This window comes from Pan paniscus, chromosome 5 (assembly GCF_029289425.2).
Source record: "Pan paniscus chromosome 5, NHGRI_mPanPan1-v2.0_pri, whole genome shotgun sequence".
NCBI lineage: Eukaryota > Metazoa > Chordata > Mammalia > Primates > Hominidae > Pan > Pan paniscus.
The window spans coordinates 47,261,903-47,405,196 of record NC_073254.2 but is presented as its reverse complement, the minus strand read 5'-3'; the positions used below and the strand labels follow the sequence as shown (position 1 = coordinate 47,405,196).

Below are 143,294 nucleotides of genomic sequence, written 5' to 3'. Positions count from 1 at the left end.
CTCACCAACACTTATTTCTTCCCTCCCTCTCTCCCTTCCTTCCTTCCTTCTTTCCTTTCCTCCTTCATTTGCTCCCTCCTTCATTCCCACCCTTCTTTCCTTTTTCCTTTCATTTTTATATAGCCATGCTAATGAGAGTTAGATGATGTTATGGTTTTAATTTGCACTTCTCTAATAATAAGTAATGCTGAGCATCTTTTCATATGTGCGTTTGCCACTTGCATATCATCTTTGGAAAAATGTCTGTTGAAGTTTGTTGCCCCCTTTTTAACTGTTTGTATAAACAATTATTGTTGGGTTTTATGAGTTCTTTACATATTCTGGATATTAACCCTTTATTGGATATATGATATTCAAATACTGATATATGATTTTCAAATATTAGAAATTAATAATTTTTGTAAGTTGATCTTATATGGGACAACCTTGCTGGATCCTCTTATTGGTTTTAGTGGGGTTTTTGTTGTTGTTGTTGTCATTGTTGTTATTGATATTCTCTCTGTCTCTCTCTTTTTCCAGGTAGATAATAGTATCATCTGCGAGCATTGTTTTGTGTTTTCCCTCTTAATCCTTAGTGTTTTATTTTTCATGTTGTTGACTAGGATCTTCAATGCTGTGTCAAACAGTAGGGTGATAATGAGCATTACTCTTAAAGGAAATAAACCTAAATATTCTGCATTAAGTATAAATTTTGCTGTATATTGTAGATTCACATGCAGTGGTAAGAAATAATAAAAACAATCCTGTGTATCCTTTACCCAGTTTCCCTTGATGGTAACATTTTGCAAAACTATGGTACAATATCACAATTAGGATACATGGATACAGCCACAATACAGAACACTTCTATGATCACAAGGATTCTTCACCTTGCCCTTTTCTAGACACACCCACTTCCCTACCATCCCATACCCTCCTTAATGTCTAGCAATCACTAATCTCTTATCCATTTCTATGACTTTGTCACTTCAAGACAAATTTTTTTTGTCATTTTAAAACAAATGATTAATAAATGGAAACATATAGTATATACACTTTTGGGATTGACTTTTTTTTCTCTCAATGTATTTCTCTGGAGATCATACAAGGTTGTTGCATATATCAATAATTTATTATTGCCTAGTTGTATTATATGGTATGGGTATAGCACAGTTAGTTTAGCCATCTGTCCATCACATCTGGGTTGTTTCCAGATTTGGCTGATATGAATATAAGTTTTTGTGTGGACATAAGTCTTAATTTCTCTGGAGCAAATGCCCAGGAGTGTACCTGCTGAATTGTACGGTGGTTGCATTTTTAGTTTTTTAAATAAACTGTCAAAGTGTTTTCCAGAGTGGTTGCACCAGCAATGTGCGAGTGATTGTTTTACTGCATCCTCACAGGCATTTGGTATTGTCACTATTTTTTTTATTTTTTTTGAGATGGAGTCTTGCACTGTTGCCCAGGCTGGAGTGCAGTGGTGTGATCTTGGCTCACTGCAAGCTCCACCTCCCAGGTTCGCGCCATTCTCCTGCCTCAGCCTCCCAAGTAGCTGGGACTACAGGCGCCCGCCGCCACCACGCCCGGCTAATTTTTTGTATTTTTAGTAGAGATGGGGTTTCACCATGTTAGCCAGGATGGTCTCAATCTCCTGACCTCATGATCCGCCCGCCTCAGCCTCCCAAAGTTCTGGGATTACAGGCGTGAGCCACTGCGGCTGGCTTATTGTCACTATTTTTTATTTCAGCCATTCTAATATGTGTGTAGTGAGATCTTATTGTGGTTTTAATTTGCGTTTCCTTAATGGCTAATGATATCGAACATCTTTTCATGTGCTTATTTGCCATCTGTATATCCTTTTACTGAAATGTCTCTTCATGAATTTTTCCCATTTTCTAATTAATTTTTTTTTTAACTGTTGATTTTTTTTCTTTTTTTTTCTGAGATGGAGTCTTACTCTGTCACTCATGCTGGAGTGCAGTGGCATGACCTCGGCTCACCGCAACCTCTACCTCCTGGGATTACAGGCATGTGCCACAACGCCCAGCTAATTTTTAGTATTTTTAGTAGAGACAGAGTTTCACCATGTTGGCTAGGCTGGTCTCAAACTCCTGACCTCAAGTCATCCACTTGCCTCAGCCTCCCAAAGTGCTGGGATTACAGGCATGAGCCAGGGGGCCTGGCCTGAGTTTTGATAAGTTGTTATATATTCTAGATACTAGTCCTTTGTTGGATACATGATTTGCAAATATTTTCTTCATTATGTAGCTTGCCTTTTCATTCCTTTACAAGTCTTTCACAGAGCAACAGTTTTTAATTTTAATCAGGTCTAATATATCCATTTTTTCATTTTACAGATCATGTTTTTGGTGTCAAATCTAAGAACTTGTTGCCCAGATCTAGATTCAGAAGATTTTCCCCTATCCTATTCTAAAAGTTTTATAGTTTTACATTTTGCATAGAAGTTTGTAATCCATATCGAGTCAATTTTTGCAGAAGGTATGAGTCTTAGATTAAACTGCTGCTCCTCCTTCTTTTCCTCCTTGTTGTCTTTCTCTCCTCCTATGGCCCTTGAATGTTCAATTGTTCCAGCACCATTTATGTTTTTCCGATGTCTGCAGGGTGTGTAGGGATATTCCCTGTGGACATTTCTATCTTCTTTCTTTCTTCTTTGTCAGTGTAGTCTGCTAGATGTTCATCAGTTGACTGATCTTTTCAAAGAAGCAACTTTTTGTGTCTCACTCTGTGGCCCAGGCTGGAGTGCAGTGGTGCAATCTCACCTCACTACAACCTCCGCCTCCTGGGCTCAAGTGATTCTCCTGCCTCAACCTTCCAGGTAGCTGGGACTACAAGCGCCTGCCACCACATTTGGCTAATTTTTTGTAATTTTAGTAGAAGCAGAGATTCACCATGTTGGGCAGGCTGGTCTCTAACTCCTGAGCTCAAGTGATCCACCTGCCTTGGCCTCCCAAACTATTGGGATTACAGGCGTGAGCCACAGTGCTCGGCCTTCCTTTCTTCTTTGGATGTATTTTGGTCTTCTTTTTCTGGGCTCTTGAGATGAGAGTTTGAATTATTAATTTGTGTACTTTTTTTTTTTTTTTTTTTTAAAGAGACAAGTTATCCTTATGTTGCCCAGGCTGGCCTCGAACTACTGGGCTCAAGTGATCCTTTCCTGCCTCAGCCTCCCAAGTAGCACCCAGTTTTTCTTCTTTTTAATGTATGCATTTAATGCTATAAATTTCCCTTTCAGCACTGGTTTAGCTGTGTCCTATAATGTTTTTTATTATTTTGAAAATATTTCGTGGGTTCATGGTAGGTGTGTATGTTTATGGGGTACATGAGATGTTTTGATACACGCCTGGAATGTGAAATAACCACATCATGGAGAATGGGGTAGCCATTCCCTCAAGCATTTATCCTTTGAGTTACAAACAATTCAATTACATTCTTTAAGTTACTTAAAAATATACAATTAAGTTATTTTTGACTATAGTCACTCTATTGTGCTATCAAATAGTAGGTCATATTCATTCTTTCTACTTTTTTTGTACCCATTAACCATCCCCACCTCCCCACTCAGCTATCCACTACTTTTCTCAGGCTCTGGTAACCATCCTTCTACTCACTATGTCCATTAGTTCAATTGTTTTGATTTTTAGATCCCACAAATAAATGAGAACATGTCATGTTTGTCTTTCTGTACCTGGCTTATTTCACTTAACATAATGATCTCCAGTTCCATCTATGTTGTTGCAAATAACTGGATATCATTCTTTTTTCTAGCTAAATAGTACTCCATTGTATGTATGTACCACATTTTCTTTATCCATTCATCTGTCGATAGACACTTAGGTTGCTCCGAAGTCTTAGCTATTGTAAACAATGCTGCAATTAACATAGGAGTGCAGATATCTCTTTGAAATACTAATTTTCTTTCTTTCGGGTATATTCCCAGCAGTGGGATTGCTGGATCATATGGTAGCTCAATTTTAATTTTTTTGGAGGAACTTCCAAGCTGTTCTCCATGGTGGTTGTACTAATTTATATTCCTGCCAACAGTGTACAAAGCCTTCTCCACATACTCACCAGTACTTGTTATTGCCTGTCTTTTGGATACAAGCCATTTTTTTTTGAGATGGAGTGTTACTCAGTTGCCCAGGCTGGAGTGCAGTGGCCCAATCTCTGCTCACTGCAACCTCCATCTCCCAGGTTCAAGCGATTCTTCTGCCTCAGCCTCCCAAGTAGTTGGGACTACAGGCATGGCCCACCACGTCCAGCTAATTTTTGTATTTTTAGTAGAGACAGGGTTTCACCATATTGGCCAGGCTGGTCTTGAACTCCTGACCTCAGGTGATCTGCCCGCCTTGGCCTCCCTCAGTGCTGGGATTACAGGTGTGAGCCACCGTGTCCAGCCTGGATACAAGCTATTTTAACTGAAGTGAGACGATACCTCATTGAACTTTTGATTTGCATTTCTCTGATGATTCACAATGTTGAGCACCTTTCATAAGCCTGATTGCCATTTGTATGTCTTCTTTTGAGAAATGTCTATTCAGATCAGCTCATTTTTTGTTTGGACTATTGGACTCTTTTTTCCTATACAGTTGTCTGAACTCCTTATATATTCTAGTTATTAATCCTTTGTTAGAGGGGTAGCTTGCAAATATCTTCTCTCATTCTGTGGGTTGTCTCTCCTAGAAATTTTTGATATGTTGTATTCTTATTTTCTTTCAATTCAGTGTATTTTTAAATTTCCTTTGAGATTTATTTTTTGACTCGTAGAGTATTTAAAAGTGTTCCCTTAGTTTCTTGACTTTCCTCTGTCATCTTTCTGTTATTTATTTCTAGTTTGATTCCAATGTAGTCAGAGAACACATTCTGTATAATTTAAATTCTTTTAAATTTATCAATATTTGTTTTATGGCCCTGGATATAGTCCAACTTGGTATATGTTGCATGGACACTTGAAAAGAATGTATATTCTGTGCGGCCAACAAGCATGTGAAAAAAATGCTCAGTATAACTAATCATTAGGGAAATGCAAATCAAAACAATGATGAGACACCATCTCACCCCAGTCAGAATGGCTGTTGTTAAAAAGTCAAAAACAACAGGTGCTAACAAGGTTGTGGAGAAAAAGGAACACTTGTACACTATTGGGGGTAATGTAAATTAGTTCAGCCACTGTGGAAAGCAGTCTGGAGATTTCTCAAAGAACTTAAAGCAAAATTCCCATACAACCCAGCAATTCCATTGTTGGGTATATACCTAAAAGAATATAAATTGTTCTGTCATAAAGACACATGCACATGCATGTTCATCACACTGCTATTCACGTTAGCAAAGACATGGAATGAACCTAGATTTCTTTATCCAGTGCTCATCGACAGTGCACTGGATAAAGAAGATGTGGTACATATACACCACGAAATACTACACAGCTATAAAAAATGGGATCATGGCCTTTGCAGCAACATAGATGGAACTGGAGGCCATAATCCTAAACAAATTACCGCAGGAGCAAAAAACCAGCTAATTGCATACACATGGACACAAAGATGGGAAAAATAGACACTGGGGCCTATTTGAGGGTGGAGGGTGGGAGGACAGTGATGATTGAAAAAGCACCTATCGGGTATTATGCTGATGACTTTTCCTCTGTTGTTTTTCCGTTATTGATTTCTAATTTGATTCCATTGTAGTCAGAGAAAAGTTTGTATAATTTAAATTCTTTTAAAATTATCTGTACACCAAACCCCTGTGACATGCAATTTACCCATGTAACAAACCTGCATATGTACCCCTTGCACCTAGTAAAACCGGAAAAGAAAAACAACAAAAAAGAGCCAATGTGTATTCTGCTATTGATGGGTGGAGTGTCCTGTAAATGTGGATTTGATCCTGTTGGTTGATGGTGTTATTGAGCTCTTCTACATCTTTGCTGATTTTCTTTCTAGTTTTTATTTTTTTATTTTTATTTTTTTTGAGACAGAGTCTTGCTCTGTCCCCCAGGCTGCTGGAGTGCAGTGGCAGGATCTCAGGTCACTGCAAGCTCCGTCCCCAGGTTCACGCCATTCTCCTGCCTCAGCCTCCCGAGTAGCTGGGACTACAGGCGCCCGCCACCACGCCCAGCTAATTTTTTGTATTTTTAGTAGAGTCGGGGTTTCACCGTGTTAGCCAGGATGGTCTCGATCTCCTGACCTCGTGATCCACCTGCCTCGGCCTCCCAAAGTGCTGGGATTACAGGCCTGAGCCACCACTCCCTGCCTTCTTTCTAGTTTTATTAATAGTTGTGAGAGTTGTGTTGATGTCTCCAATTATAATTGTGGATTTTCTATTTTTTCTTTCAGTTCCGTCAGTTTTTGCTTCACATATTTTACAGCTCTGGTGTTTTGGGCATAAACATTTGTGACTGCAATGTCTTCTTGATAGACTGACCCTTTTATTATTATAAAATGTCCTTATCTTTCTCTGGTAATTTTTTTTGTTTTGGCTCTGAAGTTTACCTTATCTGAGAGTAGTACACTCACTCCTGTATTCCTCTAATTAAGGAAAACATGTTGTGTCTTTTTCCATCCTTTTACTTTTAACCTGCCTATGTTGTTATATTTGTGTGGTTTTATTGTTGTTTTTGTTTGTTTTGTGTTTTTTTTTAGACAAAGTCTCATCCTGTCACCTAGGCTGGAGTGCAGCAGCACAATCTCTGCTCATGGCAACCTCTGTCTTCCAGGGTCAAGCGATTCTCCTGCCTCAGCCTCCTGAGTAGCTGGGACCACAGGTGCACACCACCATGCCTGGCTAATTTTTGTATTTTAGTAGAGACGGGGTTTCACCATGTAGGCCAGGCTGGTCTCGAACTCCTGACCTACCTCAAATTATCCACCTGGCTTAGCCTCCCAAAGTGCTGAGAGCCACTGAGCCTGGCCTATATTGTTATATTTGAACTGGGTTTTTTTTTTTTTTTTTTTTTTTTGTAGCGTGCTGGGTTTACAGGTGTAAGCCACCATGCCTGGCCTGAACTGGGTTTCTTAATTGAGGTATTTAGACCATTTGCATTTAGTGTATTTTTTTTTCTTAAATTTTATGTTTAATTATTATGGGTACACAACCGTTGTATATATTAGTGAGGTACATGTGATGTTAGTTACAGGCATACAATGTGCAATGACCAAATCAGAGTAACTGGGGCATCTACCACCTCAAGAATTTATCATTTCTTTGTATTAGGAATAATGTAATTATTGATATATGTATTAGCTTGGGGTGCCATAACAAAATAAAATTAGGTGGCTTAAACAACAGAAATATATTCTCTCACAGTTCTGGAGGTTGGAAGTCTGAGATCAAGGTGCCAGCATGGTCAGCTTCTGGTAAGGGCTCTTCCTGGCTTATAGAGAGACTTGCCATCTTCTGGGGGCAGAGTGAGAGAGAAAGAGAGAGGAAGACTGGGAGGGAGAAAGAGCAAGAGAGCATACCCTGGTTTCTCTTCCTATTGAATTAATCCTATTGAATCATGGCCCTACCCTTATGAATTCATTTAACCTGAATTACTTCTGTAAAAGGCCCTATCTCCAAATATAGTCCCATTGGTGGTCTGTGGGACACAATCCAACCTGTAGTAACATGAAGGGCTTAATTGTTTTTCATTTATTTTGTTTGTTCTCTCCAGTTTTCATCTCTGTTTACTCTTTTCTGACTTTCTGTGGCTTACTTGGGCATTTTTTAGAACGCCAGTTTTATTTATCTATAGTGTTTTTGAGTGTATTGATGCATAACTTTTAAGTGGTTGCTTTAAGTATTACATATACATGTAACTTGTCACAGTCTGCTGGAGTCATCATTTACCATTTTCAGTAAATAATAAAAATCTTACCTTCCTAATTTATGTCCCATCCCTTTATCCTCCTCACTGAAAATATAATTGTCTTAAATGTTTCCTCTACATACATTTAGAACCACATCAGTGTTATAATTTTTGCTTCAACCATCACACATACTTTAGAAAACTTAAGAGGAGAAGAAAAATTTATTGTATTTACCCATCTATTTGCTTACCTTGTTCTATCTTCTTCCTTGATGTTCCAAGCTTCCTATTTTATCATTTCCATTCTGTTTAGATAACTTCTTTTAGCCATTTTCATTATTTCTGGGCAGGTGTTCTCCCCCCGCCCCCATCTCCATTGACATCTTAGAGAGGGGGCCCCATTACTGGCTTGCAGAAATGAAATTCTTAGCTTCCTATTTGGTCTTCTTGGATACCACTGCAGAGTGATGTTGGAGCACCTTGTTACAGCTTCAAGAGGGTGAAAGTTTAGGTCTCCCACTTGGTCTTTCTGGTGTGAATGGCAGTAGAGTCACAGTTATTGCTATGGTATTTGCCTAGAACTGAACAGTTACTTTCTAAGGCTTGACAGGCTTGCCTGCCTCTGTCTTGGTCTTTTGGCTAGTGATATCAGGGCTTTTGTTGTAAGTGTTGTTGGGGCTTTTTCTGTTTGTTTGTTTGTGCCAGTTGGTCTTTCCAAATTGTCAGTTTCTTCAGCTCCAAGCCCGGCATATATGTGGCAAAAAGAAAGCCCAGGGAACTCACTAGTATGTCATTCCTCAGATCCTGAGATTCTAGCTGTTCTGCCTTCTCATTTCCACCTTTTAGAGTCTTCTTATGTTTGTTTTATATATATATATAATGTCCAGAGTTTTTAGTTGTACTTAGTGAGATGAATAGGAAAAAGTATGTCTACTCAATTTTTCCAGAAGTCTTTGCTGTCAACCTTTACTAAATTAGTAGGTTTCCTTTTATTCCTGGTTTTCTAAAAGTTTATTTTTTAAACATAAATGGTTTTTTATGTTTAAAAAATAGTTTACCAGAATTGACTCATTTCATTGTATTTTCCTTCTTAATCTCCTAATATAGTGAATTATATTGAGAGATTTTTAAAATGTGAAACATCTTTGCATTCCTGGGATAAACCCTATTTGTTCATCCTATAGTTACACATTTACTGTTGGTGTTATTTAGTTAATATTTTATTTGGGGTGTTGTATTTACTTTTATAAAGCATGGACGTAAAACTTGCCTTTCTTGTATTTCCTTGTTTGTTTTTGTAATAAAAATTTCTCTAAACAATAACCTAGGCAGATTTTGTTCTTCATTCTGTTTCCTGGAATAATAAATAGAAATGTCTTTTCAAAGGCCAGCTTTTGTTTTTGTTCATCTATTTTATTGTTTTTAGTTCCCTATTTCATTTATCACTATCTTTACTATTTCCTTCCTCCTTTGGGTGTATTCTGTTCCTCTTTACCTAGCGTTTGAGTTGAACATTCAGCTTATTGATTTTGGTCTTTTTTTGTGTTTCCTAGTAAGTGTATTTAAAGGTAAAAAATTTCCTTCTAAGTTCTGCTTTAATCATATCTAACACATTTTGATATGCAGTGTTTTAATTTTTATTTAATTCTACATATTCTTTATATTTACCTTTTAACTCACAGGTTACTTGTGACATTTAAAAACTTTTTATTTTGAAGTAATTTTATAAGAGTAGTACAAAGAATTCTTACGTACACTTGTCCAAATTCAATGATTTGCAACATTTTTGTCATATTTGCTTTCTTTTTCTCTCTGTCTCTGCTTCCCTCTCTGTTTTTTTCCTAAAAAACATTAATATTCCTAAGTCCATTTCAGGGACTTACTCTAAAATGGTTATGAAAAAACATTAGAGAGAAAAAATGGTTTACTCTAAAATGGTTAGGAAGTCTGGAGTTACATACACACATGCCCCTTTCCTGCTAAATATTTCAATGTATTTCCTAAGAACAAGGCTGTTCTCTTACATAAACACAGAAAAACAGTCATATTAAGAAAATTTAACTTGGATATAATATTAGCTAATCCACAGTACATATTCAAATTTTACCAGTTTTCCCAATAAAGAACCTTATAACTCCAGCCACTCCCAGTCTCTTGTCCTGCAATCCAGAATCAAGCATTTCAGCAAGTTTTCATGTCTCTTTGGTCATTTTTAATGTGAGAGAGTCTATCAGTTTCTTATTTATTCAGGTTTTATTAATTAGCTTGAACTTATATAATTTTATTATTTTGCCCTTCAAGAACTCTGCTTTTTTTTTTTTTTTTCTTTTTGGTCTAGTTTATCTACCAGTTTTTGAGAGAGGGTCTGTAAAAATCATCAAATGTATTTTTAAAAAACTCAACTTCTAACTGTAGTTCTTTCACTTGTTGCTTTATAAATTGTGAGGCTGTATTGTTGAGTTTATATATATTTATGATTACTATATCTTCTTGTTTCTTTAAAAGTTATATGAACATCTTTTCTTTTGTCCTTTATGCACTTTATTTATTTTTATTTTTATTTTTTTTGAGACGGAGTTTCGCTCTTATTGCCCAGGCTGGAGTGCAGTGGCGCGGTCTTGGCTCACTGCAACCTCCATCTCCCAGGTTCAAGCGATTCTTCTGCCTCAGCCTCCCGAGTAGCTGGGATTACAGGTGCGTGCCACCATGACCGGCTAATCTTTTTGTATTTTTAGTAGAGATGGCGTTTCACCATGTTAGCCAGGCTGATCTCGAACTCCTGACCTCAGGTAATCCGTCCTCCTCAGCCTCCCGAAATGCTGGGATTACAGGCATGAGCCACTGCACCTGGCCCAAAATAGAATTTAAGGTTAAAAATAAAGTGCAGGCTGGGCGTTGTGGCTCACGCTTGTAATCTTAGCACTTTGGGAGGCTGAGGCAGGTGGATCACCTGAGGTCAGGAGTTCAAGACCAGCCTAACCAATATGATGAAACCCCATCTCTACTAAAAATACAAAAGTAGCCGAGCATGGTGGCACATGCCTGTAATCCCAGCTACTCGGGAGGCTGAGTAAGGAGAATCGGTTGAATCCAGGAGGCAGAGGTTGCAGTGTACCGGGATCGCACCATTGCACTCCAGCCTGGGCAACAAGAGTGAAACTCTCTGTCTCAAAAATAAATAAATAAATAAATAAATAAATAAATAAATAAAGTGCATAGGCCGGGCGCAGTAGCTCATGCCTGTAATCCTAGCACTTTGGGAGGCTGAGGCGGGTATATCACCTGAGGTCAGGAGTTCAAGACTAGCCTGGCTAGCATGGTGAAACCCTGTTTCTACTAAAAATACAAAAAATTAGCTGGGCATGGTGGCACACCTGTAATCCCAGCTACTCGGGAGGCTGAGACAGGCGAATCACTTGAACCCAGGAGGCAGAGGTTGCAGTGAGCCGAGATTGTGCCATTGCACTCCAGCCTGGGAGACAGAGAAAGACTCTGTCCCCCTCCCAAAAAAAAAATCAATTCTATTTTGTTACATATTGAGACTGTTGCCCAACTTTCTTTTGTGTCATATTTGCCACCAGGTAAATCTTTTTTCCCTGTTTTTAAATTTCAATCTTTACATATCTTTCTGCTTTAAGAGGATTTGCCATATGCATTCATATTAAAAACTTTCAATAAACTAGGTATTGAAGGAATATACCTGAAAAATAATAAGAGCCATATATGACAAACCCACAGCCAACATCTTACTGAATGAGCAAAAGCTGGAAGCATTCCCCTTAAAAACCAGCACAAGACAAGGATGCCCTCTCTCACCACTCCTACTCAACATAGCACTGGAAGTCCTGGCTGGGGCAATTGGGCAAAAGAAACAAATAAAGACGTCCAAATAGGAAGAGAGAAAGATAAACTATCCCTGTTTGTAGATGACATGATCCTATATCTAGAAAACCCCATTGTCTCAGCCCAAAAGCTTCTTAAGCTGATAAACAACTTCAGCAAAATATCAGAATACAAAATGAATGTGCAAAAATTACTAGTATTCCTATACACCAAACAACAGTCAAGCTGAGAGCCAAATCAGGAATGAACTCCCGTTCACAATTGTCACACACACAAAAAAATACCTAGGAATATAGCTAACTAGGGAGGTGAAAGATATCTACAAGGAGAACTACAAACCATCGTTCAAAGAAATCAGAGATGACACAAACAAATGGAAAAACATCTCATGCTCATGGATAAGAGGAATCAATATCATTAAAATGGCCATACTGCCCAAAACAATTTATAGATTCAATACTCTTCTTATTAAACTACCATTGAGATACTTCACAGAGCTAGAAAAACTATTATTATTATTATTTTTTTTTTTGAGACGGAGTTTTGCTCTTGTTGCCCAGGCTAGTGTGCAATGGTGCGATCTCGGCTTACCACAACCTCCGTCTCCCAGGTTCAAGCGATTCTCCTGCCTCAGTCTCCCGAGTAGCTGGGATATTACAGGCATGCACCACCATGCCCAGTTAATTTTGTATTTTTAGTAGAGACACGGTTTCGCCATGTTGGCCAGGCTGGTCTCAAACTCCTGGCCTCAAGTGATCCCCCCTGCCTCGGCCTCCCAAAGTGGTGGGATTACAGGCCTGAGGCACTGTGCCCGGCCAGAGCTAGAAAAACTATTTAAAAATGCATGTGAAACCAAAAAAGGGCCCGAATAGCCAAGGCAATCTGAAGCAAAAAGAACAACATTAGCGGTATCACACTACCCAACTTCAAACTATACAGGGCTATAGTAACCAAAACAACATGGCACTGGTACAAGAACAGACACATAGACCAATGGAACAGAATAAAGAACACAGAAATAAAACTACACCTATGACTGTCTGATCTTCAACAAATCTGACAAAAACAAGCAATGGGGAAAGTATTTTCTATTCAATAAATGGTGCTGGGAAAACTGGGTAGCCATATGCAGAAGATTGAAACTGCATCCCTTCCTTACACCATCCACCTTAACTCAAGATGGATTAAAGACTTAAATATAAAACTCAAAATTATAAAAATCCTGGAAGACAACCTAGGCAATACCATTCAGGATATACTGGCAAAGATTTCATGACAAAGATGCCAAAAACAATTGCAACAAAAGCAAAACTGACCAACAGGATCTAGTTAAACTAAAGAGCTTCTGCACTAAAAAGGAAACTATCAACAGAGTGAACAGACAACCTACAGAATGGGTGAAAATTTTGCAAACTATGCATCCAACAAAGGTATAATATCCAGCATCTATAAGGACCTTAAACAAATTTACAAGAAAAAAAACCCATTAACAAGTGGCAAAGGACATGAACACTTTTCAGAAGAAGACATACATGCAGCCAACAAGTATATGAAAAAAAGCTCAACATCACTGATCATTAGAGAAATGAAAGTCAAAACCACAATGAGATACCATCTCACATCAGTCAGAATGGCTACTATTACAAAGTCAAAAAATAACAGATGCTGGCTAGGTTATGGAGAAAAATGAACGTTTTTACACTGTTGGTGGGAGTGTAAATTAGTTCAACCATTGTGGAAGACAGTGTGGCAATTCCTCAAAGACCCAAAGACAGAAATACCATTTGACCCAGCAATCCCATTACTGGGAACATACACAAAGGAATAGAAATCATTCTATTATAAAGACACATGAACACATATGTTCACTGTAGCACTATTCACAATATCAAAGACTTGGAATCAACCTAAATGCCCACTAATGATAGACTGGATAAAGAAAACGTGATACACATACACCATGGAATACTATGCAGATATAAATAAGAATGAGATCATGTCCTCTGCAGGGACATGGATGGAGCTGGAGGCCATTATCCTTGGCAAAATAATGTAGGAAGAGAAAATCAAATGCCAGATGTTTTGACTTATAAGTGGGAGGTAAATTGTGAAAACACATGGACACACAGAGGGGAACTGCACACATGGGCCTATTGGAGGGTGGAGGTGGGAGGAGGGAGAGGATCAGGAAAAATAACTAATGTATACTAGGCTTAATACCTGGGTAATGAAATAATCTGTACAACAAACCTCCCTGACACAAGTTTACCTATGAAACAAACCTGCACATTTACCCCTGAACTTAAAAGTTAAAAAAGAGTATTTGTTATAAATCACACATGATTTGGTTCCCTTTTTCCTCCATTATTAGAGCCTTTGTTTTTTTATTGGTAACTGCTGAAGTAAAGATTTACTTTTGCAACTCATTTCACATTCTGTTTTTATTGTACAATGTTTCTTCCCTTTTCTTGCTTTCCATTTGATAGGCTGATTTTTTTCTGCTGTATTAAAAGTTATACATACTGATTCTGTTCTTATGGTGGTTGCCTTTAATTTAACACAGTGAGCATTTACCTTTTAAAATGTCTTAACTACCTTAATATTTATATCTTGCCTCCTAAGTTCTTTAGCATACTCTTATGTTCTTTTGATTTTCTACTTCCCTCCCTCTAATGCCAATTCTCCTACCAAGTAGATATTACACACACACACATTCATTTACCCTCTTTTAAAAATATGGTCCTGGATTTGTTGACAAATCACCCTTATATTTGTTGTTGTAACTTTCTTGATTTGATTCTCTTTTTGTGTACTTCCTCTAAGAGTGTTTTTTGTTTGTTTGTTTGTTTTTACCATGTCCAAGAGTGTTTTAAATATGAGCCCTTGGATTCTTTGCATGATAATAAATTTGTTATGCCATCTCACTTGAATAGCAATTTTGATACATATAAAGTTCTAAACTCCAGTTTATTTTCCTTCACTACTATAAAAATATTATTTTATTTTATTCTTGCATTCATTGCTGTTGAAAAGTCTGACATCAATCTGATCTTACTCCTTTGTAAACTGTTCTTTTTTTTTTTTTTTTTTTTTCTGATAGGGTATCACTCTGTCACCCACTGGAACCTCCACCTCCCGGGTTTGCCTCAGCCTCCCGAGTAGCTGGGACTACAGGCACACGCCACCAGGCCGGGTTAATTTTTGTATTTTTAGTAGAGACAGGATTTCACCATATTGGCCAGGCTGGTCTCGAACTCCTGTCCTCAAGTGATCCACCCGCCTCTACCTCCCAAAGTCCCAAAGTGCTGGGATTATAGGCGTGAGCCACTGTGCCCAGTTGATAAACTCTTCTTTCTAAGTTTTAAAAATATTTATTCGTCTCAATATAACGAGCATAGGTGTGGATTTTTCTGAAGCTCCTGTTAAGTATCCTTTGAACCCTTTTCTCTGAGGTCTTTCATAATTTAAAAAAATTTGTAAATTTATTAGTCATTATTTTCTCACGTATATATTTTTTTCCTCTCACTGTGAGTTCTCTTATGATTCAGATGTTGATACTTCTATTTCTAGCATACATTTTGCTGAACTTTCTTTTATATTTTTGATGTCTTTATTCTTTCCTACTGTCTTCTGGGATTATCTTTCATCTTATCTTTTACCTCACAAATCATTCTTCAGCTATATTTATCCTGGTACTTGTCTAATCTATAGTATTTACAACTGCTACTGTTATAGTTTTAACATCTAATATTCTGTCTTTGTTTTTGTGAGTTACTGGTTTTGCTTTATGTTGCTGGTATCTTCTATTATCTTAAGTATATTTGCCATTTTGTTTTAAGTTCTTGGTTCATCTTCACAATTCTGCATTGGATAGTATATGGTGTTAATTTGTTGTCTATGTTTTGCAATTTTTTTGTTCCTTAGCCATATCATTATGTTGATCTATGAGCTCACGTCTCCACGAGGGCACCAGCTAGTCTGTGGGGTAATGTGTAATGGGGAAGAGATAAAGTCAAGTACTGGTCTGTGTCCCTCCAGATCCAGCCCTGGTAGAGAGCCCAGAAACACTGTGGATCTCCCCATTTGCCACTACTCTTTCAGGCAACTCCTAGGAAAAGCACAGTCGGGAGTAGGCAGGTGCTCCACGTTGGGATTCACCAGCGCTGGGAGTTGGGGCAGTGGTCGTGAGTAGTGGAGAAGAGAATACCCAAAAGCTCACCCCTAATTTCATCTGTTCCCTACCGATTTACCTCGAAGATACAAGTAGCCTGGCCTGTTGCAGCCTGTTTATGTATGAAGGGGAGGCAACAATTGTCCCAAGGCGATTGGGAAGGACATAGTGCAGAAATTAAAAAGTCTTCCTGCAGCCTGTTCTCCCACTGTGGCTTATCTCCCAGGATGCAGCCCTGCCCATTCTCTACACACACCAGCTCAAGACAGCAGTTCTGTCTCTCCTGGCAAATATAAAAACACTTTATACTTATTTCTGCTGTTGCCAGCTCCCCAGATCCTTGCTTCCTTTTGCTTCTCTACCTTTACAAAAATTAATTTTGGGTGAGGGAGCTGGAAGCCTGAACCTACCTATTTGCCATTTCACAGGAACTGGAAGCTTTATTTCTGGTCCTCAAAGGGCAAAAGTGACAAGAGACATTCAATAGCTCATGGCCTGAGGCTTCCTGATGCCCAGCGTCTTACACTCGTAGCCAGGACTGATGTGTTGTCATAGCCATTCCAAGGGTCTCTTTTCAAGGTGTCCAATGGGGTGGCAAGCAGGGATTCTGATTCATCTATGCTCCAGGGACAGGAGAGAAAGGAACTTGGAGATTCATGAGGTAGGCGTGAAGCTTGGATAGTGGGAGGGGAGGAAGATAGATGTGTGTTGAGCATTTATTGTGCACTCTATTGAGCCCTTGCTGGGTACACCTTGAGGGCTAATTTACTTCACAGAATCCAGGAGGAATGCCTTCAGGGGTTCTTTCAGGAAAGTATCCACAGATTTTTAGGAGGCTGTGTGGTGAAGCTATGTTCATACTACTAGATAATATTTACCTTATAGGCTTCATGATGTATAAATCTGCCTTTCCTCTAATTTATAATAGAAGCATCCATATGATTTATGAATTCTTTCAGATTAGCTCTTTTAGGCCATCCTAGCTAAATACTGAGGGTGTTTAGTATCCTCAGGGTGCTTTGCTGCAGCTGTCCCCAGCTGGTCTTGTTTTTTCCTATTTTCTAATTGGTCTCTACCCCCATTCCTCCCTCAGTCTGTCTTGACAGATGGCAGATGCATCTTCCTATATGGCAGTGCTTGGCACTAGGTTTGCAGCAAATGCTTGTTGGATTGATTTTCTTTAGATTTGAAGGTTAAAAAGAGAGTTTTTCTCTTTATAGGCACCCATCCCAATTTCTTCTCCTTGCAATGCTCAGTAATTGCTACCAGGAAGGGCTATCACCAGGTTGTGTCCTAACTGGAATGAGCTCTTGAGTGGGAGTAAGCAATGTTTGTTGGTAGGTCAAAGGGTTAACAACAGTTTTAAGCTCTTTTTTCCCATGGGAAGATGAACTCCAGTTTACCTTATACTTACTGTTTCTTTGAAATGTACTGTTTGGATAAATGTGAAATGTCAGCTGTATTTAAAAAAATCACATTTATTTATTTATTTATTTATAACTGTGGAAATGACCCCTGGTTGGTGAACTACATCTATGCTGGGCAGACTGCGGGCAGGCATTTAGACTTGGTGGACCTATATGACCAGACCCGTATGAAAACCTGTTGGGAAATGTAGGCCCTGGATTCTGTTATGGTGTGTTTCTTGAATCCGAATATGCCTGTTTTCTTGGAATCCTCACTCATGGGTTGGTATAAGATGTGGTTCCTGTCATGTGAGAGATTCTTCCATCCTAGAATGGCTCCCCCGCGCCTCTCCCCTACTCCTGTGGTCTTGTCTACTATGACCATGCATATTCCCATGAGATGAGAGGGTTAAGAATCAGCATCTAGAATACATAAAGACTCCTGATGAAGATGTCTAATGCTGTCAGACTGACAAGCTATGTTTCCATATCCAATATTCCTCTACAAAGCTAAATAAATAAGTTGCCATATAACAGCCCACTAAGTCTTTTGAGTGTGTATGTTAATCTGAACCCAAGGCACAGCTAATTTGTATGAAGTAAGCATTGCAGGATTTTTTTTCCTACAAAAATAACTTTCTCTTCATTGTAATTCTATTGTAAATAAACAAGTGGTAAGCAGAGGATCATAAAATGTTCCTTGCTCAAAGCCTTAAAATTCCCAAAACTCCAGCATTCAAATTTCTCTGGACAGAATTGGAACCAAAATGAAGTCACAGTTAATAATAAAACATTACATTTGTGTAATGCTTTGAATATTCTAAAGATTTGATTCTACTTTTCCTGTCTTCTCTTCTCTGACTGACTCAATATGGCTTCTCTTGTACCTGCAAAAAGATGACTTCAAAATCCATTTCTCCAATTTTGAACCCACTACAGTACTTGATATCCATGTATGCCACTATTTAGAAGCAAAGGAAGTAAAATCATTGAAATGACACTTTGAAATAGACTTGGTAGGACCTGAAAACTCCCTGAATCCAATCTTCTCACTCAGACAGTTGAGTGGACAGTGGTTTAATCCACTGAAAGAGGAAATACAAGGGAAGGACATGTTTGAGAGGTGTTTAGAGAATGATTGATAAAAGGTCTTAGAAGAGGCGAGTGTCCACTATTTTTGCACTGGAGTATCTACCCCTGCTCCAAGGTCCCTCATGTTCACATCTGTTGGGGATGATGGGAGGGCCAGAAGACAGCCCACCTCATGGAAATAAGAGTAGCCAAGCTACATGGAGTAGGTCGGGAAGCAAGGAGGCTCAGGACCAAGGAAAGGTTTATCGAATAAATATTATGAAATGCTCAGCTGGTATATGAAGAGCAGTGAGGGTTGGGGGTATCAGGATCACAATCCATATTCAGTTCCAAGATGTCTGGACCATTTCACAGTTGGGATATGGTCTTCCTCTAAGGAAGAACATGGGCTGTTTTTTTCATACTTCTGATCACAGTTGGCAAGAAGGAATGGTTGGAGTAATAGACTAGTAGTTGGGTTCTTAGCTTTGTTTCTTTAATCAAATTCTCATGGCTAATGGCAAGATAGAATATGCTTATATAGGACATTTATCTGAAAGTTGTGTTACAGACAACATCCATTAGAATCATCCAGGGTACTTCATGAAAATGCAGATTTCTGAATAACCTCTAGAACTGCTGAATTAGGATCCCTGGGCTGGAGCCCGAGAATTTGCATTTAAGCCTACTTCTTAGCAATTCTTATGTACACTAAAATTTAAGAAGCATATGTAAGCTGGTTAATTATGAATTATTCTTATCAATGAAAAATTATACCAAATGAGAATTAAATGGGACAACTGGATATTTCATTGCTTTGAAGAAGCTGGTGACAACTTCATCTAAGACTTCCCAGTTGCTCTTTCAGTATTACTTCTAAATTTACTATTGCAGTTTATTTTTCATTAAATCTTCCTTCTACTTGTACAAAGAAAAATATCTTTGTCTTCCCTTTTAATTTTATTTATTTATTTTGTTTGAGACAGAGTCTCACTCTGTTTCCCAGGCTGGAGTGCAGTGGTGTGATCTCGGCTCACTGCAACCTCCACCTCCTGGGTTCAAGCGATTCTCCTGCCTCAGCCTCCCGAGTAGCTGGGACTACAGGCACCTGCCACCATGCCCGGCTAATTTTTGTATTTTTAGTAGAGACGGGGTTTCACCATATTGGCCAGGCTGGTCCCAAACTCCTGACCTTGTGATCTGCCAGCCTCGGTCTCCCAAAGTGCTGGGATTACAGGCGTGAGCCACTGCGCCCAGCCAATTTTATTTTTTAATTAAACATTTCTGAGACATTTTGGCTTTAATGAAAATGTTTCCAAAGCATGTTCAAAGCGTAGTCCTTAGTTTGATGGTCTGAAGAATGGAATCATTTATTAGTGGAGTTCAATAAATATTTATTCGCATTTATACATACAAGGTCCTTTGGACAGAGTAAGAGACACAAGACACCACCATTCCCTGAAAGAGCACACAAAACAATTACATAGATAAGACCAACACACACATTTGAACTGTGGTATTGAAACTTAAAAAAAAAAAAGCCTAAAGCCCTCTCAGTAAAAAAGAGTTGAGTACTTATCAACACTTACATGTTTATTTATACATTATCCTATGTACTAGCATATGGCTTGACTATATACACCAGAACTCACACTGTAACAAATAGAAAGTTTATAAGTTACCAAAATAAATAGAAACTTTAACACTTCCTTCCTGTATCCTCAAGGATCATTTGCACATTCCCTGTAGTGTGCACATTCCATTTTGTAAACCAGTGTTTTTAGAAAACAATGCCTTCCTATATATAACCAAGCACTAAGTTCTGTGTTACAGATTAAAAAAACCATTTTAGAGTAAAGAGAAATAAGAGCAAACCCAGACTACTAGAACTGGTAAATGAAAGGAATAGCATTCAGAAAACAATGTATATTCAATAAATAGATAAAATAATAGGAAACATTTGCTTTGGGTTCATGTCAAAGCCTATTAAGAAGGAGACATAGACATAGGACAAAATGCATATGTAGAGGAAAAAGAAACAAAATATAGAAATGTAAACATTACTTCCTTCTGGCAAAATGTCTTCTAGCCTTTGGTGAGGTATTTCCAGACATTTATAGGCTACACTCTGCCAATGATTTTATTTAAGGATGACACAGTGAATGCTTATTTTTATGTCTACAAAAAAAAGTTATAAAATTTAGTTATTCACACATTCATTCATCAGTGCCTCTTGATATTGGAAATGTTTCTCCCTATTGCTTTATGGATTGACTGTATTCCTGAAAAGCTTGAATTATATTTTAAAAACTCAGCCATAAGCTTTGTGGGAGACAGACTGTACCTGTCAAGTTCCCTCTTGTATTTCTGGCACCTCGCATAGCATCAGGCTCATAGTGAATATTCAAGAATGTCCTCTCGATGGTTGCAATATATTTGAAAATCTCAGCATTGAAAGGAATTCTGTGACAAACCACTTAAAAAAGTTAAAACGAATGAACATTCAGTAAATTCTGATTTCGATGAAACAGAGTTGTTCATAAGTGGACAAAACTATCCTTTAAGTAAACCCATGGGGACATTTGAGTTGAATAATTTATAGAGACTTAGAGCGCAGACATAGTCTCATATTCTTTTACCACACAGATAAGGAAAAGCTGGAGCTCACAGAAACTTGAAAGAGCTTGCCCAAGGCCACATCACTATTTAGGAGCAGTTATTTTAATATGTAACAAATTATGTGTGATTAATCTTTTTCAGAAGGGGTTACTGCAGGTTTTCTTAAAGTAACAGTATTAGATAATATTTTATAAAACTTAAAAACTCTATAACATAATGCTTCATAATGTTTAAGAATTCATAAACATTTAGTAAAAATATTAAAAACATGCATAGCAATGATAAAACTGACTTCACATTGGTGGTTATATCTGGGGGTAGTGAAAAGAAAATGGAAGGATTCAGAGGTATCAATTTTATTGTAGTCACTGATTTATTAAAAAAACCATTGAAACAAATAGGACAAAATACTAAGATTTAATAAAGCTGGGTGTTTAGGTAATGGGGGTTTATTAGTCTTTCTGTGTGTTTAAAATACTTAACAATACAAATATTAAAACTAAAATTAGTAAGAGATTGGTAAACTAATAGGTTTTTTAAAATACTAAGCAGAGGAACAAAGTCAACTGTTATTTATCCAAAGAACCATTAACAGAAATAGGCTATATATATATATATATATATATATATATATATATGCTAAAGGGTTTAGTCAACAAAGTAGATATTCTATAATTAGCAGCATGAAGGAGTTAGAGTACATCTTATGTTGTTATAATTAATAGTAAATATTTGTAACATACAGAAAATACATGGAACAACAGTCATGCAACCACTACTCAAATACAGTTGTGCTGTTTGCACCTGACTTCAGGTCCACCTTTCTTTTCCCTCACCAGATGCAATTACTAGTTTAGAGTTAGTGCATATCATTTGTTATTATGTTGTGAGAATTGTCCTCGTGAAATATGGACTTTTAGTTTATTTTAATGGTTGCACAATATATTGTAGAAAGGCAACACAATTTTATTTACTTTTTTATGCACTGATGGGCATCCCCTGACTTTCCACTAATTATAAGCAAACCTGCAATGAACATCCTTATGCATACTTTTTTGTTTTTGTATTTGAGAATGTCTTCAGGTCTCTAGGGCATATAAACATAGAATTGCTTGTCTGTAGGATACTTGTCTCTTTAAATTTGTACAACACTGCATATGTGAAATAAGTAGTTGAAATAAGTGGGAAAACTAACCCTTCCCACAAGATTCTATGCAAATTCCCATTTCTTCACATTTCTGCTTCAGCACGTGGTATCGTTAGGCTATCTACCTTGAGATAATAAAGTTATTCTACATTTTCCCCCCAAAGCTTTAAACCTTTACCTTTTCACATTTAGCCTTTTATCTCATTTAAAATTTATGTTTGTAATGGTGTGAGGTAGAGATCTGGTTTCATTTATTCCCCATGGTGATAGCCTATGTTCCTGCAATATTAACTGACTTATCCAACAGTTCTCAAAATGTGATCAGAGGATTCCTGGGGATGTTGGGAGGGAGAGATCCCTTGGATCCTTTTAGAGGGTCAACAAGGTCAAAAATATTCAGAAAATTAAGATGTTATTTGCCTTTTTTTTACTCTCACTCTCATAAGTGTACAGAAGGGTTCGCCAAAGACAACAATGGCATGTGATGAATAGTGATGACTATTTCTCTGATATCTAACAGATTGTGTGCCTGTGTATTGTATTTTCTAGAGTTCTCAAAGGTAGTGAGTTTACGGTATAAGTATGTAGTTTTCAGAAATTATTTCTTTTCTACCATGCTTTTACCAGCTATCTTCAGTTATACCTGTTATAATCGCTGTAATCTCATTATCTTCCAAGAAATCATTTTTAAATCCTAAAGCTTTTCCTTTTACACAGAAACATAACAAAAATTATGTTTACTTTGTTGTTTTGCAATAATATATTTTTCAAAAATGTTTTTAATTAAAAAATTTTATCTGAATAGGGTGGATGGTTGGCTTTAAAAAGGGAGAAGAGAAAACACATTTTCTGGTGTCTAGATTGCCTATGTCTAGAGATGCTGAAAAGGATGACATTGACATATCAGCAAGTTATCTGATTCCTCATAAAAAGGAGAAATCTATTCCAAAGAAACTGAGCACAACTATACACAACAAAAATATGTTGAAAGTGATCTTTCGTTCAGTTTTATAGATGTTAATAATTTATCATATTGTGTCTTGTGCAGTAAAACATTTTCAAACACTTATATGGTTCCAACAAAGTTGCAGTATCATTTTGGGACCAATCATTCAGAATTTATTAAAAAAAGGAATTAAATAACCTAAATGTAGATGTAATACACTCTTTAAAAGCTTCTTACAGGATAAGCCATCATATTGTATTGGGTAGAGGAGCACACACAATCACAGAGAGACTAATAAAGGCTTGAACAGTTGACATTGCTGAATACCTGCTGGATGAAAAATCACCACAAGAATGCATAGTGCTGGCATTTTCCAATGATGCAATAACTTGTCAAATTAAAGATTTAACTGTAAACATAAAGACTGAGTTAATATGTCATCTAAAGAATTGTACCTTAGCCTTACAAGAAACTGATCTACAGATGGCTATACATCCTGTTTTGCTTTCATTCATCAGGTATCAGCATCAATTGACCATTGATGATCTTCTTTTATGTGAATTCTGGGCAACAGGGGTTCTGAAACATTAAAAGTGTTATATGACTTTTTTGAATCTGGTGGTTTATCCTCAACAACTGTGTTAACTGTGTTAACATTTGCACTGATGGTGCAAAAATGGTGGATTTTATCCAATGGTGGGTAAAATGACTGGTGTCTTAGCACGAATTAAGGCAATGGCACCAAATTTTATTAGTAGTCATTGTATTCTTCACCACCACACATTCGTAGTAAAAAAAAAAAAACAGTTTTACTAAAATAATGTCCTTGATGAAGTTGTAAAAATTATTTTCTACTAAATCTCAACCCTTAAGCACATTCAAAAAATATTCTTTGTGACACAATGTGATGTACCCATAAAACACTTCTACTGCATGCTGAAATATAGTTGTCTTTCGGAAAAACACTTGTTTGAGTTGCAAGCTGAATTAGCCACTTTTTCTTTTCTTTCATGGAAACACCATCTTTTCACTTGGAAAAAAAAAGTGACAGAAAATTGATTATTCAGACTTGGGAATTTGGCAGACATTTTCTTGAAAATAAAGTGATACTATCACTTTAGGGAAAACAACTAGTTGTATTTGTTGCCAGTGCTAAAATTTAAGCTTTTAAAAGTAGAAGTTGGAATTTTGAAAAGCTTGTATCTGCTACTGTGGGATACTTAGAATTTTTTCTGATATCAGCAGCAACATTAATGAATATAATATTTTTTTGAGATAGGGTCTTGCTCTGTTGTTAAGGCTGGATTGCAGTGGCATGAACAGGGCTCACTGAATGCAGCTCTCAACCTTATGGGCTCAAGTGATCCTCCTGCCTCAGCTTTCCAAGTAGCTGAGACCACAGATGTGCACTCCACTCTTGGCAAATTTAAAAACATTTTGTAGAGATGGGGTCTTGCCATGTTGCCCAGGCTGGTCTTGAACTCCTGGGCTCAGACAGTACTCCTGCCTTGGTCTCCCAATGTGCTGGGATTACAGGCATAAGCCACTGCAGCCAGTTTGAGTTTTTGATATTGCATGAAATGTTTGAACGTTTCGAATACCTGCATAATTCAGTAAACAGATATTTCCTAATGACCATATAATGTTACAGAACCTTACATGAGTAAAAATAATTTCAAAATGCAGGATAGGCCAATAGATTTCAATGACTTCCTGTTGTTTATCCCCTGAACCAGAAGATTTACACTCACCCTAGATTCTTACGTTTCCCTCAACCCCTTCATTCTATTACTCAGTACTCAGTGTAAATTCCACCTCCCAGACAGCAGACAGCTCTTAAGTGTATGCTTTCCTGTTCATTACTATTTCTAATGCCCTCATTCAGAACTCTGGCAACTTACTTTATGATGTCAAATCTCTTACGTAGCATAAGAGGCCACTGCCCACCTCTCTTCTCTAGCTTCCCCCATTTCACTGTATTGTCTAGTAAGCTGATCTTATTATAGCTTTTTTTTTTTTTTTAAGACAGAGTCTCTCTCTGTCGCTCAGGCTGGAGTGCAGTGGTGTGATCTCTGCTCACTGTAATCTCCACCTCCCACCTCGAGCACTCCTCTCGCCTCAGCCTCCCAGGTAGCCGGGACCACAGGCGCACACCATTGAACAGGGATTTTTTTGTTTTTGTAGAGACAGTGTTTTGCCATGTTACCCAGGCTGGTCTCGAACTCCTGGGCTCAAGTGATCCACCTGCTTCAGCCTCCCAAAGTGCTGGGATTACAGCCACTGTGCCCAGCCTATTACAGCTCTTTATAAAACAAAAACAACAAAAAAACCGAATATATTGATTCATGACTCCCTACCTTTGCATTCACATGATTCCTTTGCCTGGAATGTCCCCCTTCTTCTACCTGCTTGGGAAATTCCTAGCTATATCTATTAAAATTCTATTCAGATGTCTTTTTCCAGGAAGCTTTTCTTAACATAACTCACGCCATTAAGTTATTCGCTTTATTTTTCTAGGTTATCTTCTATTTGTTTCTACTGTTGTACTTATCATTCTGTAAGGTATTGGGGCTCTGTAGAATTCCTGTTACAAAATTACTTTTTGGTTTGATAATATTTACCTACATTGAGCAATCCCATAAGAAACAGGCCTATGAAACTCTATTGGGTTTCCTAAAACAATATTGTTGAGAGATTATTTAATTACCTAGCTTTCTTTTTATAGGGACTTACCAGAGAAATATATTTCTGGTCTTATCATATTAGTTACTCTTCAGATTTGTTTTAGAAAATAGTCACCATTAACACCTTTTAGAATTGATTGGTGGAAAGTTTCCAATCAAAATCGTGGTCCACCTCTAGCAAGCATGTAAAATTTTATGATCTCCAATTAGCCTCCGTTTAAACTCTAGTCAGGCATTTAGCTTCACAAAAACTGAAGTCAGGGATAGTCAGTTTTCCCATATTAGCAGAGAGCTGGGAAGTGCTGATGTGCACAACCTGCAGCCTGAAATAGTTGCTTTTTCTAAATAACAGTAAAACTGTTGCTCTCTGAGGATGGATAGGTGGACGCTATTTGTTGTTTGCAAAGCTTAGGGAACCCTGTGGTTGAGATTTTTTCCAATACATGCACTTTTTTTCCTTTGCAAAGGGACTGTTGGATAATTGTTAATTTTCCCAAGAATATAATTATTTCTTTTATTGTTTAAATAGAGTTAATAGTTTATCTACAGTTTCACTTTCTGCAGTTTCACTTATCCATGGCTTGAAAATATTAAGATATTTTGAGAGAAAGAGGAAGAAAAAGAGGCGTCAGTCACGTAACTTTTATTACAACACATCGTTATGTTTCTATTTCATTATTAGTTATTGTTAATATCTTACTCTGCCTAACTTATAAATTAAACTTTAACATGCGTATGTATGGGGAAAAAAAACATAGTATATATAAGGTTTGGTACTATCTGTAGTTTCAGGCATCCACTAAGGATATCAGAACATATTCTCCGCAGATTTAGGAGCAATTACCGTATGAGATTTTTTTCTTTCTGTGTAAACACATGGTGTCATAGTCCATTTTGTGCTACTATAACAGAATATCACAGACTAATAACAAATAACAGAAATTTATTGGCTTATAGTTCTGTAGGCCGAGAAGTCCAAAATCAAGATGCTGGCATCTGGGAAGGGCTTTTTTGTTGCATCATCACACAGAGGAAGGTGGAAGGGTGACAGAGAGGGCAAGAAGGGGCTGAACTTACCCTTTTATAACATCACCAATCCCACCCTAATCACCTCTTAAAAATTCCACCTATTAATACTGTTACGATGGCAATTACATTTCAACATGAGTTTTGCAGGGGAGAAACATTCAAATCATAGCACACTGGTTAGGTGAGAAATGAACAGTGAGGTATACAAGAGCATCCAGAACCATACCATATAGATTCCAGCTGTTTTGGTGTAGAAGCAGCACAAATGTAGAAGCTGCATTGTTTCTTGATAAAAGGGCCCTGGAAAGATGACCAGCTATACAGTTTCCACTAGAGGAAATGCAGATTGGCTTGTATGACTTTAGAGTATGAAATATAAAGATCTGGAGTCTGTTCCATGTTTTTTCAAGACTGGTGTGACTATATTATGGATAACGAAGGAAAGGAGCCTCCTTTGAAAGAAGCATCTAAATTAGGGATGGGCTCCTCATTTGGAGGATGTTAGAAACTACGAATCAATGTCTCTCATGTTCAATGGAGCTCCCATTTTTATCGGTTTCATGAGACTATTATTAATTTATTTGAATCCAAGATGAGTCTCAAATATACCCAGAAGAAAAAAAATTAAGAAATGAAACCAAGACTCCTAATGCTTTGAATGTTCGTAACATTCGAGAAAAATTTGAGCCTGGGCTATATAATCAAAGTCTAGGATTTGTGAACCTAACAGGGTTCCACTGTCACCTGTTTTCAAGAGAGTGCTGAGAAAAATTCCAATCTATACCTTAAACAATTAGGTTAAATGATTGAAAGAAATTAGCCTTCAGAGGACTGAATTTTTAATGATTTTTCTACTTGGAAAATGTGACTTCTAAATAAAAAAAGTGCTTGCTTATTATAAAACCTTGGTTCAAAGGTAAATAATATGTTCTGACAAGTGTAAAATAAGTACAAGCACATGTGAAAATAACTGTTAACAGCAAATGCTTAAGAAGTGTTCTTGTTTTCTAAAATAAACATTTCCTGTTCCTAAACTTTTTGGATCAGAAAATGGAAAAATATAACTCTAGTTTAATGGGGATATGCAATTTGACTGTAGACCAATAATTAATTGTCATAAAGACTTTAAAAATCCTTCTAGATTAATAATGTGTAGAGGAGTCTTAGAGGATTACTCAGTAAAATAAATTCAAGGTAACAATATTAATCTAAGTTTCTTTAATATTCTTGATCTGGGTAAACATTTTCATAAATTGATTTTGTGAATTTTGAGTTTAAAATATGTCCTGCTCTAATTTCACCATGTGTAAAATAAAAAGGCAATCATAGTATTTTAGTCCATATAAAACCATGCCTCCATTTATAAAAACAGACTTTTTTTGGACAGTTTAACAGTTACAGAAAAACTGAACAGGAATTACAGAGAGTTCCCATATGTCCCCTCAAGCTCTCTTCCCTCCAGTTTCCACTATTAGTAACATCTTGCATTAGTGTGGTTTGTTAAAATTGGTGAGCCATTTGTTAAAACTGGTGAGCCAATATTGATACATTATTAAGTCCTTAGTTTACATTAGGGTTCACTCTTTGTGCAGTTTTATTGGTTGTTATATTTTATTGGTTTTGACAAAGGTATGACATGTATCCACCATTACAGTATCATTCAGAATAGTTTCACTGCCTTAAAAATCCTTTGTGCTCCACCTATTCATCCAACCCTTCCCATGGACCACTAGTAACCACTACCTTTTTACTGTCTCCATGGTTTTGCCTTTTCCAGATTACCATATAGTTGGACTCATACGATATGTAATCCTTTCAGATTGGCTTTTCCTTAGCAATATGCATTTAAGGTTCCTCCATTATCCAGAGATGGTTTTAGTTGTCACAACTTGGGTAGAGAGATCAGGGGTCAATGCTACTGGCATCTAGTGGGTGGTAGAGACTGAGGTAGCTCATGAGCATCCTACAATGCCCAGGACAGCCCCCTACAAAAAAGAATTATTCAGCCCCAAATGCCAACCATGCTCGAGGTTGAGTAACCTTGTGTTAAGAGTGACATGTGGCATGAGAAATGGGGCAGTTTTGGCTTATGTTGTGATATTCTAGATTCAGATATTTCCCTGAGCAGAGAGGCTGAAATGCTGAAAATTTTTCATTTGATGACCTTGATGCTTCCTTTCCTGACCATCGTAAAGAACAAATGGCTCCTTTGCTTTGGCAAGAAATACTGAAGGTGGTGGTTTTTTTCTGTTTGTTTTGAAATGAAGTCTTGCTATGTTGCTCAAGCCAGTCTTGAATTCCTGAACTTCTGGTCTCAAGTGATCCTCCTGACTCAGCCTCCAGAGTAGCTGGGACTACAGGCATGTGTTACTGCACCCAGCCTTCAACGTGATTTTTAAAATTTCATTCAGGTGACAAACTCATGCTGAGGTTCCCAATTTTTGTCTCAGAGCTAGGATATTCTAAATTTGTAAAAAAAAAAAAAAAAAAAAAAAAAAAAAAAAAGTTAAGAAATATTAACTTTCTACGAAACACTCTAAATACTAACAAAGAGCTTGGTGAGTTTTCCCACTTACCTGTGTCCCATCTGTGCTTCAGTTGCATGCATATATATATATATATATATATATATATATATATATATACACACACACACACACACACACAGAGTCTTATTCTGTCACCCAGGCTCCAGCGATCCTCCCTCCTTGGCCTCCCAAAGCACTGGGATTATAGGGATGAGCCACTGCCCCCAGCTCAGTTGCTTATTTTGCATTATTTCAAGGCAGTGGAGGCAAAACGCTCAAAATTAATTTCTCACAGATCAACATCACATCTTGGAGTAAAACAAACACATATTGAAGGTATTTTAATGTATGTTTTCTTGAACTTCTTCTGACTAATAGGGGAAATATTTTCATTAATTTTTACCAAAGATTTCTGGATCGTGTAAATATATTTTTCTATTTGGGTAACAGTTTATAGTTTGCTGTTATTTCTCTGTTCATTTATTTATTTTTATCATATACCTCCTAGAGTAAGATTTAATTTGATGGAAATGTTTTGTGGATTCTGCTGTAATTAATGCACATAATAGCAGTCAGTAATAGAATTTCTGTAAACCTATATTTATTAATTATCTAATACCTTCTCTTCATTTTGCTGTTGATTTCCACTAAGTAGATTAAATTGTGTTCTTAAAAACAGAAATTCATTTGTGTATGGATACAAAACAAAATGTTCCCAAATGCAATCTTGGATGTGATGCTCTAAACTTTAGAAATCCAGCTTCATTTATTTTGGATTAATTTCTCCCACTTGGAGGTTGACACACTGTTCTACATCTATCAAATACATGATTATAAAATTAACCATTTTGTACAATAATGAAATTAAACACACACACACGAACTGTAAACTATACAGCACCATCTCTGTGTCATAGTTTTAAAAGGTACTTCCAGATGACATAAAAAATGAAGAGATATTTTTTAAGAACCTATTGATTTTTGATCTCCAATTTTGTGTGTGGGGGGTTGTTTTTCTTTAACCCTAGTTTTATCTAATTTGAGATTCATGAACAAGGTATCTCTAAGTGAAAGAGCAGCAGGTATAATTATTAGTTATTTTATAAGACTTTGTGAAGTCTTTGGTATAGTTCTAAAAACAAAGTGAAAGAACCTAATGTATGTATAAAATAGTTTTGCAAGTCAATTGGTTTCTAATTCTTTGCTTTCAACAAAATTGAAGAAGAACCTTATACTTGAGTTGTCAGCTGACAGATTATTAAAAATATTATTTAGTAATAGCCCATTATGTGAGCTTTGCACACGACTAAGAAGAAATTTTAAAAATTGGGTGAAGTTGCCTCAACAAGTCTTTATTTTCTCATTCATTTATATGATCAAGTTTCCTTAGTTCTTTCATGTTAAAATTTTTTAATTGAAATAATGTACAGCCCAGATTCATTAACAAGAAGTAATATTTGTCAACATGAAATTGGGAAAATAAAGTCCCTATCCATCTCATTAAGAGATGCATTTCCAGTTAAATTTTACCATTACAAACTTATACTTTTATTTACCAAAATGTGTATTACAGATTGAGCATCCCTCATCAGAAAATCTGAAATGCTCCAAAATCTGAAACTTTTTGAGCACCAATATGATGCCACATGTAAGTACTGTACTTAACACAACTTCGTTTCACATATAAAATTATTTTAAATATTGTATAAAATTACCTTCAGGCTACGTGCATAATGTATATAAGAAACATAAGTGAACTTCATGTTTAGACTTGGGTCCCGGCCTCAAGATATCTCATTATGTATATACAAATATTTTAAAATCCAAGATAATCTGAAATCCAACACACTTTTGGTCCCAAGCATTTCAAATAAGGCATATCCAATCTGTATTGACATTATTTTGATCTCTAACAGTTGGTAGTCCTATCTTAATCCATATAACTTTTTTTTGAGACAGCATCTCACTCTGTCATCCAGGCTAGAGTGCATGCAGTGGCACGATCATGGCTCACTGCAGCCTCGACCTCCTGGGCTCAAGTGATCCTCCTACCTCAGCCTCCCAAGTAGCTGAGACTACAGGCAGGAGCCACCATGTCCAGCAATTTTTTTTTTTTTTTTTAGAGATGAGGTTTCCCTATGTTGCCTAGGCTGGTCTTGAACTCCTGGGCTCAAGTAATCCTTCTGCTTCAGCCTCACAAATTGCTGGGATTACAGGTGTGGGCCACTGCACCCAGCCCATATAACTTTTACACTTACAACAAGAAATTAAAAATTCAGTGTAAGAACATATTTTGTTGCAAAGAAGCAGAATAGGTGGCTCAATAAAAAGATTTCCAAGAACAAAGAAAAAAATTACATTAGGATGTAACCAGGGTTGAGAACTCAAAAAAAAAAAAAAAAAAGAAAAAGAAAAATTCTACATGGGGGGTAGAATAAAAATATGAATTCAAAGGGGGAAAAAAGAGCAATGTAAAATTTCCAACCATTAAGAAAGAGGTTGTTTGTATATTTTTTAAATTAATGATAATGGGTGTCAAAACATTATGATATTTAGATTGAACATATGAGCGATTAACAGTTTTATTTTAAAGTGTTAATATGGAGAATATGTTGGAAATTATATATTTTTTGCAACTATCTGGACACATGTTGACAATTTTAGGTCTAAGTCTATGGGAGGAGGCATATGACATTTCACAATCCTTGTAGGAGAGATGTGAAGGGAAGACCCCTGAGCTATTCTTCCTCCTTCTTGTGTTACCCCAATAGGAAAATGGACTTATAACTGGAGAAGAGAAGCTAGGTGTCAGCAGAGACATGATGGAGTGGACATTTCTTTCAGTCCTTTACCAGGAAGTCCTCTCAAACTGAGGAGGAACTAGTCTTGAAGCCCATGGCATTCCTGAAGACCCACCTCACACCCCAAATTACCAAACCCCAAAGCTCTCTTCAGCTCAGTAGGTTGTCCTTTAATTTTCAGTAACCCTTCCCCACAGCAGAAGAACCAATTTTTCTTTTCCCTCATAATTTGAATCCCTCCCACTAATTTATTTGAAGATGAAGATATTATCCTCTTTTACTACCAGTGAAAATACAATGACTTGAGAAGAGAAAATCATCTGTGTGACGCCAGGGTAGAAGTGGAAGTTGTGGGCCCTCGAATAAACCACTAGTCTTATACTTGAAGCAGGATAAACAATAAATGCCAAACCCAAGGCAGAAACTAGAAACATGGAGGAAAAGAGGCATAAATGCCTCACATTAGACAGTTACATTCTAAGAAATCTTTCTTGCAGCAGTTACTTTCCTACAATGACCAACTTCCTCTGACTCCAAATTTACTCCTTATGTACACTTGGGTTAGATATTCCTTTGACCATCCAATCATACCATTGTATAGTACCATTTACACATGCACACATGCTCACCTAAAGAATTTGTGTGTGTGTGTGTGTGTGTGTGTGTGTTTTAAATAGAGTCTGGGACCTGGTTTCCCTCCATTGAGTCACTGGTGAAAAATTTAGTAAATCTACGAAGAGAGTTTAGTAAGTGTAAGAAGAGTCTGCTCACTGTGTGTGATATTCCAATAGATTCATGTGTTCTACACACAGGGATCTCTTGGATATAAGGGAGGCATTTCTCAGGTGTCTGGGTGACTTTCTAGTCACTATCCAGGTTCCTGACTCAGCTTCCCAGGTCTCTGTGAATAAGCAGAGGGGATCCACATTCAGACAAGGCTCCTGGGGCTCTGACCAGAGGGGCTGGACATCCCTGATAGACCTGACATTGGGCACTGAGACTCCTGGAAAACTTAAGCTGTTAATTTTGCAGTTCTCCATCTTGACTGCTTCTCAGACTGACCATCAGTTGGTGGGTTTTCATCAGCCTTCTGCCTCACCTCCTCTGATCCAAGCAGCAGCAGGGACTCACTTGCATGCACTGGTCTTGTAGGCAGTGACTTTTAAGCCACATCCTCTGTCTACCAGGCTAAACTTGCCTGCCTGAGAGGCATACTCCTTCCATCCTCTACCGTACATCTGTGAGCTACCAACTCTGGCCCTAGTGTGATACTGCCAGAATGTTGTGTACCTCATCTATTTAGAGTGGGAAGCCCATAAGGCAAACTGAAGAGGCCCCATATCCTCACTCCCTTTCTGCTCAGTTTTTTCATCTATATTATCTCAACTTCACTCTACTAACCAGAGCACCAAGGAAGGGTAGGTTAGCAATTATGTCTATGATGACTATAGAGAAGCGGGGAGATGACTTATGATCCTCTTTGTACTGGATTCCCTACTGAAGGCATCTGATGGCTTCTGATTTCCCTGGTCTGAGAAGAAAGTCCCTCTCCACCTCTCCCTCCTTACTCTACCTCAGGCTGAGGGGCTCAGGCAACCTTTTATGTTGCATATGGCATAGGTATCTCTGCCTCACTCCAGAAGGGACCAACCAATAGCCACCTACTCACCTACTTCTGACGTCTAGTGCCTACAGACCTGGTGTTCATAAATTTAAGTTCTGGATTTAGGTCTCCTTTCCTGTAGCCAGGTGATCAGTGACTGGCAAAAATCAAGATCCCAGACTTCCTGAGTAACCTCATCAAGACTGAGGTAACAGCTCACATAGCTAGTGCATAGACAGATGCAGGTTACAAGGAGTCTGACTCCCGTACACATTTGGAGGCTCCCTTTGGGACTGCTGGGATGCATGAAACATGGGATTTCACTCACAGTTGTGCTCACTATGTGTGATATTCCTATAGATTCATGTCTCTACACACAGGGATTTTTGATCATTCTGAATTGTTGATTCCCATAAAAAATGAATACATGGTCATCACTGTATATGCTGCATTACTGAATACATATTTATGAGAGTCTCCAACACATCTTTACATGTCTGAGGAGTGAAAGAATTTCCCACAGATTAGCTTCTGGTTCCCCACATTTCAAACCTCATTTCTGTTCCACCTCTGGCATTGGGTGTAGTATAGCTCCTTAGTGCTCCATGCCAAAATAAGTGGCACAGCGGTAAAGTCATTTCTGGTGGGGGGAGGGGGATTTGGAGGAAAAAAGAAAGGATTGCCGGGGAGTACATTGGGAGGGTTAGGAGAAATGCTGGAGATGCGGTCAACTCAATGGAGGCACATACAACCAAGCTGAGAAACGACATAGTACCCAACAGAGTTGGGAGATGTGAAACCCAAACATCAATCTCCACCTGGGCATAGAGGAAATACTCGATTTCCAAGCAGGTTCTAGGTTCAGAGGAGAGAGCCCTTGGTTGGAAGCGCTGGTCTTGCAGGATGGGGTGGGGGCGTTAATGCAAACTTCTGGTCCAGCAGAGGTAGAAACAGACCAGATCTAAGTAGCAGCTCAGAGGCAGCGGACTTGAGGGAGGTGCCTGGCAGAGAAAACAGCTGCCAGACACCAAGGCCACCTCGGGTTAAAGGGAACAAGTTATATCCAAAAAAAAAACCAACACGGTGAAAATAGGAAGAATAAGGATATCACCTGGAGTGTTCCCCTGAGACACTCCCCAAGAACCTGGATTCTTTAACAATCCCTCCAGAGCAGGGACACTCAGCACATATATCTCCCACAAAGTAAAGTGTCGGAAGGCCTGGGCGGACCCTTCTCCCTCCCCTTCTCTCTCCTCCACGGGCCGGCCCGGAGGAGGCTCAGGGATGAGAACTACTGTCACTGCTGTTCCCCACCTCACCCCAACGAGAGAGGAATCTTTAGAGGTCTGTATCCCTCCTTCACCACCCCGCCTGAGCGCCTGCTGGAAAACACAATCACCGTCTCAAATCTCACCCTGCAACTGCATTCAAGCGCTTTCTCCAAGCGTTCGGGGAGCCGCCGGAACTCTTCTTCCAGGCAGGCGTTCCGGGACTCCGCACAATAGGCACCTACCCTTGGGGTTTTGAGCCGCAGTGTCTGCCTCTGTTCAAGTATCCAGGCTCAGGTACAGACCTTTCAGTGCAGGCGGCGGGAGGCGCGAACACGGAGGACACCCTCAGGTATACTGCCGCCCGGGCGGCGGCGCCTGACAGATTGCCTCCTTGGGATCCGCGGACATGCCCTGGGCGCTCCAGCTCCGCGCGCCTCAGACACTGAGGCTATGATTGGCCTGGCTGAACGTCAATCAGGGCTCGGCGCCGTGGAGGCGGGAGGAACGCTGTAGGCCTAGGCCGCTTAACTCCCTACGGGGTTATTCTCCGCCTCTTCTAGGGTAGGCAGGTGTTCCCGAGTCCCTTGGGGGGGGTCCCCGCGGCGGCCTGAGATGCTCGGCGCCAGGTTGTCGCGCCCTTGCGCTGGCTGAAGTAGACATTGGCTCTGGAGAGTGTGCGTTGTTCCTGGTCCCAGAGCCGTGGTCCCGATACTGCGCTTCCCGCTCCTCCAGTCCCAGCTCCCAGGCTCCGTCTTCTCCCGCTTGGCGCTGGAGAAACACCGGAAGAGAGAGTCCCAGAGTGACTGCTGTGGCCCTGCGACCTGACTGCCACCTTCCAGGACTCTAGCCCTGGCTCCTTCTAACCTTCTCGCCCCTCAGTGCCCCAGAGAGGCTGCTATGCGGACAATTATTCATCAGCCGGAAGAAAAGGAGGTGCCAGTGTTAGGCGCAGAAGAGGGTTGGACCAGAAAAGCTGGAGAGGGGCAAGAGGGGAAAGAGGGGGAAGGGGGAAGGCGGAAGAAGTTGGGAGGGGTAACAGCTCGAGCTTTTCCTGTAGGGTAGTTTCTCTTCTCTCGGTGCCGCCCCATCTGCTTCTTGCCTCAGTTCCCCACTCGCACCCGTGCACCTCTGCGGCAGGCGTGTGAAAGGAGTGGGAGGGGGGGCTTTTGGTCGGGATATCTGGTCTTCCAGACCCCACAGCCTTGGCTGAGAACTTACTTAAGCCCACTCCAACTGACTTGATAAATGAGAATCTTGACCACCCCACTGGTAGGTAGAAATGAGGGACGTCAGCTATCCCTGAATGGAATAACCCGAAACCGCAGGTCCCGTGGATGTGGGAATCCACAGCACTGGCTGCGCTCCTAAGGCTCCTAAGTCCACTTCCGAACCTCATCTAAGACCCTGAAAGCCAGACTGGGGATACATTGGATTATTATTATTTTTTTTATTTGAGACAGGGTCTCGCTGTGTCGCCCAGGCTGGAGTGCAGTGGTGTGATCTTGTCTCACTGCAACCTCCGCCTCCCGCGTTCAAGCGATTTTCGTGCCTCAGCCTCCCGAGGAGCTGGATCTACAGGTGCGCACCACCACGCCTGGATAATTTCTGTATTTTTAGTAGAGACGGGGTTTCACCATGTTTGCCAGGCTTGTCTCGAACTGTTGACCTCAAGTTATCCTCCCGCCTCCGCCTCTTAAAGTGCTGGGATTACAGGCCTGAGCCTCCGCGCCAGTCCTACACGTTGGATCTTTTCCCAGACCTCCTCCTCAGACGTGGAGCGTACAGATGATGCTCCATCGGTTACTCTGATCCTGACTTTGGGACTGCCAGATAAAACTGGGAGAAACCCTACATTTACTCTTACTGTAACGTATTGGCTTGAAACTGCAGGTCAGAACCCATTTATGTTGAGACCAAAAGACTTTTTTTCCAAGTAGAATGAAATAGAATAAAATAGAATTGAAAATACTTGCCTGCATCACAGGTAATGAGAGTAACTATAGTTTCATGAAACCGTTGTTTCAGTTAAATATGTTTTTGCGTGTGTGCATGTGTATTGGGAGGAGATATGTATTTCATATATATATGTAGAGAGGTGGAAATCAACAACAAAACTCCATAATTTTTCTTATTTTCTAACAGTTCTTGATTTTCAGTAAAAATAATTCTTTAAGAACAAAATTTTGAGCCAGCTAACGAAAGATCAGAGTCAAGCAGCCTCTCATTGGGGCCTGAATAGAGGTTCATCTTATTTGGCTTTTTCGTTTTTTTCCTATCTTGTGGACTCCTTTTAAGGCCCAGCAAGGAATTACCCTCCCCAAGTTTCCACTCTCTGCTTGGTTCAGCCATTCAGCTGTCTCTCGGGCTCTTTGATTAATAAAAAGTCCATTAGAGCTATTTTATCCTATGCATGTGTGGGAAGAGGGCAATGCCAGTGATTCTTTTCTGATTTGACAGAAAATTCACAAATCACGTTACCTTCTGAAGATAGAGATTTTAAGCTCAAACATTATCACCAGAGAACTGAATTATTAAGAAAGATGAGTAGTCAAAAGTACAGATGTTTTACAGATTAAGGGTCATTTTGTCAGGTCCTGTCCAAAATATTTGAAGTCTAGGGGTTTGAAAAATTGTTAGAAATAACCATTTATGACAACAGTTTTCATTTATTGTTCTCCCCAGCTTCAGGAGCAGGGGAGAACATTTTTTTCCTTCTTACCTTGCTGAGAATTTTTTCACCAGGGTTTCAAGGCTAAGAACTGAAATTCCAGCATTGACATTGAATTAAAAAGAAGAAAGCCCTTTTAGGAAGTCAAATTTTATTATATGAGATGGAATGTAATATTGAGATTACTTATTACTTAGGCATGGGATGGGGGGCTTTTAACAACAGACCAAAAAAAAAGTTGGAAGGATAGGAATGAAATAAAGCAAACTTTCATTATTCATAGCTGATACAATTGTCTACAGAGAAAAATAATCTAAGACATAAGAAGAGTTTGGCACAGTGGTTGGCTAAATATATAAACAAATCTATTGCATTTTCTATAAAAACAAAAAAGTAGAAATGTGATTAACTGGTTAATATAACAAACTTACAGTACAGTTGACCTTTGAACAACATGGGCTTGAACTGTGCAGGTCTACTTATGTATGATTTTCTTCTGCCTTTGCCACCCTTGAGACAGCAAGACCAACCTCTCCTCCCCTTCCTCCTCCTTAGCATATTCACCATGAAGACATGAGGATGAAGACCTTTATGATGCTCCACTTCCACTTAATGAATAGTAAATATATTTTCTCTTCTTTATGATTTTTTAAATAACATTTTCTTTGCTTTTCTGAGACAAGGTCTTGCTCTGTTGCCCAGGCTGGAGTGCAGTATTATCATGGCTCACTGTAGCTTCAACCTCCTGGGCTCAAGCGATTCTCCACCTCAGCCTCCCAAGTAGCTGGGACTACAGGTGCACGCCACCCTACCTGGCTAAATTTTTAATTTTTTGTAGAGATGGGGTCTCGCTATGTTGCTGAGGCTGGTCTCCAACTCCTTGTCTCAAGCACTTCTCCTGCCTCAGCCTCCCAAACTGCTGGAATTACAGCCATGGGCCACCGCACCTGGCCAACATTTTCTTTTCTCTAGCTTACTTTACTGTAAGAGTACAGTATATAACACATAAAAATATAAAATATATGTTAAATAACTTTATGTTATTGGTAAGACTTCTGATCAACAGTAGGCTATTAGTAAAGTTTTGGAGGAGTCAAAAATTATGTGCAGATTTTTGACTGCACAGGTGGTCAGCGCTACTAACCCTTGCATTGTTGTAGGGTCCACTGTAATCAGGAATAAATCCTCAAAAAGGAAAGGCATGCAAGATCTTAGTGGGGAAAATTAAAATCATTAAAAGAAGTTGAAGAAGTACTGCACAGATGGAGAGATACATTCATGGTTAGGAAGCATCAATATCATTAAAATGCCAGTTTTCCCCAATGTGATCTATAGTTTCATGCTATTTCTAGAAAAATTTCAACAAAATGTTTTATAGAATTGGACACAATGATATTAAAATGAAACGAAGGAACACAAGTTCAAGAAGAGCCAAAATACCATTGAAAATAAAGAGGAAGTTGGGGAATTTCCTGACTACATGAGAAGATATTATATACACCATTGGATTTAAGACTATGTGCTATTATTGGTGAGAGAGGGAGTAGACAACTGGGCCAAAAGAATAGAATGGAAAGAGTGTCAGGACCCCTTGTATGTGAAGAATGGTCATTAAAGACCAGTGGGTAAAGGATGTATAATTCAATAAGTTTGAATTTATGACACTGGATTAGTGGATATATATACATCATAATAAATTCCAGATGAACTAAGGACCGACGTATTGAAGGCAAAACTGTAAAACTTCTAAATGAAAATGTGAAAGAAATATTTGTATGACTTCAAGGTAGAAAAATATTTATTAAAAAGACACACATACACATTTTAAAAACAAAAATGTTAAGAGAAGATGAATAAATTTGACCACATTAAAATTAGAAACTTTAATCAAAACACACTCTAAAGGAAAAAAAAGCCACAAACTAAACTTATTTATATCACACATAAATTTACATAGGATCAATATCCAGAACATCTAAGAATAGCCCCATAGGAAAATGATCAAAAGATGTGAAAGGGCAGTTCACAAAAAGGGATATATAAAAGACCAATAAATATACAAAAGTTAAGCTCACAATAGCTATCAGAGAATTGTGAATTAGAACAGTCCTTGAAATAACATTTTAAAATCACTAAATAGACAAACATTGAAAAGTCTAACATCAAAAATCAATGAGGATGTAGGGTGAGGGGAACTCATACTCTGATGGTGGACTTCAAACTGAAATAATCTACTTGGAAAAAAATTGGCATTTTGTAGAGTTGAAGCTGAGAATATCCTAAAGCATAGCAGCTCTACCCTTAAATATATATGCACCTTAGGGAAATTATTGAATAAGGCACCAAGAGCAATGTGCAGGAAAAGTCATGAGAGCATTCTTTGTAATTGCAAAAAGCTGGAAACAACCCAGTGTCCATTTGCAGGTAAACTGATACACAAATTTTGGTATAATCATAATGTGGAATTCTATGCAACATCAAGATCAGTGGAATACAGATAAAATAATAAACTTGCATAATTCTTAAAATATTGTTGAATGAAGAAAACAAGTAACAGAAAACTACACTGTGATATTAATTATGATGTTAATTTGTTGTCAGACAAAGACAATATTTACTATGATGAAAAGCAAGATCATGATCAACTCCAAATTTGGAATAATAGTTGCATTTTGCAGAGAGGAAGGGAGATTCTAAGGGAAGACAAATACAGGAAACTTTAATGTTAAGGGTAATGTTCCATTCCTTCATGTGACTGGTGGGAAAAAATGGATGTTTAAAATTCTTGTAGATATGCATCACATGCATTACTTATTTGTAGAAAAATATTTCAAAAACTGGATCATAAGAAATAAGGAAAAAGATGTATAAGAAATCATTTGCATGGAGACAGAAGTAACAAAGGCAATTTGATGAAATTTATTGAGACAGAAGACTAAAAAATGAAAAAACATGGTAAATATAAAAATATGATGGCAGAAGTAATCCAGATATATATGCATTTGTAATGTCCATTTATATCATTGCATTACATCTAAATTTTTCTGCTTCTCAGTAAAGATGGTCTGTGTGTGTGTGTGTGTGTGTGTGTGTGTGTGTGTGTGTATTTGCTATTCAAAAAGTGCTGGTGGCAATGGCTTATACCTGTAATCCCAGCACTTTGGGAGGCCAAGGAGGGAGGATCACTTGAGCCCAGAAGTTTGAGATCAGCCTGGGTAACATAGCGAGACCCTATCTCTACAAAAATAAAAAAATTAGCCAGGCATGGTTGTGCATGCCTGTAGTCCCAGCTACTGAGGAAACTGAGGTGCAAGGATCACTTGAGCCTGGAAGGTTGAGGTTGCAGTGAGCCGTAGTCGCGCCCTTGCACTCCAGCCTGAGCGGCAGAGTGAGACCCTGTCTCAAAACAAAAACAAAAACAAACAAAAAGCACCTAAAACAAAATGACACCGAGTGATTAAACCAATGGACAATGATAAACTCAGGCAAATGCTAACAAAAATTAATTATGGATAGAAATACTGTCTTACTCCATTTTGTGCTGCTATAATAGAATATCCAAGACTGGATAATTTATAAAGAACAGAGATTGACTTATTACAGTCCTAGAGGCTAGGAAATCCAAGGTTGACAGGCCTGCATCTTGCAAAAATCTTCTGGCTGCCTCATACTATGGTGGAAGGCAAAAGGGATAAAAAGAGAGCTGAGAGAGAGAAAGAGAAAGAGAGAGAGAGCGCCCAAGTGCAACAGGTTGAATTCACAGGCTTTTAGCCTTTTTGTAATTGGCATTAATTCATTTATGAGGATGGAGTCGTCGTGACCTAAACACCTCTCATCATTAAGCCTCACCTACCAACACTGTTGCATTGAATATTACATTTCCAACATATGCTTTTTGGGGACACATTCAAACCATTGCAAATACTAATATTGAACAAAGTAGAATAAATGATGAAGAAATTTTTCAGTGTCAAAGAAGGATACTTTATTATGCTAAAATGAACAATTCACCAACTACCCATAAGTTATAAGCCTTCATATCCTAAACAAGTCTTTGAAATTTAGGGAAAAAAATGTGCTTTGTTAGGAAGGATAAATTGACACATTTAAGAGCTTTTAGCATACTTTTAAACTAAACTGTCATATCCAATTGTAAAATAATGTGAATGTAAGATATTTTGCTAAAGCAAATAATGATCTTAAGTTATCAAATATTTATAAAATTGTGTACTCAACAAATAGTGAATGCATATTTTCCCAAACATAATGCATTAAACCACAAAGTAAAATTAAATAGAAACTACACGGGCTATATTCTCTCACCGGTATAAAACACATACATAGAAAAACAAAACAAAACTAAAGTAAAACAAAACAAAACCTCACCAAAACAGTACTAACAAGAAAGCCTCCACTTGGAAACTTAAAAACATCTCACTAATTTTTGGGCTGAAAAGGAAATCAAAATTGCAATTCAAAGGAGTTATGTTTTTGCTAGGAATATGGAGGGAATTCAGTTCAGAATTCATTTCTCTATATAGTACAGCAAAGAGAATGAAAAAGAAAACCACATAAGAACTTCATTTTTAGTGAAACTAGGAAACAAAAAGTATGGTTACATCCCAAATTGCATGTCATTTGTGCTTAAAGCAACGGAGAGCAGAACTGGGCACAAGAAGCCAAAATGTTGCTGTGGCAACAGATGAAAGCGTGGAGGGAACTAGTGGTGCGGGATCTCGGAAAGGGCCCGAAAATATTCTCTCTCTAAGAGTAGAAGCCAGCCTAGGTTGGAGCTGTTGGCAGTTGGCCTGAGCTACAGTGAGGCCCAGATGCTGGGGGAGGCAGAAGAAGGCCCACATATTGGGGGAGCAGACATTGTTTTGGAGGTTCCAAGGTGGCAGATAACAAAGGTTCCCTCTGGAATGCAGGGAGCCCTAACACCGTGGTAGGATCCTTGCTGAAATAGATTAAATTCCCCAAGTTGGAAAAAACATGGATGCAGCGTATTTTAAGATAAAGTTCACGTGTTAGTAATAAAGGATTGGTCCTTCGGTTGTAAAACCTGGGAGGTTACTATTGCCCATGTCTTCTCTCACCACCCCATCATCCCACCCCCATCCAACAGGAGTCTTCCACTAATATCTGGTCCAGGAATGCTCAATTTATTCAGAATAAGTAGGAAAAGAAATGGCACAGTTCCACATAAATATGCCATAAGAAAAAAATGTTTACAGAAAGCAGCAAGATTTCCCTCCAGAAGTAATGAAGCAACCTCAGCCATGAAGATCATGGAGCCAAAAGGATGACCTTCAGCAGAAGCAGTTACAAGCCAAAGAGGTCCAAGGGCACTGAGGGAGGAGCCAAGTGGTAAGGGCCACCTCTGGCTGGGATCCAGGGTGCCCAAGTGGGAAAATGAGCAAGCCAGAGAGTGCTTGGTCTAGGGATTAAGAAAAGCACACAGTAATAGGTTGGACACTAAATTTGAAAATGAACAGTGAGAAAAATGCTGTGGGGACCAGGATTGAAATGAAGTAACAGAACAATTAAAATTACGTGATCCAGGGACAGAGACTTGAACTCATAAACAGGCCTGTGTTGCCCATTAGTCACAAGGGGAGCAGTGAGCCATTGTTAAAATGCCAAGGATTCCCAATGCAGTTTACTTGGAACTTTGCCCAGCGATGAAGGAGTCTGACTTGTCTTTTCTGTAATAGTTAGAATCAAAGAAAAATAAAGCACAGCTGGTGGGAGGGTGAGAAGCAAGCATCATGAACCACGGTCTAATTCAAGGATCAAACTGCTGTCCAGTTCTGGCAGGTTTTGGATTGCAAGGGGAATAAAGCTGAGAGGCCATATTGGCACCTAGGCACAGTGAGGTGAGTCTGGCCACGCATTTTAAGAAGCCCCTGCAAAATGATACAGGTGATTACTAAAAACCACCTCTGGCCTCTGGAAAAAAAGAAATAGCATCTCCCGGATAAGAATATCTGGGTCTCACACCTATTGACCAGGTCGAGATAGGGTTCAGTTGGGGATGGGATATAATAAAAGGCATGGGTAAAGAAACTGGGCAGAGGCATAGTGCCTGCATGTTGGAGGTTAAGGAGGGAATTCGGAACTCATTTTTCTATATATATTACAACAAAGGTTAAGTTTGGAGGTTAAGTAAGGATGCTGCAGCTCACTCATGGTTGCTTTTCCTTCAGAGTACTCATGCCTCGGCTTACCCAGGGGGACTCAAGGAGAGGAATGTGTGTGCGCATATCTATCTATCTATCTATCTATCTATCTATCTATCTATCTATCCATCCACCTTCTAATCTACCTAAATCAATCACTGTGTGTATCTATTCCAACCACAATGGACTCCTATCATTCAATTTCATTTAGTGGTACATCTCAGCCCAGTTTACAGAAAAGCTGTAAAGGGCTGTAAAAGGCTGTATGAGAACATAATCTGAAAAGCGTTGCTCAAAAGAGCATATTATGTATTACTGGGCATTTATGAAGAAATTAGATCTCACACTGAGCTAGTTAATAAAGATTTATAATTACAAATGGGCTGCAGCATGTGATTCTGAACTTGACTATTTCCTTTTGCCCTTCAGTTTCAGACTATGATATGGATTGTGATTCTCTACCACCCCCTAGTGGAAATTCATTTATTTCTTTTTAAGTCCTGTTTCTTCTAATCATTTAGTCTAAATGATTAGACTAAATGAGAAAATTACATAGTAAATATCTGGATTCACTCTTGTTATAAAAGGTTCAAACCGGCCGGGTGCGGTGGCTCACACCTGTAATCCCAGCACTTTGGGAGGCCAAGGCGGGCGGATCACAAGGTCAGGAGATCGAGACCATCCTGGTTAACACAGTGAAACCCCGGTCTCTACTAAAAACACAAAAAATTAGCCTTGCGTGGTGGCGGGCGCCTGTAGTCCCAGCTATTCGGGAGGCTGAGGCAGGAGAATGGCGTGAACCCAGGAGGCGGAGCTTGCAGTGAGCCAAGATTGTGCCACTGCACTCCAGCCTGGGCTACAGAGCAAGACTCCGTCTATAAAAAAAAAACAAGTTCAAACCATACAGAAGGGTACGGAGTAAAAGGTCTCCTTTGTTTCTCCCTCCTCCCCATTCCATTCTACGTCCCAAAGGTAACTGTGTGTAGTTTGTGTTATACTAGGATATTTCCTGTGCTTTTACACATTCCAGGTATATGGCAGGAAAAATCCTGAGACATCAACTGAAGATTATTTTCCTCAGGCATCTTTCTACAACAGAGGCAGATAACGCATTTCCCCTCATGCCATGGGAGACAGACCACAGCAAAACAGCAATGACCAAAAGATTAAGATTTTTCATTTAAAATTTTACATTTGAAAACCATGGTAGGCCAGGTGTGATGGTCACATGCCTTTAACCATTTAGGAGGCTAAGGCAGGAAGATTGCTTGAGCCCAGGAGTTCAAGACCAGCCCGGACAACATGACGAGACTCAGTCTCTACAAAAAAAAAAAAAAGGAAAAGTAAAGAAAAAAAATTAGCTGGGCATGGTGGCGCTCACTTGTGGTTTCAGCTACTCAGGAGGCTGAAGCAAGAGGATCGCTTGGGCACAGGAGGTTAGGGATACAGTGAGCCATGTTCAGGTCACTGTACTCCAGCCTGGGTGACAGAGTGAGACACTGTCTCAATAAATAAATAAATAAATAAATAAATAAAATAGAAAACCCAGTAGAGGCCAAATGAAAGAAAGGTCTTTGGAGATGAAAAACCTTAGATTACTAGATATCTGAAGTCAGCACTTGTTCCATAAATAATAGATTTGGGAAGTACTCCGGATAATCTTAGAGCCAATTTTCTTCTGGGGAAGTGATAAGAATCCACAGGCTGAAGACAGAAAGAGTGTCAGGAACTGGTTTTGGGGTCTTGCACTCTGTAATCCAGTTAAACTGTGTGACAGAGGGTCAGTGCCTCCTCCAACTCAGATATTTTGGGCATACAAGGATGGGATCAAAGAGTGTGATGTTTCTGGTCTACAGAATATTACAATTTTGAACGAAATAAAAATATTTCTGACAGTTTCTAAACTCTCTTTTCTTAGTACTCAATAGAATGGACTGTCATCCATGCTGGGTAAGGAAAGATCTTGACAAGGAAAGGAAGGAATCAGGGTTTCATGAGAGACAGGGTTCTAGGGATCCAAGCACCATGATGAGGTAATGGCTAAGTTTTCTCTTGGGTAATGCAAAGAAAAGTTGACCTTTACTGCTGTGAAGCAAATTAGAAGCTAACCTGGGGTGCATTCGTTTGGTTTCTTCCAGAAGCAGTCCCTGACACAGGGACATGAATGAAAGTAATTTATTTTGGAGGTGCATGAAACTTCAGTAGCAGCTGAGTAAAAGATTGGGAAGGGAAAACAGCCAACGAAGGATGAATGACTGGAACTTAATCCCCTGGGGAAATTCTGGGAAAGCACATGCCTCAGAGTTAACCCAGCCACGGAAGGAGGGAGTTGGGCAATTGTACATCAATTCCCATTGGTTGAAGGCTGCTGCCTGACACGTGAACTCTTCGGCCCTTCTAGTCTGCTGTGAGTCAGGCAGAGTGGCCCTTCTTGGCTTTGAGGAAGCCTTCAGGAATGATGCAAATGTCCAGCCAGTGTGCACTACAGTGGTAAGGCCCAAGGAACATGGCAGGTATTAGTAGCATCAGCCATACCAGGTCTATTTCTAGTTGGAGAACCCTTAGATGACTGGAGCCTGTGATCTCTTACATCTATAATATCTGTGATCAGAATGGAAGAATTTTCTATTGTCTTTTCCTTTTTCAATTTTGCCCAAGCCTTCATAAAGTCTTGTTAAAACTTTGACAACAGTCTTATTTTTACATTCCTTTAATCAAGAAGGACAGGCCTATGTCCAAATATAGGAGGATGTATTAGTTTGCTAGGGCTACCATAAGAAATACCACAGACTGAATGGCTTAAACAACATAAACTTATTGCCTCCTGGCTCTGGAGGCTAGAAATGTGAGATCAAGGTGTCAGCAGGGTTGGTTTCTTCTGAGGTCTCTGTCCTTGGCTGGCAGATGGTTGTCTTTTGCCTGCATCTTCCTATGGACTGCCCCCTGTGTATGTATGTCCTAATCTCTTTTTATATGGATACTAGCTATATTAGGACCTACTTTCATAACCTCATTTTCACTTAATTATCTTTTTAAAGACTCTAACTCCAAAAAAAATTCACGTTCTGAGGTACTGGGTTTATTCAACATTATGAATTTATAGGGGGAACACAGTTCAGCCCAAAAAGAGGAAAATGGGGCAAAGGGAAAATCCTTCTTCTCCATCTTCTTTCCTGTTCTCTCTCAAAGGCCAAGGTGAGTGAGAGCAACATTGGATCATGGGATCTTGGTTGCCCTGCAACTCAAGAGATATCTGGCTTCAACGTTAGCAGTGAGCAACAGCAGAGCTGAGAACAGTGGTATAGAACTGAGTCACACTGAGTCAGGCTACATTTCCCAGGCTAATTTGCAAACCAGAATTCCAGATATAATTTTTATTCACTCAAACTTTCCACTCATGAACTTCTTAAATATATTTTGAAAAACTATGCACATCCTCATACGTGTTTTTTAAATTTAACTTTTTATTTTGAGGTAATTAGAGAGTGACATGCAGTTGTAATAAATAATACAGACAGAACCTTTTACCCTTTAATCCAGTTTCCCTGATGGTAACATCTTGTAACACTTCAGTACAGTATTGCAATCAGGATATTGACATTTGTGTCAATGTCAATATTACAGTCAAGACAGTATTTTTGTCACTCCAAGTATCCCTTATCTTGCCCTTTTATGGTCGGTTCACCTCCTTCCCACCCCCATCACTTCCTTAACCACTGGCAACTATGAATTTTTTCTCTATTTCTGTACTTTTGTCATTTCAAGCTTCTTAGTACAAAATGTTATACAAATGGATTGTGCTTTTTTTTCTTTTCAATAAAGTTTATTTTATTTATTTATTTATTTATTTATTTATTTATTTATTTATTTATTTTGAGATAGAGTCTCACTCTGTCACCCAGGCTGGAGTGCAGTGGCACCATCTCAGCTCACTGCAACCTCCACCTCCAAGGTTCGAGTGATGTTCATGAGTCAGCCTCCCAAGTAGCTGGGATTACAAGCATGTGCCGTCTTGCTTAGCTCATTTTTGTATTTTTCGTAGAGACGGGTTCCACCATGTTGGCCAGCTGGTCTCGAACTCCTGACCTCAAGTGATCTGCCTGCCTCGGCCTCCCAAAGTGCTGGGATTACAGGCGTGAGCCACCACGCCCAGCCTGGATTATGCTTTTGATGTCAAGCCTACGAATTCTTTGCCTGGCCCTACATCTCAAAGATTTTCTCCTATTTTTCTAAAATTTTAATAGTTTTACACTTCACATTTACTCTGTAATCCATCTTTTTTGTTTGTTTATCTATTTTTAGAGATGGGGTCTTGCTCTGTTGCTCAGGCTGGAGTGAAGTGACGTGATCACAGCTCACTGCAGTATGTAACCTTTTGGGACTGGCATTTTTCACTCAGTATAACTCTCTGGAGATTCATCCAGGTTGTTGTGTGTATCAGTCATTCTTTTTTATTGCTGAGTATTATTTCATGGTATAAGTGTACAATAGTTGGTTTAACCATTTACCTGTTAAAGGATATCTGGGTTATCTTTGGCTACAATGAGTAGGCAGTTAGACAAACATTTGCATACAAGGTTTTGTGTGAAGGCATTGTCTGTGCTTGTGTATTTGTGTATGCAAGTTTTCATTTCTTGGGGCTAAATACCCAGGAGTACAGTTGCTGGGCAGGATGGTAGTAGTATGCTTAGTTGTTGGATTTTTGTTGTTGTTGTTGGTTTTGTTTTGTTTTTAAGAAACTGCCAAATCATCTTCCAGAGTGGCTGTACCATTTTATATTCCCATCAGAAATTATGAGAGATCCAGTATCTCCTCTTCCTTGCCAGCATTTAGCATTGTCGCTTTTTTTTTTTTTTTTTTGAGAAAGAGTTTCACTCTTGTTGCCCAGGCTAGGTACAATGGCGCCATCTCTGCTCACCGAAACCTCTGTCTCCCGCATTCAAGTGATTCTCCTGCCTCAGTCTCCCGAGTAGCTGGGACTACAAGCATGTGCCACCACACCTGGCTACTTTTGTATTTTCAGTAGAGACGGGGTTTCTTCATGTTGGCCAGGCTGGTCTCAAACTCCCGACCTCAGGTCATCTGCCCACCTCGGCCTCACAAAGTGCTGGGATTACAGGCGTGAGCCACCGCACCCAGCCCATTGTCACTATTTTTATTTTAGCCATCCTGATAGGTGTGGAGTGATTATCTCATTGTGGTTTTAATTTGCATTTCCCTAATGGCTAATGATGTTGAACAACTTTTCATGTGCTAATTTGCCATTTTTATATCCTCCTTAGTGAAATATTACCTTAAGTCTTTTGCCTATTTTCTAATTGGATTTTTAATGTGTTTTCTTTGTTGAGTTTTGAGAGTTCTTTATATACTCTAGATACTAGTCCTTTGTTCAATGCATAGTTTGCAAATATTTTCTCCTACTGTGTAGCTCATTTTTTCATCCACTTACCAGATCTTCACAAAGCAACAGTTTTACATTTTGATGAAATCCAATTTATCAGTTTTTCCTTTCATAGATCATGCTCTCAATGTCAAGCCTAAGAATTCTTTGCCTAGACCTATATCTCAAATATTTTCTATTTTTCTAAACTTTTAAGAGTTTTATGCTTTACATTTACTCCATAATCCATTGTTAATTTATTTTAATTAATTGTATCTGGTAAAGGTTAAGGTATTGCATTTCTCTGACAATTTTTTTTTTTTTTGAAACAGAGTCTTGCTCAGTCACCCAGGCTAGAGTACAGTGGTGTGTCACAGCTTATGACAGCCTCGAACTCCTGGGCTCAAGCAATCCTCCTGCCTCAGCATCCCAAGTAGCTGGGACTACAGGCAGGAGCCACCACATCAACATAATTTTTCATTTTTGTGTATAGACAGGGTCTTGCTATCTTACCCAGGCTGGTCTTGAACTCCTGGACTCAAGCAATCCAATCCAGTTGGAATTAAATTTTTCATAAGGCGTGAGACTTAGGTCAAGTTTCATTTTTATTTTATTGTCGTACCTATGGATGCCCAATTGTTCCATTTCACCATTGTTCAATTCACTATTTGTGAAAAAGCCTATTTTTCTTCCATTGACTTCCTTTTGCACCTCTTTCAAAAATCATTTGGGCAGATTGTGTGGGTCTTTTTCTACGTTCTCTGTTTTGTTCCACTGATTTGTGTGTCCATTCCTCTGCTAGTAACACACAGTCTTGATTACTGTAGCTATAAAACAATACTTGAAATAGGGCAGACTGATTTTCACTCACTTTATTCTTCTTTTTCAAGAATGTTTTAGGCGTCGGCGTCGCTCCCGCCCTGGAGCTCTAGGCCCGCTTTTCCCCGCTTGGGTCTGGCGTCGGGGTCATTGTGTCTTGACAACCGCTCCGGTACCCCTTTCCGAGGCAGCAGTTGCGGCCGCTTTAGCCTTGAGCGGGCTCCGCGTCTGCCTGCTGGTCTCTGCTAGTGCCGACCCTTCTCTTCGCGGACCCCACGCCAAGCAGCGACCCTGAGCCGACAGGCGGAGCACCCAGCAATGGCGGCCTCCACGGCCTCGCAACGGCCCCTCAAGGGGATCCTGAAGGACAAGACCTCTACGACTTCCTCTATGGTGGCGTCGGCCCAACAGCCCCGTGGGAGTGTCCACGAGCAGCTGAGCAAAAAATCCCAGAAGTGGGATGAAATGAACATGCTGGCGACATATCGTCCAGCAGACAAGGACTATGGTTTAATGAAAATAGATGAACCAAGCACTCCTTACCATAGTACGATGGGTGATGATGAAGATGCATGTAGTGATACAGAAACCACTGAAGCTATGGCAACAGATAGCTTGGCTAAGAACTTAGCTGCTGCTGAAGGCTTGGAGCCAAAGTATCAGGTCAGGAACAAGAAAGCAGTGGAGAGGAGGATAGTGACCTCTCACCTGAAGAACGAGAAAAAAAGCGACAATTTGAAATGAAAAGGACGCTTCACTACAATGAAGGACTCAATATCAAACTAGCTAGACAATTAATTTCAAAAGACCTACACGATGATGACGAAGTTGAAGAAATGTTAGAGACTGCACATGGAGAAAGCATGAATACGGAAGAATCAAATCAAGGATCTACTGCAAGTGACCAACAGCAAAATAAATCACGAAGTTCATAGAAGAGATTTGTTCAACACTCTTATTGTTTGTTAGATATGAACCCCGTTGCTATAATACATTGCTTCTTGTTCTCCACAAGTCATGACTTAAGTACCAAAATGCATACCAGTTATTATATATTGCCAAGAATTAAATGAAAACCTTAAAGACTGATTAGACTGAAAATGCCTAATTGATATATATATTCTTGTGCCTAGTACTTTTACCACAAATACGGTGTAATATCATCAGTCCAAAACTGTATTACTTTTGTAAAAACACTGGTTAATTTGTATATTATATAGCTTTTCATGCTTTAGAGGTTAAACAATATCTTTGGGGGGGAACTAATTTATTTTCATCACTCTAAATGTGGTGATAGCTCTTATAAAGTTTGTTGACTTTTTTTTTTTTAACCAAAAGCCAATTGAACAACAGGATATATATGCTGATAAATATTCAGGCTGAATAGTATTTTAACACTTGTCTTCAACTTGATTTGTCTGTTTAATTGAAAAGGATTGTGACCTGGCGCGGTGGCTCACGCCTGTAATCCCAGCACTTTGGGAGGCCGAGGCGGGTGGATCACGAGGTCAGGAGATCGAGACCATCCTGACTACCACGGTGAAACCCCGTCTCTACTAAAAAAAAAATACAAAAAACTAGCCAGGCGTGGTGGCGGGCGCCTGTAGTCCCAGCTACTCGGGAGGCTGAGGAGGGAGAATGGCGTGAACCCGGGAGGCGGAGCTTGCAGTGAGCCGAGATCGTGTCACTGTACTCCAGCCTGGGCGACAGAGCGAGACTCCGTCTCAAAAAAAAAAAAAAAAAGAAAGAAAAGGATTGTAAGAGTTACTGTTACATTTTCTGGCCTACTACCTTTAAAATTCCTGTTACATTTTCTGGCCTACTACCTTTAAAATTCCTGTTGCATTTCTTTGTATTTACAAGGAAAAGACTGAACTTTTTCTCATCAAAACTAGCTTTTTTCTCACAGGTTAAACTTGCACTAATGTCTGCTCTTTTTTTTTAATGTTTTTGGTACACTGGGCAGACTTCAGTTTTTTAAAAAATAAACATTCTAATGCAGCTATCTTGGCATTCCCTATAAACACCTGTCTTAACCTCCTACTTTTATTTCCTACTCCTTTCCACACACATGCACACAATCCTTTACCTTTTAAAGAATCATTAAGACTGTCACACATTAGGAACTCTTTCGCTCACTCCTCTGTCATTTGCTGCAATATTGAAATTCTTATTTTGACCATCAATGCCTATTAATTCTTCTAATACATGAAGAAAATGATTGAGTAGCAGCAGTACTATAGGCGGGAAATACAGTCTAACTGCTGAATTTTTATACCTCTCTGATTTATAGCTTGCTAATTAAATTGCTATTATTAGTTTGTTTGGCTTAATTAGACTTAAGAAAACAACAGGTTTTTTTTTTTTTTGAGGTTTTTTTTTGTTTTTTTTTTTTTGCATGAGGAGAGAATTGTATGTAACCAGTGATATGATTATTCCTGAATGTACAGACAGAAGTAAGCCTGGACATTGTTTAATTTAAAAACTTTAGTCCCTGCTTTAAGGGAATATGATAATGTATACTATGACAAATGTACTTTATTCTTCTAACACAGTAAGAATTACTTGGAACTTTTTCCTGAAACTAAGTGCAGGAAAGCCCTGTGTGTCTTGGTTTAGTGATGGTTTCATTTCTAGCCATACAATTGATGGATTGTATACAATTTTTGTTAGTGCCAAAATAATCTGTTATATGAACAGACTTCTAAAATAATTTCTGTATATTATATACCTAAGGAGGCTTTTATTAAACAGCTTATTTTCCACTTGCAAGTTTATGGAAATATCAATATGTCAAAATAAAAAGTGGGAGAATTCTTTGCTGTTAGAAGAATGTGCTTATTATTTTGATTTCTTAAATGGTACATAATCAAAGTACTGCTGAACTATAGGTGCAGTATTCTACTAAACATTTCAGCTAATAATGCCACTGATTTAGAAACAAAACTGTTTATTTTTGCTTTCTGAATTTAGAATGCTGGGATTACCTGTTTAAATCTGTTTTAGGGAATATAGAGATTAAGTCTGTACATACTTGTGTACATATATTCATGCACCCTCTGATTTTGGTTTTCTCGTTTTTGAGTTCTTAGAAAGTATCCACATACTCTTCTTTTTGTAGAAGTAGCTGTTTTAGAGAGAAGAAAAGGATGAGACTTTAAATAGTTGATTCTTTTTGTGTTTTCTACAAACTTTTTTGAATTTTAAATCACAAGCAAACTAATTTTCTGGTTTTTAGAAAGTAGATGATGATTTCAGAGGAGTAAGACATGCCAAACAGCATGCTCGGTAGGATTTTAGGTAGTCAAATGCAGCTGAGAAAAAGTATTTTCAAGTCATAAGTTGCTAATTGATATGCTGTGAACTAGTCAAAATACAAACCATATGATTCATGTTAGATTTTCCTCTAGAGATGGATCTGAATGTTCAGTTCTAGCCAAGGTAGATTTTACTTTCAACTTTTTAATCAATATCACTTTCTGTGCTTAACCTCTTTGGTGTTACCTTGTCCATTTTCATTTGTCTAAAATTCTGCAGGGATGACTACAATTTGGCATAATGGTATAAATGAATCGTTAAGGGTAACTTTAAGTTGAAGATTAAAGCAAGATGCCATTTTCCCCATGTCTTTCATTTTGTTTACATTTTCCCCTTTAAGTTAGTATACACTACACATACTACAATAAAATATAATAATATGAAAAAAGAATATTTTAGATATTCTAGTCCCTTTGCCTTTCCATGTAAATTTTAGAATAATCCTACCTATAATTAACAAATCTTGCAAAGATTTTGATTGGAATTGTGTTAAACTTGTATATTGGTTTGGGGAGAATTGACATATTTACTATATTGAATCTTCCAATCCATGAACAGTATTTCTCTCCACGTAGATAGAGACTGAATAGATCTTCTTTGATATCATTCACCAGCAATACATAGTTTTTAGCTTGCAAGTCTTGCATGTTTTGTTAGATTTACACATAAGTGTTTCATGTATTTGAGTAATTGTAAATAATATATTTATATTTTTGGGCCAGGCACGGTGGCTCACGCCTGTAATCCCAGCACTTTGGGAGGCCAAGGTGGGCGGATCACAAGGTCAGGAGATCGAGACCATCCTGGCTAACACGGTGAAACCCCGTCTCTACTAAAAATACAAAAAATTAGCCGGGCATGGTGGTAGGCGTCTGTAGTCCCAGCTACTCCGGAGGCTGAGGCAGGAGAATGGCGTGAATCCGGGAGGCGGAGCTTGTGGTGAGCCGAGATCGTGCCACTGCACTCCAGCCTGGGCGACAGAGCGAGACTCCGTCTCAAAAAAAAAAAAAAAAAAAAAAAAAAAAATATATATATATATATATATATATGTATATGTATCACTTGTTCATTGTGAGTATGTAGAAATACAATTGATACTGGTTTATCCTGTATTCTGTTAATTTGCTGAAATCACATATTCTAGAAGTTTTTCTGTAGCTTCCTTGTGATTTTCTACATAAACAATCATGTCACTTACAAATGGGAGCTGTTTATTTCTTACTTCACAATCTGTATGCCTTTAATCTCCTTTTTCATGCCTATTGCACTGTCTAGAACTTCCAACACTGTGAATAAGAGTGGTGAGAGTGGACATTCTTGCCTTGTTCCTGATTTTAGGTAGAAACTATTCAGTCTTTCAGAATCAAGTATGTTCACCATAGGATTTTTGTAGACGATCTTTATCAAGTAAAGAAAGATCTCCTCTACTCCTGTATTTCTGAGATTAAAAAAAAATAATGAATGGGTGTTAAAGTGGGTTAAATACTTTTTCTTCATCAATTGATATGAACAAGTAAATTTTCCTCTTCAGCCTATAATATGACGGATTACATTAATTAATTGTGAATATCCAACCAGCTTTGCATCCCTGGGATAACTCTCACGTGGTCATTGTATATAATTCTTTTATATGTTGGTAAATTCCACTTGCTAATATTTTGTTAAAGATTGCTGCATCATGAGGAATATTAGTCTACAGTTTTCTTTTCTTCCCATTGTCATTGTTTGGTTTTGGTATTGAGGTAATTCTAGCTTTATAAAATAAACTGGGAAATGCTTCCTCTGCTTCTATTTTCTGGAAGAGATTAATTGGTGTTAATTCTTCTTTAAATCTTTGGTAGAATTCTTCATTGAAACTATTTGTTCCTAAATATTTCCTTTTGTGAATTTTTAAATTATGAATTCAATTTCCTTAATAGGTGTAGACATTTTTTAATTATTTCATATTTAGTGAGTTGTGGCACTTTATATTTTTTGAGAAAATGATCCATTTAATTTAAGTGTCAAATTTATGTGTGTAGAATTGTTCATAGTATTCTTTTATTATCCTTTTGATGTCTGTAAAATCTTTGATGATATCCCATTTCATTTCTGATGTTGGTAGCTTCTATCTTCTGTCTTCTTTCTTTCTTTCTGAGTCTTGCTAGTGGTTTGCCAATTTTATTAATCTTTCAAAGAGCCAGCTCTTTGCTTCATTGATTTTTTTTTTTGCTTTTGTTTTTCTGTTTTCAGTTTCATTGTTCTGCTTGCTTTTTATTTTGTTATTCTTTTACTAGATTCTTGAGGTGAGAGTTTAGATTATTGGTGTGAGACTTTTCCTCTTTTCCAATGTATGCAGTTAGTGCTTTAAATTTACTTCTCAAATGCAAATCAAAACCACAATGAAATGCCATCTCACGCCAGTCAGAATGGCGATTATTAAAAACTCAAGAAACAACAGATGCTGACAAGGTTGCGGAGAAATAGAAATGCTTTTACATTGTTGATGGAATGTAAATTAGTTCAACCATTGTGGAAGACAGTGTGGCAATTCCTCAAAGATCTAGAACCAGAAATACCATTTGACCCAGCAATCCCATTACTGAGTATATACCCAAAGGAATACAAATCATTCTATTACAAAGATACATGCACGTGTATATTCATTGCAGTACTATTCACAATAGCAAAGACATGGAATCAACCCAACTGCCCATCAATGACAGACTGGATAAGGAAAATGTACATATGCACCATGGAATACTATACAGCCATAAAAAGGAATAAGATCCTGTTATTTGCAGAGACATGGATGAAGCTGGAAGCCATTATCCTCATCAAACTAATGCAGGAACAGAAAACCAAACACCACATGTTCTCACTTATAAGTGGGAGCTGAACAATGAGAACACAAGGACACAGGGAGGGGAAAAACACACACTGGGGTCTGTCTGGGGCGAGGTTGGGGGTAGGGAGAGCATCAGGAAAAATAGCTAATGCATGCTTGGCTTAATACCTAGGTGATGGGTTGATATGTGCAGCAAACCACCATGGCACATGTTTACCTATGTAACAAACCTGCACATCCTGCACATGTACCCTGGAACTTAAATTTACCTCTTATAACTACTATAACTGTATCCCACAAATTCTGATATGGCATATTTTCATTTTTGTTTAGTTGTGTTTATTGTGTGTATTTTTTAAAAATTTCCTTGAGACTTCCTCCTTGACCCATGTATTTCTAAGTGTGTTGTTTTGTCTCCAGATGTTTAGATATTTTCCTGTTGTTGATTTCTGGTTTGGTTCCATTGTGGTAGGAGAACCCTTTCTTTATGATTTTATTTAAAAAATTTGTTGGTCTTTTATTGTCTTAGATATGGTCTATCTTGGCATATATTCTGTGGGCACTTAAAAAAATGTTATTCTGGCTGGGTGCAGTGGCTCATGCCTGCAATCCCAGCACTTTGGGAGGCTGAGGTGGGTGGATCACCTGAGGTCAGGAGTTTGAGACCAGCCTGACCAACATGGTGAAACCTCATCTATACAAAAAATAAATAAATAAATAAATAAATAAATAAATAAATAATTAGCCAGGCATGGTGGTGTGTGCCTGTAATCTCAGCTACTCAGGAGGCTGAGGCAGGAGAATTGCTTGAACCTGGGAGGCAGAGGTTGCAATGAGCTGAGATCATGCCATTGCACTCCAGTGTGGGCAATAAGAGCGAAACTCCATCTCAAAAAAAAAAAAAAGTGTATTCTGCCATGGAATACTATGCAGCCATAAAAAGAATGAGATCATGTCTTTTGCAGGGACATGGATGGAGCTGGAGGCCATTATCCTTAGCAAACTATTGCAGGAACAGAAAACCAAATACTGCATGTTCTCATAAGTGGGGGCTAAATGATGGACACATGGACACAGAGAGGAAAAACACATACTGGGGCCTATTGGAGGGTGGAGGTTGGGAGGAGGCAGAGGATCAGGAAAAATAACTAATGGGTACTAGACTTAATTCCTGGATGATGAAATAATCTGTACAACAAACCTCCATGACACTGTTTACCTATGTAACAGACCTGCACATGTACCCCTGAACTTAAAATAAAAGGAAAAAAAAAGAAAAAAGAAAAAAGAAAATCTCGTGGAATCTACTAAAAGCAAGGAAAAAGAAAATAATGTATCTTCTGTTGTTGGGTGGTGTGTTCTATAAATGTTGATTAGATCTTACGGTTTGATGTTGTTTATTCTTCTATGTTTTTTCTCAATTTTTGTCTATTTGTTTAATCAATTGTTGAGAGAAAACTATTGAAGTCTTCAACTATCATTGTTGACTTGCCTATTTTCTTTTCAGTTCTATCAGTTTTTGCTTTACATAATTTGCAGCCCTGTTGTTTGGTGCATACAAATTTAAGATTGCTATGTCTTTCTGGTAGATTTACCCTTTTATTATTACATAGTGTTCCTATCCATTTCTAGTAATTTTCTTTGTTCTAAATTTATTTGATATTAATATAGCCTCCCTTTATTATTTTTTGCCTGATATGTTTTTCTATCCTTTAACTTATAAACCGCCTATATCATTATATTTGAAGTGAGTTTATCATAAACAGCAAATAATTGAGTCTTTTTTTTTTTTTTGAGACAGAGTCTCGCTCTGTTGCCCAGGCTGGAGTGCAGCGGTGTGAAGTGGTGTGATCTCAGCTCACTGCAACCTCCACCTCCCGGGTTCAAGAGATTCTCCTGCCTCAGCCTCCTGAGTAGCTGGGGCTACAGGCTTGTGCCACCACAGCTGGCTAATTTTTGTACCTTTAGTAAAGATGGAGTTTCACCATGTTAGCCAGGATGGTCATCTCCTGACCTTGTGATCCACCTGCTTTGGCCTCCCAAAGTGTTGGGATTACAGGCGTGAGCCACCGCACCCGACAGAGTCATATTTTTAAATCTATTCTGCCAAGCTCTGTCTCTTAAAATTGATGTATTTAGGCGATTTATATTTCCTATAATATTGTTATGTCCAGGCTTAAGTCTGACATTTTATTTTTTGTTTTCTGTTTGTTCTCTCTGTTTTTCATTTCTTTGTTTTCTTTTTCATTGCTTTCTAAATAATTTTAAAATTCCATTTCAATTTATCTATAGCTGTGTGTGTGTATGTGTGTGTACCTCTTTGGATAGCTCTTTTAGTGGTTGTTCTAGGTATTACATTATATTTATGTAACTTATTTATTGTCATTAATTACCAGTCGAGTGATGTGTAGAAATTTCTTCTCCCTTTATGTTTGTTTACCCTCCCTCATTTATAATTGCCTGTAATATTTTCTCTATATACATTTATAACCATATGATACAGTATTATACGTTTTTCTTCAATCCTATAATTTAGATAACTCAAGAGAAGAAGTAAAGTCCATTTTTTAACCCATATTTTTTCTTGCCATGTTCTTTCTTCCTTCCTGATGTTCCAACTGTCCTTAAGTTAACTTTTTGTTTTTTTAGGGTAGACCTGTTAGTGACAAATTCTGTTAGTTTTCCCTCATCTGTGTATGTCTTAATTTCCCTGGATATTTTTGCTGATACAGTGTTCTAAGTTGATATTTTTTTTCCTTTCAGCACTGGAAAAAGGTGGTGACCTCCTTCGGGCTTACACAGTTTCTGATGAAAATTTTGCTCTGTCATTTTTTTCACCTGTTAGATGTCATTTATCTCACTGCTTTCAAGATTCTTTTTGTCTTTAATTTTTAGTTAATTACTATGGTTTTGGTGTGGCTTTCTTTGGGTTTGTCCTATTTGGAGTTCACTCACCTTCTTAAATCACTAGGTTTATGTCTTCTGCCAAATTTGGGAAGTTTTCAACCATATTTATTTGATAATTTTTTCAGCTTCACTCTCTTTTTCCTCTCATTTTGGGACTCTGAGTACATGAACATTAAATCTTTTGTTATAGCCCCATGGGTCCCTGAGGCTTTGTCCATTTTTTCCAGTGTATTTTCTTTCTTTCTTTTGTTCAGATTGAGTGATTGCTATTGCTCTGTCTTCAAGGTAGCTAACTCTTTCCTCTGTTCTCTCCTTCTGCTGCTGAGCTTATTTACTGTGCTTTTTATTTTGGCTATTGCACTTTTCAGTTCTAAAATTTCCACGTTTTCTTCCGTATATATCCTATTTTTATGCTGAAACATCCTATTTTTTTCTTTTCTGCTCTTTTCTTCTTCTTTCTTTTTTTAAACCACTGAACTGGACATCCTATTTTTTTCATTCTTTTAAGTGTTAATTGCTCATCAAAGCATTTTAATAATGGTGGCTTTAAAATCTTCATCAGGCTTTTCTTTCCGTTTTGGGATCTATTTTATTGTCTTTTAAAAATTCAATTTGAGATATTCCTGGTTCCTGATATGACAAATAATTTCCAGTTGAAACTTGGACGTTTCAGGCATTATGTTATAAGGCTATTGGTCTTATTTAAACTGTTTTAGCTGGCTTCTTTTAACACCTCTCCAGCAGGTAGGCAGGTGAGCTTCATGACGCCAGGTAGGGGTAGGAGTCCAAGCTTCTCACTCTGCCTTCATTGACACCTCAGATAGGTCCCCATTATTACTGAGTGGGAACAGAAATTCTGGCTCCCTATTAGGCGCCCACTAATACCTCCCTGGTTGGTTGGGAGAGGAGTGCCACTTACTATCCCTCACATGACCTTTATTGACAACAAGATGGGACAGTGGAGTGGAGGAGTGAGTGGTAGGTATCAGGGAGTGGTTGCTGGATTAACTCTGGGTGGTGATGAAAATCCTGACTCTCCATTAGGCATTGTCTGACATCACCCTAGAGGAGAGGGGAAGAGATGCTTCATTACTGTTGGGTGACGTATGGAAGACTAGGTTTCCATTGACATTTCAGGGGCTTGGGGAAAGGAGTACATTTTCACCAAGAGGGCATGACCATCCTGACTCCCTACTCACTTTCTCTGACATCATCCTGGTGTGTGTGCACGTGTGTGTTGAAGTGTTGGGTTCCTTATGACAGCCTGGTGAGGGTGAAAGTCTAGGCTCCTCATTTGACCTTAGCTGGTGGGGGTGGAGTCGCAGTTTTTTCTGTGGTGTTTGGCTGGCCCCATTACCTAAGATGGAGTGTAGTGGTGCGATCATATCTCACTGTAACCTCGAACTCCTGGGCTCAAGTGATCCTCCTGCCTCAGCCTTTAGAGTATCTAGGACTATGACACATCGAAGTATGCCTGACTAATTTTATTATTATTATTCATAGAGACAGGGTCTCATTATGTTGCCCAGGGCTGGTCTTGAACTCCTGGCCTCAAGCGATCCTCCTGCCTGGCCTCCTTCCCAAAATTACTTTAAATGATATAATAGCTGACAGCTTGAATAGGTCCTCTTTATTTTGTTGGAGGCAGAGTGTTAGAAGTGACCTAACAAAAAGAATTTGTTTCTTGTCACTAGACTCATTCACTGTGTCAATGAGTGTGTCAGTGGTTTGTGGGAAGCAAACTTAAATGAAAATGTATATTTTTAATTAAATGTTATGAGATGCTTTTTTTTAAACTATTGGCTCTTGTGAATTTCAGAAAAATATTGCAAGTCATTTGACTTAGCTACTTAGCTTGCACTCTATGTAAAAATTTTAGAATTTTACCTCTTTGAAAAACTCCTAATATCAATAGTGATATTGTTATTTTGCAGCCTTAAATGATTTTGTTACTTTGGACTAATTTTCACTGAGCTAGTTAATAAGTGACTTTTTATTGTCTAAAAAATTCTTAAGTGTATCATAGAGAGAAAGATTATTGGGTCACTAAGTGGTTTTCTATATATATACCTTTGTCCATATTTAATTTTTGCAGAACTCAAATTAAGGTGGTAAACTCAGTGTGGATATACATTCATGTATTGTATTGATAAGATTAACTACATTTTAAAACTAAAGTGGAAAGCTTTAAACAAACTTGTCATCAACTATATATGTATTTCTGTAAAACACACACGTAATGATGAATTCGAATTAATAAGCAAAAAAAGGAGAGGATTTGTAATTTAAAATTGATCTTGGAATATACACTCTACACTTAAAGACAGAGAAAAAACTTTTTCTTTCCCTTTAGCATAATCTGCCCAGCTAGCGGTGGTTTCTTATCAGAATGCTCTCACTTAATACCTTGATAACTTTTAGTGCTTTGTGCTGATAGCATCAAGTTTTTAAATTATTTTAAAAACAAACAACAACAAAAAACCATTTGCTTCTGAAACACCTGAAGTTTCTTATAATTGTTACCTTCTTTATGTTTATTTTCAAATGTTTTATTGTCACTCTGGTTATTGAGATATCAAAGTTATAACAATTGCTCACTCTCAGGTACCTATGCACTTAAGTGACCAGTTTCTCTGAAAATTCTTTTTTGCTGTTGCCTTCTTCCAACCTCATACCCTGAATTCAGAATACTAACACTGTCAAGCTATTTTTCACGCCCCCAAATCTTTTTTTCTCACTAGACAGCCACTACCCATTTGGCCACTAGGTGGCGCAAAAGGCTTAATTTTTCACCTTCCTCCGCCTACTGTGAAGGAAGCTAAAAGTAATTAGATGTGTTTGGCATGATTTTTATATTTTAAATTAACGCTGTACTATCAAAAGAGCTACCTGTGTCTCAAACCCACAATGTGGTAAAAGCTGACAGATAAAAAACAGTAGCTCAATTTTCTAGATTAATTTTGTCCAGGTTAAAAATATTATTGATATATGTTTTAGTGACCACACAGGTTTCAGTAAGGGTAAAAGGATGCTCTTGTTCGTACTCCAAGTCTGGCATGGTGACTGTCAATACATTCATTTTGAAGAAGATTTTGCTTCTGGGTTTAGCCCTAAAACAGGCCAAATAGAGACGATAAAATAAGTGGAACTGAATTAAAGCATTTCTGAAAAGTTTTATTTGGTTAATTCTGCCCCTTAAGGTCAGAAATTGTGTAGGAAAAGTGTTTCAAAATTATAAATAAGGCAAAATTGTACGTGCTTGATTATTTTATATCACACTTGAACCTTTGCTCATAATTCTGCCTGATCAAAACCTGAGTGTTTCAGGGATTGTAATTTGCCTAAGACGAACCCGGCCAGCCCTGTGCAATTAGAGGTTAATCAGCAGAGAGCTGATAAGGGATGCTGGCTTTCTCTTTTTCTCTGGTAAAGAAGATAACGCCAAGGTTATGATTTTATTGCCCTCTAGCACGTTAGCCATTTTGAATCTCTAGCCTAGAAATTATTTCCTCACAGAGAGATATAGCTCTGTTTTTCAAATACTCTTTGGATCAAGGCTCTTATATTCTTGCTGGTTCCCTCTTTGAGTTTGATAAAACTTTGAAAAGCCTACCAAAGAAATTTCTCTCAGAACTAGACTTCTAGAGAGGAAATGCTGGAACTACGGATGAGAGGCACATGTACAGGCTCAGACCCCGCAGAGACCAGGTCTGATGAGCCACACCACTGCTGCTGCCCCACGGCTTCTAGACGCTGCTGTTGTTTCTGTTGTTAGGACCTGGAGGTTGCTGCAGCCACCACTGAAGACACCTCCTAAACCACTTCTGTTTCAGGAACTTCACTTAAAAAAAAAAAAAAAAAAGGAAAAAACCCACCGCTTCCCCAAAAGACAGTTGCATCTTCTGTCACCTTCGCCAGAGAAATAAATACAGTAAAAGGTGCTCTGCAACCCCCACACCCTGGTTCCTCCTGTGGCCCCTTTGTAACTGAAGTCTTAGGTGGATGAATTTAATTGGTGGAACTTAGGTGCTCTAGCTTCAAAGAAGGCTAGGGGAAGTGAGCTTTCTGGTTTCCACTTTAGGGAGGCAGGACTCAAAAGGTAGGGGAAATTTCACAGTACTCTAAAGGTGTTCAAATCCCATGGGCAGCCAGTAAACATCACAGGTGTGAGGTGCTGGGTGGAGTGGCTGCCGTGAATATGTGTTTTGGTTCATGGACTACATCAGTGGCTCTTAAAGTCCAGTAATTCACAGATTCATGAGAGATAATAAAATGATTATTTTTGTTTTAAGCCATTAAGTTTGGAGTTGGTGTGCTGCACAGCAATAGATAATGGAAACATACAGTATGTATTTCTGCAAGTCTGGCTTCTTCACTTAATATTGTTTCTATGAGATTCATCCATGTTGTTACATTTTCAGTAGTTCATGAAGTTTCATTGTTTCCATAGTACTGTGTTGCATGAATAGACTATGTTTTGTTTATCCATTTACTGTTGAAGAACCATTTTGTTAAACAATTTGAGAGTAATCTGTGGAAATTATGCCACTTGACTCCTAAATATTTTGTCATGTGTAATTTAAGAATAAGGACATTTCTCCTGCAAAACCCTAATACTGTCATCACCCCCAAGATACTTAAAATTGATACCGTATTATCAAACACACAATCCATATTAAAAAATCCCCCATTGTCCCAGTAACACCTAATAGAAATGTCTGTTATTTTAAGCTGGTGTCACTCATTACATGGCAATAGGTAACTAATATGGTGAGTCTGCTTCTTCCAGCAAGGACCCTCAGGGGGGTGTGGTGATTCATAGTTCTCACTCAGACTTCTCTGTGTCTGCTCATATGTCCCTATTTCATATCTCAGGGTCCAGTCTATCCCAACCAGTGGTCTTGCCTTATCACAACAGCCGCTGTTGGATGATGCAACAAACATTTCTACAACTTCATAACCTTTATCATAAGCCCCCGGGCTTGACCCTCAGCCATATCTGTGCTGGGTTGCAGGAGAAAAGATAGCCTTTAAAACTGCTATAGAGGCATTTACAGTTTTTCATTCATGTCTTGAGTTTGGATTAAAGGCTTTTAATTTGTCTTTTTTCCTTTGTATGCTCTTGAGGGCAGTCTGACGCAGTCAGTCTCTGAAGGTTGGCACAAAAGCCTCCATCGAGTCACCCAGCTTTTGCCTGGTACCTATCCTAACCTAAAACCTTGCCGCATGTTACCTTGGCGAAAGGCCAGTGCCACACTTCAGTGATGATTCAGCTGTCCTACTTGGTTAGAACCGAGTTCACTTCCTTCCTCAACGCTCCTGCCACATTGATCTGGAAGTTTCACCTTGAGCCAAGTGATAGTTAATTTTATGTGTTAACTTGGCTAGGCTATGGTTTCTAGACATTTGAATACCAGTCTAGATATTGCAGTGAAGGTATTTTTTAGATGAGATTTACATTTAAATCAATAGATTTTGGGTAAAGCAGATTACCCTCCATAATGTAAGTGGCCCTTCCAATCAGTTGAAGGTCTTAGGGGCAAAGACTGAGGTCCCCCAAGGAAGAGGGAATTCTGCCTCTGGACCACCTTCAGACTCAAGCCGCAACATCAGCTCTTCCCGGGTCTCCAGCCTACCTGCAGATTTCGACCGTGCCAGCTCCCACAGTAGTATGAGCCAATTACTTAAAATAAATCTCTCTCTGCCAACATCCTATTGGTTCTGCTTCTCTGGAGAATCCCGACTCATACAAGCCACTTTCTATAGAAGGCTGTTTCTTTGAGAAATCCACCCTCTTCTATGTCAACAGAGTTTAGAATCTCCATACTTTATCTCTTCATTTTTGAGAACATAAATTCTGTATTACACATACTTATACTATACTATATATGAAACTTTCATAAACATTGCTGGGCAAAGTTGAATATTGCTGAACCAATTTCCGATGCTTCTGAATAAGTTCAATGGAGTTAAAACATTTTTCTTCTTACATGGTATGTCCAGTGCCCCAGAGCCAGCAGAGTTAAGAACTTGGTAAGGAAGACCAAAGATAATCCATATATTCTAGTTTGTTATATAATATAAAACATGTTTATTAGATTCTAAAAGACATAAAAAGAAAATAATACATATGTATCAGTGAGAGAGGTGCAAATTAGGAAGAGAACTAAGGATTATTCTTAATTCCTGCCTTCCTTTCTAAATCCCAATCCCCGATTGAACTCTTTAATTATATTTCCTGTTTATTTTGTTGAATGGAAAAAATGGAAAATTATCTAACATTTGTCATGGAAATATAGGAGAAATTACTCTCAGAGGTATGATGTTATTTAAGTCATTGACATATTGTTAACCTCAGATGCAAATGGTGGAATTAATAATATTCCTCAGTTCATGGTACATAGTCACTGTTGGTCTAGTGCTAGTTTGTAGTTGTATTTGTATTTTTTATTTTTTAGAAACACGGTCTTCCTTTGTCACCCAGGCTGGAGTGCAGTGGTGTGATCACAGCTCACAGTAAGCTCAAACTCCTGGGCTCAAGCAATCTTCCTGCCTTGGCCTCCCAAGTAGGTAGGACTACAGGTGCATGCCACCATGCCAGCTAATTAAAATGTTTTAAATTTATTTTTGGTAAATGGGGTCTTGTTATGTTGCCCATAGGCTTTAGTGCTATGATAAGCTAGTAATTATAGTGAACATTCTTGTCTTGGATACCCAAGGTTTTTCCGTTATGTATACTAGTGGTTACAGATTTTTTGGATTATAACCTTTGCCAAAATAGGAAAGTTTTGATTCCTGCTTCCTTAACTGTTTTTCAAAAATCACAAATGGATATACTTTACCAAATGTCTTTTATTAATAGACTGAGCAAAGGAAATGACTTTTCTATGAATATGGTAAATTATAGCAACAATATGTTTTATTATATTGAACCACCCTAGTATTCCAAGGATTCCCTATTTGATCTTGATGTATCATTATTAGCATAATCATTATTATTATTGTTATTATTACACATATTTTTAGAGACAGGGCCTTGCTCTGTTGCACAGGCCGAAATGCAGTGGTGCAATCATAGCTTACTGCAGCCTCAAACTCCTGGGCTCAAATGATCTTCCTGCCTCAGTCTCCCTAGTAGCTGAGACTACAGGTGCTCACCACCACACCTGGCTAATTTTTTAATTTTTTGTAGAGACAGGATCTCAGTATGTTGACAATGCTGGTCTTGAACTCCTGGCCTCAGGCGATCCTCCCACCTTGGCCTCCCAGTATTATTATTTGTAATATTGTTGAATTCGGTTCATAAATAATTATTTTTTTCTGCCATCGTGTTCAAGGTGAAATGGGTCTATTATTTTTTTTCCTTGAGTTTTCCACAACTCAATTTGGAGTCAAGATTACACTCGGCTGATAAAATTAGCTTATCAGGTTTAGTTTTTTTCTATTTTCTGGAAAAAGTATATAATATAGAAGTTTCATGTTCCTTGAATGTATGATAGAACGCATCTGTGAAACCATCTGGGCATTTTCAAAAATATATTTTTTTATTAGATGCCATTGATAACTTTAAAAATTGCTTTAATACTCATTGGTATAGTCAAGTTTTGTATTTCTTTTTGTGCTAATTTTGATAGATTAAATGTTTCTAGGAATTTGCTTATCTCACCTAGGTTTTCAAATTTATTAGCATATACTTGTTCATAACACTCTATGCTTTACATCTGTGTCATATCTGTAGCTGTTCCCCCTTTTTCATTATGTATTTGTTTATTCATTTTTTCTCCCTTTATCCATAATCAGCCTTGTTGTAACTCTGAATATCTTACAAATATTTTTAAATAAGCAGCTTTTGGAATCAAAAGTATGTTAATTTTCACTACCTCGTTTTTTGCTCTCTATTTCTGTTTCATTGCTTTCTATTCTTATCTTTATAACTCCTTTTCTTCATATTTCTTTCGGTTTGCTCAACTTCTCTTTTTCCAAATTTTTGAGTAGAATTTTTAGGTCATTTATTTTAATTTTTCTTGTTCTAATAAATGTATTTGAAAGTATAACATTATTTTATATGTATATTTTATGTGTAACATTTTTACCACCTGGTTCTAAAAGAGTTAATTTTCTTTAAACTGCTATTTATTTATTTGACACAGTGTCCCACTCTATTGCTGAGGCTGGAGTGCAGTGACGCAATCATGCCTCACTGCAGCCTCCATCTCCTGGACTCCAGCGATCCTCCCATCCACGACTGCCTTTTAAATCCATGTTACGGATAAATATATTTGTTCACTTACAATTTTAAGTATATTTTAGTTATCAAGTTCTAATTTTATTACAGTATAGTTGCAGAATATAGTTTCTTTTTTTTTTTTTTTTAAGACAGAGTCTTACTCTGTTGCCCAGGTTGGAGGTCAGTGGCACAATCTCAGCTCACTGCAACCTCTGCCTCCTGGGTTCAAGCGATCCTCCCCGTCTAGCCTCCTGAGTAGCTGGGATTACAGGTGCACCACATCCAGCTAAATTTTTTGTAGAGACGGGGTTTTGCCATGTTGCCCAGGCTGGTCTCAAACTCCTGGGCTCTAAGGATCTGCCCACCTTGACCTCCCAAAGTGTTGGGATTACAGGGGTGAGCCACTGCTCCTGGCCTAGAATATAGATAGTTTCTAAGATACCGATACTCTGGAATTTATTGGTGTTACCTTTATGGAATGATGCATGTCCTATTTGAGTAAATGTTCTGTGTGGCTTGAACTATTATATATAATTTGTGGTTTTTTGGCAACTTTTACAAAATGAATCTTATGAATCTTGTACCTCATTTTATTTCCTTCTTTGCTTTCACTATCCTATGGCCCGGAACCCAATTATTTTTTATCCATTTATAGTTGGCTGATAAATATGTGTCCTGTTAAACTGGCTCTCTGAAGAAAAACAATGCTCCTGACTTGTAGCATTGCTGATTTCTACAGCATAAATACTTCCATCGTGGTCAATATCAAGTTACCAATAGTTAACAACTGTCTTCAAAAATCCTGAATATTTTACAATCTACTCTTGCTAGCCAGTATAAGACAGCACACCACTTTTTTTTTTTTTTTTTAAGATATTAATGTTGTCCATTAGTTTCACTCCTTGGCTTCACTTATTTTTCTTAACCATATTTTCTCTTTGACTCAATGTTGTTTTCTTCTTTTAAAAATTGTTTTAAATTATCTCTGTAAGCTGCTACAAACCTTTATTGGAACGAAGGGCATTAGAACAGTTATTTGGCCAATGCAGAAAAATGAAGTCTTCTAATTTTTTTTTTTTTTTTTGAGATGGAGTTTCGCTCTTGTCGCCAAGGTGGAGTGCAGTGGCGCGATCTTGGCTCACTGCCACCTTTGCCTCCCGGGTTCAAGCGATTCTTCCTGCCTCAGCCTCCTGAGTAGCTGGGATTACAGGCACCACACCCAGCTAATTTTTGTATTTTTAGTAGAGATGGAGTTTCACCATGTTGGCCAGGCTGGTCACGAACTCCTGACCTCAGGTGAACCACCCGCCTTGGCCTCCCAAAGTGCTGGAATTACAGGCATGAGCCACTGCGCCTGGCCGAAGTCTTCTAATTTTAAAAGATCTAATCTTCATTCAGTTCTCAGTCTTTGCTGTGCCCTTAAGGCGTGTCACACGCATGTGCAGCTCAGGGGTAACCTGGTACTCCTGAGGGTTCAGACTCAGAATTAGGGAATTACCGCCTGTACTCTCAGTTTGGAGATTCCCCTACACATTCCTGCCCGCAGGGGCCCTTTTTCTTCGTTCCTCTGGCCAGAAAGCCGGTATTTCTCTTGTTGACTCAGGGCTTGTGCTACCACGCAGTGCAGCTCTGCACCTGAGGCCTGACGTCAGGGCAGAGCTGGGAGAAAAAAGGGGAAAACATTGAAAACCCACTCCCCAGGAGGGGCCCCTCTCCAAGTTTTGGCCTTCTTCACAATCCACCTGCTTTTGTTTACTTTTTGGAGTCCTTGAGTACTTGCTTTTTGTATACTGCCCAGAATTTCTACTTGTGATCAGTGGGAAAAATGGGCTATTTAAAATCTCAAATAAGTTAAATATCATGGCTAGAAACAACTCCAGGCGTTTGTAATTTTAAATTTTTTTCTTTACACTCCAGGGGGATGTGATTGTTTTAGAGTTTTGAATTTGTATGTTTAGCCTGAGATCCTACTAGTATTTCTGTTGAATATGTCTGTTGACTGCCCACTTGTTAGCAAAATGGCATTGAATGTTGGAACTGTAAACTACCTTAGAAATCATTCAGCACCATCTTTTGACAGAAAAGGATATGAGAGTTCACTCCTGTCACTCAGGAAGTGCAAGGCAAATATAGAAGCAGAATTAAATTTGTTTTAATACAGTTACTCAGCCATCTGGTAACAGTTTCCTAAGTGCCAACGAATGTATGGGGCTATTTATTGCAGATTTTAAGATGATATATGGGGATTGAGGGAATGGGAAGTTTTAGGGAGTGGCAGAGGAAGGGCATATAATAAAACTGAATCCCAGATCCCAGCCTCAGAACTTATTTTGTGACCTTGGTCAAGTGATTTAATCTTTCCAAACCTCTACGTGTCCTATAGAAGTAATAATAATATCTATATAGGGTTGGGTGCTTTGTTTGTTTTTTTCTTTTTCTTTTCTTTTTTTTTTTTCTTAAGATAGGGTCTTTCTCTGTCACCCAGGCTAGAGTGCAGTGGCACAATCACAGCTCACTGTAGCCTCAAACTCCCAGGCCTAAGTGATCCTCCCACTCAGCCTCCCAGGCAGCTGGGACTACAGGCATGCACCACCACACCCGACTAATTTTTAAATTTTTTTGTAGAGATGGGGTTCTCACTATGTAGAGATGGGGGGCTCACTTGAGCCCAGGCTGGTCACGAACTCCTGGGCTCAAGCAATCCTCCCGCCTTGACCTCCCAAAGTGCTGGGATTACAGGTGTGAATACAGGGGGTTTTTTGGTTTGAATTTTAAGAGATAAAATTTATAAAACATTTAGCCAATGTCACAAATGTAGCTTCTTTTGGTTATTGTCATTATTCTTTGAAATTCACAAATGCCCCAAAATATTTAAGCATTTTTCATGTATTGCCCTTTAATATGAATGACTGCATTATGAAAGGAATTCTTTTACATGCGAGTTTGCTGATAGTCTTGGCTAATTCTCATGTGTGTAGGTGTCTTGCCTATCTGTCAGTCTTAGCCTTAAAGGAAAGAGTCCCATCGCCTCACTTGCGGCCTCATCATCATGGACATAAGAATGAGAATTTTTATTGTTTGTACTACTTCAAAATCATTCAGTACGTGATGACCTGTCATGTACAGGGCTCTTTATATTTCTAGTTTAGTCCCTTTTGTTTTCTCTAGGAAAGATGTTTTAGACCTGGGACAAAAGAAGAAAGAGTGTATGCTGACATCTAGGAGGGAAGCACCCACCTCCCCTAAGCTCCATCTCCCTGAGCACTCATTTCCCAATGACCATACCAGGTTTTGGTCCTAGAGAGTTTATTACAAAATAAGAAAGAGAAGTCTGGGGAAGGTTCACTCATCATAGAATTTTGGTAGTTCATTGCCCAAGATGACTCGATGGTCCACACCAGCAGCTGTAATAGTGACCAGGTAGATGACACCCCCGCTTGAGCCATCCCGGCTCATGGCCAGAGCAATAGCTGCAGAGGGTTTCAAGTTGGAGAGAGGGAGAGAGAGAATGGCTTAGCTTCAAAAATCTTTTTACTCCCCCTGCATCCATATGCCTACTACCGCTTTCACCTCAAAACTCATCTTCCAGAAAGGCATATTTAGTGGTGTGCTGGTAAATCAGTTTTTTTACAAAAAGGCTTCCATATGTGGCATCTACTGATGTCCGTGGTGTAAATGCTCCCGCTATGATGAATTGCAAGTTACAAATAGCTAAGCAGTTCACAAATCCTTGACTATTTAACAATCCGCTCTCATGAGTGGCCCCAAGCCAGCCTCAGCACACCTCAGCACACCACTGGTTCTTTTTTTTTTTTTTTTTCTCCAGACAGGGTCTCTCTCTGTCACCTAGACTGCAGCGCAGTGGTGCAATCACCGCTCACTACAGCCTTGATCTCCCCGGCTCAGATGATCTTTCCACCTCAGCCTCCTGAGTAGCTGGGACTACAGGTGTGCACCACTATGCCCAGTTCATTTTTTTTTCACTTTTTTTTATTGTTTTTTGTGGAGACAGGGTTTCACCATCTTGCCTAGGCTGGCCTCAAACTCCTGGGCTCAAGTAATCCTCCTGCCTCAGCCTCCCAAATTGTTGGCATTACAGGTGTGAGCCACTGTGCTTAGCACACCACTGGTTCTCACAGTGACTGTGTATCCTCATTTGATTTACTCAGAACAGCCCTGGTTTATCCGTATTGCCCAAGAGCCCCATTGAGCTTTGCATTTGTCCTGCCCCTTTTCACTCTTAAAAGTGTACCAGGCCCGGCATTAACTTAAATGGTCACCCCTGTATTTCTCTTCCTGTTCCTCATAATCTACTTCCTTCCCATGTTTAAAAGCCCTCCCCAGGTACCCTTCCACTTGGCTGGTTACCGTCTGTGGTGAAGCGCCTGCACTCCTCGGGAGACATGCCTGGCTTATATGCTGCATCCACATAACCATAGATAAAGGTGCTGCCGGAGCCACCAATGGCAAAAGGCTGTCGAGTCAGCATTCCTCCCAGGGTTCCATATACCTGGGAGAGGGATCCTCAGGTTAAAGAATCATCAAGCCCTTCCTTCCCACTGAGACATTAAGTGGTCTCTGCACCCTGCAATGAAGCCCTGGTATCTCATATCCCCAAAGTACTATGCTTTCAGAGGTAGTGTCCTTGGAACTCATTGCTAGAATGACATAGGACTTCCATCTTCCTCTGCAGGAGAGTGGGGAAGCCCAGAGGAGACAGTGCTTTGGGAGAAACTCACCTGACCCCCTTCACGTTGGTCCCAGCCAGCTACCATGAGATGTGCAGACAAGTCCTCTCGATATTTATAACTGATATTTCTCACCACATTTGCAGCAGCCAAAACAAGTGGAGGTTCCTCCAGTTCTATCCTGAGGGAAATATTAGGAATAAAGGTTGATAGAATTTTAAGTCTCACTCTCCTATACTGTTACCATCATCCCTGCTAAACGACCCCTGAAAACTGTAACTGCAATAGCTCAAACTGCAGCCTCCCTCCCATATGTACAGGGGAACCAGAGTCCCACACCACCAACTGGTAAGAAGCTTTCAATTGCTCACTCTTTTGCTCAGCCCCACCCACATAACTTTCTTTTGGCTGCAAGGGCCCTGCCCTTATGGGGAAAAGCAGATAAGGTTACTTCCGTCCCAACGACCTTGATTTCTCGTATGGTAACTGCCTGATATTATGGTGGGTCACAATATCACCTTCTTCCTGATTATTTATATCAGGATAGTGATTTACAGCTTTTAAACTGTGTTCACATATAGAACGTGATTCTCAAAATAACTGTCTCATGAGGTACTATATTATCTCCACTTTACAGATGCAGAAACTGACAGATTCAAGTGCCAGCAAGAGCCAAAACAAGACTCTTCCATTTCCCAGTGTCCAGCTCCTGGAACAGCACACTGTACAGGGATTCATGCAGGTTGGGGGAGCTCTAGTGGGTGGGGAGTCAGAACTCCAGAGCTTCATACCCATGGAGCTCCAGCTGGTAGGCGGCCATGTCGGCCACGGCTTGGGCATCAGCAGCTGAACCAGAGAGTGCACAGTAGATGCGCTCGTGCAGGGGGGACAGCTTGTCAAACACTCGGTTCACCACCGCCTCGCTGTCAGGAGGGAGTCAACAGTCACCAAGTTAAAACTCAGGTTTTTTTTTTTTTTTTTTGAGACAGTCTCGCTCTGTCACCCAGGCTGGAGTGCAGTGGAGCAATCTTGGGCTCACTGCAAACTTCGCCTCCCTGGTTCAAGTGATTCTCCTGCCTCAGCCTCCCGAATAGCTGGGATTACAGGCACCCACCACCAAGCCCAGCTAAGGTTTGTATTTTCAGTAGAGACAAGGTCCCAACATGTTGGCCAGGCTGGTCTCGAACTCCTGACCTCAAATATCTGCCCACCTCGGCATCCCAAAGTGCTGAGATTATAGATGTGAGCCACTGCACCCAACCAGAACTCAGGAATTTTTGAGGGTGATCATTCAATGTCTCTCAAATTTATTTGACGAGAGAATAGCATGAAGTTTAATACTTGGATTAAAGCAGGAGGCAAATAATTGTCTCAGATATTATTAATCACTGCAGATGTTAATCAAAATTAGGCTTATTTTTCAGGCTTAGATTTTATAACAAAGCAAAAAATGCTAAGGTAAGAAAAATATGCCTCATCAATTTTCTTTGCTATTAACAATCTTGAGAGAGTTATGTTCTATGGAACATAATGTAAGTAATATTGACCTAACCCCATATACTCATTTTGCATGTGAGGAAATTGGTTAGGAGTGGGAGAAGAGACAAAATAGTTCAATATATGGTAAATGAGAAACCACATATCTGCTTGACAGAATCATCTTTTTGATCCCTAAGCACAGATGGAAAGAAGACCCTCAAAAATCTATCTCCTGTCCCCCTCTCAGACCCTATTCCTTTACTCATCCCTGTACACTACTGGGACAGGTCACATACACATTCAGACCCCAGATCCTCCTCCACAAATTCAGAGACCCAAGCACCCACCAAATAGCTTATCATAGTGGCTTTTGGGGAAGGTCAACTCCATTCCTCCAAAGCTCCAGTTTGCCAGTCTTCATGAATGGGTAAGGAAAGTGTGTATTTGAGGCCATTAGCTTCTTTCCAAACGCATACATCTTCACTTTTACTCACCCTGCAGACACTCGGGAATCAGAACCCATCACAACGCCCCCGTCAAACTCCACTGCCATGATGGTGGTCTGCAGAGACACAGAATATGGAATGTCAGGGCAAGAACAGCCTTGATGCCCTCATGTTAGAGAAGAAGAAACATTCCCAGAGAGGTGAAGTGACTGGCTCAAAGATCACACAGTAACAGGCCAGAGCTGACTGTCAGTACAGGCTTTTTTTCCCTTCATCTTTCCACTTTCTCTATTGCTTCATCCGGCTGCAGGGGAGTGCCACAGCCCAGTTTTGATACAACACAGAAAGAACTGTGTCCCTAAGTTCCAACTTGCCTAGTGGAATCCTCTCCACTGTAGAGAGGTGGAGATGAGGCTCCTACAGGTAGAAGTGAAGCAGCTCCGCAAGTGAAAATTATCTCCAACGCAAGGGCTCATAGTATGTGCAGATGTGGTGTAGACCCAACACAGAGTAATTGACTATGATCTTGGGAAACAAGGTCAGTCTATTTTTTTTTTTTTTTTGGTCCACAATCCTCCACTCTCACCCCCCATTTCATCAGAAGTGAGCTCTTCCAATTTACTGAACATTGGAAAAAATCGAGGAGGGCAGTGGTTAGCATGGCCAGGGGCAAGGCAGGAGAGAAGCAGCAAGGAACACATATAGATGGTTGAAAATAAAAGTTTCAGTTATGGAATTTCTGATCAAGAGGTAAATACATATCTCAGCAGCCAGGGGGGTAAATTTGTACCAAGAGATAATTTGACTGAGAAGTTTAAGCTGACTTTTCCAGGTCAAGAAAAGAATCAAGAAGAAGTGAGGGAAGATAAAGCTACATTTATTCTACTATTGAGTTGGAAGGAGCCTTAAAGATCCTCGGTTCAAATGAGGAAACCAAGTCACAGAAAATGCAAACGACTTATGCAAAGTCACACAGAGTTAATAGTAGACCTGGGACTAAAATTCAGGTCTAACTCTTATCCCTTGTTTCCACTTCTACTTCCTACTTGCCACTGCTCATTTGGCAGTGAGGGGAGATTTCCCAAATTATAAGTGGTTTCACTGTGTCTTTCTTATCAGGCCGTAAGTTACTCTGGCCCCAAAGGACGCTCCTCTGAGTATGCTTTCCGATGGACCGACTTATCATGAATAGAGGGTCAAAGAACAGGGTTAACTTCAAGTTAGAGGCTATTCCTCTCTAACAAAGCCGCCCCCAAGCCACGAGTGGTGGCAGTAGTCCAGAGCAGAAGCCAGCCAGCCAGTCTTGGGGCTGCCATCTGCCCCAGGCGCCCATCCTAAGCAAAGTCCCCCCAGTGGGCACATGGGAGTGGGCAGGGAAGACACAGGGAAGGGAGTAAGGCAGCATCTGGGCCAAGGAGAGGCCTTCCTGGGTCAAGCTAGGGAAGGGCATCACTGGTTAACACCGAACCCCCATTATCAGTGCTTGGGCTAAGAGTTGCCCAGTGGCAAGTTTATCAAAAGTCTGTGTGATGAGTTGGTCCTTCTCAATAAGTGCCTATATTTCCTTCTCCCAAGTGCTGTTCTACTTCACCCAGGGCACCATTTCCTCATCTCTTTGCACCATCCCCAACCCCTCTTCTTGATTTAACCAGTCCCCACTGTCCGGGACCAGAGTGAAAGCGAAAGCTCTTTAGAGTAGCTTCCCCTTGACGCTTCCAGCTAAGAGTCAAAGCACCCCCTTTTCCACCAGCCTTGCGTGCCTGGTCCCTTCACGGACACTCTAGACGACCCCCCTCAGAAAAGAAATATTCTATGCTCATTGCGGGTTGCAAGCGCTGGCTGCTACAGGCGACCTCCCTGCGCTCCCGTTGGTCTCTGCATTCACTTCTCCGCGCGCGCTTCCAGGGTCCCCTGGCCGCCTCATCTCCTCCACCCCTCTGACAACCCTCAAGCCCAGACCCATTACCCCGGTGTGGACTTCTGCCCGGGGTAAGTCCCCGGTTGGTGCTCCCGCCCGCAGCATCCCTGCCAGGCACCGCTCTCCTCGCCGCCTGGGGCACTGGTTTCGGACCTGGGACAGCGCGCAACGCGCAGCCGACAGCCCCGCCCCTTCGCGGCGCCGCCAGGAGGCGCCTGGGTGCTGCGGGACTGCTTTGCGCGCGGCGCTAACCTGTGTAGGGCAGATCTGCCCCGAGACAAGTGACGAGGCAGCCCCGCCCTGAGGCTGGGGTGGGAAAACTGGTGCAAGTGGAAAGGCAGGAGGCAGGGAGAGGCGAGAAGGGTGTGCGTGATGGAGAAAATTGGGCACCAGGGCTGCTCCCGAGATTCTCAGATCTGATTTCCACGCTTGCTCCCAAAATAGTCTGGGCAGGCCACTTTTGGAAGTAGGCGTATCTAGTAGGCGTATCTAGTAAGCAGGCGGCCGCTTTCGATTTCGCTTTCCCCTAAATGGCTGAGCTTCTCGCCAGCGCAGCATCAGCCTGTTCCTGGGACTTTCCGAGAGCCCCGCCCTCGTTCCCTCCCTCAGCCGCCAGTAGGGGCGGACTCGGCGGTACCCAGAGCTTCAGGCCCCACCGGGGCGCGGAGAGTCCCAGGCCCGGCCGGGACCGGGACGGCGTCCGAGTGCCAATGGCTAGCTCTAGGTGCCCCGCTCCCCGCGGGTGCCGCTGCCTCCCCGGAGCTTCTCTCGCATGGCTGGGGACAGTACTGCTATTTCTCGCCGACTGGGTGCTGCTCCGGACCGCGCTGCCCCGCATATTCTCCCTGCTGGTGCCCACCGCGCTGCCGCTGCTCCGGGTCTGGGCGGTGGGCCTGAGCCGCTGGGCCGTGCTCTGGCTGGGGGCCTGCGGGGTCCTCAGGGCAACGGTTGGCTCCAAGAGCGAAAACGCAGGTGCCCAGGGCTGGCTGGCTGCTTTGGAGCCATTAGCTGCGGCACTGGGCTTGGCCCTGCCGGTACTTGCCTTGTTCCGAGAGCTGATCTCATGGGGAGCCCCCGGGTCAGCGGATAGCACGAGGCTACTGCACTGGGGAAGTCACCCTAGCGCCTTCGTCGCCAGTTATGCAGCGGCACTGCCCGCAGCAGCCCTGTGGCACAAACTCGGGAGCCTCTGGGTGCCCGGCGGTCAGGGCGGCTCTGGAGACTCTGTGCGTCGACTTCTAGGCTGCCTGGGCTCGGAGACGCGCCGCCTCTCGCTGTTCCTAGTCCTGGTGGTCCTCTCCTCTCTTGGTAAGGGGAACGCAGGGCAAGAGGGGAGGACACAAGGGGACTGGGACAGGAATCAAAGGTAATTGTCAGTGAGGTAGAGTAGCGTGGGTTCTGGGAAATGTGGAGCAGGAGAAGGACTCCTAGCGTGGAACACCACTTCGGTGTAGAAGAAACGGCACTGGACTGGCGGGGGCCAGAGGTTCTGGGCTCCATTGCTGGCCGGGTCTTGATTCTTTGGGCCACGCCGGAAGCGGGGAAATCCTTTGCTCTGGGGCCGAAGGGCGGGGCATCCTCATCTCTAACAGGAGGCTTTTCTACTTCATGATCTCCAGCCTTCCTAATAAAATCCTGAAAGTTCTGGTAGAGCAACCACAGGGTAGTGAGTTCCAGGGCAGCCTATTTAGGTTCGGGATTGAGACGTCAGTGTTTCCTTTCTGCTGATGCCCTCCAGGATAATGGTGAGGGGGAGGAGGCGTGGTGGGGCCAGTCTGACTGGAACTGACCTACTTAGACTTAATATTTGTGCGTGACCTCTCTTCTCTTTCTCCAGGGGAGATGGCCATTCCATTCTTTACGGGCCGCCTCACTGACTGGATTCTACAAGATGGCTCAGCCGATACCTTCACTCGAAACTTAACTCTCATGTCCATTCTCACCATAGCCAGGTCTGGGGGCTGAAAATGGGGCACTCTGCAAATGAGGGAGTTGGAAGTTGGGGCTGCTGTCCAAAATGCACTTATATGGGGATACCTGGGACCTTCAGTCTGTTCCCTGAACACACCCTGATCCCCTTTTTTTCCGGGTTCTTTATAGTGCAGTGCTGGAGTTCGTGGGTGACGGGATCTATAACAACACCATGGGCCACGTGCACAGCCACTTGCAGGGAGAGGTGTTTGGGGCTGTCCTGCGCCAGGAGACGGAGTTTTTCCAACAGAACCAAACAGGTTTCTCCTGAAACTCTTTCATTATACGCCATGTACTGTTCATATCCTCATACATCTGCTTTGATCTCCCCCTCCCCGCTCTCTCTCTCTCTCACACACACATACACACATTGTTCCTTCTCATTCTTGATATACCCTCTCTCTCTCTGTCTCTCTCTCTCTGTGTCTCTGTCTCTCTGTCTCTCTCTCTCTCTCTCTCTCTCACACACACACACAATTGTTTTTCTCATTCTTGATATACCTCAGGAGCAAAATATTGTCCTCCTTACCTTAAGAAAAACCTAGAGTTTTCATCTAGCATTTTCTTATAAATCTATTCCTATGTATCCTTAGATAGAAACCATAGAATTTCCAACCTGGAAATTTTGAGCTCATAGAGACCAACTGCCTCATCTGACAGAGAAGGAAACTGAGGCCAAGACCCTAAATGCTGAAACTGCACAGTTACATATGGCTAGAGACACACTTGGGGTTAGAACCCTGGTCTCTTGAGTGCTCCACAGACTTTGGCATGCTTTCTAGCAGCACTAGAAGCTGTACAGTTACATATGGCTAGAGATAGACCTGGGGTTAGAACCCTAGTCCCAGTGAGTGCTCCACAGACTTTGGCATGCTTCCTAGCAGCACCCTCCTCCTCCATCTCTGTTATGTGACCAGTTTAAGCTCTTCCTGCCTGTGTGTATAGCATGGGACATACAGGTTCTCTAGGGAACAGAAAGCTTTCAGGAAAATGGAAATTCACATGTGCATTAATGACTTTATAATTAAAATGAAGGTCAGGCCTTTCCTCTTTAACACTCATCTTCCCTGCACTGAGATTTGCAGACCTCTGCAGAACCCTAACCTTGTTTCCTGCAGCCTCCTTAGAACCCCATGTTGACACCCCTGACCCTGGCATCCTGGCTCATCGTTAGTTCCTCTCATCACTTGGAACCTGTCTGATTCACCTCACTCTCTTCTCCCCAACCCTGCAGGTAACATCACGTCTCGGGTAACAGAGGACACGTCCACCCTGAGTGATTCTCTGAGTGAGAATCTGAGCTTATTTCTGTGGTACCTGGTGCGAGGCCTATGTCTCTTGGGGATCATGCTCTGGGGATCAGTGTCCCTCACCATGGTCACCCTGGTCACCCTGCCTCTGCTTTTCCTTCTGCCCAAGAAGGTGGGAAAATGGTACCAGGTATGTTCATGGAGTTGGCCCGCTCTACACAGACCCTCATCTCCCAGACTTGGCAGACTCAGCTCCTCTCACATTGCTTTCAGTCCAACTTTCCTGGCACCCTTACTGATTCTCCATCTTCATGGAACACCCCGTCCCTGTGGTCCATGTTCCCAGGTTGCTCAACATTAACCTCCATACTCTCTGGGTCTTCTTTTCTAGCTTCTCCCCACAATCTGTCTTTAATAATTTGATCCCCAAGCCGTTCTGAGTCATTTTCCTCTTCCTCGTATTTCTTTAGCATCCAAGGGGCATAGCTGTGTCTCTTTCTCTTTTCTCCTTTTCCTCTGTCTCTTCTCACCTTTAATTTCCAAATAGGTAACTCAGGTATTAGTGTCCCTGATGGTTTGCCAACCCGTGTGACATCTCTTGTCCATGTATCCACAGTTGCTGGAAGTGCAGGTACGGGAATCTCTGGCAAAGTCCAGCCAGGTGGCCATTGAGGCTCTGTCGGCCATGCCTACAGTTCGAAGCTTTGCCAACGAGGAGGGCGAAGCCCAGAAGTTTAGGGAAAAGCTGCAAGAAATAAAGACACTCAACCAGAAGGAGGCTGTGGCCTATGCAGTCAACTCCTGGACCACTAGTGTGAGCACCTGAAGATGAATACCCATTCCCTTTTCCTTAAGATGCCGTGACTCCATTCCCATTCCTATGACCCTGCTCCCACTCCTCCTTTACTGGGAAATGGTTGGTTCAGTATTTTCGTCCTAGCAACCTGAGGCTCAATGACTCTACTCAGTGTCCCTAGCCCCCTCCCTCTCTTTAAAGATGCTAGGTGGCTTCCTTTCAGTATGGTACATAAAATCCACCCAACCATGTGGATTAGAGAGATGCGTGTCTTCCAGTCCTAGGGCCTTCCTTTGCCTCTCAGGGGAAGTGCAGGGAGCCATAAATTCTTGCACCTGGGCCTGCTTCATGCTGGTACCTTGTAGATTTGTTAGTGAGAGTGATGGGAATAGTGGAAGCCAGGGATGAGGGACATCTGTGATGCACTGGAAAGAGAGCTATGCCAGTGATCCGAAGATCCTGGCTTGATGATGCAATTTACTTGTCTTGTGATCATGACAACAAATTTACCTTCTCTGAGACTGTTTCCTCTTTATTTATTTATTTGTTTGTTTGTTTATTTTTACTTATTATTATTATTTTTGAGCTGGAGTCTCGCTTTGTCGCCCAGGCTGGAGTGCAGTGGCGCGATCTGGGCTCACTGCAAGCTCCGCCTCCCGGGTTCACACCATTCTCCCGCCTCAGCCTCTTGAGTAGCTGGGACTACAGGCACCCGCCACCACGCCCGGCTAATTTTTTTTTTTTTTTTTTGTATTTTTAGTAGAGACGAGGTTTCTTCATGTTAGCCAGGATGGTCTCAATCTCCTGACCTTGTGATCCGCCCACTTCGGCCTCCCAAAGTGCTGGGATTGCAGGCATGAGCCACTGCGCCCGACTGGTTGTTTCCTCATTTTTCAAAAATGGAGTGATATAACCTTCTTTATAAGGCTTTTCATGTATTAGCTGACATCACATGAATGAAAGCCTTTTGTGAAGAGTAAAATGCTCCCCAGACAAGGTGATAGTGGTGATGGTGGTGAAGATAACTGTGACTTGCATGATGTGCATTGAGTCAGACTCCATGGGGTCTCTGGTTCATTCTCCTGTCTGCCTATTGAGCCTGCCGATGTCACTTGGGAGACAGGGACTTGATATTTCCTTTAGGTTAATGACTGTGGTTCTTTGTGTCCCCTCCAGATTTCTCTACCTCAGTCCCTTTTTTTTGTGGTCTCTTTATAGATTTCAGGTATGCTGCTGAAAGTGGGAATCCTCTACATTGGTGGGCAGCTGGTGACCAGTGGGGCTGTAAGCAGTGGGAACCTTGTCACATTTGTTCTCTACCAGATGCAGTTCACCCAGGCTGTGGAGGTGAGGTCCCTCCACCTTCACTCCCCAGTGTGATTCCTTCCTCTGGCCCAGCACCATCTGTGTGATTTCCTTCCATTCTTTACCCTTCTTGCTTCACATAATGCTGGCAAGCAGACTACCTCACTTTCACTATTCTTACCTCCCTCTAGGTACTGCTCTCCATCTACCCCAGAGTACAGAAGGCTGTGGGCTCCTCAGAGAAAATATTTGAGTACCTGGACCGCACCCCTCGCTGCCCACCCAGTGGTCTGTTGACTCCCTTACACTTGGAGGGCCTTGTCCAGTTCCAAGATGTCTCCTTTGCCTACCCAAACCGCCCAGATGTCTTAGTGCTACAGGTACAACCTACCACTCCCTGTATTCCACTGGCCCCAACTGCAATTCTGCCATCCTAAATTTTCTTCCTGCCTTCAGCCTGCTTACTGCCAAGCATATATCCTCCCTAACCCTTTAAAGGCAATGGTAGGCATCATCTGTTCCATAAATCTTCCCCAAACTCAAGAACCCAGTTTGGGCTTCCAAAGAGAATGAGAGAAGAGGTTTCAAAGAGAGTGCTCTCACGTTCCAAGGAATTGCTGCAGCAAAATCTGTGTCTTCGGTGTTCCATCTTTCCTTTTCCTTTGTAATTTGGAATGTGATTTTTCCCTTTCCTGGTGGTATCTGACATCAAGTGTGTGGCATAGTGGTGCTGGGTCTCTGCCCTTGTCTTTGCCGCATCTTCTATCTCTACTCCTTGGGGAGGCATCACCCAGAAATCTGTGCATGTGGGAGGGTAGGAGTTTCTATATTTCCCTGTTTTTCTTCTGGGGTAAGACATCATGCTATGTAACAAGGCAATGACACTCTCAAGGTTAGAGGCCTTGGTAGCCTCTTATCGTGTGCTTCTCTGGCCTCTAGGGGCTGACATTCACCCTACGCCCTGGCGAGGTGACGGCGCTGGTGGGACCCAATGGGTCTGGGAAGAGCACAGTGGCTGCCCTGCTGCAGAATCTGTACCAGCCCACCGAGGGACAGCTGCTGTTGGATGGGAAGCCCCTTCCCCAATATGAGCACCGCTACCTGCACAGGCAGGTATGGAAGCAGGTGGCTTGAAGGAGGGCAGGGAGCATCAAATACGAAGAGCATTCTTACTGAGCACTCTGAAAGAGGGGTTAGGGAATGATAAGAGACCTTGGGTGGAGATGGTGGTGTAGTCAGGAGGGAGGTAGTATGATTTTGTGACATGTTCTCAATAAAGATTTTGAGTCTTCGATCTCTAGATAACCATACTCCCATGTGCCTTGTTCTATGACTCTTCATCATATTTCATCTCAGGTGGCCGCAGTGGGACAAGAGCCACAGGTATTTGGAAGAAGTCTTCAAGAAAATATTGCCTATGGCCTGACCCAGAAGCCAACTATGGAGGAAATCACAGCTGCTGCAGTAAAGTCTGGGGCCCATAGTTTCATCTCTGGACTCCCTCAGGGCTATGACACAGGTACTCTCTCCACTCATCTCACCACCCAGCCATCTTTACCTTTGCTGAAACCCCAGTAGTCTTGCCTTTATCCTTCAGTTCCTCCTTACTCATGGACATCAATTTGAAGTTGTAAGATCATGCTCCTATGGCTTCTTCATCCTGACATCCTCAGGATTCTGTTCATCTTCCCAGAATCTCCCCTATCCAGCTACAACCGTCAGATCTTGGTGTGTGTGAGTGCGTGAATGCATGAGTGTGTCTGTGTGCATGTGTGTGTATGTACATGCGTGCACACATGTGGCTATACCGTTCTCATCTTGGCCCTTTGCTCTGCAGAGGTAGGCGAGGCTGGGAGCCAGCTGTCAGGGGGTCAGCGACAGGCAGTGGCGTTGGCCCGAGCATTGATCCGGAAACCGTGTGTACTTATCCTGGATGATGCCACCAGTGCCCTGGATGCAAACAGCCAGTTACAGGTGAGGCAGTCATCTTCTTAATGGCTATATCCCACCCAATCTTGCTTCTTTTATACATCTTCCGTTAGTTTTACTAACATCATAATTATACAAACCAGTCCTTGCAGTTCTCAGTTCCCAAATCCAGTTCCATTGGATGCCTCCCCAAGGAGTAGAGATAGAAGACGAGGCAAAGACACCTAGAACCAGTTAAAAGAGACTATCTACAAACTACAGGCTGAATTTCTTTCTTTCTTCCTTTTTTTTTTTTAAGACAGTGTCTCACTCAGTTGCCCAGGCTGGAGCGCAGTGGCACAATCTTGGCTCACTGCAGCTTCAACCTGCTGGGCTCAAGCGATTCTCCCCTCAGCCTCCCGAGTAGCTGGGACTACAGGTGTACACCACTATGCCTGGTTGACTTTTATATTTTTAGTAGAGATGGGTTTCACCATGTTGCCCAGGCTGGCCTTGAATTCCTGAGCTCAGGTAATCTGCCCCCCTCAGCCTCCCAAAGGGCTGGGGTTATAGGTGTGAGCCACTGCGCCCAGTCCTATAGACTGAATTTCTAAAGTGAAACATAAGGAAAAGACTATCCTCATAATATCGTTTATTAAAAAAAATTTTTTTTTGTACAGACAATGTCCCGCTATGTTGCCCAGGCTGGCCTTGAACTCCTGGGCCCAAGTGATCCTCCCTCCTTGACCTCCCAAAGTGCTAGGATTATAGGCATGAGCCACCAGGCCCAGCCCATCCTAATCATATTAATATTAATTAAGCTAGTCTGTTTACATGCACTGTCACTCATTTATTCATTAGGAATCCTTCTGAGTTAGGCATTTATCATCATTCTACAGATGACAAAATGGAGGTTAAAAGAGGTTGAATAAGCTGCTCATATAGAGGTCATATAGCTTTTGAGTGGCGCAGCCTTGACCCAAATTCAGGTCTGCCTGACTTGAATGCTCATCTCTTTACTACTAAGTTATATTTCCTTAAAATCGAATATAAAAATTCCAAGTCCATGGGTAGAGAAGAGGACTATTCAATAGTCTTTATTCTTCTGTCATGTGTTTCACCCTAGGGTTCTCATTTTTATCCTACTTTTGCACCCTTCATGTAAAACAGTCCTTAATGAAACAAAGGGTTTGTGGAGAAGTACTCAGAATGGGAAGCGTTGGTGTCCTTGGGGTTGTTAGCAGAGCCAGCAGTGATCCTGTGAGGTCAGTCCCAGCCCTGGAAACACAGGTGTCTCCCTGGGCTGAGGGTAGTCCCCGGCTCTGACGGTCCGATGTCTTTCCTCAGGTGGAGCAGCTCCTGTACGAAAGCCCTGAGCGGTACTCCCGCTCAGTGCTTCTCATCACCCAGCACCTCAGCCTGGTGGAGCAGGCTGACCACATCCTCTTTCTGGAAGGAGGCGCTATCCGGGAGGGGGGAACCCACCAGCAGCTCATGGAGAAAAAGGGGTGCTACTGGGCCATGGTGCAGGCTCCTGCAGATGCTCCAGAATGAAAGCCTTCTCAGACCTGCGCACTCCATCTCCCTCCCTTTTCTTCTCTCTGTGGTGGAGAACCACAGCTGCAGAGTAGGCAGCTGCCTCCAGGATGAGTTACTTGAAATTTGCCTTGAGTGTGTTACCTCCTTTCCAAGCTCCTCGTGATAATGCAGACTTCCTGGAGTACAAACACAGGATTTGTAATTCCTTAGTGTAACGGAGTTTAGAGCCAGGGCTGATGCTTTGGTGTGGCCAGCACTCTGAAACTGAGAAATGTTCAGAATGTACGGAGAGATGATCAGCTATTTTCAACATAACTGAAGGCATATGCTGGCCCATAAACACCCTGTAGGTTCTTGATATTTATAATAAAATTGGTGTTTTGTACTGTGGTTTCTTATGTTTCCGGCACACCAAACGGCTCACTGCCTTTTGCAGCGCACTTTTCAGCAGGTGGTGTCTCCTCTTTTATCATCCTCAATGTTTTACCCCTTAACTGCATCATCTTTTCCCTTAAGCTTTTTAATTCCTATGAGGCCCCTTCCACTTCCCCTATCCCCTTACGCCCACCCCCAAGAATGTGCAAGACCCCAGCCACAGGGCCCACCAGGGCACTAGCGGCCGCAGCTCAGAGCCGTGGCCTCTCCGAGGTGGCAGATGGGGCGGGCGCGGCCAGAGCAAGTGCCAGGCGGGAACGGAGGGACTGGGCGCGCCTCACAACTCACCACCTCGCCCGCTGGTCCTTCCCGGCTCGCCTGGCTCTGAAGCGGCACCTGGAGGGGAAACCTCAGAACAGTAGGCGGGATTGCCTAGTAAATATCTCCCATTCAGGGAGGCCCAGGTCGTGTGACGTCGACAGTTGCTGGGTAGATGAGGCCAACACAGGTTTCAAGAAGAGGCGGGGTTTAGAGGCGTGAAACTCTGCAGTGCTCAGCCAAGCAGGGAGTAACGCCAGGAAGGGCGGGCAGAAAGGGCACGCTCTTGTGGGTGACTACAGGTTAGGAGACCGTTGAACCGGGAGGGGCCCTAGGATGGACCCCGTGGAAAGATTCAGAGACTGCGCCCTCTCCCTGGCGCCGCCTTCCCCTACACGCGGCGGGTATATTCTGTTGCAGTTGGCCCAGGACCTGTTTCCAAGACTCTGCCCCCTCGCACTTCCGTCCCTCCTGGTTTTGTAAAGTGATGCTCATAGGAACCCCCACCCCGCGTGACACTACTCCCAGCTCCTGGCTGACTTCTAGTCTTCTGGTTGAGGCTGCGCCTTTAGATGACACGACCCTACCCACCCCTGTTTCCAGCGGATGCCCGGGCCTGGAGGTACCTCTTACTGTAACCCATCGCCAAGTGGGCTTTTGAAGGCGCCTGTTCCTTTCTCGCTTTCTTCGGAAGACCCTTGACCCATCATTCCCCCGACCCCCATAAAGGGAGAGCAGAGAAGCCGGTCCCCAGTGTGATGGTCCTGGTCCAGGCACTAACTGTCCTTTTCTCGGAAAAGGCAGGGGGATGTGGAAAAGAGTCTTGTTCCCTCCCCTTCGATCTGTGGCTTTCGCTTTCACTTCCTTCTCCGAGAGCGGACAGATCTCTGGGTGCTGGGCGGTCATGGCGCTACTGGATGTATGCGGAGCCCCCCGAGGGCAGCGGCCGGAATGGGCTCTCCCGGTTGCGGGAAGCGGGCGTCGCTCGGACCCAGGACACTACAGTTTCTCTATGCGATCTCCAGAGCTCGCCTTACCCCGGGGAATGCAGGTCGGGGCAGTAGGGAAGCCCCCAGGGATGCAGGGAGGCGGGCGCTGAGGAGTGGAGGGTCGCCTGAGAGGAGGAGGCGAGAGCGGGAGCGCGGGGGACAGGGTGGGGGGCAGCCTTCAGTCCCGGAAAGCGCCAGACCCAAAGAAGAGGCCACATGGGGATGGGGCCTGAGAGGAGGAAGTGCAAGTTAGGACAAAGAGTTACAGGTGAGGTGGGGGCTCCCAAAGGAAGACAAGAGAACTTTCCTGCCCTTGTCCACACACAAATGGTGGAGCCTTTTTCATGGGGTTATCACATGATATAGGAGGTGTGTGGTGTCTTGGGAAACCTATGAACTTTGCCTGCTGGCCTCCTCTCAGCAGCTCACTGTTGCGCGACTTAGAACAAGTCACTTAGTCTAGGTCCCAAGCCCCTCTTCTGTAAAGTGAGGATACTGTTACTAAACGTGTTTTGTGAGGGTTGAATGCTTTATGCATGGAAGAATCCCTTTAAGTCACTCTCAAAATTTTTTAGTAATGGTAATATGTGCTTGCTTTCATTTCTGTTGTGCTGGAAAATGGAAAAGGTTGATACTGGCATGCCTCTTCTTTTCCTTCTCCCAAGCCATTTCCTTCTAGAGATTGGTTATTAACTGTTTCATTTATTGATGGTTAGATCATTTCTGCATATCTCCTCACCCTCATACTCCCTAAAACCTTTTCCTGGAGCCTCTTACTACAGAATTTTTCATTGCCTTTCTCAACCTCTTTTCTCTTATCAGCCCACAGAATTCTTCCAGTCCTTGGGTGGGGACGGAGAAAGGAACGTTCAGATTGAGATGGCCCACGGCACCACCACGCTCGCCTTCAAGTTCCAGCATGGAGTGATTGCAGCAGTGGATTCTCGGGCCTCAGCTGGGTCCTACATTAGTGAGTGTATACGCTCCAGCAGGCAGAATCTGGGGAGCTGGGCTCTCCTTTCCGCAGGAGGCCAACTCTGCAGCAAAGTGGAAGTGGATATTGATTTAGGACACACTGGGGGATCTATGGGGTCATCCCTTCTCTCCCAAAGCTCCATCTTCTTCCAGGTGCTTTACGGATGAACAAGGTGATTGAGATTAACCCTTACCTGCTTGGCACCATGTCTGGCTCTGCAGCAGACTGTCAGTACTGGGAGCGCCTGCTGGCCAAGGAATGCAGGTAAGTGAGGCCTCTCATCTTCCTTTCTTAGCCTAGTGGTTAATCCCCGGATCTCTCAGATCATTGCTCCTTACTCTTGTCCTATGTGGTCCATCTTAGTGCTAATAGCATATTTCACAAAACAGCTTTTTGGTGATAAGACCCTTCTCCCAAATCTCAGCCTGTGCTCCACTCATAAGCCATATAGTATGTCAGTTATTTAGCACTGACACATCCACCCTGGTGGGACAGTATCATTTACTAGGCTGCCTTTGTATGTTTCAGATACTTTAAATTCCAAATCTTTCTCCGATCTTTAGATCCTACAAAATAATTCCTTTCCAATGCTTATCTCTTTAATCATTTCCTGCCCCATCAAGTTGGAAAGAGCTAACCTCTCTTTCCTCACTCCACCTTGTCCTCACCCAGGCTGTACTATCTGCGAAATGGAGAACGTATTTCAGTGTCGGCAGCCTCCAAGCTGCTGTCCAACATGATGTGCCAGTACCGGGGCATGGGCCTCTCTATGGGCAGCATGATCTGTGGCTGGGATAAGAAGGTGGGTGCTCTCCATTCTTCATGTTCCCCCACCATGTTCCCTATGGATGACAGATCTGTTTCCCATCATATACTCCTACTCCCTCCCTGACAAGATGCATGGCATATAGAGTGCTTGGTTATAGAACTGTTCCAGTATATCCATGGACTATTTATTGGCCCAGATATGAATCATTGCATGTGTTTTGTAAGCTTGTCCCTTTTGTTAAACAGTTGATTTCAAGTTTGTTTTTCCTTTATTATTTCTAAAGTTCGATGACTTTACCAAAGTGGTTTCCTAATTCCAATGTTCTTGTGGTAATATTAATTCTTTTGTTCACTTTTTATGTCTCATATTTGAACCCCCATGTTACCAACATCTTCCTCTCCAATTTCAGCCTGAAATCTTTCATCTTATAGGGTCCTGGACTCTACTACGTGGATCAACATGGGACTCGGCTCTCAGGAAATATGTTCTCCACGGGTAGTGGGAACACTTATGCCTACGGGGTCATGGACAGTGGCTATCGGCCTAATCTTAGCCCTGAAGAGGCCTATGACCTAGGCCGCAGGGCTATTGCTTATGCCACTCACAGAGACAGCTACTCTGGAGGCGTTGTCAATAGTAAGAGACCAATGCTCCCACCACCATGCCTGGGAGGAGTCGGCGGGCGGTGAGGGGGTGATTTAAGATTGAGAAACCAGCCTGGCCAACATGGCGAAACCCCATCTCTACTAAAACTACAAAAATTAGCCGGACGTGGTGACGGGTGCCTGTAGTCCCAGCTACTTGGGAGGCTGAGGCAGGAGAATCACTTGAACCTGGGAGGTGGAGCTTGCAGTGAGCCAAGATCGCGCCACTGCATTCCAGTCTGGGCCACAGAGTGAGACTCCTTCTCAAAAGAAAAAAAAAGAAAATGATTGAGAGACTCAAAGGAGGGAGAGTGGTAGGGAGGAAATTTTCAGAGTCAGAAGAAGGGCGTTAAAGGCCCAGTCACATGGTTTTAAGCCTGCGCATGTGTCTTGTTGCTGCCTTCAACATAACATCAGTGACAGGAACTTGCTGAGGTGAAAGGTGACTCCGTGTTCTTTTCTCATTTGTCCACAGTGTACCACATGAAGGAAGATGGTTGGGTGAAAGTAGAAAGTACAGATGTCAGTGACCTGCTGCACCAGTACCGGGAAGCCAATCAATAATGGTGGTGGTGGCAGCTGGGCAGGTCTCCTCTGGGAGGGCTTGGCCGACTCAGGGACCTGAGCCACGTTAAGTCCCAGGAGAAGAAGAGGCCTAGCCTCAGCCAAAGAGAGAGTATGGGCTCAGCAGCCAGAGGAGGCTGGTGAAGTGCATCTTCTGCGTGTTCTCTATTTGAACAAGCATTTCCCCCAGGGAAGTTTCTGGGTGCCCCACTAAGTAGAATAAAGAAAAACGGTTATAAATGCCTCTGTCTTGTGGCTGAATGGGGTTGGGCCTGTGGTTGTTGGGTGGGGCAGAAAGTAAAGAGATGCTTTTTCTGGAGAAGGGACTCAGACCCCTATCTAAGAAATGTGGCCTCACCACATATTTCTTCCTGGGGTTTCCTTCCACACTCATCTCTCCAAGACCTCAGGAAGGCTGCTCATTGTTGTCCATGGACACTTGTTTGCAATTTCACATAGGTTAGGGTCCTTTCCATAGAGAGACACCTGGGGACTCCTGTGTGCTCCATTGTTAATGGTGTGAGGAACAGGGAGTAGGGCACCTAGGATAACTGTTTTTGACTTTATAGAGTAGGATGAAAAAGCTTCCACTTCACCTTAATACGGTAATCATATAAACACCATACCATTTATTCCAAATAACACTTTGGAGATATTGGATATTGAATATAAAGACAGACATTAAGGGTCTAATTTCATGATGTGTCATGCTGAATTGCAAGATGGCAGGACTATAATTTTAGAGGAAGAAGAGATCAGGAGGACTCCCCTAAGTGAGGAGTGTGGGGAAAATGTAAAAGACCCAGGTTAGAAGAAAGAGACACACATCATGAGATTTTCGGAACCATGCTGGAACTATGGACCATGTCACTTTCCAGAAAATAAAGGAAACAAATGCTTGAAAGTAGGAGCACGAGCTTGAGCATGGAGCTTTTTTCATTAGAGAGAGATTCTTAAAATGCCAGAATGAATAGAGTTGTAAAAACTTTAGCGAGCCCCTACTTAAAATCCCTCCTCCCCACCACCACTATTTTAAACTTTAAGTGACTCCTTGGTAGTCACACAGATAACATTTCAAAATGGTGATCTGGAATCCAAGCGACCCTTCCTTTGGGGAATTTGTTTGTTTGTTTGTTTTTAGTTTGGGAGGTGGTTTCAATCTGAAGAGTCCTTTCTGGAATAAACGAATCTTTCTGTTGCATAGGTAGGCTCTGGGTCAGGAAGGATATTTAAAAACCTAATTACTGTTCTAAACAGTGTTAAAATAGAACAAGAACCAAAGCCCAGTACCGGGCATTTCCCTCATAGGCTGAAGGTGCGCCCAACATAATTTGGAGTACAGACTCAGAGGCACCTGAACACGCGCCAGCTCAAGGTGCTCCGGCTGAGAAGGACGGATGAAGATGAACGCTCAGGGCCTACTAAATTCAAAGTCTGTACGTGAAAATCCCCTTTGGCCTGGTGAGATTGGTTGGAACCTTCTATTTAGGAGAGCCCGGCATATTTTTTGCTCGCCTAAAACTGGAGCTTGCATGGAAGAGGGCACTTTTTTTTTATAGACGAAGTCTCGCTCTTGTCGCCCAGGCTGGAGTGCAATGACCCGATCTCGGCTCACTGAAACCTCTGCCTCCTGAGTTCAAGCGATTCTCCTGCCTCAGCCTTCCGAGTAGCTGGGATTACAGGCGTCCGCCACCACGCCCTGGCTAATTTTTGTATTTTTAGTAGAGACAGGGGTTCACCATGTTGGCCAGGCTGGTCTCGAACTCCTGACCTCAGGCGATCCGCCCGCCTCGGCCGCCCAAAGTGCTGTGATTACAGGCGTGAGCCACCGCGCCGGACCAGAAAGAGGGCACTTCTTAATAGTAGGCTCAGAGCTTGAAGTAGTAACTTTGAGAAAATTCAGTGATTCTCCAGTTACAAAGCATTCTCCAATTACAAAGCAAGGACAACAGATAAAGTTGCCCTTGAGACAACTGTATTTTACTTAATGATAAAGAAACATTTTTGCAGTTTTATATCCCTGAGTAACCGCCACTAAAGGCGAGTGAGACTCATTGCAGGCCTGTGCCGTGCGAACCAGAGTTCGGGCTCCAGTTCCGCTGTCTGCGGGTCTCGCGCGCCCCCTCCCGGCGGCCCAGCCCAGAATGAAGGCCTTGGCTGGGGAAGCGAAAGCGAAAGCTGCCCGAGCCCTGACGCCCGCCCTGGCCGAGCGTAGCTGGCGGACCAGAGCCGGTAGCGAGGTTGGGCGAGACGGAGCGGACCTCAGCGCTGAAGCAGAAGCCCCCGGAGCTGCAGTCTCCCCGCCGCGGCTGGTGAGTTGGTGCGGAGGGGAACCTGGAGCGCCAACAGGAACGCAGCCCAAGTGACTACCCACTCCACGCTCCTGCTTCCCAGTCCCTCTGCACCCGGCGATAGGAGGGAGCGGAGCCCGGACCACTTAGCTCGCCGCGGCAGGCGGGGGTGGAGGTGGGGGTCCGGGGATTTTTTTTTTTTTTTTTTTTTTTAAGCACGAGGCTCCTGATGGTCATGCTTCCAGCTCCCCAGAAGGCCGAAAGCTGTCTGTCGTAGGAGGGGTGTACGGATGAGCACCGGTTACTCAGGAGAGCTCTCAGGGTTGAATAGGATAAAATGAGAAGCCGATGGACGGGTTAGGCGGAGCCGGGCGGGTAGGAGGGCAGGGACAAGGATTGGGACTCCACCCCCATGATTTCTCATCTCGTATCCGTTGACAGAGCCATGCGGCTCCCTGACCTGAGACCCTGGACCTCCCTGCTGCTGGTGGACGCGGCTTTACTGTGGCTGCTTCAGGGCCCTCTGGGGACTTTGCTTCCTCAAGGGCTGCCAGGACTATGGCTGGAGGGGACCCTGCGGCTGGGAGGGCTGTGGGGGCTGCTAAAGCTAAGAGGGCTGCTGGGATTTGTGGGGACACTGCTGCTCCCGCTCTGTCTGGCCACCCCCCTGACTGTCTCCCTGAGAGCCCTGGTCGCGGGGGCCTCACGTGCTCCCCCAGCCAGAGTCGCTTCAGCTCCTTGGAGCTGGCTGCTGGTGGGGTACGGGGCTGCGGGGCTCAGCTGGTCACTGTGGGCTGTTCTGAGCCCTCCTGGAGCCCAGGAGAAGGAGCAGGACCAGGTGAACAACAAAGTCTTGATGTGGAGGCTGCTGAAGCTCTCCAGGCCGGACCTGCCTCTCCTCGTTGCCGCCTTCTTCTTCCTTGTCCTTGCTGTTTTGGGTGAGTCAGGAGAGGACGTTGTGAGTCGGAGGTGGTAAAAGGGCCTGGGCACCAGCACATTCTTGTGTTATTTTTCATGCCTCTTTCAGGTGAGACATTAATCCCTCACTATTCTGGTCGTGTGATTGACATCCTGGGAGGTGATTTTGACCCCCATGCCTTTGCCAGTGCCATCTTCTTCATGTGCCTCTTCTCCTTTGGCAGGTAGGTGATGGGCAGCTGGGTCCATTTGCTAGCCCCAAATCTTTATAGGGGTCTTCACTTCCCTAACTCCATTTCTAGGCCCTTTCAGGCACAAAACACAAAAATACTTAAACTAAAATATGGTGAATGTAGTCACCATTCTGTTTCATCTATCCATTCATTTCTTCCTTCGTTCATATTCATCCAATATCTTCAAAGTTTATCTGATCTTATTATAGGAACAAGTTATGAGTGAAGGTAGTACAAAAGGAATTTAAGTCTCAGATGGAATGTCTCTCAGTTTTCTCTCAACATTCCTAGGTCCATGAAATTCCATTTCTTTCTGCCTCCTACCTCCTACCCCTAAGTCTGTCTCCAAAGTATCTCTCCAGGGTCACTCTCTCAGGATGGGTATGCTTCTCCCTCTCACTCTTCTTTCCCAGCTCATCTTGCCAATCCCTGAAGATCTTACTCTGAGGCTTATCACCTTTCTTTCCAGAATCATTACTCTTTTCCCTTCACTTGCTTTCCTTTCTCTTTCTAGACATACTCAAACAAACAAACTGTTTGATAAGGCTGGGACTGGGATGAGGTGAGCGAGGCACCTGGGGTGCAAAGTTTAAGGAGGTGTGCACTCACCTTACCCAAATCCCAGCCGGTCTGATTGTTCTATGGTCATACTTAATTTAGAGTACCCTCGAAAACCATTTCATTGTGCCTTCATTCCATCCTGGCTGCTTTCTGCTGAAACTACAGTCGTGCACTGCATAATGATGTTTAGGTCAATGATGGGCCACATGTAAGATGGTGGACCCACAAGATTATAATACCATATTTTTACTGTACCTTTTCTATGTTTAGATACACAAATACTTACTTCTGTGTTACAGTCGCCCACAGTGTTAGGTGCAGTCATATGTTGTACAGATTTGTAGCCTACGAGCAATAGGCTAAACTACATGGCCTAGGTGTGCAGTAGGCTATGACATCTAGGTTTGTGTAAGTACACTCTATGATGTTCATACAACGATGAAACCATCTAACAACACATTTCTCAGAACACATCCCTGTCATTAAAGTACAAACCCTCGTTATATCATGTCTGACTCTTCCAAACGCGTCTTCAATATGGTAACTAAATTTGTATTAGAAACATATATTTTGTAAAATACATGCTTTTATGCTTTATATTTTTTCCTCTAAGTGTTACTGTAGCATGTCGTTGGTCTAAGAGGGATTTTCCAACTCGAAGGATGAAAGATGGGAATCACATGACTCTGGGGCTCCAGAGAATTGTGGGGGCAGGGAATTTATTATTGCAGTTCCCATGATGAAGTATCTATCATGACAGAGAAGGGCTTTGGGTATGGGGCAGGAAGGAGACCAAGGCGGAGGAGACGCACAGAGGGACAAGCCTGAGGGACGCCGGGACAGAAGCAAGCACTGGGATACTTGTTTTCACAATATCTTTTCCCTTCTATTGTAGTCTTCTATTGTGTCTAGTACAGAGTGCACTCCATAAATACTTGTAAATTTGTACATGTTATGATTTTGTTCTCACATCTAGCTCACCATGTCTCCTCTTTTTTCTTCCTCTGTGTATTCCTTACCTCTTCTCTGTCTGTGTGTCTGTCTCTCATTTCTTTCTCTTTTGCCCCTCCTGGCATGCTTTCCCCTGACTTTGTGCTTCTCTGCACTCCTGGCTTGCTCCTCTGTTTCACCCGCTGGCTTGCTCCTTCTCTGCATCTCCCTCCCCTCTTATTCTCCTACCCCACAGCTCACTCTCTGCAGGCTGCCGAGGAGGCTGCTTCACCTACACCATGTCTAGAATCAACTTGCGGATCCGGGAGCAGCTTTTCTCCTCCCTGCTGCGCCAGGACCTCGGTTTCTTCCAGGAGACTAAGACAGGTGGGGCCTGGAGTCCAGGTCTGAGATTCCCATGGACATCCCTTGCCCCTCAGTGACCTTCCACCCACAGCCTCTCCTCCTGCCTTCACCCGTATGCCAGGGCCTGGGGATGCTTTTCTCTTGTTTGGGACAGGGTGGAGAAGCAGCCTCCACTGTCCCTCTGCAAGTGAAGGAGGATGTTCAGAGGAGGGGGCTGTGTCAGAGGGAACGGTCAGGAGGGAGTTTCTGGGGGCCCTGCAGTACACATGGTTTCCTCTTTCCTCACCTGCTCTATCCTTCTTAGGGGAGCTGAACTCACGGCTGAGCTCGGATACCACCCTGATGAGTAACTGGCTTCCTTTAAATGCCAATGTGCTCTTGCGAAGCCTGGTGAAAGTGGTGGGGCTGTATGGCTTCATGCTCAGCATATCGCCTCGACTCACCCTCCTTTCTCTGCTGCACATGCCCTTCACAATAGCAGCGGAGAAGGTGTACAACACCCGCCATCAGGTGAGCGTGCATGTAAGGGAACCCCAAAGGGAGAATAAAACTGACAGGTGAGGAGGCTTCCACATTTGTGGCTAGAGGATCCCCTAGAGAGAGATGTTCTCTTCTCAGCCGTTAGGGGAGAAGGTATAGTGTAGTATATACTACATTTTGTTTGTCCAGCCATCCAACAATGGATATTTGACTTCAGAATGTTCATGATTCTCCAGAACTGTAAACAAAAATGTAAAGTGTATGTGAAGGTGTGGGGGAGGGAATAGGAAGGGGAGATGATAGGCGATGATAACTTTTCATTAGCTTCTCAAAGGAGTCTGTACATCCCCCGCCCCCACTGCGAAGATTAAACATGATTTCTTAGAGGCTTTTAGGCAGGGAGATTTTCCCTTTAAAATCAGCAGAAGAAGTCTGGATGCAGCATAGGGAAAGGAGGCGTCATCAGGAAGTCCTAAGTCTGAATGTCAGCTCCACCTTCTCTTTTTCTTGTATATTGTGGTAAAACACACATAACATAAAATTTACCATTTCAACCATTTGAAGTGTACAGTTCAGTGACATTTAGGAAACCCACATTGTTATTGGGCAACCATCATCACCATCCATCTCCAGAACTTTTTTCATCTTCCTAAAATGAAACTCTGTACCCACTAAATAGTAACTGCCTACTACCCCCAACCCCTGGCCCCTGGCAACCTCCGTTGTACCTTCTGTCTCCATGAATTGTGATGACTCCAGGTGCGGTACATAAGTGGAACCATACAGTATTTGTCTTTTTGTGACTGGCTTATTTTACTTAGCGTAATGTCTTCAGGCCTCATCCATATTGTAGCATGTGTTAGAATTTCCTCCCTTTTAAGGCTGCATAATATTCTGTTGTGTGCATATATCACATTTTGATTATCCATTCATCTGTCAATGGACATTTGGGTTGTTTCCACCTTTTGCTATTGTGAATTATGCTGCTGTGGACATGAGTGTACACCTGTTTGAGACCCTGCGTTTGGTTCTTTTGGGTATATACTTAGAAGTGGAGCTGCTGGATTGTATGGCAATTCTATTTAACAATTTTTGAGGAACCATGTATTAGTCCATTTTTACGCTGCTGATAAAGACATACCCAAGATCGGGCAATTTACAAAAGAAAGAGGTTTATTGGACTTACAGTTCCATGTAGCTGGGAAGACCTCACAATCATGGCGGAAGGTGAAAGACACATTTCACATGGCAGCAGACAAGAGAAAAGACAGCTTGTGCGGGGAATTCCCCTTTTTAAAACCATTATATCTCGTGAGACTTATTCAGTATCACAAGAACAGCATGGGAAAGACTTGCCCTCATGATTCAATTACCTCCTACCCAGTCCCTCCCACAACACATGGGAATTCAAGATCAGATATGGGTAGGGACACAGCCAGACCGTATCAAACCACCATACAGTTTTCCATAGCGGCAGCACCATTTTAAATTCCCACCAGCAGTGCATAAGGTTTCCAATTTCTCCACATCCTCATCAACACCACTTTCTGTTCTCTTTTTTTTTTAATAGCCATTCTAATGGTGATTAGGTGATTAGGATTATCTCATTGTGGTTTTGATTTGCATTTCCCTAATGATTAGTAAATATTGAGCATCTTTTCGTGTGATTTTGGCCACTTATGTTTCTTTCTTGAAAGAATGTCTGCAAGTTCTTTGCCCATTTTCTGATTTTTTTTTGAGTTGTGGGAGTTCACTATATGTTTTGCATATTAATTTCCTATCAGATATATGATTCACAAATATTTTCTTGTATTTCATGGTTGCTTTTTCACTCTGTTGCTAGAGTTCTTTGATGCACAAACGTTTTAAATTCTGATGAAGTCTGATTTATCTATTTTTTGTTGCCTGTGCGTTTGGTGTTATATCCAAGAAATCACTGTCAAATCTAGTGGCATGAGGCTTTTCTCCTACATTTTCCTAGGAGTTTTATAGTGTTAGCTCTTATGTTTAGGCCTCTGATCCATTTGGAATTACATCTCCACCTTTCTTAACTATCTGTGGCTCCTTGGGAAAACTACCCTTCCTTCCTGATTCAGACACTGGGGATGGGAAAATTACCTCAAATGAAGGTTAAAAAAGTTGCATGTATCTCCTATACTACCTAACACTGAGAGCTCAATAATATTTTGTTCCCTTGCTCCTTCACTCTTATTCCTTCTGGAAAGAAGAGTAAGGAAGAGGGAAAGAAACAGTTTGGTATTTTTAGGTAGACTAGGGAGCATCTCACGGGCTGGAGTAAGATGTGGGGGCCTGCTGTCCTTGCACATCAGCCCTGGTGTTTGCTGGCCCTCTTTTCCAGGCAGTGCTTCGGGAGATCCAGGATGCAGTGGCCAGGGCAGGGCAGGTGGTGCGGGAAGTCGTTGGAGGGCTGCAGACCGTTCGCAGTTTTGGGGCCGAGGAGCATGAAGTCTGTCGCTATAAAGAGGCCCTTGAACAATGTCGGCAGCTGTATTGGCGGAGAGACCTGGAACGCGCCTTGTACCTGCTCGTAAGGAGGGTAAGATAACAGAGTGGTTGTGAAAGGAGCCCAGGAAAGGGGAAGGGCAAGGGAAGAGGAAACTACAGCTGGTTCTAGAGGCCTTTGCAGCTCAGTCTCATAGAGGCAGAGAGGGGGAAAGAATGGGAAGATTCCCAGCCTCCTCTCTTTCTTCTCCTCTCCCAGGTGCTGCACTTGGGGGTGCAGATGCTGATGCTGAGCTGTGGGCTGCAGCAGATGCAGGATGGGGAGCTCACCCAGGGCAGCCTGCTTTCCTTTATGATCTACCAGGAGAGCGTGGGGAGCTATGTGCAGGTGAGCGAGAAGCCAAGCCTGCTCTCCTTTTTTCCCTCTCTTTTTCTTTGTGGCCTTCTGGGCCTTGGGCTTTATTTGTTCCTTTTAACAATACAATACAAAACCAAAACCCGCAAGTAATTTTGCTATGGAGAATTTTAAACATATGCCAAAAATGAGACAAAATAATATTACAAACTCACATGTATACATCCTGTGCTTTAACAATGATCAACTCATGCCCAATCTTGTTGGATATGTATCCCCAGCCACTTCCCCCCACCCATATTATTCTGAAGCAAATCCAAGATATTGTATAGTTTCATCTGTAAATATTTCAGTATGTTTCTTAAAAATACAAACATCTTTAAAAGTGTATAACAACAAAGCCATTATCACACCAAAAAATTAACAGTAGTTCTTAAAATTTATCAAATAGTCAATTGTCAAATTTCCACTTGTGGTATCCATGTAGTGTATGTGTATGAGTGTGTTTATTATACTTTGCTTAAATCAGGATCCAGAAATGGTCCACATATTGTGACTGGTTGATACATCTTTTAAGTCTGTCTATCTATCTATCCATCCATCTATCCATCCATCCACCCATCAATCCATGTATCTGTCTAAAAGTTTCCCTTGCACAGTTTATTTGTTGAAGAAATAGGTTGTTTGTCCTGTGGAGTTTCTTAGGGTCTGGATTTTGTTGACTGAAGCCCTGTGGTATTATATGCTATTCTGCCTCTGTACTTCCTGTCTATTGATAGATAAACCTAGAAGCTTGTGAGATTGAGGGGTTTTTTTTTTTTTTTTTGCCTTTTTCCAGCAACAGTACTTTTTAGGTGGTGATGCACTCTTCCTCCAAGAGGCACACAATGTCTGGTTCTCTATTTGTGGCAACATCAGCCACTGATGAGCAGTACCTACATCCATGACAGAATTAGGGCTGCAAAAGGGAGATACTCTATCATTCTTCATGTATTAGCTGAAGTAGTCTATGAAGGGAGACTTCCCCTCATCTACCATTTCATTACCCGGTGGTACAGTTTGATGAGGAAAGGCAGAGTGAGCATTTAGGTCTCTTCCTACATTTACCAGTTCTCAAAAACAGCTACTTCATCCAGGGCTTTATTTAAACATTTTCCTAGACACTTGATAAACATCTTTTTTGTGTAGAGAACTGCGCTAGGCACTCTGATGGCTACAAAGGTGAGTTGGGCACAGTGCCTGCATTTAAGGAGCTCTCCGTCTAATCAAGCAAGACAAAACTGGGCACAAGTAATAGGAAGGAGTAACTGAAAAGATCTGGGGCTAGAGGCAATGCTGTATGGTAGGAGAATGGACTGTATATCCTTTACATTGCAAATTGGAACACTGGGGTATTGGTGCCACTTTTAAATTCCATCCAAATTGTACATCTAAAGGTGGAGAATCTCTTTTGAATACGGAGGAGGAGCAGTGCAGTTGAGTGGAGTGTGTGAGGAGTCGGGAGGGTGGTTTCTGGTAGAAGTGTGTTTAATTAGCCGGCTCTCCCATTCCTGTTTTCCAGACCCTGGTATACATATATGGGGATATGCTCAGCAACGTGGGAGCTGCAGAGAAGGTTTTCTCCTACATGGACCGACAGCCAAATCTGCCTTCACCTGGCACACTTGCCCCCACCACTCTGCAGGGGGTTGTGAAATTCCAAGACGTCTCCTTTGCATATCCCAATCGCCCCGACAGGCCTGTGCTCAAGGTGCCTGAAAGAGGGAGGAAACCTGGACCCTTGCTCTCTGCTGCTAATGCATAATTGGACATCACAGCCTATAGTTCATTTGCCTCTGAGAACCTGGTCTTGCCTCTGCTAGTAAGAGAAATGGAGGGATTTTGAGGGAGAAGGGGCAGGCCCTTAACTCTTTTTCTGGTTTTCTAGGGGCTGACGTTTACCCTACGTCCTGGTGAGGTGACGGCACTGGTGGGACCCAATGGGTCTGGGAAGAGCACAGTGGCTGCTCTGCTGCAGAATCTGTACCAGCCCACAGGCGGACAGGTGCTGCTGGATGAAAAGCCCATCTCACAGTATGAACACTGCTACCTGCACAGCCAGGTGGGTGAGGAGGGAGAAGACAGGGGACAGGAGAGGGGAGCATGTACAGAGAGAGGATGGGAGATCCATGGGAAGGCACACCAGGTGTTCATTCTGAAGGAGGTAGGTGGGGAGGACAAAAGGGCCCCTGCCTTGGGGGTTTACACATAGTCCTCTGCCCCTGTCCCCACTGCACAGGTGGTTTCAGTTGGGCAGGAGCCTGTGCTGTTCTCCGGTTCTGTGAGGAACAACATTGCTTATGGGCTGCAGAGCTGCGAAGATGATAAGGTGATGGCAGCTGCCCAGGCTGCCCACGCAGATGACTTCATCCAGGAAATGGAGCATGGAATATACACAGGTATCTTCTACAAATTGTAAGCCTGCTCCTTCAGTAAAAAAGGGAAAATCAGACTTACTCTTAGTGGTGAAGGTCATGTCCCTGTAACTTGATGTTTGCTGTTCCTCTGCCCTTTCCTCCATTCCTATGTCTCCTTCCACACACACTGAATTCTTCAGCCTCCCTCTTGCTCAAGAGTCTTTGTTTGCAGAGAGCAATGCAGCAGTGGTGCCCCCTCCATGGGCAGCCCCGTCAGGTCCCCACCCCATTGCCCTCCTCCCACTGGGCCCTCCCCGCACTGGGCCCTCCCACCTCCCGAGGTCCTACTGGAAGTACCTGCTGTGCACTTGTCCCTCCTTGTGTGTTGTCTGTGTCACTTGTATCTGAGGAAGGGAATTTCTCTGATTTCCTCAGATGTAGGGGAGAAGGGGAGCCAGCTGGCTGCGGGACAGAAACAACGTCTGGCCATTGCCCGGGCCCTTGTACGAGACCCGCGGGTCCTCATCCTGGATGAGGCTACTAGTGCCCTAGATGTGCAGTGCGAGCAGGCCGTGAGTACCGTGAGAGGGCAGGGGACAGTGGGGCCTGGGAGGGGCATGCTGGGAGGATCAGCCTGTGCAGAACTGGGCAGAGGGAGGATGAAGGACCTACTAGTGGAAACAGTCTGTGCCTTCTTGGGGTTGGGGAATGGAATCCGGTGGTGTGAGGGCAGCCGCAGTTCCCTCCTGGGCTCCCATTCCTCCAGCTGTGGCAGTACAGCCGGGAGAGAAGGGCAGTCCAGGCCTTTATCTACTGCCCTTTCCTACCTTCTTTTATTTCACACCTTCTTTACCCTAAATCATAAGAGATGGTGCCCAGGTGGATGTGGTGTCCATCTCATTCCTGTCTTTCTGAGGCACTGTGATCACCCCTTCAGCTGCAGGACTGGAATTCCCGTGGGGATCGCACAGTGCTGGTGATTGCTCACAGGCTGCAGACAGTTCAGCGCGCCCACCAGATCCTGGTGCTCCAGGAGGGCAAGCTGCAGAAGCTTGCCCAGCTCCAGGAGGGACAGGACCTCTATTCCCGCCTGGTGCAGCAGCGGCTGATGGACTGAGGCCCCAGGGATACTGGGCCCTCTTCTCAGGGGCGTCTCCAGGACCCAGAGCTGTTCCTGCTTTGAGTTTCCCTAGAGCTGTGCGGCCAGATAGCTATTCCTGAGTTGCAGGCACGATGGAGATTTGGACACTGTGTGCTTTTGGTGGGGTGGAGAGGTGGGGTGGGGTGGGGTGTGGTGGGGTGGAGGCTGTCTGTGTCCAGGAAACTTAACTCCCTGGTGACTAGAGCTTTGCCTGGTGATGAGGAGTATTTTGTGGCATAATACATATATTTTAAAATATTTTCCTTCTTACATGAACTGTATACATTCATATAGAAAATTTAGACAATATAAAAAAGTACAAAGAAGAAAAGTAAAAGTACCCATTGTTTCACTTCCTGGAGATAACCATAGTTGCTATTTTGCTGCCTGTCCCATCAGTCGTTTATCTGTTGTTTGAGATAGAAATTAACCAAAAATGACATAAATATTCATGAGATTGCCTTCCTATATCCTTCCTTGTTCCTACCAGTGTCTGCTATTTTGAAGAAGCTAGGGTCTGGAGGGACAGAGAACAGTTCCCTGATTAACAGTGTTAATAACGACATTGGTAACAGCTACCATTTATAGAGTTTTAATGTGAGTAGGAGCTACGCTAAGTGTTTTTCATGTATTATCGTTTTTAATCATTATCCCCAACCCTATGAGGTTGGTTATTATCCCCATTTTACAGATGAGGAAACTGAAGCTCAAAGAGGCTCAATGACTTTCCTAAGGTGGTCGTAGTGGTGGAGTTGGAGTTTGAACACAGGTCTGACCCTAGAGTCCACACCCTGACCCAATCAGTTATATTGCATCTTGGGTCCATAAACCCTAATCCATAATCCCATCAAGAAAAGCTCTGCTGCTTTTAGCTCTAAATAATTCTGAATCTATTCTCTTCTCTCCAGTCCCGTTGTTATAGTCTTCACTCATAGACTTAAGATGATCCCATCACCAGAGAGGTTTATCTACCATTAGCTTCCCTCTTCCGGCCATTCTTCACAAAGTCATTTTTCTAAATTCTGTGTCACATACGATGATGGCATTTCTGGAAATTCCTTCAGGTGCTCTCAAGCCCTGCTGCAGAGATCCTTTTCAGAGCACACACTGTTCCAGCCCATCTGTCTCACCCTTTCCTGTTGTATCCAGCTCCACAACAAACTTCTGCCTTCCCCAACACCTTTGTGCCTTTGCATATGGTGTTTTCTTGTCCATTTTCTGCTCGACTCGCCCCTGATTTTCAAGTTCAAGACAACTCAGAGTTCAGGTCTTCCAGGAGGCCTTACTTATGTCGTCAGTCTGGGGAACTCTCCATGTGCTTCTATCACTGTGCGGTTACCTCTTTCACAGCCCTTTTAAAGTTCTATCTTCCCTTTCCCACCTTTCTTTTTTTTTTTTTTTTTTTTTTTTTGAGACGGAGTCTCGCTGTGTCTCCCAGGTTGGAGTGCAGTGGCGCGATCTCGGCTCACTGCAAGCTCCGCCTCCCGGGTTCACGCTTTCCCACCTTTCTTGACCTTCCACTAGACCATGAGCACCTGGGCGGAAAGCCATATATCTTACTAAGCTTTATATCTGCTACCTGGCCGCGGGCCTAATTCATAGTGGAGAATAAATAAAAAGTCCATTGAATAAATGAATAAATATCTCCTCCATCGTACTAATCTTAATCCTCCCTGCCCACTCCCACCACTGAAAATGCAACATTGTACACATCACTGGTTGTTGGGAGGGACTTACCTTGGAAAGTTGCTATTCTAGGAAAGAGAAACCTTCATATTCCCGGAAACAGCAGGTACTTTCCAGTGCTGGCAATGAATTCCCCAGAACTGCTGTTTTGGATTTTTTCTTGCCTGGCAGCTGTTGGGAGCAGGGTGCAGTGAGGATGGGGTGAGCGTGGGCAGTTTCTTGTGCAGATTTGCCTTTCTTTCATCCTGGGGCTGACTGGCAGCTCCACACCCATCCATCTCTCAAATTTCACAGAGGGTAAAATAGGCATTTGGAGAGAAAGAACTCTGGCCTGATTCCTTTCTCTCCCACAAATGTCCTTTATTCATAAAACAGGAATAATAATTCCTGTATCTCCCAACTACATGGAAGCTGCCGCCCTCACAGAAGAAGATGATCTGAGAAATTCTTTGATTTCCTCAGTACAGTTACACCCATGCATCATAATACTTTAAGCCTGGAAGGCATCTTAAAAATAATGCAACAGTCAAACCTAATTTTACAGAGAAACTGACATGAAATCACGGAGCTAATCATGATAAAGCTGGGTGGAAAACTTATCTTGATGGGCAGCACAGGAAGATGCAGTAGACCTTAAGATGTCCTGAAAGTTTCTTATCTCAGGGGAAACTCCCAGGTAGGCTTTATGTCAGGGACACAGAAAAATGCTCCCTGAAAGTCAAAATATTCGGGCTAGACAGACAAATTCCTGTAAGTGTGGTTTGTCTGGGAACCACAGATGTCACTAATCCTGGTTTGCTCCAGAGTTCTTTTTGTTCACTCCTACCCCCCCATCACCATTTGATTGATCTCCTTACCCTGTAATTTCCCCTTCTTGTCGCTTACCTGCAGTATCTTTCCCACCCAGGCATGCCTTATTCTTTCTAAAGGAAAGTATGAATGGAGAGGGGAAAGCTTGGGAAACTGATAGATTTCCTTGGATGCCAAAACAACTCCATAGCCTGTCTGCCCGGCCCTATGTGGAAACAGCATTGAGTTTCAAGTCCTTTATGCCTCCACCCAGGGATAGCCACTTGGAATCCACATGGCAATTGTGAAACGAGCAGGGAATGCGTAATTGTCAGAATTTTGTGGGGAAAGGACTAGGGAATAAGGAAAACAAAGATCTTCCTTGTGTTTTAGAGCTGTCAGCTAGAGGAGCACCTGCTTGAGTCTGATGCCATCTAATGGTCCCAGAAGATACTGGGTTTTGAACCTAGAGTTCCATGGACTCTTAGGAATTATACTACTACTACTAAGCATTCACTGGTGCTTACTATGTGCTATTGCTGTGCCAAGTATCTGAAACATGTCTTCTTACCTTATTTTTCAAGATAATTCTATGTGGCAGGTATTACTATCTCAATTCTAAGAGTGAGAAAATGGAGTTTTAGAAACATTTACTAACTTGCCTGGGTCACATAGCTAAGGAAGAGGTGGACTTGCCCAGCTTTGCATAAAACTCCTCAAAAGAGTCGCCTATACTCCCTGATTCCACTTATCTTCCTACTATCCTCTTTTTAAAATATATTATTTATTTATTTAAATAAGCAATATATTAATGTGGTTTGAAATTCAAAAGACACAAAGAAATATACAGAGGAAAGCCTCACTCTCAATCCTTCTCAAGGTTTGCTAATTCCTCTTGCATAGGCAATCCGTGCTTCCAGCTTTGTGTTTATCTTTTCAGAGAAGTTTACTGTGTATTAAGCAAATATGTATATCTTTATTCTTGCTCAGTATTTTCGCAAACAGCAGCTCTCTAAGTTCACTGTTCTGAACTTTATTTTTTAAATTAAAAATATATGGCTATGTAGTATTCTATTTTATGGAAGTTCCATATTTCATTTATCCTGTTTCCTTCTACTGATGGCTAGTTAGGTTATTGGAAGTCTTTTGCTGTTGCTAGTTAGTCTTGTGTAGACATTGTAATGCACATGTGCAAAAATACAAGTATGATACAATCTTAAAGGGGAGTTGCTGAGTCCAATATATACATTACAAATATTGATAGATATTGCAAAATTGCCTTCATAGAGGCTATATTAATTTATAGTTCCAGCAGCAACATATGAGTTTATCTGTTTCTCCACATATATATATATATATATATATAACCAACAGACAGTGTTAATTTTTAAAATTTTGACAATCTTCTGGGTGAAAGTAGCATTGTATTGTAGTTATCATTTGCTTTTTAATATTATCATGTAAGTAACAGAGATACTAAACCCAGAAGGATAAGGGAGCAAAGATGAGAAAAATAAACACACATACAAACAACAATAACAAATATGTCTAAAATATTGGAAAATCAGAATGAGAAATGAAATATGACTACGATAAAAATCAGTAATAAAAATGACTATTAAATTTAAAAATAAGGCAGAGCAACCACAAATGACATGAGAATGAGGCAGACAAAGTTAAAGCACCTAAAGTCTTTGTCTTGTTTGAAAGGAGGGTAGAGATATTGATTACCTTCAGATGCTGCCACATTTGGTAAACATGTTAAAAATGTAAGACTGACTTTTAACTAATATAATTAGAATTTAAAATTCCTAAATCAGTAGGGGGAAATTAAATAATATTTTAAATAAAAATGTAATTGATTTAATATAAGTGATGCAAGGAAAACAAAAGAAGCAAAGTAAGACATAGCAAATACAGAGCACCATATATTGTAACAGAAACGAATGTAAATAGCACAGTGATCACAAGTATAAATAGCTTAAATATGGGAGTTAAAGGAAAGTTCTCAGATTAGATTAACAATATCGCAAAATCCAGTTATATGCCCTTCATAAGATCACAAGAAACCTAAAAACATGAAAATGTTTAATCAAAACCAGATATAAGATACACAAAGCAAACACAGAAGACAGAAAGACAGCTTATGTAATTACAGAAATATCTAAACGTATAGTCTAAAACCAAAGGCATTAGTAAAAACAAAGACAGCCATTACATAGTGATAATGAAGTCACCAGAACATTATACTAAAACTGAATCAGTTTGCACCTAGCAATAAAACTACAAAACATGTAAGAAATATAGGAGAATTATAAGAAGAAATTAATTGACAAATTGAAACATATTTCTCAATGATTATAGAATAAGTGGAAAAATGAATAAGGATATCAAATAAGCCTGTTGATGTTCTTGTCTGTAACATCTAGGAGTCAAAATATATTCTTTAAAACTAATAAATCAAGTGCTCGTATTTACACATTTAAGAGTACAAAGGTAGACACACACACACACACACAAAGAAAGAGGAAGGGAGAGGATATGAGCTAGTTTTGTGATTGTTCATTATTTAAAACTAATAGGAATTATCTAAAGAAAGAGGGAACTAAGTGTGTTATATACAAATAAACTTATCAAAGTAACCTTGAAATATACACCTTCCTTAATATCTGTAAAGGTAAAATTTTAAAAATGCACAATAAAGACATAGTGAAAGATTTTTTAAAAATACTCATGTAAACATTATACTTAACAGAAGTTAATATCTCTGAATTAGACTGAATCTATTTGCTGTATGAATAATTCTAAATGGGCTTCTTAACTGAACTAAATAAATGAAAATATTTTTAAATTAGATTAAGATAAAAACTCTATTATTTGCAATATGCAAAAGACACCTAACATAAAGCCACTCAGAAAGATGTATTCATTATTTTCAACAAATAAGATGATGGGCAAAGGCATAACAAAAGAATGCAAGCAAAAAGGAAGCAGAGGTCACATTCGTCTTACCAAACAAGATGAAATTCAGACACTCCTCACAAAAAAAAAAAAAAAAAAAAAATTGAGTGTGACAAGAAGGGCACTTTATAATGTAAAGTATAAAATTCATATGAATATATGAGACATGTATTTAAGTTCTAAATACCAAATAGGTAGCTCTTATAAAGTAGAAATTAAGGTAGATACAAGGAAAATATTCAGAAGTGTACTACCAATAGAACACTTTAATTCCCTTTCCCTGGACTAGACCAGTTAAGTGGACAAAAAAATAGGCTGGGCCTGGTGGTTCATGCCTGTAATCTCAGCACTTTGGTAGGCCAAGGCGGGCGGATCACCTGAGGTCAGGAGTTCGAGGGCAGCCTGGCCAACATGGTGAAACCCTGTCTCTACCAAAAATACAAAAATTAGCTGGGTGTGGTGGTGGGCGCCTGTAATCCCAGCTACTCGGGAGGCCGAGGCAGGAGAATCGCTTGAATCTGGGAGGCAAAGGTTGTAGCGAGCCAAGATTGCACCACTGCACTCCAGCCTGGGCGGCAGAGTGAGACTCTGTCTCAAAAAAAAAAAAAAAAAAGTATGAACACAGAAGATAGAAGATATTACTATCAATAAAAAAATAGATATGCTACATCTATATTGAACTTTTAAAATTGAAAATAGAGGCCGGGTGCAGTGGCTCACACCTATAATCCCAACACTTTGGGAGGCCTAAGCAGTCGGATTGCTTGAACTCAGGAGCTCAAGACCAGTGTGGGCAACAGCGAAAACCCGTCTCTACAAAAAATACAAAAATTAGCCAGGTGTGGTGGCTCGTGCCTGTGGTTTCAACTACTTGGCTGAGGTGGGAGGATCGCTTGGGCCCAGGAGTTCAAGGCTGCAGTGAGCTATGATTGTGCCACTGCACTCCAGCCTGGGCAACAGAGTGAGGCCTTGTCTCTAAAACAAACACACAAACAAACAAATAAAAATTAAATGGCTCAATGGCATAGAAGAAAATATTTTAATGAAGCAAGCATAATATTGATGTTAAACTATGACAATGCACAAAAATAAAAATTGTAGATGAATTTACTTATTATACTGACACAAAAATCCTAAATAAAACATTGCAAACAGATTCTAGCACAGATTAAAAAACACCCATTAAGATCAAGGGGTTTTTTTTGTTTTTTTTTTTCTAGAAAACCTTTTGGAAGTCCATGATATTTTGAATTTCAATGGATATTTCCTGGGAATAATGAGTTCAAATGAATGAATATGTGGAACAAAGCATCACCAACATTTATTTTTTCAGGATGAGGTGATGGACAAAACCATCACAGGGAAATTGAGGCAAATAGTACATGTAAAACAATACTTCGGGTGAGTCCACCTATCCCAAAGTCGTATCAAAGAAGTGGCTGCAGATTGGAGCCCAAAGCCTTTGGTTCCTCAGTTTCCAAATGGATTCTCACTAGGTGGGATCATGAGTTTGCTTTGGACACCCCAAATTCTAACTATTTCTTTTGTTTCTTACATCCTTTCCTTCTTCCCCGGCCCCTTCCCCTCATGTTACACCTCTTGCTGGTTTGAGACGTCAATCACCACTGAGAAAGAATTAAACCAGTATTTTGAGCTGGCAAAATTCTTAGCCTAGTACAATTCCTTCAATTAAACTGTAGCTCAACAATGTGTTCTCTAAAAGTATGATTTAATTTTCTACCTAGCAACTCAGAATATTTTTCATAACTCCTCCGGGGCAGTGTGGATTATGTTGATGTGTTAGGAGGAAGTAGAAGGAAGAAAATGAATTGAGATGTACGTTTTACTTACATGTCAAAGTCACCAAAATAGCAGTTGAAGGGATATTTGTGTCAGGCAATAGGGAGAATAATAATTTTATACCAACCTCAAAAAACAACCACACATACACCCAAATTCTCTCACTCCTCAGAGAAAGGGGAAGGAAAGAAAAGAGAGAAGCAAAATATGAGCTTGAGTGAAAAATCACAGAGGAGCCTGTAGCTATTTAGGGAGGGCTGCTGGCTGAAGTCAGGCAGGAAAAAAAGATCAAAACACCCTGCCCTATTTTTCAGGCTCGTTCAAGTAGAAGACAAAAACATAAATACGGGAGAAAGGAAGAAAACCACATCTTTTTCCTCTTGTCTCCCCAGAACTGAACAGTGTCTCTGATAAGCCCAGGCCCTTCTATTGTAGACACTGACACTAAGCACAGAAAATGACTCAAAAACGCTTCCAATGGGGTGAATCTGATGCTTCAGTTTATTTAAGATGTACCAGAGGCCATTGACGAAGGAGATCCATAGCTTGCTAACTGAAGCTTATTGCTTTCTCTTCTTAGTTCCCATGCCAGGCTCTATGCCATTCCTTGCTTGTCATGTGAGATCACTGATTTCCTTTTGTTAGGTAGGATATGATTTCCTTACAGAGATCTGTCCTGACACCAAATAGCTATGATGAAATTCCTTGGTTATTTTCCCTTTTTGTGTACCTTATCATTACCAGAATGCTAAAGCTGTAGGAATAAAGTTTCCCTGGCTTCCCAAGAAATACAGTGTGACAGAAAAAGTACAGCCTAGGGACTTACTAGTTATGTGAACTTTGGTTCATTCCATCCTTACCTCATCTGTAAAAGGGAGATCATGATAGTATCTACCGCAAAGGGTTTTGTGTGATGATTCTCTCTCTTTCTCTCTCTCTCATACACACACAAGCACACATTTATATAATGTTTAGAAAATGAACTCATAATAAGCAATTGACAAACGTTAGCTATTATTATGTAGGCAAGTCAGATTTTAGAGTTTGTGAGCCTTAGACACATTTACACAGAAGAAAGAGCAGCCCTCCTAACTTTCTGGTCCAGCGCCATATCCTCCACTTCCTCCCCATCCCCACATCCCTTGCCATTTATCAACCCCCTCTCTCCTCTAAATCTAAATACAGGCCCCCGTTTGATCCATATTGTCTAGGCCCTTCCTCTCCTCTCCACATGGCCCTTCCTTCAGCTCTGAGGGAAGCTGCAGAAGCCAGCCATGGTGCTGTCTACAAAGAAGGGGACACATGCCTCTTCCACCCGCTCATGCTGTTACTGCATCTGATCATCTCCGTGCCGTGTCTTTGTTCACTTAGCCTGTGTTGGGTGTTTGTCTCCATTTCCAAATGCAATAAAACATCTGGGAAAGACTAAGGTAGGTGTGGGCAGGAAGAAGGGAGGAAGTTAGACCCAGTGGCTTGAGCGCCCTCTGATGCCTCCTTATCCTCGGCTCCACACAAGCCCTCGCCAGTGTGAGCTCCACAGCCATCCACCTGGAGGAGGAGTACTCAAAACCAGGGTCAAATGCCTTGTACTCGTTTACAGTCCCACCAACAGTGTAAGAGTGTTCCTATTTCTCCACATCCTCTCCAGCACCTGTTGTTTCCTGACTTTTTAATGATTGCCATTCTAACTGGTGTGAGATGATATCTCATAGTGGTTTTGATTTGCATTTCTCTGATGGCCAGTGATGATGAGCATTTTTTCATGTATTTTTTGGCTGCATAAATGTCTTCTTTTGAGAAGTGTCTGTTCATGTCCTTTGCCCACTTTTTGATGGGATTGTTTGTTTTTTTCTTGTAAATTTGTTTGAGTTCATTGTAGATTCTGGATATTAGCCCTTTGTCAGATGAGTAGGTTGCGAAAATTTTCTACACAGGAAGGGGAATATCACACTCTGGGGACTGTGGCGGGGTTGGGGGAGGGGGGAGGGATAGCATTGGGAGATATACCTAATGCTAGATGACGAGTTAGTGGGTGCAGCACACCAGCATGGCACATGTATACATATGTAACTAACCTGCACAATGTGCACATGTACCCTAAAACTTAAAGTATAAAAAAAAAAATGCCTTGTACTCGGGGTCTACCAGTAAGCCTGTGGCCAGCCTTCCACTTCATGAATCGTCACATTTACATGAGAGATGTGGAGGGAGAGGGGTCAGCCTCCTAGCTCCTGTCCTGTAGCAGTTAAGTCAAGTCAGGCCAGGCTGTGGTAACCAAGCCAGTACCTTCTTTAAAGAACAGTTGTTTCTCATTCATACAGAGTGTGTTGTAGGTGTGAGTGATTCCCTGGGGCAGCTGCTCTTCGTGGTGACTCAGCTAATTAGACTGCTTTTCTCCTGGGATTGTGCCATCTCAACACAAGGCTGTCTTGGTTGACTTGGTAGGGGAGGAGGAGAAGAGTCATGCACGAGGAGTTAAATTCTTTGACCAGGAACCTTTTGTTCACTTTCCATTGGTGAGAACGAGTCGCACAGCTCCAGGAGAGTAGGAAGTCTAGTTTCTCGTTTTCCATGGGCCTTGGAATTAGAGGATGAACACCAGCGATGTCTTCCAAGTCTTGCTCTCTTTTGCTTTACCTGTTATAATCTCCCATGGAGAAGAAATTATTTTTCTGATTGGTCTGATCCAGGCCTCTAACCAAGGGCATTTACTAAGGGTCATAGAACAGTAAAAGGTTGCACAATTGCATCTCACCTCTCTTTTCTGAATCCTGCTTAATTAAAACTTTAAAAACTCACTTACAGACCACTTCTTGCTCTTCTTAGTTATCAAATATATTTTCTTCCAACTCCTTCTTGACAGATCTTGCCTTGTTCTCAGCTGAGTCCCTTGCAACCATCTAAATGGAACTTCCTCATTCCCCTTTATCCCCTGCTAATCATCCTGTCTTTATTATTTTATCTGAAGAAGTGCACCCTTCTTCCCCCAAGCCTTATGCTCTCTATCTTAGTCCATTTGTGTTACTGTAACAAGATACACGAGATAGGGTAATTTATGAAGAACAGAAATTTATTTCTTACAGTTCTGGAAGCTAGAAGTTCAAGGTCATGGCCCTGGAAGATTTGATGCCTTGGCCATCGACTTGAAAAAAGTCACTGCAGTGAACTTGTGGTTACCATGATACCCTGGGTTCATTCTTAACATGCACAGTATAGGCAAATCAGGGCCACATTTCATGCTGAAAGATGATGTGAAATGATGAGTAAACATTGCCCTTTAAATAATAATAACATAGATGGTGAATTACAATTTGCACTTTTGGTTTTATTTGCTTAAAGATAGTGTTTTACTGTCTAGGTTTTACTGAAAGAATATTTAACTAAACACTTGAGTCAAATCATTCCAGTGTAACAGTCCTCACAAGGAGGAAGGCAGAAGGGCAAAAATGCCAAGCTATTGCCTCCAGCCCTTCTATTTTTATTGATTGACTGATTGATTGATTAAGACAGGGCCTCGTTCTGTTACCCATGCTGGAGTACAGTGGTGCATTCATGGCTCACTGCAACTTTGAACTTCTGGGCTCAAGTAGTCTTCCCACCTCAGCCTCCAAAGTAGCTAAGACCACAGGTGCATGCCACCATGTTTATTTCTTTAATTTTTTAAATTTTATTTGGACATGGGGGTCTCACTATGTTTTCCAGGCAGGTCTCTAACTCCTAGCTTCAAGCAATCTTCCTCCTCAGCCCCCCAAAGTGCTGGGATTACGGGAATGAGCCATCATCCCTGCTCTCTCTAGCCCTTTTTAAAGTCTCTAATCCCATTCAGGAGGCCTCTGCATTCATGACTTAATCACCTCCTAAAGGGCCCACCTTTTGATACGATCACATTGGTGATTAAATTGCAACACATGAAGTTTGAGTGACATTCAGACCACAGCATTTTGGAGAAAATGTCCCCTTTCTTCTCTTTTCTATCTTCAGTTTCTCTTTTCTACAGATGCTTTCCACTTCACTTGGAACCTTGTTGAAGTCTCTCCTGTCTTAAAAGTTTCTTTTCCCAAAACACGAGAACTCATTCCTTCTGTCTAACTGTAACTTTGTACTTGTTACCAACCTCTACCCATTTCTACCCCTGACTCCCCAGCCTCTGGTAACTACTAACGTACTCTTTACTTCGATGAGGTCAACTTTTTTAGATTCCACATATGAGTGAAATCATGTAATATAGTCCTTCTGTTCTTGGCTTATTTCACTTAACATAGAGCCCTCCAGGTTCACCCATGTTGTTGAAAATGACAGGATTTCATGCTTTTTTATGGCTGAATAGTATTCCATCATGTATATATATAACATACTAATTACCCTGATTTGATCACTACACAATGTATACGTGTATTGAAACATCATGCTGTACCCCATAAATATGTACAATTATTACGTGTCAATTTAAAAAACCCAAGAAAAGTATTTTTTCTTACTGTTGTTTTTTTCTAAAGTGTATCCCATTTTTTCCTTTGTTTTCACTTTCAAAATTCTTGAAAGACTGTTTTAATCTGCGGCCTTTGTTTTCTTGTTTCCAATTCATTCTTTTGAAATATGGCTTCTACCTTTAACACTCTGCTGTCCTCTTGAAGGTTATTGGTGCCCTACTAACCATAAAACACAATAATGCTCTCTTAGATTTTATCCTGGTAAGCCTTTTTGCAAAATTTTATTCTTTGAGAATTCTCTTTCCATGTTTTCTTTTCTTTTCTTTTTTTGTGGTCATTTTGGCTTATAGGAAATCGTACTCTCCAAATGTTCTCTATGCCTTCTATTTCTTCTCTGATAATCCCTTTACTAAATCTTCTTGAGGCATATGCTTCAGAATGCTTAATTTACATACTCTTAATTCCTTCTTAATTTACACACTGCCTGTCGGCAATGTCAACACCCAATAAGAAGGGAGACCTATTGGTCAGAACAGGCCAGGGAATAGAAGAATATATAATAAACAGTCTGCCTAGTTCTTCTAGGGCCCCATAATATGTCGAACATATATTTTTACTTCTTCTCCCAGCCCATTTTTAGTATACCTAAATTACTGTCAGTGATTCTGCAGGCAAACAATGGTTGAGTCGTATGACACAACTTTGTGAAGGTATCCTACCCAGTACCTGATGATGCAAAACTCTTCTATCTTGATTGGTTGTCAATCTGAGGAGTTTCCAATCCTGGGGAAGCCAGAAAAACAGCGATTTATACTCTTAATGGGTACTTTCTCACTGAATTTTATGAACCCATTCTGAAGAGGCTGACGATTTTACTATCTCATTTTTTTCCTTTCTCCAGAATGGGTTCTGGGTGGGTCCCCTGGGTGGTGGCTCTGCTAGTGAATCTGACCCGACTGGATTCCTCCATGACTCAAGGCACAGACTCTCCAGGTAAGAACAGAGCAATTATTTTTTTCCAGTGTGTATGCAAGAATTGGCATGGGGGAGTGATGCCTTTCTTTGTAAGTCCAGGCCAAAGACCAGACTGGAAGTGGCTTTTGGTTTCAAAGAGCAGTGTTCTTCCCTTTGGCAGAAAGGTACGCCTTGCCTCTTCACATGGGATGGACTTCATATACCAGAGCCACCTATTCAAGGGGTAGGGAGGCAGGAAGAGGGAAACATTGTGTCTTGTTTAGGATCCTTATTGTGTGTATCAACCTCAGTCAGTGCCTGGGCGTGTTTAAGGCCTTGGCTTGGGTTCGAGCCTGCTGGGAGAAACAACCTGCAGTAGGCTGGGTCACAGAGGCAATCTGTGATTTTTTGGTCAGGACACGGAAAGAAATCTCAGTTGGGGTATATGTGGACAAATGAAACTGGAAACAAAGGTTGCTCCTTCTGTCATTTATTAAGCCACTATTATATTGTCAGAATTGTACTAAACAGTTTTGAGAAGTAAGAGAAGTTGAATAGAATACATTGTCCTTGTCCTCCGGCTACCAGGTACAAGTTACTTGTCACTGTTATTTTTCTAGCACAGGTGACAGAATATGCAGCCATGAAGCAATGTGAGACCATGAAAGCACATATTAATGAGCAGAAACAGGATGTAATGTGCTAAGAACAGAATCCCCTTTGCATGTCAGTTTCATTAAAGACAAAAGAGGAACAAACCTGGCCAGGAGAGATCATTATTCTTAGAGAATAGAAACTGCCCTGAGTTTATAATGTCCATTAAACAATACAACTGAAAAAAAAATCAGCACAGATGTTAAATGATGATGAAAAATTCAGATGTCCCCCCTGGTTTAGACTACTAGAGGAAATAGAGAAGAGTATACATGCTGAGAAATTACAGGCTGGAACTTCATCTGAAATTAGCTACTGAGTGAGGGATAAGTGGGGTTCACCCAGGAAGGTCATTCTTATGGCTCAGTTCAGAGTTGGAGGAGGCTTCTGAACTTAGTAAAAGGCAAAAGATTTATACGATCTGAAGAGAAACCAGAGTATAGAGGCTTCTGAACTTAGAAAGGAAAGTAAATTACAACCCAACATTAATAGCAATTATCTTTCAAGTCTTGACTTAGATGCAATTTCTTCAGGACGTCCTTCCTGACTTACCTACATTATTAACCCCATTTGAATTTCCTTTTTATTGTAGTTGTTGTTCTTAAGTGCAGAGAATTGGTTTAATTTTACCCAATGAGTTCACAGCACATTGTAATTATTGGCAGTAGTACAAGACTCTCTCGTCTCTTCCCTTGCCTCCGTTCTCATTCTCTCCCCTCCCTAGAGAATCCATTCTAAACGTGTCTGGTATGTCTCTAAGTATGAGAGTGGCTTTTAGAAATATGTAGCATTATAGCTCTTTATGTGTTTTTAGAATTTAATAAATGTCATTATCTGTTGAATCTCATTCTGTTTCTTTTCTCACTTGATGCTGTGCTTTTTGAGCATACTGAGGTCAAAGGCCTCCTCTTAGGTCCATGTGGTCTGACGTAATTTACCAGGCATGGGTTTTCCCAGAGGAGGGGGCTGGTTCATGGTTTTGGTTTTGGTTTTCCAGAAGATTTTGTGATTCAGGCAAAGGCTGACTGTTACTTCACCAACGGGACAGAAAAGGTGCAGTTTGTGGTCAGATTCATCTTTAACTTGGAGGAGTATGTACGTTTCGACAGTGATGTGGGGATGTTTGTGGCATTGACCAAGCTGGGGCAGCCAGATGCTGAGCAGTGGAACAGCCGGCTGGATCTCTTGGAGAGGAGCAGACAGGCCGTGGATGGGGTCTGTAGACACAACTACAGGCTGGGCGCACCCTTCACTGTGGGGAGAAAAGGTGAGCTGGAAGGTGAGGTCTGGCGGGGCTCAGGAATGTCCCCCATGTGAACCTGGCCATGGCTCTTCTTTCTTACAAGCAATTTTCTGCTTTAGGATAAATGGTTGTCTGTGTAGATGTTCTGGCCCCAGCTGTGATATATTATCCTCACAAGTCAGCCACTGTGATCTTGGTCTCAGACCCCCAAGGTTCTCAGGGACTTCGAGGGCTATTGTACCCTCAAAGAGAAGCAGTAATTGTGGGAGTACCTCAGAAAGTCTAAATCCTCCTGACAGGCATTGACATACCCTGTTACTGATCTTGGGGGCTGAGACTTGCCTATACTTTGTGTTCACTTGGGTGATCTGGGAAAGAGATTAGACATAGTGATAGTCCCTAAAGAACCTCCCGTCCCAGCTTGGTGGTTTTCTTTCACGGTGTCTCATTTTTCCTCCCTTCCTAGTGCAACCAGAGGTGACAGTGTACCCAGAGAGGACCCCACTCCTGCACCAGCATAATCTGCTGCACTGCTCTGTGACAGGCTTCTATCCAGGGGATATCAAGATCAGGTGGTTCCTGAATGGGCAGGAGGAGAGAGCTGGGGTCATGTCCACCGGCCCTATCAGGAATGGAGACTGGACCTTTCAGACTGTGGTGATGCTAGAAATGACTCCTGAACTTGGACATGTCTACACCTGCCTTGTCGATCACTCCAGCCTGCTGAGCCCTGTTTCTGTGGAGTGGAGTGAGAATTAGTTTCTAGTACTCTCTGGGCCTGACTCAGGACTATACTGACTCAATACAGAGCCTGTGTCACTTCTGCATTTATCTTGGTCACAACATGAATTATTCTTTCCCTTGATCTGGGACAGTCACGGAAACCAGAGTCCTTGGGTTAGGGTGGGAGAAAACATGGCAGATATCTATCCTCATATCTTCCAAGAAATGAGGAGATCTAATCACCTCATTATGTGCTTCCAACCCTATGAACTGGTGTCCTCTAATTCTTTGGTCTTAGTATTTAGGAGGCATTCTTATGGGCTGTAAGAATCTGTAACCGATGGGTGGTAACTCCATGGGTGCCAACTTTGGTTTCGAAGAACCTTTTCTAAATTTCTTTATTTTTCTCTAGCTAGCATTGGATTTGGTGTCTAGTACAGATTCTGGGATTCCAAGAAAGTGCTTTAAATATTGGGATATTTTTACTAATTTAAAGACCTGTTTCCCATAGGAGCTCAGTCTGAATATTCTTGGAAAAAGATGCTGAGTGGCATTGCAGCCTTCCTACTTGGGCTAATCTTCCTTCTGGTGGGAATCGTCATCCAGCTAAGGGCTCAGAAAGGTAATGAGCCTGTGAGGAGTGCCCTGCTGCCTGTCCCAGACCTTCCCCAATCCCACCTTCCCTAACGTCAATGATCTGAGGCAAGGAAAGCTGATTGTGCTTCTCAGGGATCACCGGGATAATTTTTTTCTGAAGCTAGAAATGGGATAAGCAGAGAGAGTGCTGACATTGCCAGCCATTTGTTCTTCCCTCAGGATAATCATATTGGGTCCTAATTGGGGCAATCCATTCTTTTCTCAATTTCTTTCCAGGATATGTGAGGACGCAGATGTCTGGTAATGAGGTAATGTCTCTTTTTCCTTGTCTTTGAGTGGCAGATCATTCTCCCGGTTCTTTGGCCAGAGGGACATGACATGGGGGTAGGGAGGAGTAAGGTTGGTGCTGTCTGGATGGGACTGTCCCCTGAGTCTCTGGAACGGCTGTGGGGGGTGGTGAGGCTGCCTCCTGAGACCTTCATCACTGTTCCTCCAGGTCTCAAGAGCTGTTCTGCTCCCTCAGTCATGCTAAGGTCCTCACTGAAGCTTCTCTCTCTGGAGCCTGAAGTAGTGATGAGTAGTCTGGGCCCTGGGTGAGGTAAAGGACATTCATGAGGTCAATGTTTTGAGAATAACTCTCTTCCCTGATCCTTGGAGGAGCCCGAACTGATTCTGGAGCTCTGTGTTCTGAGATCATGCATCTCCCACCCATCTGCCCTTCTCCCTTCTACGTGTACATCATTAATCCCCATTGCCAAGGGCATTGTCCAGAAACTCCCCTAAGACCTTACTCCTTCCAGCCCCAAATCATTTACTTTTCTGTGGTCCAGCCCTACTCCTATAAGTCATGATCTCCAAAGCTTTCTGTCTTCCAACTGCAATCTCCACAGTCTTCAGAAGACAAAGGCTCAGGTAGTCACTGTTTCCTTTTCACTGTTTTTAAAAACCTTTTATTGTCAAATAAAATGGAGATATAAAAAATGTACATTTAGTGAATTATTTAAGGAAAACCCCTGTAATCAAGTCAAGGAACAGGACTTTGCCAGCTCCAGCAGAAGTCTCTGTGTACGTCAGGCCAGTCAAAGCCTCTCCTTCCCCTCGAAAGTGACCATATCCTGATTTTATTGTAACCTCTTTCATGTCTTTGTAGTCTAGTCCCCCAGGTATGTGTTCCTGGACGCCACAGCTTAGTTGTCTTTTACGTCTCTTATACTTCACTGGTTTCTCCCCCATCAGCCTTTTTTCCCCCTTATGATTAATCTGTTGAAAAGCTCAAGCCATTTGACCTGTAGAGTTTCCCACACTCTGGATTTTGCTGGCTGCGTACACATGGTGCAATGTAACACATCCTCTGCCTTCTGTGCCTCCCGCAAATTGGCATCTGGATGCAGAGGCTGGATCAGACTCTGGTTCAATCTTTTCCTTTGGAAAATCTATACGTGGTCTTGTGGCCTTTCACCATGAGAGACATAATTTCCAGCTGTTTCTTTTTGTGATGTTAGCAACCATTGATACTAATTGCTTAGGTCTGTTAATTTATTGGGGATTGCTAAATGGTGGTATTCTGTCATTTTTTCTTCATTTATATGCTTTATTAATGCTACAAGGAGACAGTTCCCTTCATTTACTAGTGAAGAGACACTTCCCTCCACTTACTAGTGGGCTACTTAGTGTACAGTGGAAAGGCAGGATCAGTGTTTGACTCTCCTTTTATTTACCAATTTTCAAGTTAGCAAATTGGTTTCCACTATTAATAAAACCTACAGATGGTCAATCAGGTTTTACTTTTCATTCTTTAAATAATTATAAACAGAAGGATTTAAATGTTTGATAGGTTTTACTCTATTGCAATTTTTATGTTTGTTAAAGCTTATATCCTATATTTTTGGTGAGTGAAAACTTCTTCAAGTGGCTAAAAATGAAACTGAGTTCTTTTGACACAAAGTTCTTTTGATAATTTCTTTGTTATCTGGGATGACAACATGTTTCTGGTTCATCCTGTTCATTTCTTGGCCAGACCTGGAGGTAGCCATTTTTCCAGAAATCCCTGGTTTAGTTTAGTGGGAAATGACATTTAAGACTATAATCCAGCGTTAGAGTGTTTTGTCCCACTGAACCCGCTGCTGGAGTCACCTCAAAAGTGGCGTCAAGGGAGTTACCACAAGGAAGTGCCTGAAACCATTCTGAGATGGTGTGGGTTAGGATTCAAAGAAAGAAGCACTAAATGCCAGGGTGATCAGTCCAAAACATTTGTTTGGGGAATTTACCTACAGAGGGCTTCAGGAGTCCTTGCAGACAGCAAGAGAAAAGGGATGTTCTGCCTAGGTATGTCTGCAGCAACGGGGTCAGGGTATGGAGTTTATATGAAGGTTTAAGGAACCTGGCTCAGGGCTGGGACAAAGTTTCAGTGTTTAGAGCAACAACCTAGATACCTTTATCAGTGCCTGGGAGTGTTAAAGGCCTTGGCTTGGGTTCGAGCCTGCTGGGAAAAACCTGCAGTTGGCTGGGTCACAGAGGCATTCTGTGATTTTTCGGTCAGGACATGGAAAGAAAGCAGGGAGAGGGGCAGTGGGGGAGCCTAAATAGATAGGAGTGGTCATTGTGTCCAGCCTGTTCAATGGAAATAAAACATTTATACATGTATACATTTAAAAAAAATCAGTCGCCCAGGCACGGTGGCTCACACCTGTAATCCCAGCACTTTGAGAGGCCGAGGTGGGCGAATCACGAGGTCAAGAGTTTGAGACCATCCTGGGCAACACGGTGAAACCCCGTCTCTACTAAAAATACAAAAATTAGCTGGGTGTGGTGGCGTGCGCCTGTAGTCCCAGCTACTCAGGAGGCTGAGGCAAGAGAAGTGCTTGAACCTGGGAGGTGGAGGTTACAGTGAGCCAAGATTGTGCCACTGCACTGCGGCCTGGTGACAGAGCAATACTCCATCTTAAAAAAAAATCAGTCTTCTCTATATTACTTCTGCATCTCCTTTCTTTTACACCAAGAACTCTGGTTTTCAAGGACACAGGGACAGACACAATTAGAATGTCCATACTTACTTGCTTTTCCTGAGTTAACATAGACAGCAGTCTAAGGATAATAACACTCATACTACAACCACCAAAATGGCTACTGAAAACGGTTGAAATTCTTTTTACCTACATTCTCCCTATTACCTGTGTTCTCCCTTTTTACCTATGTTCTCCCCCGCTTTCTAGTTGAACTATGTCTATATTAGTTGATCCTGTACCATTGCATAGACTACTTGCTCCCTTGTTAGTCTTAGTTCTGTGAGTAGAGATATGTTTAATGCTCACCATCATTCCTTATGTTGATATCCCTGTCATGTGGTGGTTTTCAAGGTGTGGTCCATGGATCCCTGGGGGTCCCTGGGACCCTTCAAGGGGCCTATGAAGTCAAGCTATTTTTGTACTAATACTAAGATGTTATTTGCCTTTTTCACTATATTATTTACATAGTGGTACAGAAATCTATGGTGGTCATGTGAAACTGTTAGTGCCTGAGCACAAATCAAGGCAGTGACACCAAGCTGTATAGGTAGGTCATGTTCTTCACTGCCATAAGCTTACAGTAAAAAAAAAAAGAAAAAAAAAAAAAAGAAAAAGCCAGTGACTTTGATGAAGCAATAAAATAATTAGTTTACTAAATTTTAAACCTCAAGCACACATCTGTTTAATAGTCAGTGTAAGAACATAAGGCAACATTTCTGGTGCATACTGATGGAAAGGCAGTTGTCCTGTGGAAAAGCCATTATATAATTGCATGAGTTGTGAGTGAAGTTAAACATTTTTTTTTAGTGGGTCATCATTTTCCTTGAAAGAATGACTGGAAGGCACACTGTGATTATTCAGACTTGGGTATTTGGTAGAAATTTTCTCAAAAATAAACAAAATGAGCCTATCCCATCAAAGAAAATAATATTGACAGTGGAAATTGGAATTTCAAGAGAAAATTAAAATTTTGGAAAACTTACGTGTGCCGCAGCTTCTCACTACTTAAAGATGTTTCTGATGAGATTGGTGGTGATATTAACAAATATGGTTTAAAAAATATTGTTTAATAAAATATATCAACATTTTAAAAATCTGCGTAAACCCATGAATCAATAATTTACAAATAATCAATGCATGATATTGCAAAGTCATGCATGGAGGAAAAGATCCATTTAAAGATAGACTAGTGAATTTTAACACAACAGAATATGAAAAGTTAATTGATAAGGTTTCAGATTCCACACTACAACTAACCTTTAAGAATCTGCCATTTCTTGAGTTTTGGTGTCTTACCAAGGAAGAACAGTTACAATAGCTGAAATGGTTATTGAAACTTTCCTTCTTTTCCCAACTGTGTATCAGAGTGAGGCCAGATTTTCCTCTTGTACTTTAGCCAAAACAACATATTGTTGTAGCTTGAATGTAGAAGAATATATAACCAAGCTAGCTTTATTAAGCCAGACATTAAAGAGATTTTTACAAATGTAAAATAATTCCTTTTTTTTCACTATTTTTTTGTGCTGGAGAAGACAGCTATTTTCCATAAAAGTATGTTGTTTATGTTAACATGCAATGGGTTTGTTATTGTTATTTAATAACAAATAAATTAATATAAATGTCACTTTACATAACCCATGTAAACTAAAGCTTCTTGGTGTTCTCAACAATTTTACGAATAAAAAGGGATCCTGATACCAAAAGAATTATAAGCTACTGATGTAGTCATCGTGATTGTTTGAAACTATTTCTCCTAGGTGCCTCAGGAAGACTTAGGAAAGTGTCTTAGTTTGTATGAGCTGCTATAACCAACTACCAGAGACTGGATGGCTTAAAAACAGCAGAAATGTCTTTTTCACAGTTCTGGAGGCTGGAGGTCTGAGATCAGTGTGTCAGCCTGGTAGGGATCTGGTATAGGCCTGCTGGCAACATCTTCTCACTAAGACCTCATGTGGCAGAAGGAAAGGGAGCTCTCTGGAATCTCCCTTTTAAGGGCCCTAATCCCATTCATAAGGGCTGCACCCTCATGACCTAATCACCTTCCAAAGGCGTCACCTCCTGGTACTGTCACCTTGGGCGTTACGATTTCATCATATGAATTTTGGGAAGGCATATTCTGTCTACACCAGGAAGTTCTTGCACTTCATAGCCGAAAGTCAGTTTTGTGGCTATAAAAATCTTGGTTCCATTTTCCGCTCTTGAGTATCTTAAAAAGTTACTACATTTTCACATAACTGCTATCAAAAAGTCTGATGATAATCTAATTATTAATAAGTCATTGCTACTTTTGCTGAGTATCCAGATGGTATTTTCTTTTTCTTTAGTATCCACAAATTCTATTGGAATGTATCTTGGTTGGGGGGAGGGCAAGATGGCTGACTAGATGCAGCCAGGTGAAACAGTTCTCAACGAGGAACCCAGATGACTGGCGTGCTCCTAACAGATGTTCAGACAGAAGGCACCTAGAGTGGACAGAGGGAAGACACAGAAGCTGGACTGAAGTGGGAGAAAGCTGGAAGCCCTACATGGGGCTACAGCACATCCAGACTCATTCCTGTCCTCCAATGGCTCCAGGAAAATGGGTGAGTTGAACTGGCAAGGAACAACCCACTGTCACTATGACCTCTGCAACCATGGCAGGAGGAGACCCATTGACCACCATGGACACTTGTGTTGGCAGGAAGAGCTGCTTAGAGAAGCCGTAGGGGTGGCAAGCCAGCTGGTGTGGAGCCTAGAGGATTCAGTGCAGGAGCATCTGCAGTGGAGCGTGGCCAGGGATGGCCATTTCCCTAGGCTCAACTTACTCCCATAGGAGACATTAGCCCTAGGGAAACTGTTGGTCCCGAAATCTGTAGGATGGTCTTGCCCATCAGATGAGTCTGGTTCTATCTGAGCACCCGTTGGTCTTCTGGCCTCTCCTGGGGCCCCGGCCTGGCCACATCTGCTTGCAAAGCAGCCTCAGGTGCCCTGTGGGCCTGCACCATAGCTTCTACACTGGCAGACCATGCCTGACCAGTAAGTGGAGAGCTCCAACAAGGAGGCCCCTATGACCAGGCACCAGCCTGCATGCTCCCTCCGCACACTGCAGCTTCCTCTGGGCCCACAGCAACTCCCCACATCATTTTGCTGGTACATGTCTGCTGGGTGGGTTTTGTTTTCCTTGCCTCACCAGCATATAGGAGTGTAATTCACCCCCCACCAATTCCCTCCTGACAGCCATTGCAGACAGAGCCTTGGTGGGCACAGAGCCAGCCAGCCCCACTCCCTCCATCATCCCACCCTGTGCTAACACTGTGCAGAGAACAGCTGATCCTCCCCCACCCTGAGTGACCACTCCTGCACAGAAAAGGCACACAGACCTGCACCTGCCAATGCCTTGCCCCCTAAGCCAACACCACTTCCTGTGTGACCACACACACAGTTGCCAGCAGGGAACCCCCTTCCTTTCCTGCAGTTGCATTGCCTCTGCCACTGTGGTGGATGCCTGCAGGGAGGTGGGCACCCCGGCACCTGCTAGTACTCTGCTGCAGCTTCAACTACCACTGCTGCTGGTACACTCAAACAAGGACAGATCCTGCTGTCACTGTACTATGAAACATTTTGGCTGACACCACTCATTGGAGTGTAGTGACCAGTGCTCTGGGAGCACTTTGGACTGCACCACTCCTGCCACCTCCCCCACCTCCCACCCATCACAGCAGATTCCTAATTCTGAGGAAACAGAGAACAAAGTCAGGGCCCCATACAAGTCCCAAAGAATTACAGCATGCAGTCCAGGAGTTGGGAGTGGAATATTGGCCAAATAAAATTTTCCAGAAATGAAGTCAGTTGGCTGAATCCACCTTATACCACAGTCAAACCCTCAAAGTCATCAAATAGGATAAGTAGGATAAATAAAAAAGGTTGGATGATCTTTGCTGTCCAAAGGTCAGCAGTCTCAAAGATTAAAGGAAAATAAGCCCACAAAGATGAGAAAGAATCAGGGCAAGAACCTTGACAACTCAAAAAGCCAGAGTGTCTTCTGTTCTCCGGACGACCACATCACCTCTCTAGCAAGGATTCTGAACTGGGCTGAGATGGCTGAAATGACAGATATGTAATTCAGAATAAGGATAGAAATGAAGAACATTGAGCTACAGAAGTACATTGAAACCCAATCCAAGGTAGCTAAAAATTATGATAAAACAATGTAGGAGCTGATAGATAAAATAGCCAGTATAGATAAGGACATAACCAATTTGATAGAGCTGAAAAACACACTACAAGAATTTCATAATGCAATCACAACTATTAATAGCAGAATTGACCCAGTGGAAAAAAGAATCTCCACACTTCAAGACTGGCTTTCTGAAATAAGATAGTCAGACAAGAATAGAGAAAAAAGAATGAAAAGGAAGGAACAAAACTTCTGAAAAATATGAGATTATGTAAACAGACCAAATCTATGACTCATTGGTGTTCCTGAGAGAGATGGGGAGAATGAAACCCACTTGGAAAACATATTTCAGGGTATCATCCATGAGAATGTCCCCAACCTAGCTGGAGAGGCCAACATTCAAATACAGGAAATGCAGAGAACCCCAGTAAGATACTTCACAAGAAGATCATTCCAAAGGCTATTACATAATTATCAGATTCTCCAAGGTTGAAATGAAAGAAAAACAGTTGGCAGCTAGAGAGAAAGGCCAGGTCACCTACAATGAAAAGTCTATCAGACTAACAGTGGACCTGTCAGCAGAATCTCTACAAGCCAGAAGAGACTGGGGGCCAACATTTATTATTCTTAAAGAAAATAATTTCAACCCAGAATTTCATATCTGGCCAAACTAATCTTCAAAAGTGAAGGAGAAATAAGAACCTTTTCAGAGAAGGAAATGCTGAGGGGATTCATTACCACTAGACTTGTCTTACAAGAACTCCTGAAGGAAGCACTAAATATGGAAAGGAAAGACTTACTAGCCACTACAAAAACACACTGAAGTACACAGACCAGTGACACTATAAAGCAACCACATAAACAAGTCTGCAAAATAACCAGCTAACATCATGATGACAGGATGAAATCCACACATATCAATACTAATCTTAAATGTAAATGGGCTAGTGCCCCAATTAAAAGGCATAGAGTGGTAATCTGGATAAAGAACCAAGGCCTATTAGTATGCTGTCTTCAAGAGCCTCATCTCACATGCAGTGACACATATAGGGTCAAAATAAACAGATGGAGAAAAATCTACCAAGCAAATGGAAAACAGAAAAAAGCAGGGGTTGCAATACTAGTTTCAGACAAAACAGACTTTAAACCAACAAAGATCAAAAAAGACAAAGAACGGCATTACATAATGGTAAATGGCTCAATTCCACAAAAGATCTAAGTATTCTAAAAATATATACCTCCAAAAGAGGAGCACCCAGATTCATAAAGCAAGTTCTTAACGGCCTTCAAAGAGACTTAGACTCCCACACAATGATAGTGGGAGACTTTGACACCCCACTGACAATGTTAGACAGATCATCAAGACAGAAAATTAACAAAGATACTCAGGACCTGAACTCAGCTCTGGATCAAATGAATCTGATAGACATCTTATAGAACTTTCCACCCCAAAAAGACAGAATATACATTTTTCTCATTGTCACATGGCACATACTCTAAAATCGATCACATAATTAGAAGTAAAACACTCCTCAGCAAATGCAAAAGAACTGATCATAAGAAAAAATCTCTTGGACCACAGCACAATCAAATTAGAAACCAAGACGAAAAAGTTCACTCAAAACCGTACAATTACATGGAAATTAAATAACCTGCTCCTGAATGACTTTTGGGAAAATAATGAAATTCAGGCAGAAATCAAGAAACTCTTTGACATGAGTGAGAACAAAGATACAACATACTAGAAGCTCTAGGACACAACTAAAGCAGTGTTAAGAAGGAAATTTATAGCACTAAATGCCCACATCAAAAAGTTAGAAAGATCTCAATTTAACAACCTAACATAATAACTAAAAGAACTAGAGTATCAAGAGCCAACCAATCTCAAGGCTAGCAGAAGACAAGAAATAACCAAAATCCAGAACTGAATGGAAGGAGATTGAGACATAAAAATGATTCAAAAGATCAATGAATCCAAGAGCTGGTTTTATGAAATAATTAATGAAATAGATGGACTTCTAGCTAGACTAATAAAGAAGAAAAGAGAGAAGATTCAAAAAAACACAATTAGAAATGACAAAGGAGGTATTACCACTGACCCCACAGAAATACAGACAACCATCAGAGAATATTATGAATACTTCTATGACATAAAGTAGAAAATCTAGGAGAAATGGATAAATTCCTGGACACATACACCCCCCAAGACTGAACTAGGAAGAAATTGAATCTATGAACAGACTAATAATGAGCTCTGAAATTAAGTCAGTAGTAAATAGCCTACCAAAAAAAACAAAAAAACCCAGGACCAAATGGATTCACAGCTGAATTCTATCAGGTGTACAAAGAAGAAATGGTACCATTCCTGCTGAAACTATTTCAAAAAATTGAGGAGGAGAGACTCCTACCTAACTCATTCTATGAAGCTAGCATCATCTAAATACCAAAATCCGGCAGAGACACAACAAAAGAAGAAAACTTCCGGCCAATATCCTTGATAAACATTGATGCAAAAAATCCTCAATAAAATACCAGCAAACCGAATCCAGCAGCACATCCAAAAGCCAATCTACCATGATCAAGTAGGCTTTATCCATGGGATATGAGGTTTGTTCAACATATAAAAATCAGTAAATGTGATTCATCACATAAACAGAACTAAAGACAAAACCCACATGATTATCTCAATAGATGCAGAAAAGTCTTCTGATAAAATTCAACACTCCTTCATGTTAAAAACTCTTGATAAACTAGGTATTGAAGGAACATATGTCAAAATAGTAAGAGCCATCTATGACAAACCCGCAGCCAACATCATACTGAATGGGCAAAAGCTGGAAGCATTCCCCTTGAAAACTGGCAGAAGACAAGAATGCCCCCTCTCATTACTCCTATTCAACACAGTACTGGAAGTCCTTGCCAGGGCAATCAGGCAAGAGAAAAGACTAAAGAGCAGCCAAATAGGAAAAGAGGAAGTCAAAGTATTCCTGTTTGCAGATGACATGATCATATATCTAGAAAACCCTATCGTCTCAGCCCAAAAACTTCTTAAGTTGATAAACAACTTCAGCAAGGTCTCAGGATACAAAATCAATGTGCAAAAATTACTAATATTTCTATACACCAACAACAGTCAAGCCTAGAGCAAAATCAGGAATGCAGTCCTATTCACAATTGCCCCAAACAGAATAAAATACCTAGGAATACAGCTAACCAGGGAGGTGAAAGATCTCCACAAGAAGAACTAAAAAGTACTGCTCAAAGAAATCAGAAATGACACAAACAAATGAAAAAACATTGCATGCTCATGGATAGGAAGAAACAATATCATTAAAATGGCCATACTGCCCAAAGCAATTTATAATTCAATGTTATTCCTATTAAACTACAATTGAGATGCTTCACAGAACTAGTAAAAACTATTTTAAAATGCATATGGAACCAAAAAGCATACATAGATACAAAATAAGGACATGAAAACATGTGCAATGTCATTAGCCATTAGAGAATTACAAATTAAAACCACAATAAGATATTACTATATACCTATCATGATGGCTAAAAATAAAAAGTAGGCACAATACCAAATCCTGGTGAGGATGCAGAGAAAATAGATCACTCACATTTGGATGCTGGGAATGTAATATAGTACAGCCACACTGGAAAATAGTTTGGCATTTTCTTTAAAAGCAAAACATGCAACCACCATACAACCCAGCAATTGCACCCCCGAGCATTTATCCCAGAGAAATGAAGACTTATGTTCAGGGAAAAATCTGCACATGTATGCTCATAGCAGCTTTATTCAGACAAAAACTGGAAACAAACTGTGGTTTATCCATACTAGGAAATACTACTTAACAATAAAAACGAACAAACTGGATACAGGCACCACGACCTGGATGAATCACCAGGGAATTATGCTGAGTGAAAAAAAAAATTGCAAAATGTTGTCTACTAAATGATTCCACTTATATAACACTCCTGGAATGCCAAAACTATAGAAATGGAAATTAATAATTGCTGTGTTAATGAAGAAGTGGAAATGGGAGGGAAGTGGCTGTGGCTACAAAAGGGCAAAATGAGGGATATTATAGTGATGGAAGTGTTCTTTATTTTAATTATATCAATGTCAATATCCAGACTGTGATAATTTACTGTAGTTTACAAGATGTTATCCTTGGGGGAAACTGGGTAAAATGTACATGAGATATCTCTGTAACATTTCTTAAAAGTGTCTGTGAATCAGCAATTATATCAAAATAAAAAGTATAATTTAATACAGCATCTTAACATTTTCAACAAAACTAAGTGTCAAAGTATCCCCATAAACCTCAAATACAAATTGGTGAGGACAAACTACTAGTAGCTGCACGTTATTAATTTTTCTTATTGTGGATTATGTCTTTGGTGTCAAGTCTAGAAGCTTTTTACTTAACCCTAGATCCTGAAGATTTCCTCCTGAGAGTTTTGTGACTTTATGTTTTACATATTAGACTTTGATCCATTTTTATTTCTTCCTTTGAAATCTGCACACCCTTTTTTTTTCTCGCCCATTACACTATCTAGAACTTCCAATGCCATGTTGAATAAGCATGGCGAGAGTGGACATCATTGCTTTGTTCCCGATCTTTGGGGGAAAAATTTCAGTCTTTCACCACTGTGTTAGCTGTAAGATTTTTTGCAGATGCTCTTTATCAAGTTGAGGCAGTTCCTCTCTATTTGCATTTTCTGAGCATTTTATCATGAATGGCCATTGAATTACGTATTCTAATACCTCATATATGTACATCATTAACTTGGATTACGCTTCTTTAAATAGCCGTCTTTTCTACTGGTTGTCAAATGAGCTGTATCCTTTCTATTTAATGCCTACATGAAGTTTTTAAATATGGACTCTATTTAGTCCCTTTCAGATTTCCAACATAAAGTGATACTATTTCAGCTACTTAAGCACTTATTTTGGCTTTATGCCTCATGTAGTTTAGATTTATTATGAGTTTGCCCTTACATTTGATTCCTTTTTATACTCCTAACGTCTTTTTTTCTTAAACAAGTGGCCTATATATTTGGACTCACAATATTTATACATCCTCTGTCACCAGGGGTACATGTCCTTATACCTTAAAGCACGTGCTTCTGGAGTCCTGTCGTGTTACACGTTTCCTCTAAAACAAACCCCCCATGTTATTTGAGAGCCAACTCCGCTTTTCAAGTTTTTTAGGCTGTGGTAACCTCCATTAATAAAGGATTCAAAAGTCATGATTGTGTGATTCTTTAGGAATTATCCAAAAAGGCAATCTGATTTATTTTCCAAATATCCTGGATCTGAAATAATCTATCAGAGTTTATTTCTATGCTTGGAAAACTTCCTTTGATGTCAGCATTTGCGATTTTCCTACTTAGCTTATGTAGCTAAGTAAGAAATGAATTGCTTTTGTTGGTTTCTTAGTACATTCTGTCCATCAAGTACATTGAGTTGTTTAGAATTGTTTTGAGTCAACAGTGTAACAAGCATCCAAAATCTTGTATAGTCAATTTTGTTTGACTATTGTGCTAGAAGGTCAATTTCTATTTCCTCTGTTGACAATATCCTGAGCATTTTGAAGTTACACAATTGCAGTGGTAATTTAGCGGAAGAGTGTTAACATTTTAACCTAAATAATTGATTTTGTATTAAACAAATTCTGATGTAGGAATGTATTTAGTATTAACTATATGGAATTCTCTATAAATCTCATAAACAGAGTAGTTGCTTTTTTGAAGGGGATTAAAAATTAAATATCAACATTTTCATTTTAGAAAATAAAAAATGTGGCTCACGCCTATAATCCCAGCACTTTGGGAGGCTGAGGTGAGCAGATCACAAGGTCAGGAGATCGAGACCATCCTGGCTAACACAGTGAAACCCTGTCTCTACTAAAAAATATGAAAAATTAGCTGGGCATGGTGGTGGGTGCCTGTAGTCCCAGCTACTTGGGAGGCTGAGGCAGGAGAATGGTGTGAACCCAGGAGGTGGAGCTTGCAGTGAGCCGAGATCACGCCACTGCACTCCAGCCTGGGTGACAGAGCAAGACTCTGCCTAAAAAAAAAAAAAAAGAAAAAGAAAAAGAAAAGAAAAAATGTCTTTTTTCTTTTTAAAATTTTCCTATTTTAATATTTAAAATTATTTTATCTTTTTTTAAAAAAAGTTATACATGACATGGTTTAAAACATCAAATACAGATGGTTCCTGACTTATGATGGTTCCACTTAAGATTGTTCAGCTGTGATGGCGTGAAAGCAGTACACATTCTGGAAGAAATGTACTTCAAATTTAAAATGTCAATCTTTCTCTGGGCTAGTGATATGTGGTATAACACTCTCACCTGACGCTGCGCAGCAGCAGTGAGCCACAGCTCCCAGTCAGCCATGCTAATGTAAGTGTTCTGAGCATGTTGAGGGTAGGCTGGGCTAAACTATGATGTTTGATAGGTTAGGGGTATTGAATGCATTTTCAACTTGCAGTTTATCAGGACACAAACCCACCTGAAGTCAAGGAGCATCTGTATTTCTACAGGGCTTGTTATGCAAAACAGCTGACCACACTGCCTCCCCATTCCTCTTTCCAGACAGAAATTCTAGTAGATAGTCCCATTTTACAAATGAGAAAGTGGAGGCTTAGGGAGGTGAATTAAGACACCCAAGTTCATATGGGTAGGAAGTGATGGAGCTATGATAAGAACTCAAATCCATATGGTCCCCAAGCCTGAGGTTTGAGCTATATTGCTTCGTGATTACAGGATATATTAGTTTCCTATTGGTGCTGTAACAAATTACCACAATTTAGTGTTTTAAAACAACAAAAATTTATTGTTGGACAGTTCTGGAAATTATAAGCCTAAAATGGGTCCTGTTAAATTAAATTAAATTTGGCCTAAAGCGGCCTCTGTACTTTGAATTCCTACATAGTATACTGAAATCTAACTTAATGTGTAAGAAAATTGTACCCTAACTTGAGAGCATATTCTTGTAATAAATAGCTGAGTCTCAGGCAAACAGCAGCCAAGCTTCAGGCAATCACAGGTTGCCAACTGATCAGACCATGATCAAATAAGGCAAACGCTGAGCTGTAAACAAGCTGCTTCTGTATACCACTTCCTTTTTCTCTCTATAAATATTGCCTACCCCTATTGCTCAGTGGAGCTCTCTGTACCTCTTCTGGTCCTGGATGCTGCCCAATTCATGAATTGTGCTTTGCTCAAATAAATCAAAATAAATTTAATTTGTTCAAAGTTTTTCTTTTAACACTTGTACAGGGCTAGTCAAGGTGGTAGCTTGTCTGTGTTCCCCTTCTGAAGGCTTTAGCGGATAATCTGTTTTTTGCCTTTTCCAGCTTGCAGCGACCAGCTGCATTCCTCGGCTTGTAGCCCCCTTCCAGCAACCACTTTCCTCTGATTTTTGCTTCTAATATCACATCTCCTTCTTCTATTCTCTTGCCTCTTTTTTTCACTTAGAAGGACCCATGTAATTATATCAAGACCACTTGGCTAATTCAGAATAATCTCCCCATCTCAAGATCCTTAATCTAATCACTAATGCAAAGTCCCTTTTGCCATGTAAGGTAACAGATTCACAGGTTTCATAGATTCAGATCTTTCAGGGGTGGCAGTTGGGGGCATTATTCCATCTACCACACAGAGTAAAGTTTCATCTGGATGACCCATAGGCCCTACAAATACAAAATGTCTAATATGGAGCGTTCTCTTAAACTGTCCCTTCTTGATGACTGGAATTACTAACCACTTGGTCTCCCAAGCATCTTCTGCTCTTGCCTTCTCCTCTCTCCCATATACAATGGATGATGACACATCATGTTGCATCTGCTCCCTCACATGTCTTTGACCCTCTCTCTAGATCCCTGATCCTACTTTAATTCGAGCCCCATCATGTCTGGTCTGTGTTACTGTAACAGTTACCCATGTTGCTTTCTCTGCTTTCAATTTTGTGCTCCTCTAACCCACTCTTCCCACCAGAGTAGTCTTTCTAAAACGTGAAGCTGCCCATGACCCTTCCCTTACTATCAGTCTGCATACTGGTCCTACTGACTGCAGATCAAAGACCCAAGTCCTTAGCCTGGTGTGTGAGGCATCCATCCCTAGCCCTCTGCTTCATCTGTCACCCACCCATTTTCCTAATTCTGAACGACTTTCACTTCCCTCGAAGCCTGTCCAAGTGTCCAAGCCGCTCATGCTTTGTTAGACTTCGAAGCCATTCATATACCCTCGACCAGCTTGAATGTCATTTCCACTAGAAAATTTTCCTAATTGTTTGTGACTTCAATGTCCCAATTTTACACACATTTCTGCTTAGCCCCTTTGTTTGCCAATATGTCTCCTGGGTGGTAAGCAGGACTCCGTATCTTATTAATTTTTTCCATCTCCAGAATTCAGCCACTGTCTGCCACACAAGTGCATAATGAGTTACTATACTAATTTTATGCAGCCATGTCCCCTGTACAGCAGTTCCCTGAATCTCATGGCTTCTTTTTTGATTTGCCTTGTTTGTTACCAACTTCCATCAGTAAGACAATCTATCCAATCCTTGTCCCCTTTGCCACATCACATCCTCAGGGCAATAACAAAGTTGTTAAGTTTATGCACCTTCTCCACTTGGAGCAAGGCCTCACCATGTCAGGCCTCCCCCTGATTCTCCTCCCTGCCTGGGATGGCAGATTTTGCTCTAGTGGGTCTCCAGGCCGTGAGGTCTCCTGTCTTTTATGTTCTGATCCGGGTGGTGAGCTGCAGCTGTAGTCCTTACTTGTCTCTGCTGGCCTTTAGAGACTTTGTACTCAATTTGGAGGAACTACTCTTGATGGATTGTAAGTGAGAGGATTTCCTGGTCTCCCTCTGGTGTCCACCAGAAAACCACGTTCTCTGCTTTTCAGCGTTGACTGCTCATGCTTATGTAATTTCTAAGAGTAAGATCCTATGGACTGTCCCTGGCAGCAAAGAATTCGCTCAGGATTTTGCCTGAAGCCGCACTTCCGGGGTCTCGCTTCATCAGAAGACTTCTTCATTTTCATCATCGGCCCAGCGATGCGTGGGTACCTCTTAGGGTTTAGCCCCAGAATGTACTGGGGGAGGGGAGGGTAAAGTAGGTGGGGAAGGAGTCAGAGTCGTAGGTCATCTGTGGCTGGAGTTTTGCATCCCTAATAAACGGGAAATGAACTGAAGGAAGACTGAGTTTTCACGTCAACACGAAGGACACCATTACGATGCTAGATTAATCATCAAATAAAATTCCAGATGGAAAAAATTCAGAAACTTAATTTGGAATTTGAGCCCCGCTCTATTATGCAACGTTCCTAGCCATTGCTCCGCGGATGTAATGTGGACTTCCACCGCCAGATGGCGATCGAGACCGAAATTTAAGTTGGTTTTCTCAACTTCCTCTGGACTGAATCCCCGTGAAAATCCCAAGTTTAACGAGGGGCTTTCCTCGCGTAACCTTCGCTTCTGCTTCCTCTCTCACATCACCTCAACCTGCGAGACTCTGAAAGGGATAATGAGGGTTGGGGGGAATATGGAAGTTCAGGGAAGGGAGAGGGGGTGGTGTGAAGCTTTCCAGACCAGCCACACAGAAATAGCATACTAACAGTGGTTTAGAGCACAGACCCCCAGCCAGAATGTCTGAGTAATTTAAACAGCCCTACCATGTAACCGTTGTGTGCATATGCATCTCTATGCCTCTCTCTCTCTCTGTCTTTCTTTCATCTGAGACAAGGTCTCACTCCCTCTGTCCCACAGGCTGGAGTGCAGTGGTGCAATAATGGCTCGCTGCAGTCTTGACCTCCTGGGCTCCAGTGGTCTTCCCACCTCAGCCTCTGAAACCACAGGGTCTTGAACTCCTGGGCTCAAGTGATCTTCCTGCCTCGGCCTCCTAAAGTGCTGGGGTTACAGGTGTCGGCCACCATGCCTGTCTGCTATTTAAGTGCGTAGAAGAATGCCTGGCACTCAGTTAGTGTTAAATATTTATAAAATAAATTAAAATTTTATAACACTACACACATGTTGTTGAGTATGTCATAAATAGAGACATATTTAATGAGATGTCAACATATATCACGTTAATGAATTAAGTAAGATTGAGAATATTAGAGAAGAACGATAATAGATCAACGAAGGAGGCTGGGCGCAGTGGCCCACATGTGTATACCAGCACTTTGGGAAGCCGAGGCAGGCAGATCACTTGAGGTCAGGAGTTCAAGACCAGCCTGGCCAACATGGTGAAACTCCTTCTCTACTAAAAATACAAAAAAAAATTAGGCGGGTGTGGTGGTGTGCGACTGTAATCCCTGCTAATGGGGAGGCGTAGGTTGCAGTGAGAGGAGATCGCGCCACTGCACTCCAGCCTGGGCGACAAAGCAAGACTCCATCTCAAAACAAACAAACAAACAAACAAACAAAACAGACGAAATAGGGTTTGAGTATGTAGTCTGCTCTCAACATGAGATAGTAAAGTCTTTGCTTCCCTTATATTCTGCTAATTAACTCATTTGATGCACATCGATGTATAAAGCCTTTAACTTCTATTTATTCTTTTCCTTGAAAAGCATGCAGAATGCCTTCTCAGGACTCTCCCATTTTTTATTTGTGAACACCTACTGGCATTCCCGGATACAAAGCTTGCAAGAAGGTGTGAACCCCTCTATACTCGTGAGCCCCTGGGGCTCTGCACTCTTTCCAGCCCACATTTGACCTCAGTCAATTTTTAAATGATTCCAGCTAAATTCTTCTTACCAGTGCCCAGCTGTACCTGCCTTAGGGTAAGCAAGCACTCAGGCGACAACTCTCCTAGATTTCAAGCTAGTTGGAAGCTCAACCCCAGCTCTGTGATGGGTTGAAAAAAATTGCAACCTTGCAATTTGTCTGATTTCTTTCATGTTGCAAGGGAGCATCATTGTTTCCAGTTGTCTGCATGCCCAAGCAGAAACCATAACTCTGTATAAACATTTTTAAATGGAGACATTGAGAAAAAGTACCTGAGAAACCAACGAGATCCAGGAAGAATGCTTCCAGCACTAACATGAATGGGGCTTGGCCATACAGATAGAAGGGTTGGAAACTCTTATGCCTTGATTTAAACTCTCTATGCATATTCTGAGCACGCTGGGGAATGTACTACTACTAGGCTTGATTTGGATTCATGGCTACTACCTCCCACAAAATGATAGGTCTTCTGTTTTAGTATGTGAGATAATTCCTTAATCGGTCTTATTGCTGCTATTTCTGTTAAGCATAAACAATGATTTGGGTCACAAATTTTAATGGGGTTTAAATTCCTTTGTGCATCCAAACAGGTAATCCTCTTACTCCGGGCTATGAACTTGCTACTGCCAAGATGGATGCCATGAAAAAAAGAGATCTCATCAAAATGGTCACAGAGAGATGGAGGGCCTCTGCGTAGATGGCAGGGTGGTGGTGGCCGTGTAACTAGCTGCCCGGTGAGGAGCAGCCCTTGGGGAGAGCCCAGGTAGCAACAGGAGAAGCAGAAATAGAGAAAAGTGAAAGATTGAGGTGGAAAGAACATGAGGGACAAGAGCTCTGCATGGCCACATCACCAGCAGTCTTGTTATTACAATGAGGATGAAGGGACTGAAAAGAGGGGAAGAGATGGAATTCATTAAAGAACAGTGCTCATTCATACAAGGCAAGTATACATGTGGCCTTTTCTCTCTCTATCTGAAGACGTGGCTTACTGTAACAGGAACTATCATGGGCATTGGACAGCTGTCTCATGGTGATCCCATCCTCCTCTACATCCCAAACTTTTTTTTGAATGCATTTCTGTATTTTGACTTCCTCTCTCCCCAAAGTTCTTCTTAACTTCTGAGTATGACTTAGCTTCCTTATTCTTTGAAATATTTGAAACCCCTAACTTCCTCTCCTCTGTGGTGTAACTCACATGGCTTCTTGATACCAGGAGGTACTGTCTGCATACAACCTCATATTATGAGGATGAAATGCCCATGAGTCCTACCAATCTGAGGAACAACGCGTTTGTCTTCTCTGACAAAATACAGGTGCCACATATTCTGTAGGAAAAGGTGGTGTTGAGGTGAGAACTTCTCTGTTTCTCCATCTCTCTCTCTTTGGTTCTGGAAATGTTGAGAATATGAGTGAAGGGAAAAGATGGGCATCATGTGGAGGCAATTTCATGGTGACATGAAACAATTTTGGGGGCATGAATGCCATGGGCAGGACATCAGGGCCCCAAAAGGGAAATACACAGTAGTTTCTTTGGACTTCAGTGCTCTTTTTTATAGTAATGGAAACCACAAGCGCAGAGGAAGGGCAGCTGATTCTGTAAAAAGAAGTTTATTCCTACTTTAAAAGATGATTTTTTTTGACTATCTTCCCACAATAGAGCCAGAGGATCACAGGGGAAAGCTATGATGCTCAATTACAGAAAATGATGTTGGGTGCATCTAGCATCACAGAAGCTTTAGAGGACACAGTCATCTCAGGTACCTACAGATAAGGAAGAAGTACCGATGAGAGTACCTACTTGTATTCTTATTCAGGGAAGTGACTCCCTTCAGGAACCAAATCATTAGCTGCTGGTAGATGTTTCTTTTGGCTCCTCTCTCTCCTGAGCTCTCAAATACAGACTTTTTTTTCTGTGTGCCTCTGCTTTTGGCAACTCTGTTCCAAGAATAAGACTATTTGTTTGTAGATGAGCTTGCTAGGTCGGGGATCCCTTGTATAGGGAGATGGTGAATCCCTGAGCAGGACACAGAGGCAGGGGTTGAAATGGTGAGATGTACCTTAGTTTAAAGAGAGGTCACAGAAGCTCATGGACCATTATTAGATAAACTCTAAATTAGAAAAAAGAAGCACATTTCTCTTTTGATAGTCACATAAAAATTGAAGCTATACTCATTCTAATAAAAAGTAACATGTATAGCTCTTCATTGCAAAGCTCATCTATTATTCATAACAGGCATATAGGGTCTATATCATTTTTACAGAAGTGGAAATAGCATGCAATTACTAATTTAGTTTATTCATTAGTTTTCCAAAAGTGAAAAAAGGAATTTTCCCTTTGACTTCCTACCTGGTAATTTGAAAGAGATAAATTTGTGGCTAAAAAAAGAGTACTTCACATCATACACAAATAATGCAACTGATTGACCCAAGCTAGTGAATGTGATATTGTGATATAATAGGAAGTATATATTTGGTCTCTGGCCCTGGTTCCTGCCTTTCAGCTCCTAAAACCCTTGGAATCTCCAGAGTGATAAGAGTGTCTTTTGCATGCTAATGAGGTGACTGGTGGCTGGGGCTGGTCACCAGAAAGACCAAGGCAGGATTAGAGGGTTGGGATTTTCAGCCCACTCACAATCTCTGGGGAGAAAGGAGGGGCTGAAGGTTGAGTTGACTGCCAATGGCCAATGGTTTAATCAACCCACCATGCTGACATAACAAAGCCTCCATTAAAACCCAAAAGGACAGAGTTTGGAGTTTCCAGATAGCAGAACATGGAAAGATGCCTGGAGGGTAGGCTCTTGAAGAAGGTGTGGAAGCTCCGCACTCTTTCCCCCATACTTTGTCCTATGTGTTTTGTTTTTCTTTATCAATCTGTTCATCTGTATCCTTTGTCATATCCTATGTAATAAACCAGTGTATGTAAGTAAGTGTTTCCCTGGGTTCTTTGGGCTGCTCTAGCAAATTAATTGAACCTGAGGAGAGGTTTGTGGGAACCTCCAATCTATAATTGGATGGTCAGAAGCACAGGTGACAGCCTACTAGCAACTGGCATCTGAAGTGGGAGGCGGGCAGTTTTGCATGACTGAGCCCTCAATCTGTGGGCTCTGATGCTATTTTTAGGTAGTGTCAGAATTGAATTGATTTAGAGGACACCCAGCTGGTGTCTGCTGGAGAATTGCTTGGTGTGGGGGAAAAATCGCCACATACCTGATGTCAGAAGTAACTGTGTGAGACAGTAGGAAAAATGCTTTGGAGTTTTTTGTTTCCCCCCGCCCCATCTCTATTTATATAGGTTAAAAATGTGGCTGGGTGCATGCCCATGATCTGAGCACTTTGGAAGGCCCAGGCGGGAGGATCACTAGAGGTCAGGAGTTCAAGATCAGCCTAGGCAACACAGTGAGACCCCCCTGCATCTCTAAAAAACAAACAAACAGACACATAAATAAATCGGTACAAGCCTCATAATCCATTATGAAAGTGTCAGAGTGATGAATGCCTTGGGCATAGTAACAGTTAATAAAGAAAATAATGTGTTGGAGAAATATTTAAGATAACTGAGGCTGCTACAAGCAAAATTACAGAATAATTTCATCATATACATTTTTTTTGTTTCCAAATTAGATACAAGATTAAGCCTTGGGTCTCTCTGGCAGTGGAGGGCGACTCTGATATTCACATGTAACTACCCACAGGGCATGGATTCTGAGAGATGCTGATAAAGGAAGTTGGTGTCTTCTTGGCATTTGTTCCCAAGGATCTTCCAATACCCAGAGAATCTGCATTTACACAGATCATGCTTCCTTGGGAGCTTCTCTTGACTGCCCCCTACACCCTCATTTGTGGCTTTTCCTCTTTGATCTCCCACTTCAGTCCTCACACCTGTCAACACTGTGCTTATTACCACGTGGAGTGGTTAGAAGATCTTCCTAGAGTCAAGACATTTCCAGGGTCACCCTTCTCTTAGGCATTTCTTGGCACAACTGTCCTGAATAAAGGAAAGCAGGTGAGGGTGATGTTGAGAAGCATCTAGAGGGCTGGAGTCAGGTGGAACCGGCTGAGGCTGTTGGATCAAGTTTTAGCCACTGGTAAAAGACCTCCGAGTTGCGAACGCTGTTGCCATTTGTGTAAAGTCGCCTCTGAGATTAGAACATACCAAACACTGAAGAAAGAGGTCTAGGTAGCACAAAGCCATCACGTAATTGAAGTTTTTTCCGTTTCCAAGGACAGGAAGCGTGCAAATGGCTCTGCGTTCTCAGTAGGGGTGGGGCTAAGTGAGCCCCAAATGGTAGCTTGGGCAAAGAACTTGTGTGATGCATGCGGGGACTCAAATTTAGTGTCTTCTGAACACAAACACCCTCTATGATCTGGGTTAGGTATCGCTCCTATGAACGTTCAAAAACACCTTTATATTCTGAGGGGACACCTTTCATCATCAGATCACTGTTGGCGGAAGCCAGCTGACAGCTTTGTATTTCGTGTTTTCCCCTTTAGTAATGTAAAAATAGAAATTATTTCTCCTTTTTTCCAATGTAGGATTTTTTTTTTTTTTTTGACGGGGTCTCTGTCACCCAGGCTGGAGTGCAGTGACACAAACACAGCTCACTACATCCTTGACCTCTTGGGTTCAGATGATAATCCCGCCTCAGCCTCCTTAGTAGCTGGGACTACAGGCACATTCCACCGGCCCGGCTAATTTCTTTTTAAAGTTTTTGTAGAGATAGGGCTCTCACTATGTTGCCCAGACTGGTCTTGAACTCCTGAGCTCAAGCGATTCTCTTACCTTGGTCTCCCAGAGTGTTGGGATTACAAGCGTGAGCCACCACACCCAGCCCAATGTAGGAATGTTTAATTCCTCCGCTTGCTATCAAAGAAAACTGCTAACCTTCTCATTTCCTAATTTCTCTTTTTCTGATTTGCTTCTCCTTAAGTTCTGCTCTTGGGTGCTATCTCCTTAGTTTTGAGAATATGAAGGTTTGTTTGGAAAAAAAAAAAGCAGAAAAAATTCACTGGAAGATTTCACGTTTGTCTATATCTTTATGAAATGTGACAGTGAAGTGTTAGGGTAGAGATATTTGATCTGATTACCATTAGGATAAAATCAAATCTCCTTACCATGTCTTACATGTGTACCTGTCCAACCTTGTCTTCTACAATTATCCAACCAATCCATTCTGTTCCAGCCTCACTGGCCTTCTCATTCTTTCACGAAGCTCACACTCTCCTCCAGAGCCTTGCACTCTCTTTTGCCTGGAATGCTCTCCCAGATCTTAACATGATAGGAAAACAAAAGACAACTGTTTGTCATGTCTACTAGAATCTCAGCCCCATGAGGCAGAGTCCATGCCCATTTTCCTTCCATGTAACATTCCTGGCACCTAGAGAGTGACTGATGCATAATGGCTGGTAAAATATTTGATTAAAAATATTTTAGTGTATTTCTTCCTCCAAAATATACATACACAACAGGGGCAGTTATTTTATCTATATCTTTAGCACATTTTAGGAATTTAGTAAATTTCTGTTGAATCTATATGGAATTCTTCAGATTGATCTGTGAACATTTTAGGTTTGAAAAACCAGAAAATCATAAAACTAAGGGTAATAGGAAGAGAGCAAAGCCAAAGGCAGACATGGGAAGATTCTCCTTATACAAAATACTTTTTCCATGTCCATAATGAACCCCCAAATTACCTGGTTACTTACAACAGTGGTAGCAAGGAAATGTCTCATCAATGCAGGTTCTCTATTCTCCTGAATTAATTTCAGGTCCTTAATTGTGCATGACATATGAAACATAAAGGGTGTTTATTTGCTAATCACCAGCATTAATTAATTCAAGGACTTACTTGAGATTCTGTTTGTGCAATAAAAATTAAAAAGATTACTCAGTAATCTATTGGGAGAGGTGCAACTGGGGCATTAAAATACGAATGTGTGTCTAATTTTCAAACGTCATAAGTATTTTGAAAGCACTTATACAGAATCAATTAATATATGTTGTTAACTAAATTCATATTTAATAATATGTGATATAAATTAGTGTTTTGTATTAATTTCAAGACAATTGTAAAGAGAATGTCACAATCACTCTTTTGATTCAATCAACAGTCCTTAGACTTGTTCCTTGTAATGTGTTTAATGGGTTAATAAAAGATGTATTATTTGAAATTATGTAATTTTTAAAAAATATTTTGCTCAAACACTTTTCTTATTAGTGTAAATGACTGAAGTATTATGTAAATTTCAAAACTGATTATCTAAGGTATATCATTAAAACAAATTATGAGCTGTGATCTCAGGAAAGGTACTCAAACTGAAGGATGTTTTCCTTATCTGAAAATTTAGATAATAATAATTACCTCATAGTCTGTTAAGAAAAGTATATCTGATAATATACTTTAATGTACAATGGGTCTGGCACATATTAAGGTCTAAAAAAGATAACTGTTACTGTTATACCAATAGGTATAATAATTTTGATAAATATAATAGTAATTTAAATATATTTTTTCCAACTTTTATTTTAAGTTCAGGGGTACATGTGCAGGTTTGTTACATAGGTAAATGTGTGCCATGGTGGTTTGCTGCACAGATCATCCCATCACCTAGGTATTCAGCCCAGCATCCATTAGCTATTCTTCCTGATGCTCTCCCTCCTCCCATCCCCTACCCTCCCACAGGCCCCAGTGTGTGTTGTTCCCCTCCATGTGTTCTCATCATTCAGCTCCCACCTATAATGAGAACTATGAACTCATCATTCAGCTCCCACCTATAAATGAGAACATATGATATTTGGTTTTCTGTTCCTGTGTTAGTTTGCTAAGGATAATGGCCTCCAGTTCCATCCATGTCCCTGCAAAGAACATGATCTTATTCCTTTTCATGGCTGCATAATGCACCACATTTTCTTTATTTAGTCTACCATTGATGGGCATTTGGGTTGATTCCATGTCTTTGCTATTGTGAATACTGCTGCAATGAACATATGCATGCATATGTCTTTTATAATAGAGTAATTTATATTCTTTTGGTTATATACCCAGTAATGAAATTGCTGGGTCAAACGGTATTTCTGTCTCTAGGTCTCTGAGGAATTGCCACACTGTCTTCCACAATGGTTGAACTAATTTACACTCCCACCAATACAACCTCTCCAGCATCTGTTGTTTTTTCACTTTTTAATGATAGCCATTCTTACTGGTGTGAGATGGTATCTCATTGTGGTTTTGGTTTGCATTTCTCTAATGATCAGTGATATTGAGCTTTTTTCATATGTTTCATGGCCACATGTATGTTTTCTTTTGAGAAGTGTGTGTTCATGTCCTTTGCCCATTTTTTAATGGTTTTTTTTCTTGTAAATTTAAGTTCCTTATAGATGCTGAATTGTAGATCTTTGTCAGATGCATAGATTGAAAAATTTTCTCCCATCCTGTGGGTTGTCTTTTTACTGTGTTGGTAGTTTCTTTTGCTGTGTAGAAGCTCTTTACTTTAATTAGATCCCATTTGTCAATTTTTGCTTTTGCTGCAATTCTTTTTGGCATCTTCATCATGAAATCTTTGCCCATGCCTATGTCCTGAATGGTATTGCCTAGGTTTTCTTCTAGGGTCTTTATAGTTTTGGGTTTTACATTTAAGTGTTTAATCCATCTTGAGTTGATTTTTCTGTATGGTGTAAGGAAGAGGTCCAGTTTCAATCTTCTGCATATGGCTAGGCAGTTCTCCCAGCACCATTTATTAAAGAGGGAATCCTTTCCCCATTGCTTGTTTTTGTCAGATTTGTTGAAGATTAGATGCTAGTAGGTGTGTGGTCTTATTTCTGGGTTCTGTATTCTGTTCCATTGGTCTATATGTCTGTTCTTGTACCAGCACCATGCTGTTTTAGTTACTGTAGCCCTGTAGTATAGTTTGAAGTTGGCTAATGTGATGCCTCCAGCTTTGTTCTTTTTGCTTAGGATTGCCTTGGCTCTTCGGGCTCTTTTTTTGGTTCCATGTGAATTTTAAACTAGTTTTTTAAAAATTCTTTGAAGAATGTCAATGGTAGTTTAATGCAAATAGCATTAAATCTATAAATTGCTTTGGGTAGTATGGCCATTTTCATGATATTGATTCTTCTAATCCATGAGCATGGAATGTTTTTCACTTTGTTTGTGTCATCTCTGATTTCTTTGAAGAGTGATTTGCAGTTTTCCTTGAAGAGGTTCTTCACTTCCCTTGTTAGCTATATTCCTAGGTATTTTATTCTATTT

At 41.3% G+C, this 143,294-nt stretch overlaps 6 protein-coding genes and 2 long non-coding RNA genes across 10 annotated transcripts; 6 read left to right on the top strand and 2 right to left on the bottom strand.

The window, feature by feature from the left end:
• Positions 1 to 26,301: 26,301 nt before the first annotated feature.
• On the bottom strand, positions 26,302 to 35,346 carry LOC100978967 (uncharacterized). Its single transcript, XR_610072.5, has 2 exons — positions 35,049 to 35,346; positions 26,302 to 29,164 (listed from the first exon to the last, which is right to left on the bottom strand). It is a non-coding gene; the product is annotated as an uncharacterized LOC100978967 (long non-coding RNA).
• Positions 35,347 to 35,702: 356 nt separating this feature from the next.
• Positions 35,703 to 37,301, top strand: LOC134730589 (uncharacterized). Its single transcript, XR_010112421.1, has 2 exons — positions 35,703 to 35,838; positions 36,366 to 37,301. It is a non-coding gene; the product is annotated as an uncharacterized LOC134730589 (long non-coding RNA).
• A 9,575-nt stretch (positions 37,302 to 46,876) lies between these two features.
• Positions 46,877 to 52,463, top strand: LOC100971183 (putative protein phosphatase inhibitor 2-like protein 1). The gene is given in 2 exon segments (XM_034963343.3): positions 46,877 to 50,612; positions 50,615 to 52,463. Coding segments are annotated over 2 exon segments (615 nt in total). The 5' UTR covers positions 46,877 to 50,269; the 3' UTR covers positions 50,887 to 52,463.
• An 18,056-nt stretch (positions 52,464 to 70,519) lies between these two features.
• Positions 70,520 to 75,967, bottom strand: PSMB9 (proteasome 20S subunit beta 9). Its single transcript, XM_003808607.5, has 6 exons — positions 75,810 to 75,967; positions 73,892 to 73,959; positions 72,710 to 72,841; positions 71,970 to 72,099; positions 71,599 to 71,740; positions 70,520 to 70,700 (listed from the first exon to the last, which is right to left on the bottom strand). Exons 1-6 carry the CDS (start codon positions 75,864 to 75,866, stop codon positions 70,573 to 70,575), a joined length of 657 nt encoding a protein of 218 aa, XP_003808655.1. The 5' UTR covers positions 75,867 to 75,967; the 3' UTR covers positions 70,520 to 70,572.
• Positions 75,968 to 75,998: 31 nt separating this feature from the next.
• On the top strand, positions 75,999 to 84,915 carry TAP1 (transporter 1, ATP binding cassette subfamily B member). Its single transcript, XM_003808603.6, has 11 exons — positions 75,999 to 77,069; positions 77,599 to 77,713; positions 77,862 to 77,992; positions 78,967 to 79,172; positions 79,599 to 79,796; positions 80,997 to 81,125; positions 81,275 to 81,463; positions 82,023 to 82,196; positions 82,440 to 82,602; positions 82,921 to 83,057; positions 84,339 to 84,915. Exons 1-11 carry the CDS (start codon positions 76,292 to 76,294, stop codon positions 84,543 to 84,545), a joined length of 2,427 nt encoding a protein of 808 aa, XP_003808651.3. The 5' UTR covers positions 75,999 to 76,291; the 3' UTR covers positions 84,546 to 84,915.
• A 528-nt stretch (positions 84,916 to 85,443) lies between these two features.
• PSMB8 (proteasome 20S subunit beta 8) lies at positions 85,444 to 89,405 on the top strand. 2 transcript variants are annotated; one of them, XM_003808606.5, is made up of 6 exons: positions 85,444 to 85,845; positions 87,035 to 87,182; positions 87,341 to 87,452; positions 87,861 to 87,990; positions 88,389 to 88,593; positions 89,077 to 89,405. In XM_003808606.5, the coding sequence occupies exons 1-6, from the start codon at positions 85,711 to 85,713 to the stop codon at positions 89,163 to 89,165; spliced, it is 819 nt and encodes a 272-aa protein (XP_003808654.3). In that variant the 5' UTR covers positions 85,444 to 85,710; the 3' UTR covers positions 89,166 to 89,405. The 2 variants fall into 2 exon arrangements, with proteins under 2 accessions (XP_003808654.3, XP_003808653.4); XM_003808605.7 differs by having other exon boundaries at positions 85,447 to 86,274.
• A 1,807-nt stretch (positions 89,406 to 91,212) lies between these two features.
• Positions 91,213 to 104,848, top strand: TAP2 (transporter 2, ATP binding cassette subfamily B member). Of its 2 annotated transcripts, none has more exons than XM_003808604.5 (12): positions 91,213 to 91,477; positions 91,898 to 92,394; positions 92,484 to 92,598; positions 94,355 to 94,485; positions 94,769 to 94,974; positions 97,304 to 97,501; positions 97,667 to 97,795; positions 99,324 to 99,512; positions 99,690 to 99,863; positions 100,041 to 100,200; positions 100,594 to 100,730; positions 101,096 to 104,848. In XM_003808604.5, exons 2-12 carry the CDS (start codon positions 91,902 to 91,904, stop codon positions 101,273 to 101,275), a joined length of 2,112 nt encoding a protein of 703 aa, XP_003808652.3. In that variant the 5' UTR covers positions 91,213 to 91,477; positions 91,898 to 91,901; the 3' UTR covers positions 101,276 to 104,848. The 2 variants fall into 2 exon arrangements, with proteins under 2 accessions (XP_003808652.3, XP_063461337.1); XM_063605267.1 differs by having other exon boundaries at positions 91,241 to 91,477; positions 91,673 to 92,394.
• Positions 104,849 to 106,140: 1,292 nt separating this feature from the next.
• Positions 106,141 to 118,121, top strand: LOC100970847 (HLA class II histocompatibility antigen, DO beta chain). The gene is made up of 6 exons (XM_008960670.4): positions 106,141 to 113,958; positions 115,571 to 115,840; positions 116,283 to 116,564; positions 117,051 to 117,161; positions 117,413 to 117,444; positions 117,633 to 118,121. The coding sequence occupies exons 1-6, from the start codon at positions 113,868 to 113,870 to the stop codon at positions 117,666 to 117,668; spliced, it is 822 nt and encodes a 273-aa protein (XP_008958918.1). The 5' UTR covers positions 106,141 to 113,867; the 3' UTR covers positions 117,669 to 118,121.
• The last annotated feature ends 25,173 nt before the right edge of the window (positions 118,122 to 143,294 follow it).

Excerpts from the sequence above, each read along its gene's own strand:
- TAP2 (XM_063605267.1), top strand. The coding sequence starts at position 91,869 with ATGATTTCTCATCTCGTATCCGTTGACAGAGCCATGCGGCTCCCTGAC. Across the intron at positions 94,975-97,303 it reads TGTACAACACCCGCCATCAG|GCAGTGCTTCGGGAGATCCA; the intron begins GTGAGCGTGCAT and ends CCTCTTTTCCAG. Across the intron at positions 99,864-100,040 it reads ACTGCTACCTGCACAGCCAG|GTGGTTTCAGTTGGGCAGGA; the intron begins GTGGGTGAGGAG and ends CCCACTGCACAG.
- TAP1 (XM_003808603.6), top strand. The coding sequence starts at position 76,292 with ATGGCTGAGCTTCTCGCCAGCGCAGCATCAGCCTGTTCCTGGGACTTT. Across the intron at positions 79,173-79,598 it reads AGGTGGGAAAATGGTACCAG|TTGCTGGAAGTGCAGGTACG; the intron begins GTATGTTCATGG and ends ATGTATCCACAG. Across the intron at positions 81,126-81,274 it reads AGTTCACCCAGGCTGTGGAG|GTACTGCTCTCCATCTACCC; the intron begins GTGAGGTCCCTC and ends ACCTCCCTCTAG.
- PSMB9 (XM_003808607.5), bottom strand. The coding sequence starts at position 75,866 with ATGCTGCGGGCGGGAGCACCAACCGGGGACTTACCCCGGGCAGAAGTC. Across the intron at positions 73,960-75,809 it reads GGGCAGAAGTCCACACCGGG|ACCACCATCATGGCAGTGGA; the intron begins GTAATGGGTCTG and ends GTGTCTCTGCAG. Across the intron at positions 70,701-71,598 it reads CAGGCGCTTCACCACAGACG|CTATTGCTCTGGCCATGAGC; the intron begins GTAACCAGCCAA and ends AACCCTCTGCAG.
- LOC100970847 (XM_008960670.4), top strand. The coding sequence starts at position 113,868 with ATGGGTTCTGGGTGGGTCCCCTGGGTGGTGGCTCTGCTAGTGAATCTG. Across the intron at positions 115,841-116,282 it reads CTTCACTGTGGGGAGAAAAG|TGCAACCAGAGGTGACAGTG; the intron begins GTGAGCTGGAAG and ends CTCCCTTCCTAG. Across the intron at positions 117,445-117,632 it reads CGCAGATGTCTGGTAATGAG|GTCTCAAGAGCTGTTCTGCT; the intron begins GTAATGTCTCTT and ends CTGTTCCTCCAG.
- PSMB8 (XM_003808605.7), top strand. The coding sequence starts at position 86,032 with ATGTGGAAAAGAGTCTTGTTCCCTCCCCTTCGATCTGTGGCTTTCGCT. Across the intron at positions 86,275-87,034 it reads CCTTACCCCGGGGAATGCAG|CCCACAGAATTCTTCCAGTC; the intron begins GTCGGGGCAGTA and ends TTCTCTTATCAG. Across the intron at positions 87,453-87,860 it reads CTGCTGGCCAAGGAATGCAG|GCTGTACTATCTGCGAAATG; the intron begins GTAAGTGAGGCC and ends GTCCTCACCCAG.